Source organism: Stegodyphus dumicola, chromosome 3 (genome assembly GCF_044657685.1).
Source record: "Stegodyphus dumicola isolate Sdum_Otavi_A_Nest chromosome 3, ASM4465768v1".
Lineage (NCBI taxonomy): Eukaryota > Metazoa > Arthropoda > Arachnida > Araneae > Eresidae > Stegodyphus > Stegodyphus dumicola.
This window is the reverse complement of record NC_140770.1, coordinates 32,486,955-32,608,865: the sequence shown is the minus strand read 5'-3', so window position 1 is coordinate 32,608,865 and position 121,911 is coordinate 32,486,955. Positions and strand designations below refer to the sequence as shown.

Sequence of the window (121,911 nt, the reverse complement as noted above, 5' to 3'; positions counted from 1 at the left end):
GGCACAAACACGTCTGTCCTATAATTAAGATAAAATAACATGCCGAACAAATATTAATTTAGAAGTCATCAACAAAAATCAGCGTTATATTTGCAAATTTTCACAGGACTAGTTTCGATCGTTTTACTGAACCATCATCCTCATCTGCCAAAGTGCAAATTAACGAGATAAGATATGACGATTAGATAAGAATAGTTGGACAGAAGTTAAGCTACTGGCACTATCTATTGATGAAATGAGAACTGAAACATAATTTCCTTAAAGGCTGAAGGGAAAGATGGATTGGAATTAGGGTTGTTAACTAGAACAGACAGATTTTTTTTAAATGTGAAATGCTTCCAGAAAATCCAATTCACCAGAGGAAGATGCTTTTTGAATGATTTTGGCTGCAGAAAAACAAAGTGTAATTTTTCGGACCAACAATGTTGTCAACAGACGACTTGTGTGTTTCCTTCTTCCTAACATATGCCTCATGTTCCTTGATGCAAAATTTTAAAGCTCTTTTGGTATGACCAATGTAAATTAAACCCTACTGGCAAGGAATCCTGTAAATACCCCAGGAATTCATATCTGGAATGGGGTCCTTGAGAATGGAACTCTGGATTTTATTGATAGGAGAATAAACGACCTGAAAGTAAAAATTTCTGTAAAAAATGTGCAACTTTTAGCTAATTGATGGAAAGAATGGAATGATAACAGACTTCTTATAATCTCCTAAAACAAGAGTTTGCCTTTTGGTATGTTGAGATGAGAATTTTTTAACTGCTTCGTTAGTCATGTTGAGTGAAAAGCTCTGTCAATAGCTACTGCTTTTATTCTCATCTTATCTAATCTCTGTAGCTTATTTCGTTTATTTGCGCTCTGGCAGCTGAAGATGCTGGTTTGGTAAAACCATCGAAACTAGTCCTATGAAAATTTTGTTGTTTGCTGATTTTTGTTTTTTGACTTCTAAATTAATGTCTGTCCTATTTACTTGAGTCAGTTCACGTGGCATCCAGTGACTGAATTTGTACATCAAGTTTATGTGATGCATAGCATGACTAATGGACATGCACTAATGTCTAACTCTTTAGGAAGCTCTCTAAAGGCTGCATACTGGTCTTCTTCCACAAGTTTTTGCAAGCAGGCCTCATCAAAATCATTAGGTCAGGCAGAGTGCTCTGCTTCTTGAATGCGATTGTTTTAAATAGACCTTGTTTTTGAACTTTTGGTACCAAACCACCACAGTGTAATACAATAAATACAATTTTAGTACCTCAGGCATGAAAGTTTTCTGCGTTTTCGCGGAATTCCGCTTTTTTGAACGTCACCCGGGCTATTTCTGAGATCGATGCAGAACCGTTGAGAAATCGCGACCGGCAAATGTGGTGGTGGGGGTAAACGGAGGACACGCTCTTTCTCTTCCTCTTTTCTTTGTAAAAAAACTTTACATCATGCAAAGGATCGCGAAATACATTGTCTCACATCAAGGCGAAGTAGGTGGGGCTTATGTGGAAAGGTGGAACTAGATGCAAATGAATATCGATTCAAAGAAGAGCAAACAACCGTCAAACGAGAGCTGACTTCAATAATTTCAGCGATCGGTGCTGGTGCCATCTGTCGGACATACGGATAACCACTTGCATTCTCCAGTACACAAAACTCAATGTAAAAATTTAAGGAATGCTCATAAACTGTACAAAGAAGAGCAAGAATCTAAAAAAAAAAGCAATTAAACATTGCAGAAAATAAAAAGGTATCAATGGATTGTATAAAAGCTGCTGAAAAGAAATTGAGACTAGCTTGCAAACGGAAATTAGAAAAGTTGGCTGCAAAAGTAGCAAAAAAGAAAATTTTTAATCAGGATCGAGTGAGACTGAGACAAAATAGTTATTTTTTTATATTCCTCCTTTAATTATATGTTATTTTATAACTATATTATCTCACATGACTACTTTTTCTGGTATTATATAAAGTACTGTTTATTGAACTAAAAGTGAAGATAATTGAAAGCTACAGCAACAGTTATATATATATTTATTTTATCTCTAAAACTTGTCATTGCCTGAAAATGGGCAGTAATATATAACATAAATATGTATATTAGTGTGTTGTAATGTTGTGTACAGTATTCATGTATCAAATGTTAAATTAAGTTACATACAATCTCTTGGTGATTTACTGATTTATTTATTTATTTATTTTTTAAGTGGAAGATAAATAGTAAGTACAAGTATTATTTTAGTTTAATTATACGTATATGTTTAATACTTTTTATATTAAAAGGTTGATATTTTATTAAAATACGTTTTTTTTAGGTCATGCGTGCACATTTAGTTTTTGCGTAATTTTGTGTCCGCATGTTGTTCAGCTTTTTCTGCCAACTTGCACTTTCATGCCTGGTACCTAAAGCTGTAAACATGATTTGGTGACATTCTGCAACAGAACTAATCTGGTATCGTAAATGATAGTTCTAATCTGGTATCGTCATAGTTTTATTTCAGACACCTTGTACTTAATGATAACGATATTTTTTTTTTACAAATTTCACAACACAGTGTTCTACAGCAAGTCTTTTATCTTTCAAATGCAAAAATCTTTTGACAAAATATGATTAGACACGCCAATATATCATCAAAAACACTTGATAATATTTTATGAAAATTATCATACCAAAGAGTGATAGAAAATATATTCCACGATTTCAGCTAAAATACTCAATAATCATGAAATTATTACATGCAGAAATATTTTACATGTTCTGCTTATCTTCTATACAATTTAGATGGGCTAACTGTGGTTAATTTTTTGGAAGAAAGTTTTAAATTGTAAAAGTGTATTAAATACAGCTAAAGAAACCACTTGCTCTACAATTCATGTAAATGCATATGAAAACAATACCTAAATTGCCATGTTCTGTAACAGTTTGGGTTAGTATTCGTATGAGAGATGGATATGCTAACAATTGAATGTGCCATTTGTGACCTAAAGAATAATCATATAGAAATCATCTGAATCTGCAATGAGAAAAAGATTAGTTTTTCTTTTATATTCATCTTACATCTCAAAACTAACAGTCTTCAGTCTTTTCAATCATACACACATATACATATGTGTAAAATCAGACTATAATAATCTACCCCCCTCAGAAAGAAAGAAACTTTTCTAGAACAAGAATTATTTAATTTAAATACAGTTTTATTTAAATGGCTATATGTATATTCTATTTGCAAAATCCAATATCAACAATTAAAATAAGACAGTGAAGAACACATTATTAAAATTTTATACAATTACACTTGAAAAATCCAATTACAAATAACATTTCTAAACAGCTTAAGGCTTTCATAAATAAATAACTCATTCAAATAATTCCTGAATAAATTTCAATAATCTTATTACTACATTTCAAATGAAATTTTTTAACTTAAAATTTAAATTTCATTTCTGATGCTTTGGTTACATAATTACATTCTTAGGCTTATTAATAAAATTTATGACACACAGTCAAATATCTAAAAACAACTGTGCTTCCTCATTGAGCTCTACTCATAAGTGAGCTGGTGTTATATAGCATTTCAACTTTTCTTATTTTTAAAGCCTTAATTTTGCAATAATATTGATTTAACAAAACAAAAAAAAAAAAAAAAAAAAAAAAAAAAAAAAAAAAGTATTATAGAAAAATATAGTCAAATTTCTTTAAAAAAACTGCTTCCATATTGAGTTCTTGCGATACGTAGCACATCCACATTCCTTTTTTTGTTTTCTTTTCATATTATTGCTGTTATATTTAACAGTATTTTATAAACAGATAGATAATTATTTTTAGTATCATTCAATCAATATTTTTCCTGTAATCACAAGCATTACCTTAAATCAGAAGCACCAACAATTAAATATAGATGTAAATAAAATACTTCAGGAGGCATAGAACTGATTAAACACTGCCTTGGTGATTGACATTCAAACTTTAATGGCCAGTACACTTTAAAGCTTTTGAACTTAGAACAGATGTGACAAAAATGTAATTTAACAAATGGAGGCAGGAATGATTTATCAAAACTAGGAAAGGACTACCTATGTTGCCCACTAATTACATAACCCTTCACATGGGCATATTTACATTATTATACATTTTTTTCCCGACAAGCTCAAAGCCTGACATGTAACAAATTATATTATTTGAATCAAACAACTGATTCATTCTCCAGAGAATGTAAGCTTTTTCCTTTTTTTGCGAGAAAATTGATAAGAATCTGTACACACAGTAGATATTTAATTGCAGTTCTTATGCAAGAAGTTCATATTATCCAATATAAATAACAATACTTTCAGAAAATATTTCCATTCTTCAATAAACTAAACATGGCCACAATTTCATAAAAATATACACAACAGTTTCAAATTATTTGACATCAAATCTTCCTAAATATAAATATGGAACTATACTTGATTTGTATATTCAAAAATTTGAAATATAATGCACAATTTTTTTTTAAACTTGAATTTATGTAGAAAAGACTCTAACAATAAAATGATAATTTTATTTCGTTATCAGGTCAAAAGAGCAAATAAAATGTGAAAGATGTGTAAAATGATAGAACATAGCCTGCAGCTGTTCTTTATAAATGATCAGCAATCCAACTACATAATGAAAGTAACACATTTTACATGTAGTAAAATTATGAATAGTTTTCAAACATAATTAAAATAAATAAAAGGCTTCTTCTTAATAAAACAATACTTTCTTTTTACAAATTACTTTATTCTACAGATCAAAAAATTACTTAATTTTTTTAATTTCTGATGCTTTTGAAACAAGTGAATCTTCTTATAAAGAAATTTATTGCTGCAATGTAAAATAGCATTGTTTAATTAGAAACTTTAAAATTTGGTTTGAAAATCTTTAAACACTAAGATGCAATAAACAGTGCTGGTTCCAATCTGAAAATCAGAAATATAGCAGTTATTGCAATTTGTGAATAACTACAATGAGATCTGTCGCTCTAGTCAACTGGCTGAGCAAAAAGGAAACACACAACAGGATTCATTGTTCATCAGTCATATGTAGAAGATCTTGTATTTCCTTCTGGCACAGGATTTTGAAATTGTATCTCAAAAATGAGCACATAAAGACTGAAGAAAGTTGATTCATATGCTGTAAAGTTCTCAATAAGCACATGAAAAAACCTTAAGCGATGAAGTGCATCTCATCACAATAAAAGGTCCATACATCACAAGTAAATCTGTAGATCTACTTCTCATGCCACATAAGTATATATTTTCCTGAAATGATAATTAGTTTTAAATTTAATTGCATCCACACTGGGTTAAATTTTTAAGATAATAATCACAAGAAAGAAAAAAAAAAAAGAAAAATACCTGTCTTCTGCTGTTCTAGCTAAGTATTCTCTTTCTATTAGGCCTTCAATTCTTTTTTTAATGACCACAGGACTGGGATAAAACCTTGATTTTAACTGTTCTGTAACCTAATCAAGAAATCAAATAGTATATGATATTAAAATCTAATTTTTGCAAGAACAGATAAACAAAGACAAATGTCACTGCTTTACTTTCAGTTTTCAAATGCAAATAACTACTTTTAGTTTAAACAAGCATACTTAACTTTATGCTTCATGAACTCTTTGAAGGCATATTCACTTATTTGACTCTTTTGGTTACTAATAAATAATAATTCTCTAAAATTTCATTACTCAATAACGGTTGGCATAGTTGATTTGCATAAAGGCTAGAGCCATCGTAATGCATAGGCTTGCTGGGCACTTGTGCAGGGCCTCCACAAGCATATGGATGCCATGCTAATTCATTAACATTTCATTTCTGAGAGTGGTTGTCATATTAAAAACCCAAGCATACTGGTTTGCCCAGGGACGATAAAGCTGTTAAGACAGCACTGATAAAGGCATACTGAAAAAATTAATTTTTTAAAACCAGTTAACTTAAATTATACTTTTTTGCTCAGATTTAAACTAGTGAATTCCATTATATAATGACTTAAATGTAATTTTAAAGGCAATTAAAAAAAAAACTTTGCCTCCATTTACTTCCAAGTTTTCTTCCTCAAAGTTAGCTAAATATTTAAATAATTTTCTAGGTACAATACAGTAATATCACTTTTCCTAAAAGATATAAACTTCACTTAATACTAGCAATGAAACTTATTTTCTCTTATTTTAAATCCATTACACTTTTCATTTAAAGAATATTCACCTTATTATTAACCTTATTCAATTACAATAAATTTCAAATAAATAGTTTAGAATTCCAAACAAATATTATTTCTATTTTTAAAGTTTTTATTTCTCAGCATTACTCTATAAAACTTCTTTTCATAAACTAATATGATATTCATTAACACATGTAAAGAACTTATCTTATAATTCCTGTTTAGTAACATTTAAGAGACGGCATTTTTATGAGAAAGTGTTCTCAAAATGATAGTCACATATTTTATTGAAGCTCTTAAGTGTTTATCAGCATAAGGAAAAGAATACTTTCATGAAACATTATCTACAGGAAATTTCCTTTGTAAAATTCTTTATATTGCACGCAACAAGGCCATTCACAGCTGCTGTTAACTGTACTATCATTGCTGCTCGTAATTCTGAACATAAAATGGCAAAATATTATTATAAATATTCAGTAAGTTAATTAATTATAACTATGAAAACACTAGTCAAATTAGTAAACCAAACCTTTCTTAAATCTTTAATCTGGATTAAAGAAATAATAAGTTGGATTTGGAATTAATCAATAAGCTCTTAGATCTGGCAATGTGAAAGAGATTGTTTTAACTGGGGTTAAAAAAAAAAAAAAAAAAAAATTGTCACTAGTCAAACTCTTCTTAAGTCCACCAAATAAAAATCCACAGTATTAGCCAAAGTATTCTGTGAGAAGTAATACACTTACTCTCAGTTAACAAAAATATGTAATTTATGTTCAAAACACAAAGTTTTCAATTTGTTTTCAAAAAACTTCACTTAATAATAATCTTAAAAGCTTAGCCTGCTTAGCCCATTTTTAATTAATCATTTTATGAAATGCAGTATTTCTAGAAAATAGGCACAACATTAGCTCATATGCATGAGGTGCCGACGTCGAACGCCAGATAACGGAGTTGCACTTATTGAGATTCACTCTGGTTCCATTTGGAGTTGGGCTACAGAAGTGTTGAATAAACAATAGTAATTGTTTTAAAGATGAAAGAATATTATATTAAAGAAGTGAACTTAGTTTATTGTATTACATAATTATGAAAATATGTATATGTTTTAATGTAATTAAATGTGCCGTCCTAAATAAAGAAACTCTGCAGATGCAATTTCTACCACTGACAAGAGACACTACATGTATAATTCCCTGCTCTTTAAAATGCCCCTCTAAAAATTTACCTATCTCAGTTTCATACAACTTTAATTATAGAAATATATTAAAGTAACTTATCATTTAGCAGCACATTCAAAGAAAAAATATTTATTTATATTGTCATAAAATATGTTATTTAGGTACATAATTATCTATCAAATATAATAGCTTTAATGCACAAAGCTAATATATATGAGTTTATTTTATTTCTCGCAAAACAATTTTAAAATTTCAGTCATTTAATATATGAGATTATGTTACAAGTATGATAAATGATTATTTTTTAAAACTAATTCTGAAAAATACGTGAGAACTTTTAATTTGTCTTAAGAATGTTAAATGTTCAGTTGTAGAGTCTTAAGTTATTTTGAAGCAGGAGACACATGAAAAATGTGTAATGCCCTTGCCAGGACTTGTACCCTGGTCCTCTCGAACATGTGTCAAGCATGCTTCCAATTATACCATAAAGGTGAGCGGAATGGCGAGAGAAAATATTTTATATGCTCCCCCTTTTAAAGGGCAATTGAGGATGAGGAGACCCAAACACCAAATCCTGGTATCACCAACTTTTAGTTTAGGTGCCAGTTGTAGAGTCATCAGGCATTTTTTAAAGCAAGAGATGTCAAAAATGTGCAATGCCATCGCCAGGACATCACGAATACATGTCGAGTATGCTTCCAATTACAATATGAAGGTATGTGGAAAGAAGAGAGAAAATACTTTACACAGTTTGAAAAACTGAGTAGACAGAACATTTTCTGATTTTTCTTGGTTATAAAAAATAAGCAATTTATAATTTACCAATTACTTCAATTAATTTGGAAGCATTTAAAAACTTACCTCTTCCTAGAAAAATAACTATTTATTTTTAAAAATTTTTTGTCAAATAACTGAATAATAACTAAAAGTGTATCAAAACTAGATATAAGATGTAAAGACTAGCAACAGCAATAACAGTTACAACTTCTTTTGAATTTTACGTATAGTTTGCCAATTAGTAGACAAAGTTATACTTACTACATGAAAAAAGATCTCATTTAGAAATGAGAACATATTCAATATTTCATTTAATATATAACACTGAAAGTTTTTAGATCTAGCAACATGAGATGATACTACTCACTCTTAGTACTTCTACGGGAGGAACCTGGCATGTCACAGGCTTATGCAGATGACCTTATTGTGTTATTACACGGTTTCGATATCGGAACCCTACATAATCAAGCTCAGCAGATCTTAAATAAAGTTTCACACTGGGGTGATACAAATGGCCTTTCTTTCTCTGCTGAAAAATCTGAGGTCATAGTTTTCACGTGGAGAAGGAAATGGAAACTGGCAGATTTATATCTGGGTTACCAGATTATTAGCGTACCAGATTATTAGGCGTAAGGAATGCGTTAAATACCTAGGATGTTACCTGGATAGTAAACTTACATGGATCACCCATATAAAAGAAAAGGCACAAATGGCCACAAATGTTCTAGTACTTTGTAGGTGAATCGTTGGTAAACAATGAGGCCTTAACCCAAAATCTACTCTATGGATTTATACTGCCATAGTCCGGCCAATGCTTTCTTACGGATGCATGGTCTGGATTAATGTTATTAACAAAAGCACGTATTTAAACATTTTACAAAAGGTGCAAAGACTTGCTTGCCTAAGCATTAGTGGGGCTTTAAATAGTACCCCTACTGCTGCATTAGAATTTTTACTGCAAATTCCACCCTTGAAATTATTCTTGAGCGGAGAAGCAATTAAAGCCATGTATAGATTGAATAAAAATGGCACATGGTGCCAAAGGACAGGTTTTGGTCATAAAAGCCACCTGAAAAGCCACATTGACATATGTCTGGACTTGGGCAATGAGATCCCTATAATCTATACGCCCAAAGATGCAATTACTAAAACAATAGTTCCAGATAAACTATTCTCAACTCATATACCAAAAAGGAATGAGATAGAATCTCTAATTGACCTAATTCCAACAGGATCAATTGAATGTTACACAGATGGATCAAAATCCAACTTCACTGGAGCTGGAGCTATTATAAGAACCAAGGGATCTGAAGAAGATTTCATTAGATTTCATCTATACCTTGGTAAATTAACAACTGTTTTCCAAGCCGAGGTTCTGGCGATCAATATGGTCGCCAGGGAGCTCTTAGCTAAAAATACAGTTGATAAGTATATATATATTCTCTCTGACAGCCAATCAGCCATCCTTGCCCTGGCTAATTGTGTCAAGTTACAAAACTGTGTTTTGAACTGTACTCAAGATCTCAATTCTCTGGCTCAGGCCCATAATACCATTAGTTTAGTCTGGGTCCCAGGTCATTGTGATTTTGCTGGAAATGAACTAGCTGATAAAGTAGCTAAAGATGCTTCGCAACTACCCATGTCTGGCCCAGAACCATTTTACCCAGTTTCATATCAAACGGTTAAAAAAAGAAGTAAGAAGCTGGATAAAGAACAAACATGATGATATATGGTCTAAACTACCAGACTGTGCTCATTCTAAATTGGTGCTCAATACACTTAACTTTTCAGGTACACTCATACACCTCAGTAGAACTAACTTATGCCAGGTAATTCAAATTGTTACTTGACATGCTTATCTAGCTAAGCATCTCCACAAATGTGGTCTTGTCGAATCTCCTCTCTGCCCAGCTAGTGGAGAAGAAGAGGAAACACCTTTTCACTTTCTGGGACGATGTCCGGTGTTCTCTGTCCCTAGAAACAAATTCCTTGGGTTTCCCTATATTACCTTTGATCAAGCCCTTTTATACAAAGGGCTCTCTGGCATAATAGGGTTTCTGATGTATACTAAACACCTACAGGTAAGGTGAATATGAAACCACAAGAAACAAGCATTGAGACGCCCTATGAGTTCTTTTTTTTTTTTTTTTTTTTTGGAAAAGAAACTATGCAGGGATTTCCCTCTCATAGCTGTGTTTTGGAATATAATTTGAAAACAGATATCAAATCTTTATACACTACCTGGCCATTTGGCTTGAGAATGCACCTCTGCCCTCCTTATTTATTTATTTATTTATTTGACTCTCCATCGCACTCTTGTTTGGTCAAGAATTTGCGTTTGGTGGTTTGGGAGGGATTGAATCGGTTTTCCATCCAATAGGGAAGTTTTCACGATCCAGCCGACACCTTGAACTTAGAGATGGGATCTTTTGCTGATACTATAGATTTTGTGTCAGTTTGAGATCTTATCTATTTATTACTTACCTTTTACAGGAGTTACCATTTAAATCCCTTGATTTAAATGATCAAATGGCGGAAGAGTAATAGGCAATTTTGCCAAAACTCGTTTTCTTCTTTTCATAAGAAGGAAGCGCCCCTATTGTTATGTTATGTTATGTTATGTTATATGAGATGATACTAAAAGATATCACAATGTGCACGAGTCCATGGCACAAGAGCACAGGTGACTATGAGTTTGTGTTGTGTCCAAAGTAAAATGGTTTTGGTTTTTCAAAATAAAAATGGAGTTAATGCCACAACACTTCAGACCACAAGTGACCATGAGTTTGTGTTGTGCTTAAAATAAAATGGTTTTGGTTTTTCAAAATAAAAATGGAGTTAATACCACAACACTTTAGACCAATGACTTTTTGGGTAAGACATATGACATAGCAGGAAAAGTACAAATGACTCTAACTTGCATTTCAAGATGGTTTTACATCATTAGATTATTTTTAATTGGTTTAGTAAATTTCACTGAATTTAAACAAAAGCTGGTTGATGAAAAAAGTGTCAATTATCCTGTAATTGCAACAACACAGGAAAACATGGAAAAATTGCATTATATGACAAGTCAATGATGCACATGGAAATTTATGCACTCATGAATGTTTGAGTTAAATTTGAACACCTATCTCCTAGCTGTTTGGAATTTTTGTCGCAAAAAGATCTCCCCCTCCCAATTAATGACAATATTAAAACTAGTATCATTAAAAAATTGCATGAAAATGCTTTACAAATTTTACCAACAGCAATCCAAAACATCATAACAGATAAAACAAGAAGTTCAGGAATGGTTTAAGCTGATGACAAAATATATTCAAATGCAATCAGACATTCTTTGAAAAAAAAATAAGCATACTTTGAGAATCTAACATGTTTAATTTTTGTTTTTCTAAAAATTTTCAGTTTCACCTCTTGTATATGTATTATGATATGAATATAACAAAGTTGTATGAATTTTTCAGGCACTAAACAATGAAGAAATGAACTTTTAATGGTATTACCTCAGCTACCAAGATGTTATGTGCCATACGCTTTCTGGCTTTCATTATCCTTACAATAGCAGCTTCTATCTTACGAAAAAATTAAGGATTTGCACAAACAAAGCTTCACATATTATTTAAGTCTTGATAATTGAAGTCGAATGACATGTTTGACAGCATTAATTTTCTAAATTATTTTTTTATAAGAATATAATTTAAAGTAAGATCATTCTGCCAACATATACTAGTTGTTAGACAACACACGGAAGATTTACACAGAAAAATCAATTAAAATATAAAACACAAACTGGAAAATATCTAAGTGATTTCACCTTACAGATCAAAACCTGATAATACTACTTATCAGATACATATAAACTCATAATACTATAGCATTTATCACATTACAGTTACATTGCTTACTATTCTAATTTTAACATAGAAATTTTAGAGTTAATAGTTACGTATAACACAACAAAAAGCAGAATATTTATTCAGTAAGTAAAAAGCAAAGTATTTATTTATTAGCAGCTACTGATATGATTCATAATTCTAACCTAATTATATATTTAATTACTGATTCATAATCTACTTAAATATTTATACATTATGAAATATATTTACTTCTAATAAAATAACATATCTTTTAAGGCTTGCTGAAATCCTAATTTACAAGTATTAATACTTTAATTCTTAAAATGGATAATCTTTTCTTTTTTTAATAATTTTCTGTCTATTTACCAAATGATATAACATTAATGAATATTAAAATATATAATAGGAAAGGATATTCATGCTTTCTATCTTCATCAACTTTGCTTCTTGTCTCTTTCCTTTCAGGTTCAGATTCACCTTTAGCCGCAACTGATCAAAATATGAAAAAAGGCATATCACATAATATCTTTTACTAGATTTGCTTACTGTAAAAAAACAGCAGCAATATAAGTAATTTAAAATACATTTCTTATATTTAAAAAAATATTTTTTTGACCAATTTATTCCTTTACTTAAGAAAGAAAGAGAAGGGTATACAGTGGCAATATTACCTGATTGTATTTTAACTCGATGTAATCTGGATGTAAAAGAATCATTAACAATGAACTGGTGAGTTTGTTCTGAAAAAAAAAAAATTTTTTTTTTAAATTACAAACGCAATACAAATGAAAAATTTTAAATACATTAATAAACATTACACTACTTAATGATAAATTAAATTTTAAGTTCTAATAATTTTTATTTGTTCAAATGATTAATGGAATACATACCAATTTCTTTCGTTTTGGGAGTTTTAATTAAGATCCTCTGGTTTGTTTTGCCCAATGCTAAGGGTTGCAGCGCACGAACTAAATCCTTTTCAGGAATATCTGTTTCACTGGAAATTTCCTAAAAGATTAAAATTTTATTATACTTCATTATTGGGTGAAATAAACCTAATAGATAAATCACACAAAACTCAGATCCATTGCAAGAAACGTGGAGCCAGCTAAAATGGTTTATCAAGCTATTTAAATTAAAGTTTAGAGATAAAAATATACGCTAAGCTTAATTTTTATTAATATACTGAACATGCAACAAAAAACACATAATCAGTTAATAAACTATATAGCTAAGGCAAAACATTATGCACCTCTTTAGAGACTTCCTATCCTCTTTCAACAAAAATAAAATCTAATGATATTTATAAAATTTTGTAAAAACATAAGAGGCTATAATGATACAGATTCTCCCCTTTATTACTACTGATTTTTATATCTGAACATATTTAAAATAGGTTAGACAATGTTAAAAAAAATCCATATAGTATTGCTGCAATTAAATTTCACCAAAATTCTAATGCTATATTTTAACATACAGCAGTTATTTTTGCACAAATAAGATACTTTTATCACTAAAAAAAGTTCTTTACGTCAATGAAAGGCAATAATTTTTATTCATATTTTAACTTGATTAATATCTCTAGCATGGTTTAAAAACTGTGGCAGTATGTTAGCATCAATCAGAAATAAAAAATCTCTTTTAAACATTAGAATGGGATTCTCCTTCTGGATTACATTATAAAGTCGAAATTTCAGATGCCCAATATCCAGGCCACCTACCAAAATAATAATAATAATAACCTCTGCTCTTATAAGATCTAGGAATGAAGAATATAATACTCAACAAAAAGAAGCAAGCATGCTCACAGTTCAGGATGTCCCTTTCAAACAACTGCTGGTAAGGAAGTGGTACATGGCCACTGACAATATATTGCTTGATCTTGTGTTGATATTGGCCGGGATCACACTTGCAGCCCTTGAGTAGTTGTGTGTAGAAGGCGAGGTTAGCATTTTCCCATCTGACAATAAGTGAAGTCCCAGTGTTGCTATGTCTATATGTTATCTTACTAGATTTAACATCCGGATGCAAGATCCATCAATAATGCAATTATTGTTTATCCTGAATAATGCTAAGGACACTCTAATCGTGTTGGCAGAAATTGGGATTTGAACTGCAAACAGTTTCACAAGAAGAAAAGGTGTATTCTTTTTTTAATGTTTTCATGAATTTTGTACCCATGGTCAGAGGGTTAAAATTGATGATCTAAAATCTGGTAATTTCCAAAGTCCTGACAATTCCAGATCTTGGACTTGGCATTAGTTTTAGTTTTTAATTACACAATTAGTCTGATATTTACTTGCCAAGTCTGTTCAAGTATTAGTTAGATGAAAGGTTCAAATTTAATATATATAAACTTCATTTTCAGCTTTTCAAATATTTTTATTTCTATTAGTTCTCATAAATTCTAATTTGCTTCTTATTCTCCAGAAAATATGCAAGAGATTTTTTTTTAATTGCAGAATTTCTAAGAATATTCCCCTCAGCAGATATCAAAGCAAACATACCAGGACATACGAGGTATTAAATATACCACCAGGATAAATACATTCAATAGGAGTTTTACTAATTCCTTGGCTACAAAGCAATATTATACACCAATGAGCTAAATATCTAAAATCCTCTTCTAGGTTCATTAAGATATTACACTTTCTCACTACAGAATTAGCCTGACTAAATTGATTAAATGTGACTCCAAGTGGAAAATATTAAAATTTAATTCTAAAATTAAGAAGATTACCTTACCTCCCCTGAAACTTCTAAAGCAGAAACTGTTAAAAAAAGTGTTGCACCATAAATGTAAGTCAAAAATATCAAATGAAATTGGAACAAAAAGGATAATTGTCTATCTATCTGAAAAATTAACACTCCATTTTATCACAGGATAAAGAAAAATTTGTTAAGGTCAAATATATATGAGAACAGATACAAACAAATAGCACACATGGATTTACAACAAGCCTTATTATGCTGCATTGAAGCTGCATCAGCATGAAATTTGTTAATAACTAGATCTATGCTAGCAGCTAAGGCAAAATGAACTTGCTAAACTTACAGAGTTACTTCCTTTTTCAATAAATCTCTTTTATCTCCTATTTTTCATGAAATACTTTCAACCATTCAAACTCTTGATAATTTAAACAGATTTGCTGGTAGCTAAGCTTTTATGTCTGATTCAGAATATTTTAGATTATAGAGGATAAAAAGGCATATATCAAGTTCACAAGAAAGGGGAAATAAATTACTCATTATCTGAATAGCAACAGAAGATAACATTTGAGACAATTTTCAATGCATTTTCTGATTAAAATTTGTACAGCTTGATAGCATTAAAAAAAAGTAACATTTAAAAAATTTTATGCCTACAAAAATTTCCAAAAATCTGTCAAAAGAACATGCTTTTATAAAAAACTACAGTAGCAAGAAGAAACATCTCAGCATGGAAGAATTTTAATGTATATAACTATACACCATACACATGAAAGATTAAAAAAAAAAAAAAAAAAAAAAAAAAAAAAAAAAAAAACTTTATTACTTCTTACCTCATATGTCAAACGATCTCTAGAATTAAAAAGCATCAGAACACACATCTGGTATGTTGATACTTGGATTATATGTTTACGAGGTGAGCTACTACGTTCTGATGATAAGGGAATGGCAGAAGTACCATCTTTAGATTCACCTTCTTCTTTTCGAGGCCCATAGAATACAGCATTTAAATCCACTGAACCAAGCTGAGGCTGTAAAGTTAGCTGGCGTCCGGAATGTTTAGCCAAATAGAACCTTGGAAAGAAAAAAAAAAAAACTTATGAAATATAGCTTAATTGGTTTTAAAAAAATGCTTTCTAGAAGTTGAATAATTTGCATACATAACTGTGTTTTGTAAATAAAAACCCAGAAGAAAAAAACAGGTGCTATATAAACAATACATCCTGCATCTATGATTTCATATGTAAATGTCAATAGCTTTTAAATGTAAAATAAAATAATAAATAATAAACAAAAAACAAAAACAAAAAAACTACTAGGTTTGAATAATTAAAAGATATTAAATTTACTTTTAGCAGTACGTCTAGTTTTTTTCTCAAAAGAGAAGGGAAAGAATCAACTCCAATCAGCCAAGGACATGGTCACAAAACCCCCAAAGTTTCCCCAAAAGGGCAAAAGTGGTATTTTCTTGATTATAATTCCAAACTGATCCTTCTACTTTGACTTTTTTCGAACACATACACTTATTTAACTGTCATGCGGCAAGCTGAATGCCCGTGTACTTAAAGATACTACAACTAACATTTCTCAACGTGTGTGCGTGCATATAAACAGTGTAAAGTCCGAGATCAGGACTCATCGGGACTTCCGTGATTCCAGATTTGGGGTTTTTCTGGATATTAGATCATCAGTTTAAATCTAGTAAGATGGCATGTAGAAATAATAAAATTAAAAATAAGAAATCGTGATTTATGAAATAAAGAAGCATTTATGATCTAAAGGGTATCAAAAAAAGCTTATTCTTTATTTGTTTACTTTATTAAACATTTATTTCAATGTAAGTTGTTTAACTTACTCCCCCCTTTTTTTTTTTTGGCTTTGTTTAATACTTTCCCTTGAATTCTGTAAACAGATATAATTTCTTATTCAGTTACATTGTTGAAGTCCTGTAATTGTTGTGCTGAGAATCCCGACTAACTTGTCAATCAAAATTTTTTTATTTTTAGTAACTTCTCTGTCACTTTCTTTATTATTGGTAGCGGTATTTTCTGGATCTAGAACCATATTACATATTTCACCATTCATTAGTTGACTGATGATTGAGGAGCATTGTCATCACAATGAAAAACTTCTTTTATATCATCTTCATTTATTACCGCTTCTTCACATTTCTTTACAGAATCCGGTAGTTGGAAAATCTCACCTTTGGTTTGCGATATCTGAAAACCTTTAAAATTCGCAGCTATCATCATAAAATTTAGCTCCCGTTCACTATACATATTTGGCTATGCATCATGAAAGTGGCAACTAAAGACAAGATGCTCCACTAAATTTTATCTTGCTTCTATTTTGCACCGAAACAATTAAGCCTGAATTGTATTAGCTTAATTATTTATTATACTTAGGTCTATTTCTTGCACATGCTTATCTGAGTCCTGAATAATAAATGTTTATCAGACTTATCAGAGTCCTGAATAAATAAATTCCCACATATACTTAAGGCTTACTGAGGGCCGGCGCTAGATATCTTACCACCTGATGCAGTCTCTGTGGGTCCTAAATTCTGCTACCAAGTGCCTCCCTTTGTCTTCCCTAAATTCTGCCACCCGGTGTGACCACGTTCCCTAGCACTGGTTCTGAATTTATATGAATAACAAATCCATTATTCTTTAGTCAAATAGCACTGAATTTAATCTTTTGGCCTATGAGTGTGACTAACAAAATCTATTTTTAGCATATGGAAAGATATTTTTGCTAAATTTTTCCTCGTCAACATTTCTTAGTGCATTGAACTTAAATCTGTAATCATCGGCAAGCATAATGCATACTTGCCAACCTATGACACTCAAAAATCAGGAGATTTTTTTAAGAAATCAGGAGATTTTTCACAATGTTAAAAAGACTTTTTAAATGATAAAAATATAGTTTTTAATAATGAATTAACTTTAAATAGTTACTAAGTCTTAAATGCAAGCAAAACAAAAATACCTTAGACATAAAAAACATTTTTATTACTTTCATCGTTTAAAAAAAATAAATAAATAAAATAAAATAAAAAAATAATAATAATAAAAAAAGGCACTTTAATCAGTTTTCATACGAATGTTATGGACAGTGGCAGATTTTGCTCTCGTTAAGAAAGAAACTTCATAATTTTGTTCATAGCAATTGCCATGTAGGCCTGCTTTCGCTAATAAAACTTTTTCTAATGTGTCATCACTAATATTAGATTTAAATTCAGTTCTCGTTTTCACAACAACACTGAAAATCCTCTCACACTCCGCATTACTATGGGGAACTGTCAAGATGGCCAACATAATTCTAGAGAGTTCACTATATTTTAAAATTCCATTAGCACCTTTCAATTTTCCAATTAACCTTCACTGGGTGTCAATCCTAGCTGATTTTATAACTTCATCCAAGTTTTCTAATTGTAAACTGCAAAATTGCGTCTGAAGTATATCAGTATCAACATCAATATCATCATCTTTCATGACTAAACGAAGTAACACAGGAAATCTGTTCAAAAAGTACCTTATATCAGAAAAAGATGCATTTGCTAGAGCAGAAATATCAGCAACTTTAGCATGCAAAATCACTTCATCATTGACTGGAAATTTATGTAGTGTGTAATCACATACTCGACAGAAGTAACTTCTAACATGAAGATAAAACTTACTTTTGTTTTCTTCTGAAAGTTCTTCCACTACTTTTGTAGTTGCAGCTCCTATTACCAAATCTTCATCTTTCGTCTGATTTTCTGTTTCACCATAAATCACATCATATATAGAATTACACGACAAAACACAGACTGGTTTTACAAACTTTGATAAAATGTCTTTAAACAGATCATAAATCATTGATTGCAAAACATGAATTAATGGAATTCTGCTTTGTAGAATTGTGTTCAGAACATCGAATGCTGGCAAAATGAATTGTAAAAAAGAGCAAAAAGCTTTGTTAAGGTCCGAAGAAAAAAACATAAATATTCTTACAGTAATCGGAAAATGTTTCGTGTGTTGAGCAATTTTTTTTTTTATTTTGAGAGAAATTTGTATCAGCTTTACGCTTATATTTTGCAGTATTATTTTGAGAACTGCCAGTTGAATTGCTGAATGATGCAGAAATTACTTTATTTTTCTCAAATTACCCATTTTTAACAATGGAAGTAGTAACTACATCTTAATTTACTTTAGGTACTTTATAACTTTCAATAGAGCCTTTTATCTTAACTCTCGAAGCATTTACTTCTTCTTTAAAAAATGCAAGAAGTGGGTTCCATTGATCGAGGATTTTAGATAAGCATTTCTTTAAAGACAACCAGCGTGTACACACGTTTCAAAATTTTTCTCATTTCAGTATTATGCAGCTGTTGGAACTGTTTCAATTTTTCTTTTCTTTTAGAACTCCTTTCAAGATAATAATAAATATCAACAATGTGTTCATCCACATTTAATGGTAAAGAAGCTGCCCTTTTTTCAGCTGCTAAATTTAAGAGGTGACAGGTGCACCTCATAATCTGCAAATCGGAATTTGCCTTTCTTAAGATGCCTGCAACACCAGTCATCAAGGTGCATTATCGGCACCAAGCGCTAAGGAATTATCCAGAGGGACTGCATTTTATTTTAAAGTTTTAATAATTAGCTGTGCTATATTAAAGCCTGTCGAATATTCTTCTAAAGTGGGGACAGAAAGTAAACTGCACTCAATTTCTGAAGACTCTGGATTAAAAAAAGAAACAACAATTGGATACAGTTTTGAATTGGTATTATTGCTTCCATCCGTAGAGAGGCAGAACGGAGCTGTTTTAATGCAATCAATAGCTGAAGATTTATTTTTCAAACCCATTTCTTTAACAATTGCACCTGTTTTGGTCCTTGCACTTGAGTATTTCTTAGCGATTTCACTATCGGGAAACATTTTTCTAAATAAAGCTGCAGCGTGATCCGATGCATTCAGTGGCAGGTTGTGCTCCAGTAAAAAGGCAGAGAACAGACATTCTGCATTAATGACTTTTTGGTCTTTTGTTTCCGAAGAAAAATTTAATTTTTCGTTTTTTCAAAACAACTCATGTTGTCCTTGTGTTTATGTGTATGCACATGTTTGAGAACATCTGCCCTTCCACCAAGCGAAATCGAAAAATCGCAATGACAGATGGTACACATCGCAAATTTATTACATTTCCTTGAAGAAATAATGGAAGGAAAGTCAACTGTGTACGATTTTTGAAACGTGCACGAGTATTTCACCTTTCTCGCAGACATATCAAAAGACGATAATTTCTAAAACTATTTCCTAAAGGCACGTGTACTCACAACTCAGGACAAGATGAACGAAATAGCGAAAGAACATCTAAAGAACGGCCAACGGCCTTGAGCTTGCTTTATGCTTATTGGCTAATATATGCCAGATGACACACAGTGGAGCTCGATGCCCATTGGAGAACTGGAGAACGACGTTTCTGGATACGTATGCTGTCAATCACAAAGCAGAAATTCTCATCTGATTCGCAAGGTTTCATTTTAGATATAATCTAGAGAAAATTCAGTTGCTTTCAGACGTCCAAAATCACTTTTTTTTGTTTGTTCATATAACGAAGTATTAAGCCAAGTTCCATAAAAATCGTGAGAAATATCAAGAATAAGAAAAAGTCGGGAGAAATATATTGTAAATCGGGTTGGCGGGAGAGCGGTCGAAAATCGGGAGTCTCCCGCCTAAATCGGGAGAGTTGGCAACTCTGATAATGCCAACATAAAAGGTTACCATACTCTTTATTATTCAATTACTAACATAAAAATTTTTTTCAGGCATTGCTACACGAGTCGTTACCCAAGTTGTTGTCATGTGTTGATAAACACATAGTGCTGAAAGCAAAATATAATAAATAATGATTCACCAGGTTTACGTCAGGGATATAAAATATATGAGGTGTAAAATCAACACTGTATCTATGTAGAATGTTTCGATTTGAGTTGTATGCCAAGCAGATATGCATCTCTGAAGCCAAATTATTGATCATACAAATTTATGCTAAAATAACTGTTTCTTCAATATTGAGGTAATGGCGAAGTGAAATTAAGAATTGGACTCTCCAGATGTTCTATTATGCGCTGAGCGTGGGGAGGGAATCAAATGTGCATGCATAAAGCATACCAAAAAAAATTTTTTTTTAAATTTTATTTATTTATTTATTTATTTTTAAAAATATGTTGGTGGCTTTGAGATCCGGATTTCAGATCATTCCGGATCTTGGACTTTGTACTGTATATAGTTCGCAGCAAATTGCAAATTAGTTTGCAGCAATTATTGATCAATGTATTTTGTTTGCAACTGAATTTGCATAATTTAAAATTTTAATTTGCTTTATATAAATGAGATTATAATATTGTATTTATTAAATTTATAAATATATATATGTGTATGCGTAATGAAAAATTAATAATATGATTAAAATTCATCCCATTTTCAATTCGCAAGAAACATATGCAAAAAACCAAAAAAAGAGATAATGGAAAACATCCAGAAACTGAATTTTTGGGTTGCTCCCAAGGCAGAATTTCAAGATACATTACTGACTAGGCCTTTACATTAGACAAGCAGTATTTTTCTATCAATGATCCAGTTCTTTCAAAGAAAGTACGTCAAGAGGCTAACAGCAGACAAAAGCTTGTAACAGGCATCAACCTTACACATCTGGAGATGATGGTCAGATTGAGACATAATACTGAAATACTGATAAAGAGAGAATTGCTTGCACCTTAACTGAAGAGACAGTTCGTAAGTATCAACATATAGGAAGTATTTGGATAGAAGACGTCCGGAAAACTAAAGAGCAAATTTTCAGAACCTGATTATGAACATGGTCAAGTTTCAATAAAACTGAAGACTTAGAATCCGTAAATACTGAGCCAGAGGCTAATCTAGAGTGAGTGAGGATTTTGTGAATATGAAGCAACGAGCAATGCTCTGCAGCCCATTAGGTATTTGGCAGGACTTTTAAAGTATTTAAAGTTTTGAAACAATCCTTCCTCAAAAACTGGACATGCAGAAGGAAGGTCAGCTTTCAGTCGAACATCAATTCTAATGATTCTGTGAATATGAAGCAACGAGCAATGCTCTGCAGCCCATGAGGTATTTGGCAGGACTTTTAAAGTATTTAAAGTTTTGAAACAATCCTTCCTCGAAAACTGGACATGAAGAAGGAAGCTCAGCTTTCAGTCGAACATCACTTCTAATGAAACTGGAATCACTGGATCGTAAAGATGTAGTAAAGGGTTCAGGATGGAGGCCTTGATCTCTGAAAAAATGCATATAAACAGATTTCTGTTGTAAAAACCTAAATCCTTTTTTAACTGAACATTTTTTAATTTCATTACTGGTGATCTGCAACTGTCTCTCCACATATCTCATATCTGCATTATGGCAGTTTATTTGGATACAATCGAGATACAAGGAACTTGAAACAGTTGGAGGAAGTTTCTTTAATACAAAATTTATTTTTACACTGAATAGGTCAAACTTAGCAAACAACCTTGAGGCACGTCCTCTGCTTATTCAAAGTCTCACAAAATAGATGCAATACTTACTTCAAAAGTTCTTACCCTTAAAAAGTTATGAATAAAAACTGATAGGTTGCTGCACAAGACACTAGCAAGAAGAACTTGCATACCATGCCTTATCATAAGTATTTTAACTGTCAAAGAAGATGGTTTCTTTTTACGAAGGCTTTATGAACAGCCATTTCCAAAAGAATCATGTTATCACCTGTGATCCTTCCTTTTCGGAAACCACTCTGATAACGCAAGATCATAATGTTTTCTTCCAAGAAAAAGACTAGCTGGTTACCATTTTTCAAATAGTTTGCAATCTAAGTGCACTAGGCTGATAGTTCGAGCAATTCTTTGGGTCTTCCTTAGCATAGCTATCGGAATAACAACTTTCTTCCATGCACTGGGAAAAATATGCTCCTTCCACACTCAGTTGTAAAGGGTTGTAAGAACAGCAATCAATTAATTAGAGGAAAGATGCTTCAGCATTTCATAGTTCACACTGTCTAAACCGTGACTAGACTCATGGGTCTGCATCTTAGTTCAAGCATGGAAAATTCTCCATTTACATGGCTCAAAGCTATTATAATTGGATGAAATGAGAGCTTTTTCAGAATGTGGTCTGACAGACAGAAATACTTGTGGGTAATTGCTACTGGAAGAAACGGCAGCAAATTTTTCACCTGTTGGCTACTGATGAGCCACATATTTTGATGCCAATACTTAGCTGCAGTGAGCTGGCAAAAGAGTGGTCTTCTTTTTTAAGCTAGTAGCATGTGAAACTGTAACTCATAACAAACCTGTATTTCTATAAATAAATTTATGGTTTTATTATTCTTATGAAAAATAGTTTTTCTTGCCACATAACAAAAACCAGTCGAGTCTGTTTTAACCAAAGTAAAGGATCATAGATTTCCACAAATAGATTTCTAAACGATAGCACATAATTAGTAAAGATGGAAAAGAGAATCAAATAGAGGAAAGTGGCAAGAAGACATCAACAAAGAGGATCCGGATTATGTCATTGAAGTACAATCAAAATTTCAGATTTTACAGGAAAAATTTGAAGAATTGCCAAACTTGAAAAATCAAATAATGGATGGAATGTTAGTTAACAAGACAGAAAGTAAAAACTTAGGAAATTAAAGTCCATTGAATATTATTTAAATAATTATTTTAAGATTATAATAATTTCAGATATGAAAAATAAAGAAAGTGATACTAATAGTGTAGCGAATTCTTCTGATAATGTAAATATTTAAAAAAAATGAAAGTTTAAATTTCTGCAAATTAAGTTAAAGAAATCTGTTGCAAATATTAAAGTGGGTTTGCCATTTTGGGCCTTATTTAAGAAAATACATGAAGATGATAATACAGTTCCTTCGGATAAATTTCGGTATCTTATCCAATCAACTGTGATCAATTCTTGCACTAGAAAATTAATAGATAATTCTGTGTCTCCAAATAATTATCTGAAGGTAAAAGAATCTTACAATAATATGTAAGTTGGTGATGGTCCTGAGATCTGGATATTAGTTTATTCTGAATATTAGGCATTCAAATTTTGGACTTTGTTCTGCATTGGATTTCCTATATATTAGAAAGCAAATGGTTGAGTTGAATTAGGCCATCACCATAACTATGAAAGGATTCCAGACCATAACATTTATTCCAAATTTTAGCTTCTTATCCTAAGTTTTAATTTTTTTTTCCCCACCTGCTTATTTGATTTTTTCTATTTTTTTTAAAAAAATTAAACATAAGTACTTTGTTTCTTTTGGTATCATTTACAATTTTTGTTTGTGCTTATTGTATGCATTTTTGATAACTGGAAAGTTTGGAAATACTTAAAGTATTTTTCTAGAAATGCTTACCTTGTACATATACATTCTGTCACAAAAATTAATATATGCACCCAGAAGAAATCAAGGCATAATAACAAAATTTGACAGAAATGTTGTCTGGTAAGCGATATGCAAATGATTTAAATTTCGATGCCAAAGAGACAATGGTAAGCATGCTATGCACATATCAGATGTGCAGCTGGAACAGTTTAAAAGCATGACTGCTCATGCCAAAAGACTATTTAAATGAATGTGTCAACTTCGATGGATGGTACTGAGACTGGAGATGATTTTAAGGCATAATCGGTGCCAGTACGAACAGTTGTCGGACTTTGAGAAGGGTCGTGCAGCAGGCCTCAGAGAAGCAGGTTGATCAAACAAGCGTATCACCTGCCACCTCGGTTGAAGCACTATGGTAGTTGCTTGGTTTTGGCAACAATGGATCACGAAAGGGATAATTTGCTACTGCAGAGGGTCAGGGTGTCCTAGGAACACAAATGAGCACGAGGATCGCGCAATAAGAACTGTCATTTTTACAACAACATCATCATTAGCATACATTCGACACCATCTACCACCTTCCAAACATCTGGTGGTAGCAAAGCAAACGCACTGGCATATGCTGCCGACATCCATTAAGACACCTACCACTGACCCCCACATCATAAGCAGTGTCAAATGGATTTTTGCCGAACTCAGACAAGCTGGATTGTGACCGATTAGAGGTGTGTGATCTTCAATGATGAATCCCAATTCAGTGCTAGTGCTGGTGACCAGTGCACACGAATGTGAAGGCAGCCAGGCCAGCGGTCCGATCCAGCATTTGTTGTCGATCTGGTATTTGGCAATTACACAAGGCGTGCCAGAGTGGAGAGCGATTTGTTAGGACATACGACTACCTCTAGTCATTCTTCGAGGTACTATGATAGATTGCAGTTACGTGGATGACATTTTAATGCCGGTTGTACAGCTTATGCTATCAAGTCACCCAGGTGCCATTTATCAGCAAAACAACGCTCATCCATACACTGTGCGACTCTCCCAACAATGTGTTCAAAGATATGAAGTACTCCAGTGGCCTTTCAGGCCACCATATCTCTCATCTAATTTTGATTTCATTACAGATAAAATTCAAAAATTCTATTTTCTGAATTAAAAAAACATATTAAAATTACACAAGCAAAGTTTATATTACACTATAATTTCTCAAATGCTGTTTCAATGTTGATAATCATTATTCTCGCAAACATATGATTAAATTTTGAATTAATTAATTTAGGTTAATTCTATCATTAGAAAAGAAGAAATACTGCTTTACTGATTAATTTCGTATTTTTTTAGCATAGACTTTTATTGAAGATGGAAATTACGGTATTTATCTTATTGCTGAAGTAACTTATTAGCTATATAACAAGTAACTTGTTTTCTTAAAAAGATGGCAAAATATCCCCCCCCCCAGTTGTCAAAATTTACTGACATATCAAATCTTATTTCTACATAAATTTACATTCTCTAATTAAAGAATATAATTTTCTAAGCTGATTTGACTCATTAATATTTTCAAAATCTCACCTTCTGAAAGCTTCAAAAGCATTTCTAGGAGCCATAGGAATATTACATTTAGGTGTGGCAGACTGAGTAGGCCAAAATCCTGTGGTCAACACACGGACATATAAATCCACATTATATAGGTTTGTCTGAAACAAATATTTTAGTTAGATGACTCATAATTATGTCATTTTAATATTGTATTTCTCTCAAAAATACTTAAAATACAGTTACACCTTAAGAAGAAACTTTTTTCACTACAGGCATATCCTATGATGAATAACACTAATGAAAAATTTCCCTTCAATTAAATTTAGATAAACTATTAATTTTAAAAAAATCAAAAACAGAAATTAAGGTAGCACAGGAATGTTAACTACACAGTGCTCTTAAAACCCACTGTAACATTACAAAATACATAAAACAGAAAAATTCTTAAATTATATTTGGAAGGTAACATATTAAGACCCTCATTTAAATCCAATAAATGCTTAATCACAACAGCTTTGATTTGAAAAGGCGATTTTTGTAATTGATCACATAAAGATATTTTTAAGACCCATTCTTATTGTTTCTTTTACTAAATTTTCTTTCGTATTTTTCCCCCTTTTAGAAATACTATGTATTTAAAAATAGTACACTTCTATTTCATTGTATACTTACTATTTTGAGCATTATGCTTATACATAAAATGAACAGGACCATAATAGGTTTACTTTTTTTTTTTCAAATTGTTCTAGGCCATTGTTGAAATGCAAAGCCACAAGAAATGAAAAATAAATTTGGATCTGCCAATGTATGGAAGAAGTCCATGATGTCACAAGTATAATTGTCTCTAAGATGTTTAATCTGCCATTAAAGTGCTAAGTTTGAATAAAAATCCCAAAAAGACGAACATGTCTGATTGTTCCACCTGAGAGATTTCTGAAGGATTGAGTTATGCAATTCACGCAAGAAATCGGAAATGATGATGTAATGTGACAACTTAAACATTAATGGTGGTCATGGCCACATATGGAAACATTGTTTTAGAATTGTCATCAATTGCCAGCATATACAGATAATCTAGTGTTTACTGATATCTTTGAGAAGTATAAGCATCAGTTCTGAAGTGAACTATCAGCACCTGAAGATTATCAGGATGGGGCTTTTATTTCATCTGCAACTGGTAACTGATCTAATATAACCTAAAAAGATGTGAAGCAAATTATCACTCTGTCTGAAGTAACTGCAAGTCATGAGAAGGTTTCAAATATCTTTTTATTTAAACAGAATTTAGAACATAAACACACTCTCTTGTAATAGCAATATCAGGTACAGCTCATGGGAATGCAACTAAAGTAACAGTCAAATTGAATTTAAGCATGGAGCAATAGGCAAAGGCAACACAATTTACTGTTACTTGAAGCTGGCTTAGTAATGCTACTGGAGCATCAAAATCAAATCATCAACAACAGTATATCACAAAGCCAACTATCGAGCTAGCAGGAACTAAATGTGAAGTACATGTGCAGCCAGAAACACGCATCGTCTTAAAATTCTAAAAGCCTCAGTGTAAATATTGGCTATCTCATCTGCAATTTAGTGAGGATAACAGAAAGGAGAAGTTAAAGTATAGGCTTAAATTATAAATACTTGCTTAATTTAAATAATATCCTTATATGTATCTTAAGTTTGTTAGACAGTAAAAGCCCATAAACGTCTTAGAATAGTGGAGTTGCAAAGGTTTCATCTATTAAAAAGTGGATCTTCAGTATCTGAACATTAGAACTAAAAATCTAACTACTAAGTGTGTGTGTGTGTGCAGTGCTGAGTTGGGACCATATATGTCTGAAGATCAGTTTTATTACATTGGACCATTCTGCATCTAGAAATTATCTACTTTTTGTGCAGTGTGAATGGTGATCACAGTGCCATACAATGTCTGAGCCAAATACATCCCCAAAATATTTCATGTATGTATGCTTAAGAGTATTTTCATATTCCACATATAACCCATTAGTGTTTAAGTCTTCAAATTCCAGCGAGGTAAGTACTTCAAATTTTTATATTGAAGCAGTGAATTAAATTACTTTAAACCAATCTATAATTTAATTTGGATGAGTTTAACTGCTTTTTGTTAGCATTAATGCCTTTCTCCTAAAGTTAAAAAAAAAAAAAAAAAAAAAAAGAGCTTTATTTTGTTTCAAATAATATAATCCCATATTTTAATTTGAGCTTGTACTAAGAGAAGACCTTTTAATATCTGCAATATTTATGATATTTTTCCCCACAGTTTAAGTTCATATGGATTGAATGTACAAAAGAAAAGTGTTACTACAATTCTGAATATTAACTCTTATTTTAGCATGTCATTACTAAGTTGTCTTTGAATGTATTAAACGGTACTTCTGTTAGAATTTGCTAGAATTTTCTGTTTTACAGTTTAATATTTTGACATGAAGTTATGAGAAGCTGATAATTTCCAATTGAATGTATCTGCATTAACAGAAAGGATTAGAATTTATTAGTATCTTGTTTTAAAACTGTTTTTATGTTGATATTTACATATGATGATTGGGGGGAAAACCTTAGAATGCATGCGCTAATAAAGGTAGAAATTTTTGACAGCTTGAATGTAAAGTATAACTGTATTTCCATAAATTCTTGAATTTAACCAATTATAAAGGGTGTTTATGAATTTTTAGAATGATTTGGCAACCATCTGATTAATGTTTAGAATGTAAAGAGTACTGTTGTAAATGTCCAATCTGACAACCTCTTTCCTGGACTATAAGTTTGTATCGTGATTTTCACGATAGAAGGATTTTTATAAAATTTCCATTCCTCTTCTGCTACTTTCCAGGGTCTATCACTCATGGTAGATTTGTGCTTAGAAAGACTCTTTTCAAGAGAGCAAAAGCACAACAGTCCCTAGGAGAAACGTCACGGAACTTAACAGGAATACGCTGAAAATGCATATATGTAATATCTGTACCAGTCTTAATTTTTTCAAGGAAAACAGTGGTACATTTCGAATTATGACCCGTTGCTTTGTCTTGATGAAGTTTCACTCTTTGAAAGTCATTGGGATAAAGAAATGGAATTTCTTCTGTAAATATCAGGCATAAAACTTTCTTGAGAGGTTGTTCATTTTCCCAACTTTTCTTATTTTTAATTTTCCACTGTAACAAAATCCTGTGAGAATCATAATACACTAAGTCAAACTTTCTCTGTGTTGACAGAATCAGGTTTGTACATTTTTTTTCTCCTTGTTTTCAATAAACGACACCCCCCTTTTTTTGTCATTGTTGTTGGTCATTTAGCTAAAGCAGTTTCTATCAGTTCTCAAACTAAATAGCTTTCATGCAGGGTTGGTTCTACAAACTGTTCTGCGTCAAACTACATACCATGGCAAAAGCTGGTGAACATTATTTTTTTTAGCTTTTTTAAGTTGTAAATCTTGGTTTATTATTTTATTTATTGTTGCTACAGATGTATTTAAAGATTTTGCAATTGATTTCTGCATCACTGGGTTTTTCTCGTTACCAATGATTTAACTTTAGAAACATTAGAAATAGTGCATACCTCTTTCAAGTATTTGTTCAGAGTCTTTTTTCCATGCAGAAGTAATAACTGATGGCTTTTCCTCTGATCAATAATTTTGCACTTAGAAAGAAATTTTATTACCATGCATCTCATACTGTTTTTGAATTGTGAAATAGGAATATTTCTGTTTGAAAAGTGCAAACACATATTCTTCTATCCACAGCTGGTTTACATGTGACATTTTGAAAGGAGAATCAATTTAAAAGGAGCAGATGATATTTCTTATATCAAATATTAAGCTGTTGCCAGCTATTTTATTCCAAAATATTTGCTTTGTGTTTAATTCTTTATTGAAATTGTTTTAAAAATGCATAAACACCCTCAGTATAATTCAATATATAATGTGCATATGATAATGTGACTGCTTGATATTTGGAATCTATAAATAGCATTAACAGATCAAGTATAATCCAATAACATCAACAGAGAAATGCATGAGCATTTCATGGATGGACGGTCAAAGATAACTCTTTCTACTAAGGTAGCAGAGCTCTTAGAAGAAGCTATATATATATAAGAAAAGATACATTATCACCAAAAGAAAGTCACACCTATTCACGGTTTAAGAGTCACGAGGCCAAGTTCCAGATGCCTATAAAAACACACTGGTGGGCAATTGCTAAGGATGGTCACAAAAGGCTATATAGCATGTAAAAATGTAACTGTAGTTGGATGGCGAGTGAAATAAAATAATGCCAGAATACTAGGAAATAACAATAAAGGTAATTTATTGTACTGTGAAATCCAGAAAGCTTTGAAAAGTGTTCAAGGGACAAAATGGTTATTTTGTGCTGAATACATAAAAGTGAAAAAAATGCAATTACTGTCCGCAAGCATTCTGATGCAAGACTACAGGATGTAAGATACAGGCCATATCTCGTATCAATACAGGATATGGCCACCATAGAGTGTGATGAAAGATTCCACACATCATGCCATGCTTTGAACAAGCTTATCCAGCAGCTGTTGGGGTAATTTATCCCATTCCTCTGTCAGAGCTCGAACGAGGGTGACCTTGTTTATTTGAAGGCATTATCGATCACGATGCTCCGGATGCTCTCAAACGATCACTGATATGTGCGGAATGAAGTGCTGCATTCTGACTTCCAAATTCTTCCCTTTGACACCTATTTCTGGCAAAATTCGGCTAAATTCTTTAGGCACTTAACGCAGATAGATATTCCTATCTTGCACAGTATACCTGCTTATCTGGCAGAGCCTAGCTCTGCCAAGCAACCTAGGGTTGCCATGGACAGAACCTTTAACATCTTCCCTAGGAAGCCTAAGCGAGTATGCTTGCTTGACTAGGACTCTATCAAAATTACCAGCACTTCACAGGTTTAAACCAACAACCACCTAAATTCATCTCTTCCCACTAGACCTAATCCAGCCATATTTGTCGCGATCTACTCCTGTGCTTGCACAAATTCATAGCCCTTTACCTCGACTGCTCCTCTGTGCCACACCAGACATCCTTCATCTACCTCCAAATCTATAATGTTGATACCTAACCTTAACTCCTATTTATCTTGAACTTAAGAGAATTAATCTCAGCATATCTTAGTAAAAGTCATAGTTAAAGTTACTAAAATCATCTCTAACCTATTTTATCTATTTTTCAGTTAAACTAAATCATCCGGCCTTTAAATTCTTAACCTACACATTTTTTACAATAGCAAACGGGTTTTATTTTTAACGCAAAATCTGTAGAATGAACTGACTCCGTCTCTCCCCCCCTCTTAACGCTCCGCATTTCTCCATGGAGGTAGGAAGTTAGAGAAGGTTTCTTACCTCCATGCTTTTCTCCTCTTGGTTCTTCGTAGCAAACGCTGTTACGAAAGAACGTGTATCGAACTTTCCAGAAGCAGTCTTTGACACGCTTCAATATCTGGTATCATTTCTCCTGCTTCCTTTCACACTGGCGCGTGGTGGGTTGCTTTCTCCCCTACCTGTTCTTTACCTGTGTTGCCCCGCACAGTGGTTCAATACAGGTGGCGCCCCGCACAGTGGTTCAATACAGGTGGCGCCCCGCACAGTGGTGCCTTTTTGTCCGTAATGGAGGACAATCTTTATCGATCTCTCTTTTAGCCCATTGGCTTTCTTTCGTATCTCTTAGCTTATGCTTCTCTCTCAGTCAATTCATTTGATATCAACGAAGATGTGGAGGTTATTGCATTAATTTGCAAAAGTACTTCCGTAACAAAAATGCCTTAGTTCTTGGTCCAAGATGCCGCTCCAAACATTTTCAACGGGATTCAGATCTAGAGAATGTGCTTGCTATACAAGGCATTGAATATTCTTGCTTTCTAAGCACTCCTGGACAGCAACTGTTCAATGACATTTGCATTGTCACCCATGAAAACAAATTTATCACTGTCAGTGCCACGGAACATGCGGTGAACAGGAGGCAGCAAAACAGCATTAGTGTATCGCTGGTCAGTCATAGTCGCAGCTGAAAGCATATAGAACAACATATGGCCATTGATCGTGATCCCAGCCCATATACACGTAAGGTATGGTATCGGTCCTACATGTGTACGGTATCGGTCCTTTCCCCTGTATGTTGGCTGAACTATATGCAATACCACTACCCCACCACATCAGTTGCTATCCATAATCAGATGAAAGACTGAAACTACTTTCATCTGAGAATAGTATACAACGCCAGGCATCTTCCCTCCAACTACAATGCTTGCAACACCTGGCAAATGGATGGAATGATGACATTTGGACAATCAAATGTACACAGTAGGACGGTGGGTGTATAGTTCTCCTTGATGGGAACAACTGTCTACAGTTTTTCAAGTGCTTCACTTGCCAGTAGCAGCAAGTAACTGATCAGCTACCTCAGTAGCTGTGCTGCACCGGTTCCTTTTTGTCGATAGCACCATGTACCTACTTTCTGCAACTTTTGAATTGCAAACACGACCTCCCCCCTTGACATTTGCTACACATTCCATTTGTTTGAAATCAAAGCCTTGAAACAACACTGTGGGTGATGTCTAACTCCCTAGACACATATGTTATACTTTGCTCTACTTAGGCTTATCAATAATACAGCCGCACAAAAAATCATCTAAGTGATGTTGAGAACATACCAAAAATTTACAAGTTAGTCAATTGATTCTTTCCTGTTAAATTTTACTTTGAAATAACAACAGTCAATATGTATCAAATCCTTTATATCTCTTATCAGCAAACCTGAATAACTTCAGCAATCTAAAATTTGCATACGCACATCTTATTGTATGTTGCACTTATGCTAATTTCCACATTTTCCTGCCTTCCATTTTGCAGTTGCTGCTATTGTCATTCGTTCCTAGCAATTATAAACCAATGTAAAATGATACGGGAGGAAAAATTAAATGTTTTTTGTAAAGGCAAAAGAGTCTCTCCACAATCAGAATAAAAGGCATTTTGAGAAATGTAATCCTTTTAAGTGCGAGTCTTATGGCTTAACAGACAATCCAAGATCCTAAAGCCCAATGTTACAGAAAGATTTAAGATCCACAGCTAGTGGCTACTAGAGTGAAGAAGGAGGATTATTTAGTGCTACACATGATTACAGCTAAAGTGGATGGTTTATGTTTACCATCTGAATTTGTGTTATGTGACTTGGGACCCTCTGTCAACATTATCTGGAAAAAATGCATAACTCCACAGATGCTAATAGAAGAAACTGTTTGGATTAACAACAATATAATGAAGTACCTATTTAGTTACCTTTAGTTCATGCAGAATTGGAAGGTAGCAGTAATTGAAATAATAACCAAATCCTAACAAAAGCAATAGTAATAGAAGATGAAGTAAATCAAGGTTGCTAACAATTATAAGCAAGCATTCCTATGCCCCTTACATGTAAATGTATTGCAGACCTGAGCTCAAGTTCAAAGTGAAACTTTTAGTGTGAAAGATGAAGAAAGTGGGAAATATAACGAACAAAAGAAAAATGACATGTTGATAGTTGCAGAGAAAAAATCTGATCATGCTAAAAAGGGAAGTATGTATTCTCAACAAACAATGCTCCCAGAAAGCAAAGTTACTTTGACAAATTTCAGAAGAGACACTGGGGACTTACAGTTGTCTCAGATGAATACAGTTTTTTATTCCCCCCTGTAACATCTATTACTTCTTTTATATATATATATATATAAAACCTTAAACCATGTGTATATGTTTACATATATATATATGAGGAAGTTGAAGTTGGAGCCTTTAAAATTCCAGAAGTCAGACATTTTCCCTACTGACTCCACAGCCCTGTTTATAACCAGTTATTTTATGTTAATTTTCTATCCTATTGCTCTAATTTCCATTTTCCTGCCAGAATGTAAATTTCTAGTTTGTGGGGTATTCACATAAGGTAGAAAGAAGACACCATTTAAAGTAAGGTTTTAGAGAGTAGAATTAGAGCATGTTTTTCATGCTTGAAGGCTATGCTGCTAATTTTGATTCTCTTGTGAATAATATTCTGCAGTGTTGAGTTATTCTTGCCATTAGGCTTGTGATGCCAACCTTAGGTCAGAGACAGCTTGCGTGCTATTCAAATTGTAAAGCCATTAGGCTACACTTATTTTCATTAGCTTTAGCTAAACAATTATCTTAAATTTAAGCCATAATTGTTGGCTTCTGTAAGCATGATTTGGTCAATTGTTGAACTTTATGACTTAACAAAAAGATCCTTTACACCCTTCCCTGTCTCTGTAGTATTTACAAGACATAGTGATAATTTGCATATTGCCTTTTAGAGTTTTGAATTTAGTTCATGTTACCTAAGATGACCAAACTCTTTAACATAACCAAAATGAATGCATCTTGCAAAACATTAGTGATGAATGAAAATGTATTACTTTGAAAACATATACAGAATCTGCAGAACCATTATTTTATATTACATGTTATTAAATCTTGAAGTGCACGGCAATTTAAACAAGGTTTTGGGAATAATGGCATACATTCTGCACTTTGTGAACAATTATAAATTGGCTTGTGAAAGAAATCTAGAGCATTAACAATGTATGTTACGGAAAAACTTCAGAATTTATCATAAAAAATGCAAAACTGCAAATACATATGTCACTAAGTGTGCAGTCATGAATCGGGTACTTTTAACTACTCGCTGTAGGCATGGCTGGATGGCAGGCAGGAATAAGATGTTGACAAAACTAATTTTGGCGAATCACCATCTTTATTTCTACGCACACATAAAAAATTATTTCTTTGGCAGACAAATTACTTTTCAATCATATTTGAATACAAATATTTTTTTATACACAAATAAAAATCTATGATGTTATTTTAAGCAGGGAAGCATAAGTGGCCTACAGCTGTTTGCATGGAAGAAGTCAGGAAGAAAAGGGGAGCGTAGTGCTCGTGATCCAGCATGTATAATTTGTACATGCAGAGAGTATTCTAAGCTATGATTGGTCAGCATTAGTTTTAGTTACCTTTTTCAAGCAGTGTTCACCAAATCTAGAATGTTAATTTTAAGGTCACCAATTATTTTTTAAAGCAGCTAACATATTTTGTTACATCTACACATACAATGAAAATGAAATTTTAAGATTAGGTAGGTAGGTTAAAAAACACTGAATTCTTCAGAGAAAGCTAATATTCTATTATATTGTCCACAAATAATTCCTTTATGAAACTGATAATACTGCATTATCATGAGAAACATCTATACAAAGGATAACAATTGCTATTATCGTCTATAAGGCACAAATTTGGATACTAAGTGGAAGGAATTAAATTAAAGAATGCATATGAGAATGCATACAATGCTGCAGCAACAATACATAGCATACAGCATACAATGCTGCAGCAAAGTAAGAGCAGCAACATCTAATTAATGAGAGAATTACCAGCTAACAGAGTGATTCCAAGCCGAACCCTTCTAAAGTTTGGCATAGATTATGCTGGTCCATTTGTTGTGAAGATGAAAACGAGAACACTATCTCTTCTTCAAATAGACAAAGTTCACTTTTATCACTCTGTACAGAGAAATGATTTAAAGCTGCTGTTTGACTAACCAAAACTTGTCACAAAGTAATGATTGCTGCTGTTTGTTTGTCCAAGTTTTGGACACTCAAAGTCACCATCCAAAAAGCATTAGAAAAAAAGACTGTTATGCAAATACCAAGAATACCATTTAAGAATGACCAGAAATTATTGGTAATTCCTGAAGCTTGGCAAAAAAGTATTAAGCCTATCACAGGCAGTTGTTTGGACATCAGGATATACCTAAATAAAAAAATAATCTCACAAGCTATATTGTTATGAAATTACAAGCGCGGTAAGATCGCTTCCCTGGAAAACAGATTTAGGGTTGCCATAAAATGCTAAGGGGAGGCAGGGTTGCCACATTTGGCAAGAAATCGTCCAGTTGGCAACATGCCATGGACTGATGGAGAACCTTCTGGAACGAATTCTTACCGGTTTAGCCCAGAATGTTCTCGAACACAAGCCAAAAGTTATGTAAACACTGCTGGTCCGCAGTCAGTTAGTATGGAGCGTGTGCCTCGTCGAGAGGATAAATCAGAGTGCCTCGTCTGAAGTGCGAGATAGTTAGTATCGAGCTGTTGTCTCATCTAGTGAGTCAATCCCTGCGGAGTCGATCGAGTTGATAGCCGGGCAGCGAGTGCCGAGTGGGCCATTAAGTGCACCGAAAGAGTCTCGTAGTGTATCATGGTTAGCGCACCGTCGAGTGCATCGCGAGTTGTAGTGTGGAGTGTCTTAAGAGCAAAAAAAAAAAAAAAAAAAAAAAAAAAAAAAAAAAAAAAAAAAATAAATAAATAAATTCCGAAAAGAGAACACCCAAAGAACCACATTTTATATTACACCCAAAGGCGCATTTTTCTTTCTTTATTTAATGTTTTGTGTGTTACCTTTATTTATTAAATATCATCTTCTTCGTACTTAAACCATAAAATTCAATTTTTTTTTTTTATTACAGTATTGCCATTGCTTGCTTTGAAATCGTTAAGTTTCTTAGTCAAAATCCCATAAATAATTTGCAAAATATGAAGAAGATAATAAAACAAATTCTGGCTTCCAGATGCCCATATTTGGGTAGAGGCATATGTTATTCAAAATTTGATGGCTATAGATACTGCTGTTTTATCACAATGCAAGAAACATACACAAATTTATGCAGATTCTTCGTTATTTGGTATCTTTAAATATAATACAGGGTTATAATATTTGGTGGCAACAATTAAAAAAGTGATTTGCCATTTATAGTGATCAAGGCAAAATGCCAAAATGAAATTAATATCCCTTCTGGGCTAACACCCTTTGGGCTAATTAACATAGAAATAATAAAAAGTCAGAAGATCCAAACTTCAATTCAGAATTCGGGATTTTTTCCAGATATTAGATCATCAGTTTAAATCTCGTAAGATGACACATAGAGATATAAAATTATGAAACAGTGGTTTGTGAAATAATGAAGCATTTATGAACAATGAAAACTGCACAAAAATGTTCAATATTTATTTGTTGCCTTTAATAAACATTTCTTTTAGTGTAAGTTTAAGTTACTCCATTTCTTGCACTAATATTTTATTAAAACTTTTGGGCTAATATTTCATTCATTTTTTGCTTATATTTCATTTAAAGCTATAGATATACGAGGGCCATCCAGGAAGTAGATTACGTTTCCGTCTGTGTCCGCTAGGGGCGGGGCTAGCGCGGCCATCTTGGGGTCAGAGCGCTGCGCAGCTCAGTCTGCATCTAGCCGTGCTAGTGAGAGGTTCGTGCTGTGCTCCGTTCAGATACTGTGACGGTTTGAAATGTCTGCGTTAATTGAAAATCCCGCGAGCTGCGAGGTGCCCTCAGTAATAAGGTTTCTGACTGCAAAAAACTGTAAACCGATAGAAATCTATCGGCAGCTTCGTGAAGTGTATGGGGACAACATTATCACTGAAGGTGGAGTGCGTCAGTGGGTTATAAGATTTCAAAATGGCCGAACCAATGTTCACGACGAAGATCGAAGTGGGAGACCCAGCATAGTGACCGCTGAACTTCTAGAAAAAGTTGATGCTAAAGTCCGTGAAAATCGAAATTTCACAATAACGGAACTTTCTTTGAGTTTTCCACAAATTTCGCGAAGTTTGTTGCACGAAATCATCAGCGAAAAGCTTGGTTACCACAAGTTTTGTGCAAGATGGAAGGCAAGAAGAGGTAACGAAGTGGTTGAAGGCGCAGGCGGCCGAATTTTTCGACGAAGGAATTTCCAAGCTCGTACATCGCTACGATAAATGCCTTAATTTGTATGGTGACTATGTAGAAAAGTAGTATTTGAGTGTGGCTTTCATCTGTATATAATAAAATTTGTTTCCTATACTTTGTTTATTTTTTTATTCCAAAACGTAATCTACTTTCTGGATAGCCCTCGTACATAATTTTTTGTTCAGTTACAAAGTTACATCGTTCAGGTCCTGTAATTTATGTGTCAAGAATTCCCACTGAATTGTCGATCGAAATTTTTTCATTCTCAATAATCTATCTGTCGCTTTCTTCACTGTCAGTAGTAATATTTTTTAGCTTTAAGGGTGCTAGACATTTTGTGGCTTGGTGCATTCTCTGTGAATCTTTTGTTCAAGTTCACGATTCACGTTGTATTTTCTTTGTTATTTCATTTCACGAGATTGTTTAATGCTGCCTTTTTTTTTAAATCCGGATATTTTGTGGATAAATTAAGAATATTTTTAATTTCAGCCCTTTTTAATACAATAACAGATAAGAACCGCATGATTTTACTGTCTGCAACGTTGAAAAACATAAACACGTTGCATTGACGGAAATGCAAAAAGTGCAAATTCTGCAAAAGATGGAGACAGGTGCTGTACAGCTCCCAACTCTGCTTGGTCGTTCTCGGAACTCTACGTACTCTCAAGACTCTCCACGTGATGCACTTGACAATACACAAGAGTATAGCTCTCGATTCAGCACAGTCTAAGACAAAACTCGACGATGCACTAAAAGACTCTCTCGATCCACTCGACGACCAACTCAGCACTTGACTTCGAGACACTCGCTCAATGACTGACTATCAGCTCGGTAGACGAGGCACACACACTGACTGACTGCGGACCAACAGGGTTTATATAACTTTCGGCTTGTGTTCGAGAACATTCTGGGCTAAAACGGTAAGAATTCGTTCCAGAAGGTTCTCCATCCGTCCATGGTATATTGATAATTTTGTCGCTAAATGGGAGATTTCTTGCCAAATGTGGCAACCCTGAAACTGCTGTGTGGGGAAACCATCTTACTGCATTTGTACGTTTCGTAACACTATATATATGTATATATATGAGGGAGTCAGAGTCATTAAAATTCCAGGAGTCAAGGTCAGAGTCGATTATTTTTCCTACTGAATCCACAGCCCTGAATCCTAGTATATGCTATAACCTTGGCACAATTTTGAAAATTGTTGCCAACAACAAAATGACCCATTTACTGTTCCTCATAACGGCACCAGATTCTGTGTACGAGGATTAAACTGATTTTGTTTTATATGAGAATTGGAAGGTATTTTCTTTAGTTCAACATGAACTGCACATGCGTGAAAGCGAGTGTCTCAATTTTCGAGGTTACTGGAACCTCACTTTACAAAAGACAACCTGATTGGAGCTGCGAAAACTGGTTCTAGGCCAACTGCTTGAATGACGTTCTTGCGGAACAACTCGCAAGAAAGTGATTGCTTCCAATGTTGCCATAAAACTTGCTTTTTTACAGATAACCATATGAAATTCCCTAACTTTTCCAGATTTTGATTAAAATATTTAAATTACCTGACTTTTCTGGTCAATTTTGAATCCTCTGAATTTTTCCAGTTTTCTAGGTAGAACCCTTAGAAGGAAATAAGCCTGTTTATTTGAATTCAACATAATAAGAACCACCAATGCAACTGAGTAATGAAATTATTCTCACCATCTAAAGTCCAATATGAAGGAGAAATCTTCCCCTGTCATAAAAACAATACCGCGACTTTTATGTCTGAAGGCCCGTTCTGGTTGAAAGTAAGTGTTACCTTTAGCTCTAATTAATGTGACACACAGGTTTCATACTTACGGAATCAGACCATGGAAAAAATTTCCATATGCCAGAGAAATTGTTATATGAACCATGCAGAGGAGGAATAACCAATAACCGAGTATGTCTTCAGACTTACAAATCTGATTTTGTATTAATTTATGTTACTTTCAAATAAAACTTGAACAAGTCCACTGAACAAGATATGAGAAAACTGAAAGTAAATTCCCATAAGCACATTACATTGCAATTTCCCCAGGACAGAAAGAAAAGCCTAAATTTACCATATTAATATGCCGAAGCCTTATTACAAAAGCTCTAAAGTAATTAGTGATGTATCTTATATTGAAAATCATTCTAACCAGACTAATAATGAAATAAATTTTCCCTACAATGATACTGATCCAAACACTTGCGATTATTCTGAATTACAAACAGATCCACAAAGAGATAAATTACAGAAATTACTAAACAAATATTTTCAATTTTTTTAATGAGCCAGAAATTACAGACTTAACAGAACACTGAATTAATCAATAACAAATTGATAATATCCAAACTGTATTGTAATGTCACATCGACAAAAATATATTTTACACATAGAAATTCAAGGGATTTTCAATTTTAAAATTACTAAAGTGAGGAAGTCTGCTACACTTCCCCAACGATTCTCGCGGAAGCTTCAAATAAAGATCCTTGATCTTATGTGAATTACCACTGTTTAAAAAAATTTTTACGTTCACAATTTTATCCTTCATCCAATATTGAGGAACAGATGAAGGAAAATGCTTCACAAATCATACAGTAATAAGAATTAGAATTAATGGCAGATATTCTGAAGTCGTAATGCTCTTTCGGTTCCAAACTACTCTCTATTTTTCCTAATTGATGCAAGCGATATTAAAGCAATGTGAGGAATTTGAAGTCCTGATCCTGACAATATTAATATTAAAAATTTAAAATTGTAGCATTATCTCAAGCACCTGGATACTGTATACTGCAATGAATAACAGCAAAACTGACCATTAAGCCTTTGAAAATGTTGATTTACTCAAAAGCATTTCTTTACCTGGGTCGCATTGTAGGCCAAGTCTACCAGAAACCATCAGAGATTAAGACTAAAGCTATATTAGACTTTTCTACTGCAAAGATAAAAACTGACATAAGAGCATTTCTGAGATTAACGGGCTGCAACAGTCATTACATTTTTTAATGTAGACGACAATCACCATTCCACTGACTGATCTGTTAATGTGCACAGAAGTACACGGTGATTTTTTCTTAAAGGTTTTAGATGTATCACTACGAATAATAAAGAAAATGACAAAGAGGTTGTTAAGAATATTATGATTTCAAGTGACAGCTTAGTGGAAATTCTCAGTGAAACAATTACAGGATTTAAATAATAGAACTTTGTCACTGCCAATCTATAAAATTAAAGAAGACACAAATACCAAAACAACTTACATGGAAAGAAATGCTTAAATGCTCCATTATTTCATAAACAACTATTTCATATTTTTAATTTTGATTTTTCCATGTCTAGATTTAAAGTGGTAATCTAAAATCTGAAATTGCTAAAAGTTCTGATGATTCTTGATCTCTAACTGCACTCTATTAGTGCATAAAAGAAATTAAAAACATCTTTATTTTTTAATTTGAGGGGATATTCATAATAGGTAAGGATCTATAAAATGATAAAAAAATATTATTATAATGATGATTATGGTAGAATTCTCCAAAATTTCAATGATGACTGAATGAATAACCTTAAATAATCTACTGGAACATTTAAAAGTACCTGCATTCTGAACAGAGCACAAAAGTTTATTTGTGCTTTATCCAGCATGAAGTATTTTCAAGTAGAATTCATCACAAAGTTTCTCATACTGTATATATAAAATACGCAAGTCTTATATGCCTATTGATTTTACAAAATGGTGCTTTATACTTTTATGTTTTTTTACAATAGTTTCTCATTTAATTGTATACTTTTATCTTTGTGGGAAAACCTTACAGTTTCCAGAAATGACTGTATTGTGAACAGTCTGTCAAACACCATTTTTCTGAACTTTCCACTCCTACAGTTTTACATCTGGTACATCCTCTTATGCAAAAATTATGCTGAGAATGTGAATTTTTAAGGAAAATGAATGACCTTTCCATAGCTTACTAGATGGAAATTTGAGGAGACACTCTGAACAACAAGCAGCTACCCAAGTATAACTCCCAAATTAAATTTTCTCATGTCTTGTTATTCTTTTACCTAGGAGAGCACAAAGGTTGCACTCTTAACAGACATTCTCGAGATTCACAATTCATGAGGGAAAAGAAAATTTTCGAAGCTCATATTTATGTTATACATAGTAAAAACAATGAAAATACTAATATTTGAACAGTTAGGACAAATGTAGGTCATGTGCATTCAGCTAATAAGCCAATATTTTTTAAAGGATAGAAGTTTCCAGCTTATAAATGTATTTTAAATGCCTTTCTAGAAGGTTCCAGACATATTAAATCTTGAATTTGACTTCAAAGCAAAACAGTAAAAAATTTTCCAATTTTCTGAAGCAGTGAAATTTGAATATACTCACTCCAGATGTAATAACATGTGCTTTGAATTCCTCCATCATGGTGTTTGAAACAGACATATCTTTAAACATACCTTCTAATTTGGAGGTGAACTGGCAGCCACATTCAGTCTAAATTAAGAAATAATAAAGTAATTATGCACTGAATCTCACATTTAGCCATAAACAGCACAATATTTTTGAAAGAATAAATAAATAATACATACATAATTTTTAAGTTGATCAAAGAGAATAAAAGACCACATAGATTCTTATTTGAGTAGATGCTACACGAGAAGACTACAGTGAAACGTTGGTTCAGGAACTTAATATATTCCTAAAAACAGTTCGTCACTCAAAACATAAATAAAGCAAAACAATTTTCTGCAGAGGAATTAATGTAAAATGAACTAATCTATTCCTGGATCCTAAATGATTGCTTAGAAAATAAAATTTTGAACATACATTTGTAATACAAAACTGATGGAATTCATTAAACCTAACATATATACAATATTAACTTACACAAAATACTTAACATAATACTAAACACGTATTAAAAAAAAAGGAAATCTCAATTAAATTTTACCCTATCTCTATGACTGAAAGTTAACGATGTAAGTAGACAACAGAGAGGAAAATAAAGGTGCCAAATATTACTGTAAAGAGAAATCATGCTCTGTAAAAATATCAAGACAGCTGCTGTTTTTCTGTGCTTCCCCCTCCCTTTTCTTAACACTATTTGGCTCTACTTGAGAATCCCCTTTCCCATTAAAAATTTGATCAATGTGATTTTCTTCTGTCTATGTTTTAAAACATTACTACAGCAAAATGCTGCAAATCTTTATGATACAGTTTACTGAAACATTTCAAACTGATAATATTCTACAAACCTTTGCATCTTACCCTATTTTGGAGAAATTCTGCAGATCAAATAACTCGGATCTTTTACCCCATCTGTTCTCGTTTTTTCAAAATATTCTCTCCATTGCATTAACTGCATTTAGTATCATTTGTTGCCAGCTTACTTATCCATATCTCAAAATATCATTCAACATTCAAGACATTTTTCATTTGGAAAATCTGTTCGTAATCCAAGGTTTCACTGTATTATGATACACAATAAATACTTAATTTCCTCATACATACAAACCAGTAAAAATATTACTAACAGTCCAAAAAAAGAAAATCAGACTGCTTGCTGTCATTTAAAAAATAAATAAAAAGTTTTTTAAAGAGTTCCTCTCGGTGTTGAATATAGAAAACAAAATAAAGTGCAAAGATTTAATCATCTGGACAAGAGTAATGTCAATTTCATAGATTTCGTCAATTTCAATAGCTACATCATTATGGTCAGACAAAATAACATTTTTGAAGTCACATATTTGTAATGATCAGCTGTGATCATAATTTTGAACTGATATCTAATTTTTAGCAAATAAAAACTGATCTAATGACTTCATGAGCCATCCAGATATCACAATCCCCACGGTTAAGAGAAAATGAAAGAAAAGCGAATTTTCAACCATTTAAGTTCTGTATCTAGAAATAATGTAATAAGAATTTTCAAACAAATTAATTAAACAAAATTTTTACTTTCTTTACTGAAACATTTTCTTCCTTATTTTCTTCTGCTGAAATATAAAACACTATAATGTTTGTATAGTTTCATTGTAAGAAAGGTCTACAGGTATTTTTCATAGTAGAATATACAAGGGGTGACCAAACTTCTTATCAGTAAGAGCCATATGTTGGAATTCAGAAAAGTTCGAGAACCTCAATTAGATTGCCCAAAAGCCACAAGTCCATATTTACATCATTTTAAAAGTACTAAAATAGATTTTAAATGGAAATAAAAGTCTGATAACTTTGTAAAAAGAAACGAAATACAGTAATTACTTCTGGACATTGAGTAGTTTACCATACTTCAAACATATATTTTATTTGCATAAGAGTCACAGCACTTGTTTGCAGGAGCTGCACTATGGCCACTCTTGCTACTAATGTTTCAAAGTTCTGTGCAACTATTTTTATATACAATTCTACTTATAAAACTTCATTTTTGTAGCATAGTTTTGATAGAATTTAATTTTAGGGGAAAAAAAAAAAAAAAACACAGTACCTTCAACTTTGATATCATATTTTTTTCAGAATCATCAGATACACTTTTGTTCAGAAGAAGCCGTTTCGCTAAATGCTGCTTATAATAACGTTCAAATACATCTTTTTCTTGGAGATATCTAAAAAGAACCATAGTCTTGTCCAATACCTGTTCAATTTCCTGCTCAGTCATCTAAAACATGAAAGATATTTCATGTAATAATAATCACATTTTATTCAAGGAAATAGTATAATTCAACCTACAGTAGTTGTTTGCATATTGTTTCATTGTAATTACAGAAATATTTTATCCAAAATTTTTATGTTTTGAATGTTCTATTTGATAACTTTATTCTTCACTATTTTTTTAAACTGTAATTTTGCAAGATAATAAAGCTTTATCACATATCAGATGAAGAAATTTATCTCATTCCTCTTGAACAGCTTTCCAAAGTTCAAGAAGAGCTGTAGATTTTTGTCTGAAGAATACGTTTTTTTTTAAAATCTAAAAGTCCAAAAATATATGAGTGATACATCAGGAGATTTAGTAGGGTATGGCTTTGATACTCATTTCTTGTTCCATTTTTTCCAGAAAATTAAGAGTGGATTTTGATGTGTGGCTGCTTGCTTTGTCTTGATACAGTTCTACTGACTAATGGCACTGTGAGTAGAGAAGGTATTTCATTAATTAAGATTTCTAAATTAATATTTGTTGACACGCCAAACAAATATTAATTTAGAAATTTTAAAATATAATGCTGATTTTTGTTGTTTGACTTTTAAATTAATAAGGTATTTCATATTCGGAAAATGGATATACAATATATTCCCAATAATATGTGCAGCTGATCTTAATTTTTTTCCACTCCTTTTATTTTTAATTTGCCATTATATGGAAAACCATCATAAACAATGGATCTATTTTATTGCAGTAATTTAAATACACAAAAGATTCATCTACTGTGAGAACATGTTTCCATTTTTATTCATAAAAATCTCTCTCATAAAGAATTCTGCATTTGGCGACATGTCATGGAGAAAGACAATGCGCATCATGTGTTTTCGCTTTTTTAAAATTCAAATTAGCATTAATCACTTTGTTTATAGCTGAAACTAAGCATTTTAATCATTTTGCAACTGTTATTTTACCTGGCAGATTTTCTTTTAACATTAAATATCTTACCTTCGCAACATTCTGTTTTTTCCTTGGATATGAATTTGGAATAATTTCTCCACTTGAAGCCAAACATTGACTTCCCCCTTCCTTTCTTGTTGAGAATATTATGTAGCATAGCTTTAGATATTGAAAAACGATGGCTTTCACAGCATTTTTTAATAACTAGATTAGAATAATTTTCTTCGGAAAGAGCACAAATTTAGCCTTCCATCCCCTGCTTCTTTAAAAGTGTCATTTTGCAAGAAAACAAAACTGTCCAGCAGGAGACAATAATTTATACATTTAAAATAAAGTTGCAAAAAAAAAAAAAAAAAACCCAGCACAGAATTTTTTTTTTTAAATAGAAAAGGAAAATCATCTAAAAAATGTACAAACAGCCTCTGAACCCTATATGAGACAATAAAACAGCTTTGCTTACAATATCAAGATGTCAAACACATCGATAAAACTTTTAGTATTTTACAAACAATACAATTCACAATCAAATCAAAATTAAAAATCAAAGAAAAACTCAAAGTAAAGATTTTTTAGTGAATATATATGAAAAATATATACAAATATTCAAAAGCATAGGTAATATATGGAAAACGGCAAAATTTGAACAGAAATTAAGTAAATCCTCTCAATGTGTCCTTTTCCCTATGATATTTTAAAATTCACCTATGATATTCACTTATGAACATCACAAATATTTCCAGGAATACAAATTAAAACAGACATTAAACATCAGCTCTCTATGATTACCATCACATAAGGCTAAAATCATACGAAAACAGGGCTGGTATTTCAAAGGGGTTTATACTGCACACAAATTGAAATTAATACTGTTAAAAGTCTTCATTATTTTAACAGTAAAATTAATTTTCTTTTAATCAAACATTAAGCTGATTGAAATAAGCTCTGAAATTATTTAAAAACAACAAATATTTCACATAAAAAAATTGGAAAAATACTTACACCTTTAACACCTTTCTTGAGTTTATCATCAATGAACAGGGATAGATATTCAGGTGATTTATGGTTTAAGTTGAGAAAAAATTCAAAGTCACTTGCTATCATTTGCTTAAAATACCTGTCTCCACCAAAGGAATGGAATAAAAAGTGGTCAAAGCGGTCTTTTAAATCCAAAAGGCTCTACAAAAGGAAAAAAATATATAAATAAAATAAATATATGAAAATATAGTATAAATATTGATAAAGGTATGTTTAAATTCTATATTTTTCATGATATTACTCAACAGTAGATTAATGTTAAAAAAAATATTGGGTTTTAACGAAAGTTTACCATCACCGCAAATATCGTCTGTGCAAACAGTTCACATTGGCATATTTAATCATATTTTGTCAAATGGTCTTTGGCAACTGAAAGAAAGAGACTTTTTTTAGAACACTGTGTTGTGAAATTTGTAAAACAATATCGTTAGTATTACGTACAAGGTGTCTGAAATGGAACAATAACACTACAAGATTAGATCCATCATTTATTTCCAGTTCTGTTGCAAAACGTCAGCTAAAGTATGTCACCAAATCATGTGTACAGCTTTAAGTGCTAATGTTGCATTATAAGATACAGTGAAGGTTTGGTACCGGAAGTTCAAAAACAAGGACTATGACATTCAAGTTGCAGAGTGCTCTGGCTGGCCTACTGATGTTGATGAGGCCTGCCTTCAAAAGCATATGGAAGAAGATCACAATGCAAGTTTTTCAAACAACAAGAATAAAAAGCTGGGAAGTCATGCTAATTTTTTAGTCAGAATAAGTGCTTAGCAGGTTTACTGCTTTGAAGATCCTTAGATTGTCCCTATTTGGAATAGATATTCTTCAGCAATTTTTATAGTATCCAAAAATTATCATAAACTTTGTCAAGGAGTGCTTGGAAAAGACAGGACATCTTAACTTTTTTTATGTCTGCGAAGATTACCAAGTTTTGCTACTGAGTTTTAAATTGCAGTCTAAAAAGGGGCTAGAAAATTTTTCCTCAAACTAACTCCAGAGATCACTAAAGCTTTAACATCCACTTTCTTCTCTCTGAGAAGTATCTGAAGTAAATCTGTAGCTTTTTTACACCAAACACAAATGAAATGACTGGAACGATGCAAAAAACCATAAATACTTAGAGGATTCCACTGGTCTGCCTGTGCCACAGCTTCTTTGACACATTACAAGATTTCCATTACATATAGTAATAATTTAATGCAGAAAAAAAAAAGTACAGATGTTTTAATTGGTGCTTGTTGCAATAGCAAAAATAGCTCTGGAAATATCTCCTTTAATATCTGAATTACCTTAATCAGGTATTCAATGATAGCAAGATTTTTTTTCCATAGCAGCAATTACTTAAGTTTTATCTTTATTTGTAATAAGAAATTTAGTTAGTAACTAATAACATTACTCCTCAACTAACTATATAATATAATCATTCCTACTTATTTTGTTTGTTTTCTTAATAAAAAGAGTTACAGATTTCATAAGTTTAAATATTACTAATTTTCGGGAACTAACTAAAACTAAACTCCTTTCAATGTTTACTACAACTTTCAGTAATATGCTTACAAAATGTATCATAAACTTACCTAGTAATTACATGAATAGATTTGCATCATTTACTAGTAACTTTTAATATCAGTAACTTTTCACATTCATATTCATTCTTGTTATTTATCTTTATTATCTACCTAATATAAGACTAAAACTGAATATAGCAATATCTCATATAGTATGGGTAATCAGTTCTATCAGTGCTCCAGACTGTTTAAAACTGCACTAATGAAGGAAATAATTATGTACAAAAATAACTGATTCAAAATAATTTCCCTGTTTGTTTATATATAAAATACAAATAATAAATTCAAATTTCTTTACCAGAAATAAACTTTAAAAACGAATGTTTTTCTAAATTCACTTTTTATTTTGTAAAAACTGTAATAATGATGATTGCTGTTTTTCTTTTAGCCCTTTTTTCTTCAACACTTCTCTGCAGTAATGAACTGCATGTTTATTATTTGGCAAACTGTAAGTTTAAACTATGTTTAATTTTGGGATCAACATCCACAGTATGCTTTGACAAAATTTAAGCCATTCCAATACCTTTTTGAAATTGTTCAACTGTTAATTCTCATACGAGCACTTCAATACAATTCATCAATGTCTAAGTTGTTCTACTATTTTCGTAAGTGTTAGTAAGAGTTTCACAATCTAATTCATTAGCATTTGATTTGATGCAATCGGTTACAAATTCATTGAAATCAAGTTGCAGTGGAATTTCCTCAATATTATTAATGACGTCAGTAAAATGAGTTTCAAACCCAATGAAAACATTTTCAGAATATGGGATGATACACTGCCATACAACCCTCTGATTGTTTACCAGTAACTTATGGCATGCCTCGCTGATATTTTCAGAAACATTTCTGATGTTTAGTTCTTCCAAAATTCCATTAAAGTAAGCTTATTTTCTAATCTTTTTTGCAAATGATAAAGGCTACATAGTTTTTATGGCTTGCGGAAAAGTATAACGCAAACAAAATGCCTTAAATGTTGCAATAATCCTTTGATCCATTAGATGGATCAAAGACATCATATTTGGCGGAAAAAAGTTAGATGCAAATTTTTATTTAAATGACACAGACACATTGGATAACCTGAAGCATTATTTAAGATCAATTAGTCTTAAGAATCCTATTAATTTTCTCTGTAATAACATTCTGCAAGTGAGAAGAACCATAAAAGATTTTCTGCGTGGCCTAAAGCATGAGTTTTATTCTGAAATAACCTAATGCATTTCTACCTGATTACAGCACATGATAGCTTTTTGAAATTTTGAATGCAGGTTACAAATTTCATTGGCTGATATAGAGATACACAATGGAATGTTTTTTAAAATAAAGTTCTCTCATCAGCCTTGTTCAACTTCATAGACACCATTTTATATTATTTCATTTAATTCCTTCCAACAAACAGCACTTGCAGATCTACCGACAACACAAATTTTGTGAATACCAATTTGCTGGTTAATACAGAGAAAGCGCACATGATTTGCTATAAAGTTTTTACTTCCCAAGTTCCCTCACCTTTGCTTTCAATGTCAACAGTATTTTTAAATTTATTGTACACACTTAATGCTTAAGCTTTAATTTCCAGTTAACTACGTGAAACTCATTTTTGATTTATCGATCCATATAGATAACAGCCACTCCATTTTTATTATGTGAATAGATCTAATTTTAATGACTACTTCTGATAAATAAGAAGCTATAAGAATACCTTGAAATTTAAAACTTTAAAACAAAAATATTTTTTAAAAAAACACCTTAAAATAAATACAGTCAAAAGTCGTTAATCCGGACTCGTCGGGACTTCGGTGATTCCGGATTATAGATCATCAGTTTAAATCTGGTAAGATGGCATGCAAAAATTACAAAATTAAAAATATGAAACCGTAATTTATGAAATAAAGAACAATTATGATCTAAAGGGTATCAAAATTTACAAAAAGAAAAAGCTTAATATTTATTTGTTTACTTTATTAAACATTTCCTTCAATGTAAGTTGCTTCGTTTCATGTGATAATACTTTCTCTTTAATTCTATTAAACAGACATAATTTCTTGTTTAGTTACAAAGTTCCGCTGTTCAAGTCCTATAATTGCTGTGTTGAGGACTAATTTGTCAATCGAAATGTTTTCATTTTCAATAATCTCTGGGTCACTTTCTTCACTATCCGAAGCGAATTATAATGAGGAGGAACTTGATTTAAATCATATCAAAGACTGGAGATGAAATACTAAACTTAGTACCGAATTATAATCCAAATAAAATAAAAACATCTGCTCTGAAGATAAGGATAGTGTTGACAGATCAACTTCCAATCCGCAGTGTGAAATTGATAAACAGATTTCGGATTTCAAAACATACTTTCGCTTTGTAGATACAAATTACATATTAGTAAATATATATTGGAATTTCTATTTGACATAATCTTTCTAATCTATCTCAATCTAATAATGACGTTTCTGCCCCTCCCCCTCTGCCGCAGAGCAGCGTGAAATTGATAAACAGATTTCGGATTTCAAAACATACTTTCACTTTGTAGTAAATATATATCGGAAATTCTATTTGACATAATCGAAAGTTCAAGCTTATTTTTATAAAATTGCTCTAGCAGTCTGCAAAAAATAATAAGCCAGATCCAATTCGAAGATCAAGGAACAACGCAATCTGCAACATTAACTGAATTAGATAACTTTAGCTTAGCGTATAACTCCGTTACACATTAAACGCGCATGCGCACAAACATATTCGCAGCCGTAAGGGTCTTACGCGCTCTCGTAAACTCCTGTGCGCATGCGCAGAAAGTTTGTAGCTTTGAGGTCCGGATTATAGATCATTCCGGATTATGGGTGTCCGAATTAACGACTTTTGACTGTATACATTTATAAAGAAACATAATAGTAGGCTAAAAGTTAAAAACAAAAATTTTTAAACCTGTCCTGCGCTATAGCGGCAGGACTGAAGTAAAATACACTTAAAGCATCTAAAGTAAACATTAAATCAGAATCAAAGCAAGGCAATTCCTCAAAAATATTAATAACCGCGATTGTGTATAAGATGTTTAACACAATATATAAACGAATCAAAATTAAAATAAGAATTTATAGTAGAACAAACTCAAAAAATATAAATGTGAAAAGGAAAATGTACAAAATTACAAAAATATAAAAATTAATCTCCCTTTACCAAAACTCCAATTCAGAATCCATCGGGTGAATATGAATTAAAACTTCAGGAAAGTCGATTAATATGTTTTGAAAACATGTTTCGTTCTCCTGGTTCATTTGAGATAAAAAAAACGAAAAAAGATTCAATTAAATTTTCAATTAAGACATTAACATTCATTTAAAACCAAAAAACCAAATTTTAAATATACCAGATTCTTCCCTACATGATTTTGAAACACCTGGAAAAGAGAAAATATATAGGTGTGTTTTCAAACTGATGATTCATCCATCCCTTACAATGATGCATTTTCTTCAAGAAACTTAATTATACCCAGTTTTCGTTTTAAAATGCACCATTTATGCCTCTGAGTGAAAGAAAAACTTTCACACTTTCTTTTTGCATTAATTACGACTACTATTATTTTTCTATGGGTATTAATATTTAATTAACACAAATGCACTTACCAAAATTATCATTTACTTATCAAAAACTAACAGACATATGTTCTTTCAACATTAAAATCATTACAATTCACAAGCGTCCACTGCTTACTCATGCTATGAAGTTTACACATTAAGGGCAGGTACAGATGCAAGTGAGCAGGACACCATAATTTTACCACTGGTCGCACAGGTATAATCCCACCATATACCTATGCAGCTCTATCCCAATTTTGTTGGAGGACAGTTTGAGGGTCTAAAACCAGTTGTAACTGCACTGAACTACAATCAGACTGGTGTCTTTCATATGCTTCAAGATTAAGACCTTAATCTCTGAAATTGTAGGCACTAATGCTAAACTGAGATAAAAGGTAAACCATACCTCATCAGTGTTCTACCCACCTCCTCCAGCAACAGCTATGACAGCTCAAGCAGAAAAGCTCCAAGCTTAAGTCCCTACGGATATTATACATGGGAATTCCAAAAAGATCTGAAGTTCATCTCATATCACATAATTTTAAAATCCATAAATCACACAAATAAAGACTTGGCTATATAAAGGGGTTAAAAAAATCATTTATGAAATAAAAAATAATCATATGTGCTAATTTTTTAGAATTTATTTTTACTTTGCTTTAGTTTGCTTTGAAATTTTGAAACCTGATTATAGCAAATCCAGATTTATTGAATCAAGAGAGTGCAAGACTTTGCCATATCTTAAAAATAAAGGAATAATTCTGCCTCAAAACTATTCATTTATAATAAATTAATCTTGAAATTGCCAGACTGTTTTTACTGATAAAAACATAAAAAATCAACACAATTAAACACAAAATAATCATTGAAAATACTGTAAAAACTTACTTTGACAAAAGTCAATGCATCACTTTTGCCTCCATCATCTTCTGTAACAAGAGCTTTTCCCTGCTCTCTAAGGTAAGAACTTACACATTCCACCATTGTCTTTAGACCATCATGTACCCGACTGAAAAGTTTGTACATACAGGCTAGATCTAAAAATTATTTAAAAAAAAGGTATTAATACTTTAAAACAAATATGCATTTTTAAAAATTTGGGAAAAAAATCAATTCTTACTGTTTAGCTTATCAATATTAAGATTAAATCCTAACTCCTTTAAATGCTAACATCTAACTATACAAAGAATACAGTGAAAGTTAACATACATTTCACATCTTGTTTCTGTGCATTAACTTAACATTTACTTAATTACACAATTTTAGAAGTTATAGGACTTAATGTGAATGCTGATGCCTTTGAACTGAACTGGATTGTTTGATTATGAGAGAGCATTTTAAGGGAAGGCATCTTTGTGTGGAACACATTTTAAGGGAAAATGGCCATTATTTACCTTATGTGTAAGATTTGGTTTGGTTTATGTGGTTATGGCAAAGCCTCGAGGGCTATCTGCCAAAGGGAAGGGATACCTTCGTGAACGACTTTTCTATGGGGAAACTGGCTTGTATGTAAGTTACACATGGGAAAAACACACATGGAGCCAGCCCATTGGCGGAATACAAATCTTGGACCGAACTACCAGTGTTCAGTGTAGGCCATCCTTACATATAAAGGAAACTCAAGATAACCTCTTGAAACCAAAACACACCCAGGATATGGATATAGAATTTTGCATGTTTTTGTCTATTCAACTACTGATTCGAAAACATTGATACATTTAAATTTTAGAAATGTTTACTTATTTCTATGCACATTGTGGATTTTAAAGTTTTTATATTATAACCAAATAACTAGTTTCGAAATGAAATTAGTGTAAAGCAAAGCAACAGCAGTTTTTAGTTTATTAAGTTACAAATTAATTACTTCAGAATCTTAAATAAAAAAATGCACAATACATTACATGAGGAATATCATTAAATAGGAAAGCATTTATTACTTGAAACTTCTAAAAAAAAAAAACCCTTTTAAAAAGACAAACACTTATGTGAATTAAATAACGAAGACTTGTATGCCACACGTTATACATGGTTAAGTTTTCATGTTTTTAAAAACATTGTTACAGTTACTTTTAAAAATCTTTTCCTGTACTTATTTAACTATACATGAAAAATACATTACTATTTACCATCAGTCTTCTGGTTTTTCAACATATGAACTACACCAGAATTTTCCATCTGTAAAATAACACAAAAAATAAATGTCTGAACAATAATACTAATAAAACAGTAATTAGCATAAATTTGTATGCAAAATGAATCAAACTTCAGAACAGGCTTTCATACTAATCAAATCTCATAACAGAGGTTCAACATTTTTATTATGATCCCCCCCCCAAAGCTAAAAAAAAATCAAACTATGAAAAAAATGAGTCTTGGCCAAACATAAGTTTTTTTTTATGAATGTTAAATTACATACAGAGATTAAAAGGTTTTGTCTTCAAAATTTATGCAGCTTAGAAAGCCTAGCAATAAATGTCTACTTGTGCATATACATATTAAAAAACCAGATGTATATGCATAAGTAAAGTTATACATCAGATACACGTATGTATGTATATGCATAACTTATGCACTGTACTTATGTATGTATATGCACAAGTAAAGTTATACATCAGATACACGACTTCCTCGTACGGAACATTAAATTATATGCACTTTTTCTCGCATTTCATTTAAACTTATTTTTTCGAATTTCATTGGAGACATATTTCTCTTTCAATTAATTCAGTTCTCCCTTTGCAGTAAGTGAAAAGTACATAAAAACTCAAAATATCTTCTTTAAAATTTATATATAGAAAAACATAAAATACAGTTAAAACATTTTTAAAAAAATTGACAATTAAAATAACAGTTTCTATGCCACAAAAAAAAAAAAAAAAAAAAAAAAAAAAGCAATTTAGCCAGCAGGCAAGATTTTCCGGTGGACAAAACTAAAAGTTTCCTTTTTGTCCCACTCAGCTAAAAGACACTTAAAAGGTTCAGAAAGACAGTACTCTGCTATGTTTCAAATGTAAACAAATATAGCTGATATGGTAAAAAAAAAAATTAGCCGCAGTCACACTTAAAAAACTTTTAAATTGTTGATAATTCTACAAACATTGAATAAAGATTAACTAAAGGAAAAAAAAAAACTTAACCGGAAAATAAGAATAACATAATTCAATCATTTTAAAGCAACAAATGCACAATTTACCAATACATCATAATAATAATAATAATAATAATAATAATAATAATAATAATAATAATAATAATAATAATAAAAAAAAAAACTGAGCTCACTGTACCAAGTAACAGAGAGGGTATAATTATATATATGCATGTGTGTACTTTTGGTATGCCTGACTACTACCAAAATAGAAGGTCCACAACTACATGTTATAATAGCAGTCTTATATATACAAAATTTTAACTTTCTGAGACTACTCGTTTTTGAGTTATGCTAGATACATACATATGTATAGACCCCCAAAAAAACTCTTCTGAATTCCTTTTAAATAAGTTTTATAATTCCGTTTGTGGGGGGGAAAAAAAGTCCTGTATTTTGTCCTTACATACAGATGTCATGCAAAAACATCATTAAATTGCAGTCAAAATTGATATTTTTGTTGAAACATGATATTCGGAATTTTTCGTGATTATAACATTTCGTATAAGGAAGTAAAAAGAAGAGAGAGTAAGAAAAAATTGTAAAAACTAATATGCAGTCACTTTTGCGACTAAAAGCTTTTTTATTCATATAACTACAGAGCAAAAGCATACATATAGTTAAAACTATAAAATGCATCTTTCTTTCAGGTTCTTCACAAGTAATGATATAAATAATTATAAGATATGACACATATGAAATACGAAAAGCAATTAAAAAAGATACTGAAATCATACAAAAGAAGAATCATTCTTTGAACTCCAAGTCAAATTTCTTTGGTCCAACAGCTCTCTCTCTCACCAGAGACACTGTTAATAACACTTAGAATTAAAAATCAATTAACACCACAATTAAATATTTTGACTTTACAAACTTTGTAAACTGATCCATCCAGCTTCAGAATATCAAGTAAGAAATGAAGAGATATACTGTTGTCCTTCAACAAGTCAATTAAGAGATTAAAACACTGCTAGTACTAATAATATGCACACATATAAATTTCCATCTATGAATGAAAACCGGGAATTAATAATTAAAAAAAAAAAAAAAAAAAAGCTTGGTAAAGGAATGCTTAAATATCATGAAATGATACTACATATAACAACTACATATGACCCGAATTGACTGAAACTAAGCAAGTCTAAGAATTGCACGTATGTTTAATAGTATGTAAGGTCAATCACTCATGAAATGACTATGTTCTGCAGATTTCCAGATTTAAGAGGTTAAACCTGTAATCAGCATATAAAAACAAGGTTGAAAGGTCTAATTATGGGGAAAAAAACTTCTTGAAATCTAACAGCAGTTAACTGGAAAATGAAAAAGTCTTTTCAAGAATTGAAATTATTTAAAATAAAGACAACAAGCGCACAACTTTAAAACTTTGTGTCATACAACTTTAATATAATTATTTAAAATACAGACAAGCAACATTACAATAGTCTAGCACTTTATAAACAATCTATGCAGATAATCTATTTTCAGAGAATAAGCTCATTTAGATCTTTTAGAACTATCGAATTGCTAACAGTCATGCAACTTACAACAATCTTAGCAGTTCACATGTATTATATGGTATGGATAAAATATTTCAGAAGGAAACTATATTAATTATATACATGCAACAGCTAGCTTTAATAATAAACTATTTATCTTCTCTGCATTAACCAGTCAATTTTCAAGTTTATGCAGATCAAGGTTATTTTTAGAGTTGACAGATAACAGATAAGTGTCACATTAATAAATCACTATACCAGAACAAATTCTGATATTTCCATATTATCCCATGAACTGTTGCAATAAATTCATTAATGGAAATTTCAACAATAGTCACCAATAGTTACTGCGGAGTTCTAAAGCACAAGGTCATCAATAATTGGTTGCTAAATTGCACTATTTTGCCAGTCAACAGGATAATATGCAAGTACCCAAACTTGACATGAAATTTTAAATTGCACTAAACTATATACTGACTTCTACTATTGTTTTCATGTGTTTGCTGATTAGTTCTTCTTCAACAACTTTGACAATAAGTTCTTCAGTTGATTCATCTAGGTAATGTTTGGCACGTTCAGCTTCTTCATTAATTCTTTGCTCCACTTTATTAATGTACACAGAAGCACTATTTTCTTCCAGAAATTTTTGACTTTCCATCTTTAAATAGAAAAATAAATTACTAAATCCTGATAAACAAACAAAAGGGAAATACAATTTTTAAAAAATGGGAATTTTTGAAAAAAATTATCATACTGAAATTCAAACTGTATTAACCAAATACCAAAGATATACAAAGTAGCAAATATGAATATTCTTGTCTTTATATATAAAGATTAAATAAAACCTATGAAAATTCAAGCAACCTGGCAGTAGGTAATTAACACTGTTTTCTTATTTCTAAACAAAAATCTCTGTGCTGATACATCATCGAACTAAAACCTCTGTGTCTGACACACTATTGAACTTTGATAAATCAAAACTGGAGAAACTAAAGGAAAAACTTGATACTTTTCCATTATGCATCTGCCTTGCTTTTTGGCACCAGTGAAAGAGAGGCCAAAACACACACTGAAACTTAGTGCCATCTCGCTAAGCCATGTGCGAGTTTGTGTATCTATTAACTGTTCTTAAGATTAAAAATTATTTATAATAAAAAAATCTGCCAAAATTCAGGCAGGTGCAAAATGGAAAAGTACCAAAAATGTATGTTAATGAGGCAAAATAGCATTATTGTGATTTTTTTTCGTTTGATATTGCTTGATTTACTGAAAATTATCACTGACTTAAAATCTATTTATTTTGGAATGAACAGAAAATAATTCAGTACTTTTCTGTTATGCACCTGCCATGTTTCTTGGCAACTGTGAAACTGAAGCCAAACACCCGGTTTCCTAATTGTAAACAATTTTTAGTTATAAGAATACTTTACAGATGGTTGCTTGACTTCTCTTTCACAAGTGCCGAAAAGCGTGACAGGTGCATAAAAGAAAAGTATCAATAATTCAAAAAACATCAGAAAACAGACCTCATAAAAACTTTTCTCATATGAATAACATGTTTTTTGATGTTGAAAATTATTATCATTGTGACATATTGAAATACCACGGAGAAGCAGATGTCTTGTCTACTTCAGAAGAAGTAAGAGTTAATTTAACCCTTTCCGGCACGCTACCTTTAAAAATCGGAGTTTTGATTTAAAAAAAAAAAGGTAGGCAGTCTAAATTAGGCCTAGAGGAGTACACAAGTAAAATTTTGCGAAGATAGCACTTATCGTTTTAATTCTGTGGGTGTGCCCAAAGTGGCACACTGATTGAATACAGCTTCGGAAAGAGTGCTGAAATGAGCATTATTGTCAATGAACTGACCGATGAGATGCGGAGAAACAAAGAATACAGACTCTCAGTTGTCCTAGATTATCGGTGATCCCGGTCTGAGCACACCTAGGGTTCGCCGTTTGATTTTAGGCAAGATTTCAAGGTAAAAATTTAAAACTAATATAGAATAAGGAGATTAGCATACAGCCAAAAATATAACATAGAAATTTCTTTTCAAACAATTACTTTTATACCCTAAAAAAAATCTGGAATAAGTTTTATAACTACTGGATCAACATTCACGGTAGCCAGATGCCACTCCATTATGTTCTTTAACAGCAAAACCTGCACACAATGCTCTGATGGAAATATTTACAAGAACTGATATTCTGAAAGCTATCCAGAATTTTCAGTTCCAGGATACACTGCTAATAATGGTCTTGTACAGAGATACAAAGAGTTTTGTAAAATTCGTTGCATCATATCATTCACATGGATCCATCTAATTGGAATAAATATCTATCATATTTGCTTTTTGATTACAGAGAGGTTCAAAATTCTATTACACGGGTTTCTCCTTTAGGGTTAATGTATAATCAAGGGATATATGTCTTATTGAGCTTTTTGACATCCAGCTGGAGTGGTGAGATACAAATATCTTTAAATGAAGCAGTAAGTAATTGATTATATACAAAAAAAAATAGAAAATACACTTAGAACAAGCCACTAATCAAGCATCCCTGATAGCATGTAAGAAACATGCAGCTTATTCGAACTACTTTAATCACCAAGCTGTTCCTAAAGGATTTAAAGCTTATTTGCTCATTCCTGACACATCCAACAAACTTTATGCAAGATGGACTGGTCCAGGAGAGATCATAAAAGTACTATCCACCTCATACAGTCAAACTGTCTAACAGTAAAATAAGACCTTCATGTGAATAAAATCAAATAATATATCACTAGAGTACATGCAATAGGAGTTATCTTCAAAAATGATGAAGAATTTATAGATATTCCTTTGACTCAGCAAGCTTTATCTCAAGATATTAAAAGAATATTCTCCAGAAATTGAAATTTGAACATTTAACAAGCGATCAACAGCAACAAATTCGACAACTCGTAAAAAAGCATGAATCATTATTTACAGGTAAAGTGAAAATTGCAAAAGTAGGCTCTCGCAAAATATAATTAAAACCCATTGAAGAAAGGAAAACACATATTTACTGAATTACTGAAGGCCAAAGTTGATGAACAAATTAAAGAGCTGTTAGAACTTGATTTAATAGAAGAGAGTAGTGCTGAAACTTCATATGCTATAGTTTGCACATACATGATTTATGGAGGAATTTGAAATAAGTGGGGATTATTGTACATTAAATGCTGTAAAAATTACTGATGATTAAATTACTGATAACAATTACTGACAGCAAAAACTCTGACATTAATTTGTTATTCAACACCAGAAGCACCTCTTTCTTTAATTTATTGTTCAAAACCAAAAACTCGTTTTGATTTATCTTTCAAGAGCATAAACATTGTCTTTGATTTGTTGATTGTGAGCAGAAACTCTTTCTCCAATTTGTTGTCCGACAACAGAACGAACTCTTTCTTTGATTTCTTCAACTTTGTTTTCGAAGTCTATTCTGACTTCCATAGCCTCAAATTTGTTTTCTATTATGGCAGTAACTTCTCCAATAGATAAATCATGAAATACTTTGATATTTTTTCTTTGTTGGCATTATACATACAATAAAATTTTTATTTGGGATTTATGCATTAAGCAAATAACATTTCAAACAAATATTGTAGTTTCAAAATATTACGAAACATCTGAAAAGTCCTTTCAATTCATTAAAAAAAGTATTTGAATTAAATATAAAATAACCCAAAATGTAATGCAGAAAATATGCTGTTACAAGGTAACCAAAAAGTTTCTTGGCATTTCTGATATGACATTGGAAGAGTGAACCCCAACCTGGCAATGAAGTGGTTAGGATGGGTCGGTAACACTTAGCCAACGGGACATTTATCCGACACCAGTTAGCCGACAGGACATTTAGCCTACACGGACACTTAGCCGACAGGACATTTGGCCAACACAGAGAGTTAGCCATTAGGACATTTAGGTATGGAACACTTACCTGTCAAGACATTTAGTCAACAGGACACAAAGCCAACAGTGACGTTTAGCAGACACGTACCCAATAATTATTTAAACTAGCTATGAATTATGAAATTTCTTGACTTATAAGTTCAATATTTAAATTATTTTTTCACCTATCAGTAAAATTCATTTTTCAATTCTTGTGCTTTTAATATTGGCATATGTATTTTAATATTGCAACATGTACTTTTAATCATTGGGATAATTTAGCATTATTTGAAATGTATCGTGCTGTTTGGTGTATATTGGCCGAATTGAAAAAGCTCTGAAATTTCTCGTCAGGGAATATGAATTAAATTTCGAAAGGAAAAAATAATTTTTTTAGCTAAGTACAGCAGTCACTTAATTACATTTGGAATCTTCAAAAATTATCCATAAAACTTCTTCATTTAATCAACTGGGTTCCTTTGAAACACTTTCACATCATTAATAATTTTTCTTGTTTACTTAATGATATTAATTTTCCAATCTCACTCTTCCAAATGCTTTCAAATTTCTAATACCTTTACGTTTGATTACTCTTTTACTCAATACATCATGTTACATTCTTTCCCTTACAAAATCATTTCACTCCTCCCACTAATAAAATTTCTTTTGCCTGCCATGAAAAATATGAATAATGCAATAAAAATTGCTATTCTTGAATTATATTTTTTATAGAAACATATGGTCGTAAAGGGTTAGTTTCGAAATACATATTATTTTGTTATTAGAAACAATTTTTAAAAAAGTGAATTTTTAAGACAAGCAAAGGTATAAATTATTGACCTCTGTAACGGGCTGTTCATGCCACCATACTTGAGATAAAAATTCTGTTACATTTTATTGACCCCGCCTTTCACTGAAAATACTTACTTAAGTTAATGTTTATAGCACTAAACTGGTGCATTATGTTTAATTTAGAAGTAAAATATTCTGAAGGTTTTATTTCATTCATAACTGAATACATTTCTGCAAAAACTACATTTTTCGTTCTTCACATATCGAAAACCTTGCTGATATGAAATTCCGCACATGGGGAAAATCTCCGAAGAGAAATGGAGGAATCTGCAGAATAAGGGGCACCAAGCAGGGCTGATCAAAGCATGACATCTTGAAAAGTCATCGTAATGTAGTGTCATCTATCGATGCTAGATTTAACTAGATCAGTCATGTAATTAGCTAATATTATGTACTCACTCTGTTTTGAAAGTCATGATGCGTAATTTTCAATATAATATTTTATATTGGTTCATGTTTTTCTTATAAAATGTAACTTTCTCAATATCTGTTAAAAATGTATAAATTTTGATTTCACTTTTCATTAATTAAGATTTTTTTTTTCCTCTTTCATTCCTTTTCTTTGTCGTTTTTGTTTTAGCTACATAGTAATAGGGAAATTTTTGGTGCCCATTTTCCTAGATGCATTTATAAAGTTCTAGCCTAAAAAGGCAATTTTTATTGGAAGAGACTGATTATATATTGAGTAAAACAGTCACTCTATTTCTGTTAGGCCCAGCAGCGGACGAGCGATGTCGCGTTTGCTTACTAGAACTTTACTTCCACGGACGCCCTCTGGCGAAAGAGACTAAAAGTAGTCAGTTGAACGGCTGACGCGTCTAACAGATGTATAAAGATAGACCGTCTCCGTATAAATTATGCTTGTAATCATTATAACTTGTAAATATTTTGTAGATATCTTTCATACGAATTAAAATTTCTTAAAAAGTTTATAGCTGTGTTTCGAAGTGAATCGAAGTTCATCATAGAGACGGATACCTACAAGAAGGAAAAGCAGGCAGTTCAGGGCAGCCCTATTTAGAAGGTAAGTGAACTTTCACTTATCTATTTAATGATCAAAAAATTTTAATAGTACAAAGTTGATAAAATTTTTTAACATGGCGCCCGAACAGGGACTGCCAGTAACTGCTGTTTTCCTAACTATTGAAACTGTCTAAATTGATATCAGTTATATAGATGATACATAAGCATAAATAATTAGTGAATTGCTGATAGTTGTTGAATTGTTGAATATTAAATAATGACGGAATTCATCGATACATTGAAAAGGAAACGCGGCCACATAAGGGCTGCCGTTACAAAATTAATTGGCCAAATCGAAACTGAATTACCAAAAACAGAAGTGAATGCAGAGGAACTAGAAATTTCTTTAGAACTCTTAAATGAAAAATCGAACGAGTTAAAACAAATAGATGCCGATTTAGAAAAATTAATAAACATAAAGGATTTAGACCAGGAATTAAACGGTGTTGACGAATATCGTGAAAGAATAACTACATTTAAATACAAAGCTAACAAAAAATTGAAAGAAATTAATATAGAACAACAAAAATTTAATGTGTTACGAAGCACTGAACAGTTAAGTGAAAGTATTATAGAAAACGTTAAAATTGAAAGTCATAATGTGAAGCTTCCTAAACTTAGGATTCCGAAGTTTTATGGCGAGAGCTGCGAATGGCTGACATTTTGGAACACTTTTTCATCAGCCATACATCAAAATAAAACGCTTGACGCTATAAGCAAATTTAATTATTTGAAATCCTTTTTGGGAGGTACTGCTTATAACACCATTGACGGTTTCGATTTAACCAAAGAAAATTACGAAACTTCAGTTAAACTCCTCACAGAAAGATTTGGAAATAAAGATGTACTGATAAACGCCCATATAGATAAATTACTGAAAATAAGACCTCTAAAGGATTCTAATGACATTCAAAATTTCCGAAGTTATTCAATTATATACAGAAACATATTCGATGTCTTGAATCATTAAATATGACCTCAGAAACATATGGAGCTTTATTAACGCCTATTTTGCTTAAAACATTGCCCGCAGATTTGGTTTTGGAGTATAATAAAACAGTTCGAAAATCAAATTACGATTTGAGTCACCTAGTGGAATTTCTTTCTGAACAGTTAGTTGCGCGGGAATGTACATTCCAGACGGTCCAGCCAAAGGCGGCGCCGCAAAAGCATAACTGAGTGAAACCACACCTATTGCGAAACACACAGCTTCGGAGTTGACGAACGCAAGTTTGCGGGGGGGACAAACACCATGTGTTTTCTGCGACTCTTCTGATCACGAGTCTATAACGTGTAAACAAGCATCTTTATGGTCTACTGAGAAAAAAAGGGAGAAATGCAAAGCGAAATTAATATGTTATCGCTGTTTACACCCACGGCATCTTAGTTTTAATTGCACTTCTAGAATAAGGTGTGAATTATGTAAACAACAACATGCCACTATAATGTGTTTTAAAAACGAAAACGGAGAAATTAAGGAAGAACAAATTGAAAATAAGGCCTTAACGAATAATTCATCCTATGAAAGTGTAATCTTGCAAACTTTAATTGCCAATGTTTACGCAGATGGTGAAAGCAATTTTATACGAATAATTCTGGATACCGGAAGTAGCAGATCATATATCAGCACATTTCTTGCGGAGAAATTAAAACTACAATTTTTAGGTCAGGAAAGTGTGACTCATGGGCTTTTTGGAGGAATAGAAAAAAGGGAAAATCACAACAAGTATCTGATTAAGTTAAATAATCCAGAAACAGGATTCACATGCGAAATGGAGGTTTTGAGCCAAAAAACCATATGCTCACATATTGCAAAATTGGAGGATAGGGAATGCTTAAAGAAACTAAGAGGTTACAAAATTTTTCCCAGTGATGTAATTAATGAGAATTCTTGTTTATTTGAAAAACACCCTAACGAAATATACATGCTTGTAGGAGCAGATTATGCCGGAAAACTCTTTACAGGGAAAATAATACACGTAACGGAGAGTTTAGTAGCAATGAATACACACCTTGGTTGGACAACATTAGGGAGAACAAAGGTAAAGGGAAAGAATTTTAATGAAGTTCTTTTATCACTACACATTAGTGACAGAAAAATCTGTGACTTGTGGTTTCTTGATTCTATCGGAATAACTGAACCAGCTCTTTCGCAAACAAAACAAGAAATAGAAAAGGCTACAGAAAATTATTTTATCCGTACTTTAGAAAGAGATGACGCTGGAAGATATCAGGTATCACTGCCCTGGCTTCAAATTCATCCTGAGTTGCCGGATAATAGAATCCTTGCAGAAAAGCGTCTGAAGTCTTGCGTGAAAACCCTTCAGACAAAGAATTCCTTAGAAGCCTACGAAACTGTTTTAAAGGATTGGGTAGAAGAGGGAATAATTGAACCTGTCAATATTTCGGAGGCAGAAAAGATCAAAGGGCATTATCTGCCACATAGACCCGTGTTTCGGGAAAATTCGACTACCAAAATTCGACCAGTGTTCGACGCATCTGCAAAGGAGAAAAATTCGGTATCTCTGAACGACTGCCTGGAAAAGGGTCCTAATTATCTTGAATTGATCCCCAAAATTTTGACGAAATTTCGAGAGGGGAAGTATGGAGTAATTTCGGATATAAAAAGAGCATTTCTTCAGATAGGTGTGAACCCAGCGGATCGAGATTTTCTCCGGTTCCTATGGTGGGAGAAAGGACAGCCTGAAAAACTGACTATATATCGGCACCGAAGGGTTGTATTCGGCGTAAACGCCAGCCCCTTTTTACTCACTGCCACAATTAACTACCATTTGGAAAATGTACCAAAACATCATCAGGAAATAGCTTCAAAGCTAAAGAAAGCCATGTATGTGGATAACTGCGTAGCGAGCGTGGAATCAATTGAAGAATTAAACTCATTTATCAAAGGATCTAGAGAAATCATGGCTACTGCAAAATTTGACCTAAGAGGTTGGAAACATAATAGACTTAAAAATGAAACTTCAATTCTAAACCTTTCTGATAAAGATTATGAAGATGTTGTGTCAGTATTGGGATTGAAATGGGACTTGTTTGATGATACTTTGTCTTGTCACGTAAAATATGAAGAAAACCCTATATTGAGCAAAAGATCTGTTCTTTCCGAATTGAGTAAAATCTTTGACCCAATTGGGTTTACTAGTCCAGTTACTCTCATGCCTAAATTGATTCTGCAAGAGTGCTGGAAACAGAAAATTAACTGGGATACTAATCTGCCGAATGATCTAGTAAGGAAATTTTTCACATGGTCAGGTCATCTCAGTTAAAATATTTGAAAGACATCAAAATTTCTAGATTGCTTCCAAAAATAGACGAAAGTACCACTCTGCATGTATTTTCGGACGCAAGCAAGGACGCGTACGCGACCTGCATTTTTCCTTATACACAACGGTGAGAGTGGAGTCACTTGTCAATTGATACAATCTAAAGCGAGAGTTGCTTCCCTAAAAGCACTCACCATACCTCGACTAGAGATACTCGCTTGCACTATTGGAGCCAGGCTCTCTCATACAATAAGAGAAGATTTGAAACTAAAAGAGGTTCCAGTTTTTTACTGGACGGATTCCACAAATGCTCTCTTTTGGATAAAACAGAAAGAAAATTGGTCCACTTTTGTAGCCAATCGAGTAAATGAGATTCGAAAATTGAGTAACCCAGATCACTGGCATCACATTCCCGGAAAGTTTAATCCTTCTGATTTGCCATCACGCGGGTGCTCTGCAAAAGAATTGATAAAATCCGAATGGTGGAAAGGACCAGATTGGATTTATCGACCTCCAGAAGAGTGGCCAATTGCAGATAGAGAACATCTTGATTTCGATATAGTAAATGGAGAGAGAAAACGAACTGTGGTTTCAGCCAGCAATAACACGAATACAGATAAATTTAACCTTTTTGACAATATTTCAAAATTCGAAAAGATCATAAAGGTCGTATCTTGGATCTTTAGATTCATTAAAAATGCTACAACACCACCATCTGAAAGAACGCATGGGAGAATTTCAGTCGAAGAACTAAAAGGAGCTGAAACAGTGGTTTTCCGACTCATCCAACGAGAATCTTTCGAAGGATTAAAAGATAAAAGAATACATGCTCTAGAACCTATCATGGACTCCAATGGCCTTATAAAAGTGAAGGCATGTATCTTTCAGAGAGACGATGATGTTGACTTTCGTTACCCAGTTTTACTTCCCTCAGGACATCCATTAGTCTTAAAACTGATCAAATCTGAACATGAAAGGCTAAGTCACGCTGGAGTACAATTCGTTATGTGCGCTTTGCGCGAAAAATATTGGATCGTAAAGAACAGGAAGACAGTAGGCAAGGTTATAAAAAACTGTGTACGATGTCGAAGGTTCCACTCTGATTCATATAAGATTCCTCAAGCGCCTCTACCTGAAGACAGAATAAGAGATGCTTTAATTTTTGAGATTATTGGTGTTGATCTGATGGGTCCCTTAATTTTAAAAGGAGGCCAAAAAACATGGATCGTCATTTTTACTTGCGCAATATATAGAGCAGTTCACTTAGAGCTAGTCTCATCTCTATCAACTGAAAGTTTCCTGCACGCGTTCATGCGATTCATCGCTTGAAGGGGTAAACCTGTCACTGTATACTCTGACAATGGAACCAATTTTGTTGGATCAAATAATTTGTTTAAGACCATAGATTGGAATTCTATCTTAGAAAATGCAACAGTTAAGAAAATTGAATGGAAATTTATTCCCCCTTCCTCGCCATGGTGGGGAGGGTGGTGGGAAAGATTAATTGGAGTACTAAAGAGAATTCTTCGAAAGGTACTAGGAAAATCTTCTCTGAACTACGAAGAATTGTTGACAATCATTTGTGACTGCGAGAGCATTATGAACAACCGTCCTCTCACGTATTTGTCAGAAGACGTAAAGGATTTAAGAGCTCTCACCCCAGCAATGTTTCTAACAGAAATTCCAGAGACTGGAGTTCCTGAATTAGATCTTTTGGATTCTAAATCCATCAATAAAAGATACCTTTACAGAGCCAAATTGAGAAAAGATTTACGAAAAAGATTTTGATCAGAATATTTAGGGCAACTAAAACAAAGCTCAAAATTCATCCGCGAACCATCTTCTGTGAAAGTTGGTGATCTTGTAATTGTGTCCAACAACGAAAAAAGGATAAACTGGCCCTTAGCCAGAATCGTGGAAATTTTTCCATCCCACGACGGACACATTAGATTAGTGAAACTGAAAACTGCACAAGGGGAGATTATAAGACCTACTAAGAACCTCACACCTCTTGAACTCAACTTTACACCTGAGTCGGATATGCTAGTGAGGTACAGAACTCGACGTATGACGAAAACTCAAAAGACTTGAACTACAGGTCAGTTGAGGTCCATCCTCTGTTGATACTGGACCTCAAGGTGGGAGTGTCGCGTTTGCTTACTAGAACTTTACTTCCACGGACGCCCTCTGGCGAAAGAGACTAAAAGTAGTCAGTTGAACGGCTGACGCATCTAACAGATGTATAAAGATAGACCGTCTCCGTATAAATTATGCTTGTAATCATTATAACTTGTAAATATTTTGTAGATATCTTTCATACGAATTAAAATTTCTTAAAAAGTTTATAGCTGTGTTTCGAAGTGAATCGAAGTTCATCATAGAGACAGATACCTACAAGAAGGAAAAGCAGGCAGTTCAGGGCAGCCCTATTTAGAAGGTAAGTGAACTTTCACTTATCTATTTAATGATAAAGAAATTTTAATAGTACAAAGTTGATAAAATTTTTTAACAAGCGATAAAGTCACTGAACACGGGCAGTTCGGTCCAAATTTCGAATCCCGCAGACAGGCTGCATGGGTGTTTTCATGGTTTCCCCTATGTGTGACATGAATACGAGCCAGTTTTCCTTAGAAAGTTCTTTACGAAGGTGTCCCTCCCATTAGGTGGATAGACCTCTAACTTTGCCATAATTACATAAATCAAACCTACTTCTGTTAGGTGGCCGCAGGCAACGAGATACGAATTCCCGTGCTGGAGCCCTATCCCAGATTAATAAATATGCAATGACTAACCTGTAAATATCATTCAGAGGGTGTAAATAGAAGTTCAGCTAAAAAAGTAGTTCCAGCATGGTAAGGAGTAGGGCGAATCACTCTACTTCCTGACAGGGAAAGGAAATTTCATTAGAGGGAAGAGCGAAATGACTTTATACAGGAATGAATGTAGTGTGATGTGTTGAGCAAAGTAGTAATGAAATGTGAAAGTATTAGAAAGCTAAAAGCATTGGGAAGAGCGAGACTCATTATTGGCTTAATATCATGTCGGCTAAGTGTCCGTGTCGGCTAAGTATCCTTGTCAGCTAAGTGTCCGTGTCGGCTAAATGTCCTGTCAACTAACTGTCTTGGTCGGCTAAGTGTCCCTGTTGGCTAAACGTCTTGTCGGCTAACTGGTGTCTGTTAAGTGTCCCGTCGGCTAAGTATCCGCGACCAGATTAGGATGGGAGTTTCGACATTGACCAAGAGTATACAAGCGTGTTGCATTGGTCATCAGTCCTTCGAACATAATTCACACAGCAACATCGAAATGGACACGTCAAAGGCGCTTGTTCGGAGTTGTTGGCTGTATAATTTTAAAGTGGGCTTGTCAGCAGCAGAATCAAGTCATTGAATTTGGCAGGCCTTTGGGGATGATGCCATTAACGAACGAACCGCTAGGCGATGGTTCCAGAAATTCAGGTCAGAGGATGTCTCTTAGTGATGCATCACAGCAGTTGGACACAAGTGCTGGACGATGAGGCCTGAGAGCAGCCATAGAGAGTAACAGTAACCAAACATGTGGTGAGCTTGCTGCACACTTCCAGGTATCTGATAAAACAATCAGCCTCCATCTACACTGCATAGGAAAGGAAGCAAGCCGAGCAAGTGGGTACCCCCTATAACTGTTTGATGCAAACTAGCAACAGCATGGCACCACAATGCAACCATATTTTGATCAAGTACTCACCAGCAATGAAACGTGGGTCCAGTATGACACCTCCAGGCGTTCCAGACATCGGTTGTCAATACGGGACCCTGTGCCTCACACTGTGAGATCTTCTTTCGCTCAACACAAGATCATGCTCTGTATCTGGGACTAGTTGCCAAGTGGTGCACTAAGAGCTCCAGCCATGGGCCAAACCATCATGGGAGGCCTGTACTTGCAGCAAATGGAATGTCCGCATCAGGCACTGATACATAAAGAGCCAGCATTGGTCAATCATAAGGATGTACTCCTCCTCCATGACAATGTGAGGCCACATGCGAATCAGGAGTCCAGGGACACTATCCAATGACTGGGCTGGGGGACACTATCCCATCCACCATACTCCCCAGATCTCGTGCCAACAGACTACCACTTTTTCCAGTTACTGAACAACCATCTTCGTAGGAAATCCTTCAACAACCGGCCAGATCTTGAAAAGGCCTTCATGAACTTCTTTGCGTCCAAGACACCAAAGTTTTACCGCAATGGCATCGCACAGCTAGCCCCACTCGTTGGCAAAAGGCACTGGACACTGACAGTGATTATTTTGAGGATTAGCAGTGATTATTATTTGTTTTATGACTTTTTCTTTCTGACGGTTCAAAATGGCAACATCATTTTTGGTTACCTTGTAACTTAGATGTTATTTTTACTTTATTTTCAAACAAATGTTAATTCAAATCTGATTAAGTTTAATCAGAATATAGCTGAATTTTGCTTGTTAAAATTATAAAACTAAAAAAGCTTAGTATTTACTAACATTCATTGTATGCGAATTTTTCTCTTTCAATTTTGAAGGAGTACATTTTAAAGAAATCCTTGATAATGTGATATGCCTGAACAAAAGAAGATTTGATTTATGAGACTTTCCTTTTATTGTTCTTGCCATTTCCTAAAGGGGGGAATTAATAATTTTTTTATATTTTTTTGCTCAGAATATCTAGAATATAAAGCCTATTTCTAAAATGACTTGATTAGAAATACAGTAGAAGTCCAGAAATTCGCAATGCTTGGAACCAGAGAATGTGCAGATTTAAGGAATTTCAAGACAGAAAAGATAAATCATAATATTCATAATAAATAAGGCATATTAGATACATTTAATTAAATTATTATATACATTATTACATTAATTTATTATATGCATTAAATTATATATATATATATATTATTCATTTATATTAGAGTGATTACGAGGATTTTTAAAAGTATTAAGGACATATACAATAAAGACATATAAAAATAAGGGATAAAGCATAAAATATTTCTTTTTTTTTTTTTTTTTTACATGTTCCATTTACATTTTTCTGGTAGAGGTTTGTTTTAGAACTTAAGGGTGCTCCAAAGTATTTTTTTTGGGGGGGGGGGGGGGTAAGAGTCATAATCTCTTGCTCTGTGACACAGCTCTGTGTTTTAAAATTTTTAGGTATTTTTCAACATGTTCCAAGCTCTCATTAAAAGATACTTTCTCACTTCTTGCTGAGACAAGTTCAAAGCAGAGCCAATGACTTCATCATCCGTCATCCGAACACATCATACATTCAACAACATCTTTTTCTTGCAAAGCCTCCTCGTTTATTCTTTCTTTCGAATATAAAAGAAATTCTCTTGTTTTAACCCTTGCTACACTGACCCTAAAACTAGAAAATTCACTGTCATCACTCTCAGTTTCAATAAACAGAGAAGATGGGCATACATTATGCCAGGCATTTACTAATGTTATTTGGGAAACAGAATTCGATGATTTTGCTAACAAATAAATGCAGTCTTTGATGGTGAATTTTTTTTAAAATCACAAAGTGAAATAGAATGGTCACCTGAAAGAATTTTTTTCAGAAATTCTGACTTATTTTTTTACCTCGATACAGAGATTGGAGGGGGAAAAACTTTTATCATGATGTCAATAATTTGGTAAGTATTTTTTTTCGATATTTTATTTTCCATGTTGCAATTTCCGGAACCTATAAATTGAATGCTTATACTTTGAGAAGTAAAGCAGATTTCAGGTCAGCTGATTTTTGGTATTTGACTGTACTTCAATTAAATTATCGAAAAACATGATATGCTTAAGTTCTCAATATTCCTAAAAGATAAAACTAAAAAAGAGACTAAATTTCATTCTTTTCACTGTTTTTTTAGAAGACTCTGGGGATTTCATAGGATATTATGGGGATAACAGCACAAAGGAAAAGGAATTAAGATTTTACACTGTCTCATATCTTTAGCTGTTAAAATCTGATAAGTGATTAACTTTCAGAAACTGAATGGATTTCCAAAAATGAAAAATAACAATAAAATTTAAACTAAAAATGATGTAGCAAGTTCGGTTCTCTAAGAACATTAACGCAGAAACTGAAATAAGTTTAACGTATTTCGGTGATATAAGGTGATAAGTTTAATGTATTTCATGAGATATTTTGATACTTTATCTAAGTAATGTAATAAATGGAGTAACATGCTATGAAGAGGGCAGTTTACAGAAATTTCACTACATAATTTGTTTGCTGTCATTTTAGCTAAAACCTGTAATATAACAAAACCTAGAAAAACTAAAAAACACCAGTGGTCTGAAATACAAATGTATACTTAAATGATAGGGGGATGAAAAATTAGTTTAGAAACAAAATTTATACGAACTCTGTAAAAATCTGCCGACTGTGACAAAAATGGTTTTTCAAAATCTTCTTCATATACACACCGAGAATCTATTCCTAGTACCATCAACATCTGGCAGGCATTTTTTATAGCTAGCCTGAAAAGCAATTAATTGGCTGTTAGAAGAGTGAATGTTTCAGTACAACTGCAAAAATAAAAGTATTTTTTTTTCCAATGACAATTATTAATAATATAAAGATTTAGATAATACTGTACATGAAAATGGCAAATTATACAAATCATATAACATTTAACAGAATATTTTTATATAACCAGGTTTTAAAGCATGCAAACTTTATATAACTTAATAATTTCTTTTTACATTATATAATAAAAATCATTACCTTCCAAAATATAAACTTTTAAATGATATCAAGATTTTTTATAAAAATAATTACAACATACCTATCAACAACTTCACCTCGTCTTTCTCTCATGACCATATCTAAAAGCGTTTCTCGTAAGTGATCCCTGATACATCCATATCGTACAACTTGATCTCGAAAAATGATTAAACCCAGGTTATATACATTGTCTACATTATTTTGTTGCACATATACACGATCCTGAAATGAGAGAAAATTCCCAGTATCAATAATAGAATTTTTACTCACTTTCAAAATATTTTGCCAGGGCAAAAATAATAAACATGAATTTTTCCTTCCAAACAGTGGGTTGTATACATTATATGCTTTGCCCACTATTAAGGCCGAAAGTGGTGGTCATTTTATAATGCAGGCACCTAATAGGTGAGCACTACTGCCTCTTATGAAGGAGCGGAGAAATTACATTCATACCTTTTATGGGATTTGACGCCGGGCCCTTTGGTACGGCAGTCAGAGTAACTAACCGCTTTCCTGTCCGAGCGACTATAAACAGGAAATTAGTTTTTAACACTTTCAACTTATATCTTTATCACCTGTTTTTAATTCCCATTACAGAATGATTACATTTTTGTTTAATATAGCAAATTTGATTGCAATAAAGATTTTTCATCAGAAATAACATTTTTAAAATGCAAGAAATACTTTAAACATGAATAATACATCAGCTGATTATTTATCTTAAAAGGTTCAATTACTATTTATTATGGGAATTTTACATTTTCAAGATATTTATATTTTTTAAATAATAAATATTCTAAAAAATAAAATTCAAAAAATATTCATAAAATTATCTTTTATATCTAATAGCAGGAGGAAGAGATTGCATGAAATTAATAAGGAGATTACATGAAATTACAGAATGTTTAGTAAGCTCAAATTATTAAAGCAAAAATTTAAGACACACAGAAAAATATTAACTAGCATGATTGTCAAAATCGGTTAATGTTAAAATGGTTACTAGGAAGGCAAAGATATAAACATCTAATAATTTCAAAAAAATGTACAAATACTAACCATATACATAAGAATGTCTCTAATCATAACCATACTTGTTTGATGATCATTCCATGCTTGATTTAAAGTCTGGAGGAAATTATTTCTTAAAGACCCTAATACATCAGCCCGTACCTTTAAAGAAAACACATACAATGGTAGAATGACCCACAATCCTTTTTTCATACTATTGTTTATAGAAATAATATACAATACAAGAGATAAAACTATGTTATAAAATTTTAAACCCAATTACTCTGATAAATTGATATAAAAATCAAGCAACAACAGATTCAAACAATGGAAAATGTATTATTTAATCAAAGCAGTATACATTTACATAAAAATTCACAAAAAAATTCCAAATTAATAAACTGATACCCAGGGATTGAACAGTTTTAAAAAACGAATTCTAAAAAGGAATCAAGCAGTGTATGAATGCCACCAAGAGTTTTACAGATTTATATGGACGGAATACTGAAGGATGAAGTACATTGTTTTCAAGTTTATATTTTGTACAAACTTAATCTTAAAACTTTGTAGACATACTGTGTATTTAAAACACAAAGAGCTTGAAACTGCACACCCCAATAAACAAAGAAATGGAAGTCGCTAGTTATTTTTTTTAATCACGCACAATATTTTTATATTCAGCAATATTAAAAACTGGATTCAATGAATAGCATGGCCTACAGTGATTTTAAGTACTCAAAGTAATAATAATGATAGATAAACAACACCACTCATAACTTACAAAAATCATGAATTATAATAAATCCATCCATTTATGCAAATTATTTTTAAAAAATTACTAATTAAAAAAAAAAAAAAAAAAAAAAGGGAAGTAGTGAAAAAAACTTTTAACTAATGTGGTCTCACTAAATTACACAAAACACACTACCAGGTATGGTTTTATATCTTCAGTGGCAGAACAGCAACTAAATGATAACTTCAGAATTCCCATTAAACAATCTAATTTCATCCCAAGAACACAGCAAACACCACCTAAAATTATTTCAACTACAGACATATACTGGATATCTCTCCATAATCAGATGCATATATTAAGCCATGAAGGAATTAAATCTCTAAATTGGGGGGGAGGTATTAATTTCATAAGAGCAGAATCACAATATACTCTTAAAATTCTTAAGGTGAAAAATAAATAAATAAAAGGAAATAGTATGTGAAATATACCCTCCCCCAAAAGAAACACAAATCCATTTTCCAGGTGTGAACACAGTTAAGCTAAAAACAGTACTTACCATACATTATTATTATTATTATATTTAATTTTCAATCAAAAGGAACATGTTTCTGTGACAGTGAAAATTGTGTGCTCAGCACTCCTTATTCACTGTCCCTGTCGATCACTATAGTAGTTTGCTGCACTACCAGTATCAATTATCACTAGTACTAGTATCCCACAACTGGTCACAATGACCAGCAACCACAACTAGTACAATACTAGGAAACGTTCACCCAACAATGTATTTTATGCTCAATCATTAAATACATTTTACTGTCTTGCCAGCTGTTTGTATACATCTATTTTTAATAATTTGCATGTATAAGCCGCACCTCTGAATTTAATTTCAACATATGCTGTCATTTCTATTTACGACCAAATCTCAAAAGTAATTTCACATCGACAAATTTTAGGTACCCAAGTCTTCAAATACATCAAAATTATAAACATTCATACCTTATCCAGGAATTTCTACCAGAGAAATAGCATGAATTTAATGATCAAAATTCCATTCAAATGATAGTAATAAAGAGTGGATAATAATAACAAATACTATTCATTAAATTATAGTCCATGTTATGAATTACGTGTGCTATTTAGTTTCATTAAAAGTAAATTCCTTTCATGGAGAATGTAATTAAAAAACAGAACAGAACTTCAACAGGAGACAAAACTTTCTAGACCAGGGATGTCAAACTCATAGGTACACTTGGGCCAAACAAACAAGGTTTAACTTTAGGCGGGCCGAAAAAAAAAATCAATATTCATAGAAACGTAGATTTATTTCGAATAATACAATAATAAACATATATATATATTTATATAGAAAAGAACAAGAAAAATTTAATGTTTACGTCCTGATACTTGACATCTCTTCTCTGCTATTATCTTTCCTATATCGGGAGAAATTTTGTTTGCAGTGATAACTTTCAACGCTGACCCAAGGTGAGCATCATTAATACGGTTTCTAATAGGAGACTTATTACCTTTCATGACTGAAAATAACTGCTCGCACCGATAAGTGCTACCAAACGTGGAAATAATTTCATATGCGAATTTTCCAAGTATTTTCAAACCTGGCTGGTAAATATTTGTAAAATTCAGGCACGCCCACTTCAATGAATTTTGCTTTCAAATTTGAGTTGCATTGAATCTCGATCACCTCCATTTGCATATGGCTGGGTACCGAGTCAATACTTATTGAGAAAATCGAAGAAAACAAACAAACAAAAAAATTGTTTTCAAGGGAACTAAAATCATTAAACCTCGTTTCAAATTCAGTTGTTAAATTTGCAATTTTTTCTGCGTATTTTTGATACGAACAAGTATCATCTAAACTTGATTTATTCATGCTGCACATCGGGAAGTGCGTCAAATGTTCATTTTTAAGTTGGTTTTCCCAAAGACTAGTTGACATTTGAATGCTTTAATTATGTCAAACATGTTCGTAATGATATGATCTTTTCCTTGTAACGATAAATTTAAATCGGTTAAGTGTTTGGTTACATCAACCAAGAAAGATAAATCTTGTATCCATATTGGATCGTAAAACAAACTTACGTCATGATTTTTCGTTTTTAAAAACTGACATATTTCTTCTTTCAAATCCCAGAATTGTTTGAGAATCTTGGAGCAAGATAACCAACGTACCGTGGTATAGTAGGACAAACCAGAATATTCACTATCTAACTCACTTAAGAAAGCAGTGAATTGACGCTGATTTAAACCTCGAGATCTTATAAAATTTATAACTTTTTTTATATATGACAAAACATTCTCCATATTTATTACTTTCGTGCATAGAGCTTCTTGATGTATAATACAATGCATATGATGAATGTTTGAACCATGAATTTCACTAAGTTTTTTTGTGTTGTTCGTAATGATGTTTAATATTATATAACTTTGGTACATTAATAGTATTATTACTTTGGTACATTAATAGTACATTAATAGTATTACATATCAAGCAGATTATTTTATCTTTTATTTCACAGCAAAAATATTCTAATTCCCATTTTACTTGGAATATTCTATGTTCCTCAGCGATTTTTCGTTTAATTTTACTACCACTTGGTTTTGATATAGACATACTGAATACAAAGGGCTGGAATAAACACGGTTAACGTTAAAAAGTTAACAAAAATTTATTCTTTCCACAAGAGATAAATCAAAATGCTGAAATATTTCTTCAAAAATATTCTAACAATATCACAAAATGTCAAACGTTTAGCAAAATTCAATTCAAAACAGAAAAACTAATTCTATCTCACAGCGAAATCGCTACAAATCAATCACAGCATTAAGTAAACAAACAGTTCGCTAGAACTACAGCTACTACTGAGATGAGTTGTTTGTTCTCGGCTTTTATAAGCTTTATAATTAATTTCTCGAATATACTAGAAACATCTATAAATATCTGGATTTTTGTGGATGGCAACAGCAATTACGAGATATTTATTTATTAGGTAGTAAATGCACGTGCTGTTCTATTTTTAACCTTCCAAAGCAGCTGTCTTTTCAAAAATCGTCTGCGTTGCTAAGGCAACATGAAGCAAATCTAATTACAATTCTAAATAAATAAATAACTATGAAATCCGTAACAATATGAATTAAGTAATAATTAATAATAAAGCAAAGTGCATGCACATGCATGCACCAATATATTGTACAAAACTATGATTGGAAAACTGAGACCATGAGCTTGGCCACATTCGGCTATCGGGGGATGCGTACAAGTTCTGAGTGCACGTGTCCCCCAAAAGCCGAAGGTAGCTGAACGCAAGCTACTCACACGCATTTGTAATTTAAGTAATGTGTGTGTCAGCTCGCTGTGAGTAATCTAACAACACTGAATAAATTATCGTTAATTACTTAGCAGTAAACATTTATTTTCTTCGTCGATATGTTATTTTATTATTATATATTATTATTTGCCGATATATTGGCCGGGCCGCAAAAATATTTGTTGCGGGCCGCGAGTTTGACATCCTTGGTATACACAAACAATTGGTATACACGTACAATTAAATGGTTTTTGCATCATTATTAAAGCACAAGTTCAATAAAAGATAACAAATACAGACTGAATTTGGAGATTACATTTACAAGCAAATGCACTTCCCATACTGAGACTAGAAACATAAAAACCAATATCGTAATACATAGATTAATGCATCAGACGCCAGCAACAGCTTCTGCAGTTTACAGCTGATTGCATTCTGCAAGGTAGGCAACAAAAAAAGCTGTAAGCTGACACAGATTTTGAATAAAAATATAAGTTTTACAGGCAATCTGCTTAGGGCAGATATAGACACAGGGTCCTTTTTTATCAGAAGCCAAAACAAAATTAACACAAGAAAGCAAACTTTAAAGCAGCAAAAAAAATTTCAAAATACTGGCAAATCTGCAAAAAAACTGTTCTGCCTCTGAAAATGAAGGACCTACATCTGATTGCTCTAAAAAGTGAGAGAGCTTTAATTAAAATCTAGGTCAAATTAATTCCTTTTTGCCCAAGTTTTAAATTTACACAGGTGTGTTTCACGTCAGTGCAGACAACTCATTGATGAAAGTCAAAGCATATTTTACAAAGTAAAACCACAAACACTGAATCACCATCAAAATCATCTGGTCTAAGCAGCAGTTTTCAAAGTGTGGGTCATAAACCAATTTTTTTTACAAGTTGCAAAAACTGAGTTTTTATTTATTACATAATTATTGATATTAATTTATAATTAAGAATTTATAAATATTGACTTAATGATATATATGTAACAATGTAGATATGTCAATAGCTTAGATGAAGGATGTTAAGCCATAATGAAGAGCAAGTTTGGCAGCTGAACCAGATTTGACATTCATTTTTATTTCAATTGACATTTGAGCCACAATTCATTTTGTACACTTATTGTGCCTACATCAAAACACTAACATTTCTGATAGCTTTGCAGTAAGATCAGCAGTAAGTAACAGTGTACCTAGGCCAAGGTGCAGAAAGCGAGTCCATAGTTATCCGATATGGAAGCTTATTAAGAGAAAGGTTTCAGTTTAAGTTCTGAAATAAGCTAAGTCATCATCGCTATGTAAAAGTCATATGATATGGATTATTCTAGTGATGCTGTCCAGAAAAAATTATAACTATTTTTATAGCAGGGTGGGAAAAATAACTGAATTAAAGTGAGGAATTAAAGGGCTATATAATTGTAAGTTATAATTTTGATTTACATACTTTTTCTCTCACATTCCACCCCCTTCAAATAAAAAGGCTTAGCAACATTAAAGAAAAGGCATTAATGCAGTAACAAATAAAGAGAAATATAATTTCGGGAAATACAAATCCAAAAATTTTAACCAACATGATTATTTAAATAACTGCAAAATATAAACATTGATAATATTTTAGAGACCTATTAAATTTTCAGTCCAAAAGTCTCCGCATTTTAGAATCCGCATAATCATATTTGTTCAGGGTAAGCATTTAAAAACATTTCGTACAATATCACAAATATAAAAAATTTATACACCAATTACTTATTCTGAATAATCCTAGCAAATTTCAAAATTTTACAACACACTAATTTCTATAAAAAAATACTTTTTAACATCATAAATATAATAGTAATATTCCTGAAATTATGGTTTCACTGTTAATTATCACATTTCTAATTTCCTTATTTTACACAAACTGGAAGACTGCACAACATTCTCCAAACACAAACATATCAAACATTGAGCAAACTCATGTATTAATTTTCATCAGTGATTAAAGGATACTCTGCAGCTACTTGTAAAGGCCTATATTCCTGGCATTAAGGTAACTGGCATTTGTGAGCTGCACTAAAACGTTCCATTATTCATATAAAAAATTTACAACCACATTCCATTATACGAAAAACAAAAACAATTCTATGTTAAAAAAATGCATTTTTCCATAAGGCGTGAGCCTTCAAAATTTATACTGTATGAGAATAATAAAATAAAGTTGAAAGAATAATAAAATATAAAATAATAAAGAATAATAAAATATAAAATAAAGTTGTATCAATAGTTTAACCGCAACTGCTGGCACTAAAATATTGAAGGTAAATGGACCAACTGCACAGAGGTGAAAACTAGCCTCTGCTTTTGAACCAGTACTCCCTCAACATACTCTATGCACAATTATACTTTATACAATTACTAATTAATTATAGCATCCATTCAACATAACCTGAAATTAATTTTATTTTTTAATTACATTACTCAAATGAATTTTATTAGTTTTTGAACTTAAATTTTTAGTAATTCTACATTCATTATGAAAATACTCAATGCTTTAAACATTATATATTTTCTATATTATAACTCAAAACACAATTTTTATATCATTTCCTTATGCACAAAGTAATTTGATTCATTTTTTATATTTTACCTCATCTTCGAAATAATTCAAAACATTCTTAATATTACGTCAAAATGTTTAACATGAATTCAAAAATATAATAAGTTATCATATTAAAGCTTAATAACCATAAAAAAATTTTAAAATAATCTTGCAATTTGTTGTTTAATTTTATTAAATATAATTATAAAAAATTAAATCTTTTGATACCATAAAATTAAATCAATTTTCATATAATAGAGCTAAATTTTTAAAATCCAACATAAGAAGAAAACAGCATTATATATTTATTATATCAAAATAATAATAATGATCAGCTGTATATTGCTAGCTGCATTAATATTAGCCTTACATTATTCATGAAACACTCGATGAAAAATTTTAAAATCTGTAGCACTATTTCATTGCAAAACAAACCTGAATCTAAGATAATAATTTTGAGTTTTTGTTTGATAAACTTAACATTAAAAACGAAGTAAATGAAAATAAATTTTTTGAAATGAAAATACATTTTTTGTGCACAAATTTGAACCACACTGTTTAAACAGAGATTAATGACCTTCATAAGCATTGAGACTGTGTAGTTGAAATGATTTGGAATGTTCATGCACTGTATCTGAAAATACTCATCAAATAATTTTAATACATATTATGCTGGATTATTTATCAAAGCACTGACTTTGTTCCCTTTTGGATCTTGCACAGATCAAGAGCGATGTTTCACATGGATACAGAATAAAATAAAATTGTCATAGCAAAGCTTCAATCTTTTGACGTTCACACGCTTTGTAATTCTACAGATAAATTTCTATTGGCATTTGACACGGCAGGTAGCCATCCTTGTAAATTAGATGTAATACTGTAGAAAAGTTGATGATGTAAATGCTGATCCATAATGAAGAGGCACTTGGCAGCCACGCCAGATTAAATATTCCTTTTTATTTCAATGAATATTCACAGCCATAATGCACTGGTACACTAATCGAGCGTACTTAAAAATAGTTACATTTTTGATAGCTTTTTGGTAAGAAGAAAAGTAGCAAGCAGCAGTCTATCTATATCTAGGCCATGATGCAGAAAGCAAGTGTGTAGTTATCCAATAAGGAAGCTTATTAAGAGAAAGGTTTCGGTTTAAGTTCAAATCAGCATCGTCATCATCATTACATAAAAATGATGTGCTATGGATTATTCTAGAAATGACATAGTTTAGAAAAAGTTATTACTATTTTATTTTCACATTACAGAAAGAAAATACTCAACTTAAAATGAGGAATTACTGGGCTATTGTTAATTTACACTATAATTTATGTTTTTATTTATGTATTTTTCTTACACATATTTATTTATTATTATTTTACTGTTTTCTCACAAGACTTTTTCTCTTCCCTCCTTCATTTCTTTATTTTGCAGGTAGATGACAAAACTAAAAATCTGACTAATACCGTTTTACAGTACTTAGGGAGAAAATTCTAAAGTATTATTGATTGAATGATACACCTTGTTAATGTCTATATCACTCAAAATTATGATACTCTCTTTTATTGTTCATCTTACAGATTCAATCATTCAGCATAAGTAACAACAGGAAATAATATGTCTGAAAATACTTCTACACCTATAAGCAAGTTTTATCGTATCTGAAGTAGTTTTTCAAGATATTGCATTTTCTCTAAGAAGCAATATATTAAATACAATCATGGATTAGCAATTTCAGTAATTAATTCAAAGTAAATAACAACATTACAAGTTGCATAAGTAAGTATTTTTTTAAACACAAACCTTCATTACAAGATGATCTGTAACAACTTCTCTTAGGCCAGTATATAATCTTTCACCATGTTTGTGTAAAACCATTGTATAAGCATTTCTATATAATTCCTCAAAACTAAGACCACTATTATTTTTCTTCTGGATTTCTTGAATGGCATTTTTTAGAAGTGACCAGATAGTTTGTACATACTTTTCATCCATTGTCATCTTTAAAGGACAGAAAAAAGCATTAATATTTAACAACACAGTAAACAAATTTTCAATTTAAAATTGTTAAAACTACAGTAATGAACAAAAAAGCATTTTTGTTGCATAAAGCTTTAAAAAGTCACAAACCAGAGCTAGAATAAATGAACGATTTAATAAATTTGGCATAAATTTTAATAATAAAAAATTTATTACTAATATATGTTACTAAAAATATTATAAAAAAAATTGATGTGTATCTTAAAATGAAATTTAAATACAATCAAATCCAGACAGGATAATACTCAATATATCCTAACTGCATAAATTAAAATTTGAAGAAAAAACAAAAAGACTATATAACTAATTTACATATAACGCCATTTACATTAACGCACTCCACCTTCAGTGATAATGTTGTCCCCATACACTTCACGAAGCTGCCGATAGATTTCTATCGGTTTACAGTTTTTTGCAGTCAGAAACCTTATTACTGAGCGCACCTCGCGGGATTTTCAATTAACGCAGACATTTCAAACCGTCACAGTATCTGAACGGAGCACAGCACGAACCTCTCAATAGCACGGCTAGATGCAGACTGAGCTGCGCAACGCTCTGACCCCAAGATGGCCGCGCTAGCCCCGCCCCTAGCGGACACAGACGCAAACGTAATCTACTTCCTGGATGGCCCTCGTATATGGCATTAGAAAAATTTTTACTTATTTTAAAGAAACCACTGACATGATATTTCATCAATAAAATATATTTAAAAATTACTTTCAAAGGAAATACCATTTTCCCTTGGACTTTAAAAATAAAGAACTGCCTTTTGCTGCTGAGCAAATAACCCTGTTCAGAATTAACGATGAAGGAAAATCCATGCACCATATCATAGTTCAATGCTTTAATATCAAGACAATATCATAGCATAAGCAGAATTTTTACTTTACAGACCCATACCTAAAAATAGAAATTTTCAGATAATTAAAATATCCAAACAACTAAAAACAAGCCAAAAGGAGTATTAGTAGCCTCGGCACTTGCCAACATATCAAGGACCATCATCCAAGTGAGAGTTGCCAACATAAACGATAAGGCAAATATTATTAGGAAAGACAAAGTGGTTTCAGCATGTACTCCAGTGACCTGCATTAAATGAACCAGTAGTCCTCCAGAGTGTGTGTCTTCGGAGCATTGGTGTTATTGCAGAATGCACAACTACGCAATGAAGAGAGGAATGCTGCTGAACATATCATTCAAGAATTTCAATATGTTTCCTTCAGCACATCTTCTGACATTGGTTGAACTAGTTTGGCTCAGCACAGAATTCATATGGGCGCATACCAATTAAACAAAATCCAAGACATCTACTGATTGCTATACATGAAGAAGTAGGAAAACTTCTAAAAGATATGCAAGGAAGCGATGCTATCAAACCTTCAGCAAGTGCATAGGACTCTCCCATCATCCTGGTCAAAAGAAAGGTCGTTCAACTAGACTTTATTGTTGACTATTGGCCATTGAATGGGGTCATAAAGAAAGCTGGTCATGAGGAATTTACTTGAGAACAACTGGCTGCAATTAGAGACAGGTGAGGAAAAAAAAGAAGAGAATGTAAAAGAGGAGAAAGAGAGTGTGAAAGAGAAGAGAGAGAAGAGAATGCGAAAAAGAAGAGTGAGAAAAGGGAACATGAAAAAGAAGAGTGAGAAGAAAGAGCGAATTAGAGCCTTTAAGCTTCAGAAACTTGAATTGGAAGCAATGACTGCAAGAGCACAGTCGGTACAAACTATGCAGTTACCTCAGCAGACTTTGAAAATCAGAATTTACGATGTCATGCCACATTTTAACCCTACAGAAGATGAAATAAGTTTATTTCTGGCATTATTTGAATGTCAAGCTAAAATTATGAATATACCTACTGAAAACTAAGTGACTCAAATTATTTCATTGTTGCCTCCTGATATTGTTCAGCTTATTGCTAGAGAACCGGAAGAGGATGTGAAAAAGTATGAATATATAAAAATGTTACTGTTACAACAATTTAAATTGAGTGCGGAAAAACTTTGACAACTATTTAATAAACACCAAAAATCTTCTGAAAGTATTTTATCATTTTTACTATGAATTAAAGAATTATTTAGAAGGATGGCTTAATGGATTAAACATTAAAACTTTTCAACAGCTAAACGGTCTTATGCTGGCTGATCAAATTAAAAAGTATACTTCTCTTGATTTCAAAGAGCAGTTTATGGATGAATGGACTACCATGATTACACCTACTGAGACGGTTAAGAAAATTGAAGATTTTGAATATGCGAGAAAAACAATAAAACTGAAATTTTTCTGCCAATCAAACTGAGAGTACTAACAAAGGATCACTTAAAGCTTGTTATGAAAATTTTGTGAAAAAAAGTGCATCTGCCTCATTTTAAACATTCTGATATATAGGATGATTCGAAATACCAAAAAAGCAAAACAGCAAATTTCTGAAACTGAAAAAAGTACTCTATCACAGAAAAGGAATGTACCACCATAATAACTGCTGTAAAGAAATTGCAACAGAATTGTTGGAAGCAGTTATGGCAGCTAGACTTGAAAAATATTCAACTAAATCATTTAATCATATTTGTCAATAGATATATTTATGGACAGATTCACAAATTGTATTACACTGGATCAAAGGCTCTTCTAGCAACTGGAAATCTTTTGTCTCTAATAGGGTTGCAGAAATTCAAGCTTTGATAAATTCCAGTAACTAGAAATACTGTACCAGTAAGGAAAATCCCGCAAATTTATTAACCAGAGCTAGAATTGTTGGGAGCAGTTATGGCAGCTAGAATGAAAAATATTCAACTAAATCATTTAGTCATTTTTGTCAATAGATATATTTATGGACAGATTCACAAATTGTATTACACATGATCAAAGGCTCTTCTAGCAACTGGAAACCTTTGGTCTCTAATACGGTTGCAGAAATTCAAGCTTTGATAAATTCCAGTAACTGGAAATACTGTACCAGTAAGGAAACTCCCGCAGATTTATTAACCAGAGGTGAAAACATAAATTATCTGAAGACTTGCTCACTTTGGTGGTTTGGACCAGGATGGTTACAAAAACAATACATAAACTGGTCAGTTCAACTGAATTTTGACATGGGAAACAATGAATAACTAGAAAGCCATAATAAGATATCTGTTTAGGACATTGTTGTGAAAAGAGATGACCAACTATTAGATGTAACAAAATTCAGTAATGTGCTGAAATTTCTCAGAATTGCGGGATGGATTAAACATTTCATTGCTAGGGCAAGAAAACTGCCTGCTAATAGTGACACATTAAGTGCTTCTGAAGATGCTGAAATATTTTGTGTTCGTAAAACTCAGATGGATTTCTTCACACCTGAAATTAAGGTTCTTTAACATAACAAGTCAATTTCTCCAAGCTCTAATAAATTCAGCTTGGCTCCATTTCTTGATGAAAATAAAATTCTTTGAATTCAGGGAAGACTGGAAGAAATTGAATATACAGTTGACGAAAAACATCCAGTTCTTTTTTCTAAAGATTCCAAATTTACTGAATTAATTGTAAAAAGAGAACATAATTAATGTTCTACATGCAAGAGTTGCAGTAACTTTAGCCAAACCACGACAGAAATTTTGGATTCCTAAAAGCCGCTAATTGGTGAAGAAAGTCTTAGGCAACTGTTTAATATGCCGAAAATATGCAGTAAAACCACTGAAACAATATCTAAAGACCAAACTGCAGAACTACCACCTTCTTATGTTACCAGTGTGGACTACACAGGTCCTGTTTACATCAAGTTTAGAAACGGCATTCAGAAATCGCACATCGCATTGTTTATGTACGCTGTTACATGAGCATTAGATCTCGAACTCATTTCCAATACGTCTGTAAATTAATTCATTTTGGCTCTCAGATGTTTCATCTTGAGAAGAGGAAACTGTCATGCCTTTTATTCAGACAATGTGTAGACTTTCAAATATGCTACCAAAGATTTACAGTACTTTTACAGCATAATTAAAGGAGCAGACTTTCTTACTGTGGAGATTGCAACATGCATGCCTTATGAAAAGCATGAAGGAACATCTAAAAAAGATATTGGGCAGAGCTTAACTGAATTCTGAAGAATTCATAATTGCACTGACGGAAGTTGAAAATATTGTGAACAGAAATCTTACGTTAACAATGATTTACATGAACCTGAACCCCCACAACGGCTGATTTTCTAGTAATTGGATATCAAGTTCAATATCAATACAACTTTGCTGAAATCCTGAATAATTCTCCAACAAGAGAAAATCCAAGAATAAAAGAACAAAAAAGAAAGGGATATCAGACAACACTTATAAAACTGTTTTGGAAAAAATGGGAAACTCGGTATCTTCTTGATTTAAGAAATGTTCATTTCTTCAATACACCCAAAACTAAGAAAAATCTTAAAATTGGCGATATAGTTTTACTTGAAGGAACACCTAAATCTACGTTCCTCTGGAATTTAGGTCAAATAATTCAAGTTTTTAAAGGATATGGTAGTCCTGCATAATCATGTGTGGTAAAAACTAAAAAGGGGAACTTTAACAGACTTGTGCAATTGATACACACCCTTGAACTATCAGACTAAAAATGAACTAATTTCATAACTTTTACTTTTATTCTTCTATTTCATGTTCACTAACATTATTTTTAGTTTAGTTATTACTAATAATTTACTGTTTGTAATTCAAGTTGATATTTACTTATTGAATAACATTTTAACTGTTATGCTGTTAATTACACTGCTAGCCACCCAAATTGCAACAACAAGAAAGATAAGAGATATCACAACAAAATTTATTTAGTAGAAAACATGTTGACCAAGTATCAAATGATTAATTTTATAGACTTCTGTGAAATGTGGTTCCTTCCAGAATCAGTAGCCAGAATAGCTGCCATTGTTGGAGATCACCACTGCTACACGCCTTGGCATTCATTCAAAGAGACTTTGGATGTGTTTTGGGGGTACAGCAGACGAAGCAGCTTCCCCACATTGCCAAAGTTGATCTGGTGTGGCAGCTTGGGATGTAATCTGGGTCAATCGTTCAGCAACCATGAACCACATGTTTTCTATTGGTGAAAGATCCGAAGAGAGAGCTGGCCAGGAAAGCAATTCAATCTCAAGATTGACGAAGAACCCTTGAACAATGCGTGCCACATGTGGTCGCGCATTATCCTGTTGAAATATGGCTGTGGGCAAGCCATGAAGGTAAAGAAGGACAACTGGCTCCAACACCTTGGAGATGTAGTGCTGGCTGTTTAAAGCACCGGCAATGCGTATTAGAGGAGTGCGAGTGATATCCAATACTGCCTCATACCATAATACACAGTGCAGGACCAGTGTGGCGGTGCATAACGCAGCTTTCAGCATCCTCTCTCCACAGTGTCTCCAGACTCGAATCCGACCATTGTAGTGTTGCAGACAGAAGCGTGACTCATCAGTACAGACAATTTCATTCCATTCTCCCGTCCACATCCTTCTTTCATCGCACCATTGGCAGCGGAGACGTCTGTGATTCTGCGTCAAGGGTAGACGAAGCAATGGATGTCTTGCAGACAGACCACTCTGTTGTAAACGGCATTGAATGCTATGCGCAGACACTGGATGATGAGTTAGAGACTGAATGTGCTGTGCTATGGTTCGTGATGTGACTGAGCGATCCGTTACTGCCATGCGTGCAATGTTCCTGTCATCACATGAAGTAGTGCACTGAGGTGGATGCGATCGAACACGTCGGTCCGTCGTACCCTCCTGCATCCAACGGTCACATATCCCTATTGCAGTTGTTTGGTTTCATCCAACACGACTACCGATTTCCCTGAAAGATAATCCACACTCTCGGTAAGCCACTATCCTTCCTCTGTCAAACTCGGCTACTTGATCAAACGATGATCGATGTTTACTATGAGGCATAATTGATCATTTTCTTGAAAAAAACCACAAGAAAAACAAGAAATTGCCGAACTTAAAATCGTCGAAAACTCCAAGCCTTAAATAGCACTTTGAAGTGGCGCCACAGGTGCGCATGATGTGCGTCTGTGCTGAAATTCTAATCATTTGCATATCTCATCTCTGCTACTGCATGTTGTAAATTTCATGTTATTTGCATGCTTCCTTCAGGATGTTGCATTTACAGTGACCAGCAGTGTATGTCTGTTAATTTTATAGTTTCACTTCTGTTGTTTATATTTACATTAGGTAAATGTACTTGATATTGATATGTAAGTAGCATTCTTACATTTAAAATCTTTTGTCTGCTGAAACAGTGATAATTTTTGCAATATTATCAAGTGGGGAGTGTTGAAAAATCCCGCAAGCAAATTTTCGTATTGATATGAGAGGGCATTTCTCTTTTTAAGAAAGAATGTTAGCTTAGTTTACAATGTAGAAAAAAAAGGAACCACCCATGAATTCCAGGTTTGTTTTGTAAATAAAATTATTATTTTTGTAAAATGTTGAAGTATTGGCTTCTATTACAGGGTTCGTACACATTTCTGCACACAGAAATTAAGTACTTTTAAGAACCATTAATGAAAAAAATTAAGGACCTATGAGCAAATGGGAACTGAATAAATTCAATTTACTCATCCGACAGGACTCTCCGCAGCAAATGCCGTCGAACTGCGGAAGGGCCATCAACGGCGGAGGAAAAGTTACAAGGAAAATTTGAACGGCCAGCAACGAGGTCCAAGCAGGAACACGAAAGAAGGTTCCCGGTTCCGCCAAGACCAGCTGCCATCAAACGGCCAAGACCACAAGCAGAAGAGAAAAAGAAGGTATTCAAGGGTGACCGAACTAGTGAAAAAAGGAAGCTTCCAGAGGAAGGCACTGAAGGGCGAGCCCGTACAAGAAGGAGGATAAATCAAACTACTATCTGCAATACCTTTAAAGACTGGGCCCAGAAAAGGATGTCTGAATATCACAAAGATAAGTAAAATTTTATGTTACTTTGCAAACTTAAGTTAATCTTTCATTCTTACTGCAAGTGGCAGATTTCAAGAAGTTTTACCTCATGCGAGGTCTACCTTTATCGCCAAAAGGGCGAGAAATGAGTTGTTACCGATTTTGGGTATTATGTTTTTCAATTACTCGCGTGTAAAACTAAAGTTGATGTATAATAGCGTTGTGTAAAGACTTAAATATTGTAAAAAGTTATTGTATAAATTTTATTTAAATCATTCTAGCAAGAAAGAAGTTTTAGTCTGAAAGACTTTTTGAAATGTAGTATTTCAATGTAGAAAGAATTGGCACTTGCTTTGAAAAGAATAGAAGTTAAGAATATACTACTAATGTATGTTTTCAAATGTGTAAAATTAACGGCATGTTGATATGTTCTTATATACATGTGAACTGTTATTTTAAATGTTAAGAAATACCGTGATGTGGTAAAAGTGAATGTTAAAATTTCTTTATTCGTGTGACTGTAAAGATTAAATCATGGTGAATATGTGTTAAAGGTTGAATGATGTAGTTAGGCTCTCTGACGCTACACTTTAGAGTTAGCCACTTTTAGAATAGTACCTCAGGGTTTAGAGTTGAAATTAGGGTGTGTTAAGAGGTCTTGTTATGTTGAATTTTAACACGTTAGTGTTTTGATTGTAGGCGGAAGTGTGGAACACGTAGACAGAAACACATTCGTGTTTGGTGTTCGTTTACAACACATGTCAGAGAGCACGGGGAGAGATAATTAAAATAGTCATGAATGAAATAAGAATGTTAAGTGAAATATAATTATACATGTTACTTGCCATTTCATTGTGTAACATTTCATTAAACTAGTTTTCCTTCCAGATCTCTGGAAGGAACCAGAATTGAATAAAAGCTCCTGTTTAGATGCAGTACAGATGAAAAAAAAGTGTGTATCCTGGGAGCTGCTATTGTAAAAACAAATTTCTTTCTTTTAAATTTCTAGTTTCTAGCGAAAAATATTTGTAAAAGATTGGCCTCGCGTTAGATTCTAGAGCTAAAAGTTTTCAACAAGGTCGTTTTAGACCTCAGTTTCAAACTAATTAACTCTGGCGGGAAGTATGTAAGGATCTTAAGTTTTACTAACGTTTATTTTATTTTAAATCTTTACTATCACTTGTTATTTTCTACTTCCGGCCAGAATTATAAGCGTTAAGGTTTTTATGCAAAGTTTGTCTGGCGAACGTCAAGTATTTAAGTTGTGGCTTTTTGCCAAGCGAGAGAGAGGAAGCAGTGAGTCGAAGCAGGCCGCTTACGTTAGAAGTTACGCAGTTGCTGTTTGCCTTCCAGGCCAGAGGTTTTAATCTTCTTGATAAATTTAAACGTATTGTAGTGTTCACAGTTCTCTGTACTACATACGCTTCCTGTTAATATAAGGCCAATCTTCCACGTTTATTATTCTAAAGTTAAATTAGAGTTTAGTTTTATTTTTATACTTTTACGTTTTGACCCCAAGTAGCGGGTCGGTGTATGCCGAAGTACGGAAGTTATTGTAAATAGAGAAAAATAAAGGGTTTTGTATACCCTTTTTGTGTATCCTGTTCACTTCCCACAGTTTTGAACATAGCTTTAGTAAGCTCTCTGTTCCGAGTCAGGTCCTTGCATGTTCCCGAAGAAGGTTAGAAGGAACATTGACCCTGATATACCTATGAGGGTTTAATTGATCTGGTAAAAGTTAAATAGTTCAAAATCCCCGACAGACGTGAAGCATATTATCGCTATGTCTGAAATTAACTACAATATCAGACAAAGGTTAAATAAGCCTCTTATTTAAAAAGAACTTAGAACATAAAGGCATGTTCTGATGCTAACAAAATCAATTACAACTCACGGTGACGTAATTAAACAAGAACAGTCAAATTCAAACTAATAATGTGGATTAGTGGTCAAAGATTATACAATTTAATTGTAATTTAATCTGGCTCAATAACTCTATCATATGAGGAAATAAAAATGGGAAATTATAGTAAAAGTCGAAATCAAACAATTGGGTAATTTACATAATAATAACTGCATATATCTTTGAAGAATAATTTCCTTTATGTACTCAGTTTCTTTCTTCAACACGTTTCCTTTTCATTTTAGAATTTTTGGATTTAATTAAGGATTTCCGTTATTCTAAAAACACTAAATGCATTTAGAAAGTGCAGAAAAAGCGGTTAATTTTATTTCTTTAGTAATATGAACATTCAGAAGCAATATGAAATATATATAGTAAATGACGGTTACAGAGCTGATGTGGCAGAATTTCTAGAATTCAGTGACACACTGAACAACAAAATCTAGAAATTGCAAAACTTTTAGAATTTAAAGCAAGCATTGGAAGCAGAATTTAGAAAGGCAGTAGGCAGCAGAATTTAGGATCCACAGACATTGCATCAGGTGGGAAAATGCCTATTGCCAGCTATGTGTATGATGCATTAAGAAATATTAGATGAATCTTTTAAACTGTAAGTTTTCAATTTCTTTATTAATAAAAAAATTCCTTTCTATAACGCCTGCCCATGTGATAAGATTAGAAGTATTTTTGATATTTTCCATGCTTCTGTCTAGTGAAAAGTAGAGAAAATAAAGAGAAGGTAAACATGTTAAGATTCTAGTATCAGAAGTAACACATTCAAATATTATGTTTTCATTGTTCTTTCCATGGAGGTAGGAAGTAAGATGGAGTTGCCCTAAACAAGTTTCTCCCGTACCCTGCTCTTGAAGCACCGGGGATTCCTACGTGGTGACCAAAACATTGGCTCATTTACCATTGAGTTCAATGGGATTTGACGTGTTCGGGTGTAAATATTTTGTAATTACGTCATAAATATACATATAAATGTATATATTTTCTGTTTCTTCAACACTTCAGAGTCCTAAGTATATGAAAACAACATATTTTTAACTAACATTTCATTCTGAACAGAATTAAATGCTATACTTTCCACAGGACAGTTTTCTCAGAATGGTTTAATTTGAATGAATTATTTTCACAAGTTTTCGTTAATTACATTAGAAAAAAAATTAAGGTAATTCGATTTTATTCGGTTAAGGTACAAAAATTAAGATCAAAGTTTATTGTATTATTAATATTAAAATTATGCATTATTTCTTTTCTATTTATAGAGCTTCTTCCTAAAATACTTTCTTAAATATGACATGATTTTTTGGCTTCTAAGGCATCTTTTAAATCGAAAAATATAAGTCAATTTATAATTAATGCTCTATTCAGTTCATTTTAAATTAGATAATTATTAGGAATTAGAGAAATACTTTGTCTGACATTTCTGAAAGGGAACAAAATAAGTTTTTTTTTTTTTTTTTTTTTTTTTAAGTATTATTTAAAACTTTTAACTGAGTTATTATAAAATGTAAGGGGAATAATTCTTTTAATTATACTTATGAGATTTTTTTTACCCTTCATTTCAACAGTACATATTCCAAAACTCTTTATTACTTTCTTAAGTGCGCATCTCATAGCAATACCTTTTAACAGATTGCTTTCCAATACGAACAATTCTTGCTTAAATAGTTTTATAACGTATTTGTCAACAGGATTTCAATTTATGTTTACAATTCAATATTAAGGTTATTATATATTTAGATAACATTTATAATCATTATAAATTAGATACATTTAATAATTAGATTTCTTCACAGTACTTTCACAGTTTTTATAAGTGAATAAATTCTTCATTTCAAATGCATTTATAAATAATTTAATGAATATTTATGTATTTTGTCAAAGGCAGATACATGCTTTTTGCAATAATATGCAACAATAATATATGGATGTGAAAAAAATTTGTTTTATTTAAAACATTTTGGCGTTTGGAAAATAAAATAAAAGTAGCGAATACTCTATCAAGGGTATCGAAAGACGTATACAATTTTAAATGTACCGTAAGGTATTTTTCATTCTTTAAGCATTTTTCTTAAAATCTATATTTTTGTAGTTCAACAGCTTAGAATTTTATAAAACAAATTCATAATCAAAATCGCGCTGTTGTTAGTTATTGAAAAATAACCAAGATGTGATTTTTGTGTAAATGTCACTAAACTATACAAATTGCTATTATCCATCACACTATGAATGTTTCTTTCATGCGAAAGTGTCCCTTTTTCGATTTGTATGGAACTATCGTGTGTTGAAACACTATCAGAACCATGTCAAGCGAGCTTCTGAATGTAAACAAAGAACACCCCATCTGGTGACCCAAGCTTCAAAGTAGTGCTTCACTTCTAGTGCCGACTGGCCCCTCCTTCCTTTCCTACCTCCATGGTTCTTCCAGATGTCCTCCCAAAATTAAGAAATTCATTTCAAACTTTCTGTTTCTACGTGTTGATACCATGGAGACATTTTTCATTTTGTCACATATTTCTCGAATCTTCTAGAATCGTGGGTCTATAAATCTTGCCTTCAAATCCTTCTAAACTTTCCAAGCTGCAGTGTCTAAAATCCTAAAGAAAAATTATCCCTACCATTTCTGTAACAGAAAAAAAGCCAGAAATATTTTGGGAAAAAATAGGAGGGAAAAAGTTTAAAATTAATTTTATAGAGAAAACTGATGCACATTCTGAGAATTTTGAATATTCTTAGACAATTACATGAGAAAAACTCTTACTATGAAAAAATTAAAAACAAGACATTTTTAATTAATTACATAGCTAATTTTGCTTTTGCTAAGAGCTGTTTCGTAAATTGTGCTTTATAGCATTATATCTTGTTTATTTTTCAGATTTAAAATATTGTATAAGTTGCCAAAATGAAACTTTATAATATGACAGCGAAAAATAAAAATGTTTTGTTTTAATGTTATTTTTTAAATATAATTTCAATATACTATCATTATTTTAATAAAATTTATCAATGTTATGATGTTTTAAAAAAAATTCTCAGATTTTGGAATTAAAAAGTTTCTATAGAAACTAATCTTAAAACCGACAAAATGTTGAAAAGTCGCCAAATTTAGAACTGTTTAATAAAAGAATTCACATCCCCAAAAGCAAAAAGTTGTTTAAGAGCTCTTTACTAGAAAAAATGAATTTCGAAATGCTTATGTTTCACTTCTTGCTTAGAAACTTGAGTATCCCATCATTTATATTAGAAATAGAAACAAATTATAACTCATGAACCCATTCAAAAGATTACCATATATACGGCAGTGAATCGCCAAAAATATTCTTCAAAATGCTAATTCAGATGACAGAAATTTCAGATGATTAAGGACCTTCTGTTGATTTTGACCAAAATTAAGGAATTTTAAGAACCAAAAATCCAATTCCAAAAAATCTAAGGACTTTTAAGGACTCTTAAGGACTGTACGAACCCTGTATTAATACTAAGTATGACCAGCTCTCTCTCTCTATGGAAATTAAATATATTATCTAATAGTGGTGCCATTTGCATTATGTGATGTGCCACCAACACTCGAATGTCTTATGGAGACTGTGTTGATAGATCTTTCCCGTGAAGCCTGTCTGATATACCTGGATTACTCAGCACTGGGAAAATATTTCAAGAGCATTTAGAAAATCTTAGATGAAGTACTTCAGAAATTGAAGGAAGGCAATTTAAAGAAAGAAAAAAAGAAAGAAAAAGAAAATCTAAAAGGTTTCATATTTTAAATTACGTCCAAAGAAGCGTATTTTTAACATTTTGTGCGTTACCTTTATTTATTAAATATGTTCTTTGCACTTAAACCATAAAATTCAGTTCAAGAGCAATACTGCAAAACAAGTTTAAATTGAGCATATCTTTAGAATTCCCGACACAATCTTGCACGCTTGAGATAAAATTGTTTTTTCTGTACAATGCTCGCTTTGAAAGCTTGAGTTTGTCAACCAAACATTCATTGAAGTTTTATAAAATATGAAATCCTTTGACCTTTGACACACAGGAAGTACATGAATATGACCTTTGACATGTCATCTCTCACAAAGGTTTATGTACTGATCCAGAAAAAGTGTCAGCAGTTAAAGATCGGAGACACCCCAAACATGTCCATCAGCAAGAAGTTTCCTCGGACTTTGTTCCAAACTATAGGAGATTTTTCTTTCATCACAAGAGGACTACACAAACGATAGAGAGCGAGCAAAAGTTTTTGTGGACAAAAGAATGTACAGATGCATTTAACAAACAATCCTAATATATCCTCAGCTCAATATACCATTTATTCTTGACAAGAAATCCCAAGATCAATGATTTTATCCCAAGAAATAAATGGTCAAGTATACATCTTGGCAAACTGGGTTAAGTGTGTGTAAAGATCAGAGAGGAATAAGTGTGTTAGCAGAAAAGAGTTGCTCTTCATAGTTAAAGCCATAGAACATTTCTACCATAATTTCTATGGCTGAAAATTCCTGCTCTGCACAGATCATGCATTGTTGGCCTGGCTCTTAAATTATAAAAAATCTTGAAGGTAAAACAGCCAGGTGGATACTGAGACTCCAGGAATAAGACATTACTATCCGTCATCAGAAAGTATCATCACATGGAAACGCTAAGACCCTATCTAAAACATCCAGCCCAAAAATCAACCAATATTGTTCAATAATATTGTTCCAGGGTCAAAGAAAAATATGAGTTGCTTTATCCAGTCATACGCCAAATTACAAATTTAATATCATATGATTGAGACCCATGGAGCAAAGAAGTCAAGAAAGACCACTTGGAAGATGATGACATTAAACCCATCATTACCTTAATGGAGTCTTCAAATAGGAAACCTACCGGCTATTTTGATCTATAGTCCTTGGACAAAATATCAGACTCTCTAGAACTCACTTCATACTTGAAACAGCATCTTGTACCGGAAGTTGTATCGAGACGGTTTGAAGTGATGTGCAATTTTGCATGAGTCAACTTGGCAACACAGAAGATGGAGACCCAATATGACACGAATGCTATAGGACATTGATTCAATAAAGCTGATGACATGTGGAATACACTATAGTATGCATAATGTAAACAGTATACCAAGACCATGATCATATGTGTACATAAATTTATATATTTATGCATTTATTTACTGATTTAGTATTTGATTTGTTGGATGTTATTTATTGAAATTTATTATTTTAGTATTGAAGTGATTTTCTTGTTTTAAGTATGGCTTCCTGTTCAGGGATTGCATACTCCTTGGGATGGTGACAATGAATTTTGTATAACGTAGCATGAAAAGCCTGAAGACGACGAAACTTTGCTGGAAAAATGTGATTACAGGGAAAATCTTGTTGCAGGCTTGGCTGAATCCTGAATACATAAATTCACACATACAGTCAAAAGTCTTTAATCCGGACTCGTCAGGACTTCGGCAATTCCGGATTTCCGGTTTTTACGGATTATAGATCGTCAGTTTAAATCTGGTAAGACGGCATGCAGAAATTATAAAATTAAAAATATGAAACCGTAATTTATGAAATAAAGAGCAATTATGATCTAAAGGGTATCAAATTTTACAAAAAAAAAAAAAAAAAAAAAGCTTAATATTTATTTTTTTACTTTATTAAACATTTCTTTCAACGCGTGCATGCGTAAAGCAGACATTACATATTGTCGAAATTAGAAAATTGCAACCAGAAAACTATTTGATATGTATTCGTGATATTTATAATGACGAGGAATTTGATTTAAATCATATCAAAGATGGAGTACAACGAGACAAAATACTACATTTAGTAAGGAATTATAAGCCGAATAAAATAAAAACATCTGCCCTGAAGATAAGGATAGTGCTGACAGATCAACTTCCAGTTCATTGCGCGCCGCGACGTCCCCCCCCGGCAGAGCAGTGTGCAATTGATAAACAGATTTCGGAATGGTTAGAGAAACAAATCATCTCTTTGTCACTTTCTTCATGCCTTTATCCATTTTTTGCAGCAATTCCACTTTTTGTTTGATGGACATCGAAATATGCTTTCGCTTTGTAGATCCTTCGGCAACTCCAGAATCGGAAATTCTTTTTGACATAATCGAAAGTTCAAGCTTTCTTTTATAAAATTGCTCTAACAGTCTGCAAAAAATAATAAGCTGCATCTAATTAGAAGATTAAGGAACAATGCATTCTGCAACATTAACTGAAATAGATAATTTTAGCTTACCTTATACCGTCCATTATACATCAAACGTGCATGCGTAAAGGTATTATGTATTTACGCATGCACAGAAAGTTTGTAGCTTTGAGGTCTGGATTATATATCATTCCGGATTATGGACGTTCGGATTAAAGACTTTTGACTGTATACACTTCTGGCCATTAGAATTACAACACAATGAAGGAAAGCAAATACAAAAAAAAAAAAAAAAAAAAAAAAAAAAAAAAAAGAGAGAGAGATATTTACTGTGCATATATAGTATGGCATGAAGATAAAATGATCGAATTTGTAAGCAGTCTGGGCCGTTACATGGGTGCGAAATTAGTACATACTTGCCAACCTATGACACTCAAAAATCAGGAGATTTTTTTAAGAAATCAGGAGATTTTTCACAATGTTAAAAAGACTTTTTAAATGATAAAAATATAGTTTTTAATAATGAATGAACTTTAAGTAGTAACTAATTCTTAAATGCAAGCAACACAAAAATACCTTACACATAAAAAAATTTTTACTACACGCATCGTTTAAGAAAAGAAGAAAAAAAAAAAAAAAAAGACACTTTAATCAGTTTTCGTACAAATGTTATAAACAGTGGCAGATTTTGCTTTCTTTAAGAGAGAAACTTCATCATTGTGTTCACAGCAATTGCCACGTAGGCCTGCTTTCGCTAATAAAAGTTTTTCTAATGTGCCATCTCTAATATTAGATCTAAATTTAGTCCTCGTTTTCGCAACAACACTGAGGATCCTCTCACACTCTGCATTACTATAGGGAACTGTCAAGATGGCCAACACAATTCTAGACAGTTCACTATATTTTAAAATTCCATCAGCACCTTTCAGTTTTGCAATTAAACTCCACTGGGTGTCAATCGTAGCTGATTTTATAACTTCATCCAAGTTTTCTAATTGTAAACTGCTGTTATGCAGATGTTGGAACTGTTTCAATTTTTCCTTCCTTTTAGAACTCCTTTCAAGATAATAATAAATATCAACAATGTGTTCATCCACATTTATTGGTAAAGAAGTTGCCCCTTTTTCAGCTGCTAAATTTAAGAGGTGACAGGTGCATCTCATAATCTGAATTTTCCTTTCTTAAGATGCCTGCAACACCAGCCTTCTAAGCCTACCAATACTGGTGCATTATCGGCACCAAGTGCTAAGCAATTATCCAAAGTGCCTGCAGTTTTCTTTTAAAGTTTTAATAATTAACTGTGCTATATTAAAGCCTGTCAAATGTCCTTCTAAAGTGGGAACATAAAGTAAACTGCACTCAATTTCTGAAGACTCTGGATCAAAAAAAGAAACAACAATTGGATACAGTTTTGAATCGGTATTACTGCTTCCATCAGTAGAGAGGCAGACCGGAGCTGTTTTAATGCAATCAATAACTGAAGATTTATTTTTCAAACCCATTTCTTTAACAATTGCACCTGTTTTGATTCTTGCACCTTGAGAATTTTTTAGTGATTTCACTATCGGGAAACATTTTTCTAAATAAAGCTGCAGCGTGATCCGATGCATTCAGTGGCAGGTTGTGCTCCAGTAAAAAGGCAGAGAACAGACATTCTGCATTAATAACTTTTTGGTCCTTTGTTTCCGAAGAAAAATTTAATTTTTCGTTTTTTTCAAAACAACTCATGTTATCCTTGTGTTTTTGTGTACGCACATGTTTGAGAACATCCGCCCTTCCAACATACGAAATCGAAAAATCGCAACGACAGGCGGTACACATCGCAAATTTATTACATTTCCTTGAGGAAATAATGGAAGGAAAGTCAACTGTGAACGATTTTTGAAACGTACACGAGTATTTCACCTTTCTCGCAGACGTAACAAAAGATGATAATTTCTAAAACTATTTCCCTAAGGCACGTGTACTCACACAACTCAGGACAAAATGAACGAAATAACTAAAAAGAACGTCCAAATAACAACTTGCTTTGTCCTCATTGGCTAATATATGCCAGCTGACACGCAGTGGAGCTCGAAGCCCATTGGAGAACTGGAGAATGACGTTTCTGGATACGTATAATGCTCTCACTCACAAAGCAGAAGCTATCTGATTTGCAAGGTTTTGTTTTAGATATAATGTAGAGAAAATTCAATTGCTTTCAGACGTCCAAAAGCACTTTTTTTATACATATAACAAAGTATTAAGCCAAGTTGCATAAAAATCGTGAGAAATTTTAAGAATAAGAAAAAGTCGGGAGAAATATATTGTAAATCGGGTTGGCGGGAGAGCGGTCGAAAATCGGGAGTCTCCCGCCTAAATTGGGAGAGTTGGCCACTCTGTTAGTAGAAACATATCCCAACCCTGGCAGCTAAAACGGCCCTTGCCTAGGCTTGGATGATGAAAATGGGCAACTCATTCCATGCTGCTTCAAGTTTATATGACACTTGATTGACCGTATTAACTAGAGATGGGTGGCGGGCCAGTCTCTGAGGAACCCATCACCAGATGTTTTCAAAGGGTGACAGATCTGGAGACCATGCAGGCCAGGGCAGCAATCGAACACCCTGTGTATCGAAGAAGGTCAAAACACGATGTGCAACATGTAGTATTGCATTATCTTGTTGAAAAATGGCATCTGGGAGGCCTCAAAGATAGGGCACAACCACTGGACGTAAGATGTCAGAAATGTACCAATCCACATTCGAATTACCATCAATCCAAACTAGAGATGTGTGTATCGTGTACCAAATGATTGCCCAAACCATCACACCAGATGCAAAGTCTCTATGCCAATACTGACCACAAGCAGGCAAAGTGAGGTCTCCTTGGAGCTTCCAGACATGTACACAGCCATCAGAAGTCTGCACACAGAACCGGGATTTGTTTGAAAAGACAACATTTTGCCACTCTTGTATCCAGCTTTGCTGTTCACCGTCTCAGAGTCACAGTCTCTTCTCTATGCTACATTGTCAAGGAAAGCTGAAGTAATGGTCACTGTACTGATAGTTTACATTGCTACAAGTGTCAACGCACTGTACAAGGGAATACTGGGCGAGCTGCAAACATGCTCATTTCCTGCTAATGGTCCGTGATGTGGTTGTCTGGTTTTACAGGCCTGACCTCACAATATGTCTCTTCTCCCAGGTGCTAGTCATGGGAGGCAGCTGTTGCTGTTCAGTATGACCCTCAACAACCCATTGATTCCATATTTGCATGACAGTCGTTGCATGTCAACCAGTGAGATAGGCGATATCATGGAATGATAACTCACACTCTTGATGGGCAACGATCCTGCTTCTATCGAATTCCGAAACTTGCTCGTAAGTATTTCTTCTTATTATTGGAGGCATAACACGATATTCTGAGCAAACTCCAACCTTACAAATCGCTTTCCGAATGAGAAATACACTACAGAACTTTCTTTTGTGCAGTGCTTCAGACATCATTTGTCCCTCTTGCATTGTCTAAATGCACTAAAATACTAATCATTTGCATATCCCAGCCTCTTCTTCCTTTCATGCGATTTTGACATTTGGCAGAGAATTCCTTTCTGGTGTTGTAATTTTAGTGGTCAGCAGTATAATTTTAAAGGCTAATCCAGGTTTGACATTATGCATTTTGATGCCCAGTGCAGTCTCTGTCGGTCCAAAATTCCGCTGTTAAGACTCTTGTCTTAATTCTAAAAATTTTGCATCCCATTCTCTTTCCTAAATTATAAAAACTTTGCGTCTCCTAGACTCTGCATCCTAGTATGACCGCACCAGTCCTGCATTTATCTGAATAACAAATCAATTGTTCTCATTTCAGATAGCACTAAATGTAATCTTTTACCCTGTAGTATCATTTAACAAAATATATTTTTTGAATACGGGAAGAAATTTCTGTTAAATTTCTCCTCATCAAAACATTAAACATTTCACAGCACAGTCAGGCGAAGTCTGTAATTGTTGCCAAGCGTAATGTCAGTATAAAAGGTTCCCATGTTACTCGGTATTCTTTTACTAACATTTATAAAAAAAATTGTTTAACCATTGCTGCACGAGACGTTTATTAAGATACCATGTGTTGATTGATATTCATGAGGTGATGAAAGCAAAAAATAGTAAATAATGATTTCGCCAGGTTGCCATTAGAGATATAAATTACTCTGTAGGTTTAAAATCAGCCATGTTTAAATGTAATATGTTTAAGTTTCAGATATATACCAAGCAAAATGCGACTACTCAGCCAAATTATTGATCATACAGATAAATAACAAATGACAGTTTCTTCAATACGGAGGCATTAACTTAGTGCATTTAACTTAGTGTCGAAGTGAAATTGAGAATCGGGATTCTCCATGTTTTATGATGAAAAATTATGATCTGCCAAGTTGCCATCAGTACCAAAATTAAATTAAAAATCAGGACCCTATATGTTTTATTATGAAAAATGTATCAAATGCACAGGCATGAAGCATAAAAAAAAAAAAAAGAAAGAAAAAGAAAAAGACTGCTAGTGATCCAGAAGTTTGAATTTCGGATATATTACATCTGGATTCTAGACTATATTGTATGTATACCAAAAAAAAAAAAAAAAAAAAAAAAATTGTTTTCAGATAAAATTTTTTTATGTTTTATTAATAACAAATTCACCATTTTGAATTCATATTCTTAATTTACATAGCTCTTTACTCACAAGGTGCCATTCCCTACTTATCATCACTGATTTCGAATTTATAGGACATACAGGGCTTTGCTACAAATGAAAGTACTCGAAGTGAGAACTGCAGATGGCCAAGCTGCAAACTTTCCTGACATGTTCACATAGGAATTCTTCTCCTTTCTCCTTTAATGTCTATTTCCCCCTCCTTGGGAAATGCGCCATAAACATGAGTAGTCGTTTCACAATAAGATTCGTTTTCACCTGAAGGTCGCTCTTGATGGGTGTTACTAGAAACGAAAGTACTCGAAGTGAGAACTGCAGATGGCCAAGCTGCAAACTTTCCTGACATGTTCACACACGAATTCTTCTTCTTTCTCCTTTATTGTCTATTTCCCCCTCCTTGGGGAATGCACCATAAACATGAGTAGTCGTTTCACAATAAGATTCATTTTCACCTGAAGGTCGCTCTTGATGACTGTACACGAACAATAAATTCTTGGTGTAGGTAGAAAAAAGATGTGCCTGATCATTAGGGATGACACTAGCTAGGGAGTTCATTTGTTTGCTAGCTTTTGACTAAATAACTTGAATTGTGTGAGAATATTGTGAGAATATTCTGGAAGATATCGAAATTTTTGTGAAACATAATTGTGAGGAAAATATTGTGGATATGTCGAAAAAGTCAGACAAAAGTAATACTACTGATAGGCCTGGAATATCGACGGAAAAAGAACAGGAGCCAGACGATAGCAACCACAGCAAAGCGTTGAAGAAACAATTGAAGACGGCGATGGATTATAGTTTACATCTTTTGGCCGAAGAAAATCTAATCTCATCAGAAAGTTCTGAAGTGATAACCGAAGAACCATTCAAATGGGAAATTAAATACACAAGAAAGTAGTGGAAGTTTCATCGCAGTTTATATGCGATGAAGAGTTGATCTTGCGCAAAGAAATCGACTAAGATTTAAAATGATGGAGGGTGCCAGATCGTCGTCAAGTGATGAATATGAACCCCATGAAAAAAATAAAAGAGGATCCAAATTGCGTTTCATTCAACTACAAAATAACGGTGGTTAATCTCTCCAAAGTGCATCCGATGTGGAGTTTGCAAACGAAAGGAGCATCTCGCTTGAAGCATATAAGACATTTGAAAATTTGGGAACATACTAAAAATGGTGGAACTCGAAAAGATAAATACAATATAATTGATTCGTGGATATATGATCGCTTCGTAGAAGTGCAATTTTGTAACAAGCAAATCACAACAAGAAACTTGCAACAATAGGCACTTGCTGCTGCCAGTCAATTTCCAGAGTTGAAATTCAAAGCCTTCAAATAATGGGTCATGGACTTTAAAAAGGTAAAAGATTCGTCAGAGGAAAATTACAAGATTTGTGACGGGAAAAAGAGACAGCTACACAAGAGGGAATCCTTGCTGCGGCAGATAAGTTCCAACTCCAAACTCAAGCTCTCATTCCTCAATACGACAAGGATTTTGTTACTAACACTGATCAAACAGGGAAGTCAAGAATTCTTATTTGTCTACCTCAAATGAAATACTCTGTTTGCATATAATAAATTTACATAGATATATTCTCCTTCCAGGTTGCCAGTACCAGTCGATGTATAAACGAACCATGGAACATTTAGGGTACGGTAAAAATGTTTTTCATAAAAAAAAAGGATATGAACAAAGTAACCCCTCATATACAGTGCAATATGCTATGACCCTTTCTGGAAAGCTAATGCCCAAAGTTTATGTATGCTTATAAGAGAATACAGGCTCTTTTGGACCGAGGATTCAAAAAAAAAAAAAAAACAGTGGATGAATACGCAGCAAAATACAAGAATGTTGACATCCCTTCTTCAAAATCTGGAAAACTTACAACAGCATTGTACACAAAATTTTTAACAGATGTGATGAAGCGGTACATACAAGAGAACAAATTTCTTCTGCTGATTGACTTGTGGGGAGGACAAATCCACAATTATATGACAAACTCTTCCAAGATGAAGAAGGATTGCCAACGTGTACTATCAAAGTAATCCCCCGCTAAATGTACTCCACTAGTGCAACTCTGTGATGTATATTTTTATCGTTAGGTTAAAAACTTTATTAAAAAATTCAAAACTGATTTTACCTCGTCGAGGAAGAAAAAGAAATAACTTTCCAAAGAATACTGCAAAAAAATATATTCGATTGTTCATCATCAATTACCAGCACCAATATTCGGTAACATGTTATGTTACGCATGGTTCGCTTTTAAACTTAGCGATGAGAGAGAATGCTTTATGAATGTCAATCAAGTATGTTTTTCTATGGAGACGTTGAAACAATGATGCAGTTGTAAAAATGTAGCATTTATAACATGTGCTAGATGCAGAAATAATTATTGTTTCCCCTGTTTCTACGATAAATATCATCCCGACACATGTAAATCATTGTATGTCAATGAATAAAGTTTTGAATTTTCATGTACACAAGTCTTTTTGTATGTGCTGTAATTACAATCCCTTGTTGAAAATCCGAAATCCCAATTTTTTACCTTGTCTATGCCTTTTGAGTATAAATAAATAAAATCAATTGTTCACCTCTTTGCTTAGTTGGAAAAAAAATAGTATAAATATTGAGAGAAAGAAAAGGAAAATAAAAAGTCTCCACACGGGAAGTTGAACCCACGATCATCGAATTACTTTAAGGCTACACCAACTGTGCAAACATGCTAACGTAAATGGCTTATACAGTGCACGCCCGTCAACATTTGTATTTTCTAAACGCTTGGCCATCTGGAGTTTCCACTTTGGGTACTTTCATTTCCAGCCCAGCCCTGCATGTCCTATAAATAAAGTCCAAAGTCGAAGCTTTAATCGAGGTTCTGACTTGGTGGGTGAAGGTGCAGTTGCCCCTCGCTCCCTATTTTTGGACTTCACAATTTTTTTTTTTTTTTTTTTTTTTTTTTACGTTTTAGTCTATGTGTTATATGTTTGATCAGATAGCCTGGCTCAGTAAAAGTAGGCAGCTAACGTAACTCTGATACAAAATTCAGTTACGACCATGTGCAGAATTGACAACGACCACGTGTTTCTGAGACTCCTTTGCCAATGCTTTATTTTTCTCTTTTTTCCCCCCTTTCTAGTAATTTCGTTCTTCTGATGAGGAGGAACCTTTAGCTGCCCTCGAAATCAATTGAGTATTTTAATATATGTACATTAAATACAAGATTGTTATTGCGATTTTGTTTGTCACATTGACATATTTCTCTTCTATTCAAGGAAAAATTAATCACTGCTTCTAAACAAAAGCCGAAATTTCAAGAAAAGATTTGGAAAGATTCATGTTTCAACTGTCTCCCTCTTCTTCTTTAATCATGAAATTTTTTTAACGTTATCAAAAGTAGGAATTTTATATTAATTTCAAACTAGGAAGATATTAAGAAAGAATTTCAAGCGAATATTAAAAAGGAATTTCAAACTATGAATTTTGCAAAAACGGAAAAATAATGTAAAAAAAAAAAAAAAAAAAAAAAAAAAAAAGATTCTGCCTTTTTTGGTAAATATTCAGTTTAAGAGATTGCTTCATAGGATTTCAATTTCACCTTTGATTGATCCAGCCTTTTAACACTGTGCATGAAGATCTTCTCAGATCCACACAACAAATTTATATCCATCTAATCTTCGGGCTTATGAATATTGACTGTGTCCTTCTTCGGGACAATACAGGATGATGACATAAATGAGGGTATCAATCCAGATATCTTTATGCTTTCGGCAGCCAAGAATGTATTACATCTTGATGATCTCAAAGAGTCAACTCCAGTTCTTAAAAGAGAAAGAAAACCAAACAAGATGGAAAACCAGAGATACCTCAACTATTTCAGATGTAAGAAATCAATAAAAATGTTGATGAGCATGTATTAAAAAAATTTATGCATCAACTACATAAAAAGCAACTATGTAAAATCAACTTAGAAGCTAATCAAATACTAACGAAGCTCCTGAAAAATCCATCTATGGCGAAACAGAACAAGAAATTCTAAACGGATGAGAAGATAATTTCTGAAAAAGAAGGGCTTATTCTGAAACCATCCGATATCCTGCAGAATAACTGATTCAGAAAACTTTCCAATTAAGTTAGAGTCAACAATGTTAACTGAGATTTACCAGAATCTGAAATGGCAGAAACCCAAACAACTAAAGAAAAAATTCCTCAATAATCATCACAAATCATAAAGCGATTGGATCAAACTTAACAATATCCTAAAAGTTTCATGGAATGATAAATATGAAGTTACTATGAAGATGGGCAATATTGTCATAAATGGCAAAGTAGTGATGACTATCAGTACATCATCAAGTACCTTGAACACATAAACGTCCCATTTCATACCTATCAATTTGGCACCAGTAAGACAATAAAGGTTATCATCAAGGGACTTCCCCAATCTATACTTAAAGATGCAATTAAAACTGATCTCTTCAAACAGAACTTTCCCATCTTGCACGTGAAACGATTTACCCTCACAAGAAATAGAGCCAAGGAAACATTACCAATCTACTTCATAGAACGAAGAATATCGAAGAAGCAGCAATCTACCAAGCAAATAACATTCATAATATTAATGTTGGACTCGTCAATTCCTCACCCAGAAAACTCCTGGTTTAATGGTAAAAATGCCAGAGTTTGGGCACATGTTGGGTGTGCTTCAACAAGGAAAGGTAATGAAGTGCAATCTTCCATACATAAGTTCTCTCTGTGAGAAGAAGGAATCTGAGAAGAGCAGCTGCATTTTCTATCAAGGCTAGCATTTTAGCTCCTACCGTGAATATCTGAATTATAAGAAAACCTTCCAGAATAAGAAGAAAACTGCCAGCAAACCCTTTAACCCCTCAAAGGAAGACTTCCTCACAGTCATCAAAAAGACCTCAGAAGTAAAGACAGAAAAATCAAAGAGATCTCCCTAAAGTTGAAAAATCATCATCACTTAAAGTATCAGTTCTCATCATTCCAGTTCATGGTAGCCTTATCTATTCTTGTGTGTTCAATCTTAGGAAATCCGGTTTTCTTTTTGGCTCCCATTCACTTTCGTTCCTTTGATGTACCTCTTGGGAATTGTAGTAGAGACTCATTCATGTGATATGACCTTGGGGCTTTTTAAGATAAATGAGTTGTCCGGCTCAGTTACCACCAGATATCGGCTCATCTTCCAGTTGAATGTTCTGATAAGAGTTAAAAGAAGCAACAAGCTAGATTAATGGTAGTAACACCAGAAAGCTGTTCGTGAAATCCTTACAGTTATGATTGCCATTAAAAATGCCAAGTCACCACCTGAAAAATCTCGCAGCAAGTTTTGAAGCTATTAAAATCCTCATTCACAGAGAAAGAAGAGTAATACAGTCAAAAGTCGTTAATCCGGACTCGTTGGGCTTCGGCGATTCCGGATTATCGGTTTTTCCGGATTATAGATCATCAGTTTAAATCTCATAAGATGGCATGCAGAAATTCTAAAATTAAAAACATGAAACTGTAATTTATGAAATAAAGAACAATTATGATCTAAAGGGTATCAAAATTTACAAAAAAAAAAAAAAAAAAAAAAAAAAAAACTTAATATTTATTTGTTTACTTTATTAAACATTTCTTTCAATGTAGGTTGTTTAAGTTGCTTTGTTTTATGTGATAATACTTTCTCTTTAATTCTATAAACAGACATAATTTCTTGTTCAGTTACAAAGTTTCGCTGTTCAAGTCCCATAATTGCTGTGCCGAGAATACCGACTAACTTGTCAAACGAAATTTTTTCGTTTTCACTAACCTCTCTATCACCTTCTTCATGTCTTTATCCAATTTTTGCAGCAATTTCACTTTTTGTTTGATGGGCATCGAAACATACTTTCGTTTTGTAGATCCTTTGGGAGCTCCAGCATCGGCAATTCTATTTGGCATAATCAAAAGTTCAAGTTTACTTTTATAAAATTGCTCTTACAGTCTGCAAAAAATAATAAGCCGGATCCAATTCGAAGATTAAGGAACAACGCAATCATCAGCATTAACTGAAATAGATAATTTTAGCTTATACCGTCCGTTATACGTAAAAAGCGCATGCGAAAACGTATTCTGTGCTTGAGCACATGCATATGCGCAGTCGTAAAGGTCTTACGCGCACGTGTAAATGCCTATGCACATGTGTCAACGCGGCTCATGCGCAGAAAGTTTTTAGCTTTAATATCCAGATTATAGATCATTCCGGATTATGAGTGTCCGAATTAACGACTTTTGACTGTAATCTATTTGACCAATAGATGAAGCCAACCTAGCTTCACGACAAAAGAAAATTCTCCTAATACTTTTCTCTCGGCAGCCCTCACTTAACATCACTTTCTAAGTTAGGAAAGCATCTTTACTACACTGCGAATTTTATAATTCGCTTGCTACATTATTACTCATGCTAGCCATAAATGCAATAGCTCCGATTGTTTCAATACACACAGAATCAGATATACTTCCTGGTACCTGTATCATGCAACCTGATCAACTAATGATCAATTTCAACTGTAATTACATTGTTAAGTTTTTGTCCTATACATAATCTCAGAATAAAAAATTAAATATAAGGGTTAATTATTTGATACTCTTGAAAGATCTTGATAAAATTAAAATGCAAAATAAATCAGATTTTTGCTATTCAAACTATTTCAATAAACATAAATACTCAATCATTTGAATCCAATATTCTAATACTGTAAAAATGTCAGGATCAATGTTAAATTTATAACATCCATTAACCACTATGCTTTAGGCGAATAAGACATACCATAAATATTAACAGAAAAGAATGAAAAGAATTCACTCATGTTTCATGAATATGTTCATCAAATTTTTTTGATACAATTAATGCTTTCTGCACATTAGCGATCGTCTAAATAGCTACTTTGGTAGCAGTTTCACATTATTATTTCTATTTCACATAACCAAATCAAACAATTTTTTACGCATATTAATGTTCACACACTCTACTACTTTAATAACATCTTGCAAATTTATTATTACAATTCTTCTTTGTTATATAAAAGGGAGAAAGTGCAGAATCACAGACTGCTTGGCACGTTTTTAAGAATTGCACATACTCAGTATCGATGTACACATTGACATATTTTCACTTAAAAAAACATACCAGAATTGCACAAAAATGGCATTGTGCACTCCCTTTATCCATATACACATCGACCTATATTCACTTAGTAAGTCAAAGAAAATTGACAAAAATCCCAATCTTCTTACTCCTGTAAAAAGTGCCAAACAAATAAGTGGGTGATTCTGCCCTTTACCCTATAAAAGTTAAACCTAACTGTATGTTATGTCAGTTGTATAACTCGCAGTAAAAAAAAAGTAAAATGTTTACAATATCATTTCTTATGCATGAAACAATTATAAAAGATTATTTCATTTATTTTAGTCTTATAACTAGCTTTTATGAACTTTAAAAATAATTATAATATCAGAGCAAAATTCGTAAACTGACTACTAGGAATAAACAGATCCATATTTTTCATCAATTCCTTTGGATGAAAAATAACTTAAAAAAATAGCTTTGTTCGTAATAATTCAGTCTCACTGGAGCTGAAAATCAAGGATCAATATGAAGATTCCAAATTCTATCAAGAATTGTTTGTCTATGGGAAATAGTAATAAAGTTGCAATTAAAAAAATGCGATGCTGAAATATTAGACCTATACTTTATAGATATTGACGATGAAGGTAGCATAATCCATAATTTTTATTTAGAAGGGAAAGGGGCATAAACTCATTTCCGTAAGTTAGATACTAATATTGACATCAATATAAACAACTGCTATACACAGCTGAAGAAAACGGTAAATAAAAGTTCATAATAACGAATTTCCTATGATCTTCAACTTACACAGAAATGAGAATAATAACAGCTTGGAAGTGACAGGAATCAAGCAGTGCTCGGGGATATTTTATGATTAATATCTCATAATGGATTTCGCTCTATTTTTGTTCCAGATTCGAACACCATCAATTTATTAAACATTATTACTAAACCGCCCTTGAACAGGGGTATATAAGATTTGCCGTACAGATATAAATCATAGCTAAACAAGTCAACCAATACATTTAAAATACAGTAAACGAAATATGACAAAGGTTTATAAAGTTACCTAAATTTGTTGATTTTAGATTACATTTTTTATTACAAAATACCTACAGGAAATGCTCGAATTCGCATCTTCGTATCTTTTTTCCCTTGCTTTAAACTCATTCTGATTTCGACAATATCTTACTTATAGTAACTGGTCATACAGAAATTTTTCAGAAAAATGAAACTGCAATTAATACAAACTCTTGTCAGCCAACCATAATGCTTTGCACCTTCGTCGAACTGTAGAAAATCATTTCTGGGGCGCCACAATGCTTTTAATAAATGTATCATCATTCTCTCTAAAAATCCTGGCACGAGCGAACTTTAAAAAGAGATCCATTAAATATCTTAAAAATTAACGAAAATAAATATATTCAAATTATATAAATATTTTTATGAATTTGCTAACGTATTACTAAGGCTTTTCTTTTTCTCACGTTGTTACTTAAAAGTAATTTAAAAGGAATGGTAAAGGCTGATGACAGTACAGCAGTAAACTTGTAAAATTAAGCGTGTTTAAGTTATGTATGTAACCAGCTCTAATATTCCAAAAAAAAATAGAATATCTGTGTCGCAGGAACCTTTCGAACAGGATAAAGTTTTAAAATGAAGTTGGAATAATGTCAAAGAACAATTTAAATGTACATTTTGATGCATTTCACATTCACTTTAATATTTCATATGAATAGTATAAATGTTGAATTCTTGATAATGATTCTAACTTCCAAAAAATAAACGTTTCTAAATGAAAAAAAAAAAAAAAAAATGATTGTCTTCTGCTATTAGATCGATGTTGAGTCTCCTCCTTAATCCATGTTAACATTTCATTCATTGGAGGAGTACAAACTTGCTCCAAGATGCGTTAAATATTCATTTCCGCATAAAACTGCGGACTGTGAAGAAATTTTCATTAAAAAATACGACTTGTTGTAACTGTGGTGATGACCACGCAGCCAACTTCGTTTCTGCCCCCAAAACCCAAGTAATTCCGGCGTGTAGCCAGGGAGGGCCTCCACTTCTGCACTACCTACGCTTAAAAAAAGTGCTGATTAATTTTCAATAAATAAACCTTAAGTTTTTAAATTATTGCTTTCCATCTTCCCCAAAAATATCACGTGATTAATAAAGATTGAAAGGAAAGTCTACAATTTTCCATTTGGATCAGGAAAGTCATCCTTCTCCAGAAAACAAGTGGAAGAGGGATATTTGAAGGTTATGTGACACTTTCAAGCTTTTGTTCTTTTACAGCGTTGAATAGTCCTCTGTATCCGGTCCCACTTTTCCTCTAGCTATCAAGCTTAATGTCACTAAAGAAGGAAAAGACTTTTCATTTCGGACCAAGCATCTAAAAGCATGATGTTAAAAGAAAATAATTATTAAAAAAAAAAAAAAAAAAAAAGATAAGAAAGAAAGAAAAGAAAAAAATTAAGTTGGAGTATTTTATTTTAAGATTTGCTAGTTATTATCTAAATATTGAACAAAAGAGGAAAGGAAACACAATAAAATAATTACGAGTGTTTGTTTTTTACATTAATTTCGAATTTCAGTTAAGTCAATAAATGCAGGAAAAAATATATTTTTTGGAATAATATAAAGAGCATGTCAATTTCGAGACTTTCAATGCAATGAATTTTATTTTCTTAGTCATCTAGCAATTTAAATTCTTGTTATTTAAAATGATTTAATAGGGCAGTTGTTAAACAGGCAGATAGTTCATTCACTGAGAAGCATTTTATTTTATTATTTTTATTTTATTTAATTTATTTTGTGTTTGTCTGTGTTTAAGACAAATTATCAGATAATTACACAGATTAAAAGGAGGTATAAAACAAGATAATTTATCGGAATGAAAAAAGTACATAGCCCATTAGTTGGCAAAATGAATATGATTTCCGAGACGTAGGTTAGAATATCAGCGAACGCACTGAACGAGCTTTTATGACTTCCTTATGTATAACGTAAATATAAACCAGAGTCCCTTAGAAAGTCCTTCACAAATGAGATGGTATCCCTTCGAAAGGCATGCCAAGGCTGCCTTCCAATAGACAGATAACTTTTGTATGCTTTTCCGTACTTAATTAAACAAACAGTAGCAAGTATATATGAAATACTAATTATAATAATAAAAATTTAATTTAATTGTAAAATCTTATACATCGTCGACATCAAGCCAAAACCACGAATCAACAACATCTCTTTCCGAGGGAAATAATTTTATTGACAGAAACTTTATTTTGTAAAAATCGATGCTATACACTATATTTCTAATATGCTTACCAAAAACTTCAATCAGTTTTACTTTTTGATCAGAATGCAAAACAGAAAAATAATTTAATATTAAGGGGATTCAATAATTCAATATTGTATAATTAAAAGTTATCACCGTTGTTCTCGGACGGGAATGCGAAAATATTGTTCGATTGCATCATATAATAGTTTAGATTCATGGCTTAAAATTTTAAAATGATAGCTATTCATTTTAAAAGTCTATAGTGTAGAGCATCGATTTTTGAGAAATTATTAAAACTCCCTTTTCTATTTCCCCCCCTTTTTTTTCCAGTTTTAAAGCTTCTTTTCTTTTATAAACCAAAAAGTATACATCTAAAAATAACACAAAAGGTAGACGCGGTCTTCTGTTTAAGAACAAAAGCGTGCCGTGCGAATAGAAGCCAGACATTTTACTAAATCATGGGAATCACTATAGGAGATTCAATCAGCCGGATAAAGTATGAGGGGTACGGCCAGCATATTTCACAAGTGCACATCTGTGTAACCACCCAGGGAGTGGCTTCTAGGATGGACCAATGGGTATCCAGGAATATTTCTGTCATGTCACATGACCTTTCGCGCACTTTAAAGATTTAAGCGAGACGATTGAATATATTTTACCACTCAATTTTCTGTACAAAATATTAGAGCATCGTCGATTTCTTCTAAAAATTTTCGAAGTTAGATCAAATATAAGCAATTGTGAAGATTTCATTATCTGGTTGAAAGAATTTGAAGTAAATACACATACATGTTGGATACTCCGCAAAATGATTCATGTGAAATATTACTTAATAAGATGAAAAAAGGAATATGTGATAAACATCTGAGCCAAAATGATAAAACTATGCATATGAGAAAATATTTACACCAATTACATATGTAAATATAAGTCAGCACTTTTTATTGCAGTCTATATGAAAAAGATGTTCTATAATAATAGCCAATGCAGGATATTATTCAAAGTGAACTTTATTAATTTGCATTCGTATACATTTAGTGTGTTAAATTTCACATTTACCAACCGCTCACTCTTAAATGTACTGTCTACACAAGAAATACTCATCAAACAGAATGAATGTATCTTATTTATAACAAATATATTCAGTTTATTCAGATATAACTTTTAATGTTAACAATAGATATAATCAGATCATACATGATATGAGTTCTGAATATTACACTTTCAAAATTAAAAGAATGCAAACACTGAAAGAAGGAAACACTAGATTCATTGTAGCGCATCCAGTCCCTTTCAGCTCAATAAAAATAAAACTATACACTTGAATTTTCTTAATCCACAGGTGTTATTAAATGCATAATATTCGAGGCTAATTGTAGCTTGAGTCATTTCCTCGATGTAAAGAACGATAATATGCCGTGAACATCAATCCAAATATCAATGTATGATAAAAATCGCGAAAGGGAAATGCCGGCGATCAATTAAACAAAAGTACTATGAGATTTCTGCTATTACGCTATACATTTATAACTGCGAAACAAATGCAAATTAAAACGTAAACAGCATACGCTCACATGCACAAAGATTTAGCATCATAAGAGCAATAGGAGCTCATTGGTACATTTTCGAAACCCCTCCCTCAGTGGCTACGCTGATGTGCACTTTTGAAATATGCGTCCGGCCAATGGCCAATTTGATCATGAGAAAATGAAAAGTAACCGATTATATCTAACATCTTCGAAAGTTACTTATGTTTCCCTACAAAGTTTGCTGTGTGTGTGTGTAACTAGAAATAATGCTTTAATTTGTGATGCTTAATATGGGACGCCCTGAAAAAAAAAAGAAAAGAAAAGAAAGCATGATTTGGGAAAAAAATGCAGAAAAGTGTAAAAAAATGTAGTTTCTTTTCTCGAAAAACTTCTAGATTTGCTAGTGAAGTGAACTCTAACGGAAGCATTTCTGTAATGGAAAAAGATAAGCAATTCTTCCCCCCCCCCTCATCTGAAAATTCTGTCTATCATATAGCTATTTTAATAATAGATGTAATTATAATAAATAAAATAACTTTTTATGCCATTCAAAATTCATGCAGTATATGTAATTGTGTATTTAAACTTATCTAAATTGAAAATTTTTGAAGTGGTAAATTTGTTTAATTATTAATTATCTGTGGTTATGACTTGTATACTCGAAACATTAGCTTCATTTGCAGTAATCATAATTTTATTTAACTATACTTCTCAGAGATATTATCATACAGATAGTTAATGCTTCTATGTTGCGCAGTTAGAAGAAATAATTTCCTTAACAAAATTATTTCTTCAATGTACGATATTAATAAGGGGATAGTTATTTTAACTCTGATTTGAAGTTTTTCTTCGAAGAGCAACACTATTCACAAAGGAATGACTAAATTAAAATTTGCTAATAACGTCTCAACTTCACGGAGTATTAATTCATTACAGCGCTTAACATTGCACAAGTGAAAGACTATCACTGAATGTATATCCTTTCTGCTTTGAAAAAAGCCTGTAGACCCCCTATGAAGTCTTTTTCCATTCTAAAGTATTCCAGATGGTGTTCTTAGTTACTTTGATACTTTGATACAGAAGTATTTATACAGGGGGTCTACTGCATTTGCAGTACTTCCCTGTAAACCTGATGTAAATCCACGATGGGCATGGTGATGAGAAACCTGAATAAATCCCATGGAGGGAGCTGTGAATGAGAGGAAAAGAAAAAGTAATATCAGTCAAGTGTGTCGCCCTCTGGTGGCGGTGATGGTGGTTAAAAGAAATTCGCAGTCTGTGGGCGGAGAGCCGGGATCATGGGCTGGCGAATCAGAAGACAGCTCTGGTTGTTTGAAGCGAGACTCTTTGCAGTGGTCAGGTCGATCACGTGAGGTGGTCACCCTCTCAGAAACTGACCCTAGTGAATGCTGCTTAATTTGTGTGGAAATTTAACATGTTAATAGTATGGGCGGTGAAGGGTCTATTGTAGTAATCGTCCTCTATGATTTCGTAATTTAAAATGTTGGAGAAGTCTGCTGTACTATTATGGTTTGCTTTTTTGTAGAAGTTTTCGTTAAGCTTATTGATGTAGGTTGTCGCATATTCAATTTTTAAGTCTCGGTGCAGGTTTTTATTTCTGATGTAATATGGGGCTCCTGTGATGATTCTGAGAAACTTGCTCTGGATAATCTGCAGCTTTTTGAGATCGTTTTGTTTGGCATTTGCCCAGACTGGGGATGCATATGTTATGATGGGTCGTATGATTGCTGTGTATATTCGTCTCTTCCTATTGAGGCTCAGACCTGAAGACTCAGCCAGGAGGTGAAACAGTTTGCACATGATGCCGAAGATTTTCCCCCTGGTGATGTTGATGTGCGTAGACCAGGTGAAAGTTCTATTGAAAGTAATTCCGAGATATTTGGCCCGAGTTACAATCGGGATTAGTGTGCCAAATAGGGTAACTGTAGTGGAAATGTTATCCAGGTGCTTGTAGCGCCGGAAAAGCAGAATTTGGGATTTGTCAGCATTAATGTTGACTCTCCACTTCGTGCACCATTCTTCTACCTGGGTCATTTTCGTTTGGAGTTGGACGAGAGCGTTGTTAGGTTTCCTGGATTTTTGTATAAGTGCGGTGTCATCCGCGTAACAGGCAAGTTGAAAGTTGCAGTCTTCTGAGAAGGTAGGAAAGTCGTAGACGTAAATGATATAGATAATGGGTCCTAGGATACTACCCTGGGCGACCCCTCCTAGGATAAGATAAGGATTAGTAAGATGATCACCCTGTCTAACTGAGAAAGTTCGATTTTCGAGGAACGACTTCAGGATGAGGACGAGTTCTCTCGAGATATGCAGTTGTATAAGCTTATAGATGAGGCTTTCATACCAGACGCGGTCAAAAGCTTTGGCCACGTCTAGCATGAGGAAAGCAATACTTTGTTTATTTCTGAGCGCCGATCCTATGAATTCAGAAATACGAACCAGCTGATGGGTGGTCGAGAGTCCTTTCCTGAATCCATGCTGTTCTTTTGGGATGAAGTCAAGGTGGTTTTGCAGTCTATTGTAAATAATTCGCTCGAAAATCTTTCCCAGCGTAGACAGGAGACTAATAGGTCGGTAGCTGGTAAGTTTGTCAGGTGGCTTCTTGGGTTTTGGAATTAGAAAGATCGAGGCGTGTTTCCATACATTTGGAAAGTAAGAGTTCGTGAGACAGGCGTTGTAGATAGATGTTAGTTTGCAGATGACACCGTGCGGGAGCTGTTTAAGTAGTTTATTTGAGATTTGGTCAGGTCCAGGAGCTTTTCTATTATTTGAGTTTCTGATTATATTTTTCACTTCACTTGGGGTAGTGAGTTTGATCCCAGTTTGTTCACATTGTGCGCTGAGCCAGTTTTTGACGTGGTCAGTAATGGCGTTAATGCTAGTTTGGTCTGCAGGGAAGTCGTTGGGCGTGAATTGCTGGGTCAGGTGATCAGCAAAAGCTGCTGCTTTTTCCTCATTGGTGTACGCTATGTTGGATTGCGTTCTGATTGGAGGGGTGCTAATTGTAGGGTTTTTCCGTTTGCGAATGTACTTCCAGAAGGAACCATCTTCAAGATTTAAGTTTTCAATTTTTAAATTCCAGGATTCGTTTCGATGCTGCTGGATACTAGATTTAATTTTTCTGGTGAGTCTATTGATAATTGGTTTTAAGGTAGGATCCCAGGTATGATTGTATAGTTTTCGGGTTCTGTTCCGTTGCTTGATTAATTCTCTGATGTGCATGAGTAGGGCGCCGTAATGAGAGGAATGCATCTTTTCTGTAGTTGCTAGTGCAAGGAAATCCTGAAGAGAGTTCGTAAAAAGTTTTGCAGCATTCTCGATATCAGTTGTGGTTTTTAGAGGACCCAGGTTTATGGGGGATGTAATTGCAAGGTTGTGAAGTAATTTCCAGTCAACAATTTTCTCTTTCTTTGCATCTTTCGGCTTGTTGTAACCCAGACTTGCCATTACAGGGACATGGTCTGAGGTCAGCTCATGAGTAACTTCCATTGCAAGGGGTATGTTAAAATTAGTGAGGAAAAAATCAAGAATGTCAGGTCTTTTGCGTGGAGTGTTTGGGCGATATGTAGTTTCTTCGGGTGTGTATAGGAAGATGGGATAATTTTCTACATAGTCTCTGATGGTGTGACCGTTTGCGTTGCTATGATTGCAGTCCCAGTCCACATGTTTTGAATTGAAGTCTCCTCCAATGATTGTGGGAGCTGAGTCTTGCAGGTAATAGTGTAAATCACTCGCTGATATTTTGTTGTCAGGTGGGTTGTAGAGTGCACAAAATTTTGTATGTCCGATTTTGGGTAAAACCACATTAACACTGACAGTTTCGAATGCTTTTGTATTATCCGCAGATAATAAGCCAGGGCAAAGAGTCCTTTTCACATAGATGGCGACACCTCCGCCACGGTGTCTGATTCTATCGCATCGATAGGTGTTATAATTTGCGATGTTGATATTGTGCTTTGAGTTTGCGTGCGTTTCAGTGACCAGGCAGATGTCCACTTCATGTCTAATTAAAAAGTCCTGAAATTCTGGTATTTTTTGTGTAATGTTCTGTGCATTCCACAGAGTAATCTTAATCGGAGCAAAACTTTGATGGGGATTAGTCATGATTTTTCTGGGGAGGCATGACTGATTTTTGCACTGCAGCAGCATTGAGCTGTGTAGTAGTGTCCTTTAAGATAGAGATAGCGGCCGTGAGGGTTGCTATCAATGATTTGGCCTCTTCTAGTTTTGCTGAGAGCTCGGCAATTTCAGGTGCTTGCCAGTTTTGAGGTGGCTGAGCACTATTCATGACAACTCTGTCCGAATACAACATTTTTCCTTGTGAATATTGCCGGGGTTTGGGGAAATAACTACATCCACGAAAGGACGCAGTGTGATTTAAACCACAATTTGCGCAGGTGGCTGGTTCATCTGATGGTTTGGTGCACGTTTTAGATTCGTGCCCCTGTCCGCACTTTACACACCGCGGAGGGAGGTGACACTGTGCTTGGGCATGGTGAAAATTTTGGCAGCGGTAACATTGAGTGGGGCCTCGTCTGCCTCTGTAAGTCTCGACTGAGACACGAAGTCTCATCAAGTATTCAAGTTCATGAATCGTTCTGGCTTTGTCACTTTTAGGCAGGATGACGAGGTATAGGGGCATCTTTTGGATTTCCGTGCCGCGCTTTCTCGTAAGCTGAACCACCTTATTTATTGTGAACCCTAGGTTCACAAGGGCTTCTCTGACATCTGTTGGAGGAGTATATGAGGGAATGCTACAGATAACTACCATTAGCATTTTTTCGTCCGGCAGCATATGCGTGTAGTACTTGATTTCGTTTTTATCCAGTAAGGCAGTGATCTGCCTATGCATATCGCTACTGAATACTTTGATTTCGAAATCATAGTCGCTTTTCATTTTCGCTTTAAAGTCCAACTTTTCCTTTTCAAGGAGATCATTCAGCTTTTTCCATGTGATGTTTGTATCCTGGACCATAATCGGAGGAATATTTGTATTTCTCCTGGGGTATTGGAAACCTTCCGTGTCTGCAGAACCACTTAGCACTTCTTCCCGTGTTTCCTCATTGGTCGGAAGTAAGCTATTGGTTGGAGTAGCAGTTTCATTGGCTGCTGCCTGGGGGTTTGGTGTGCGGATGGTTTCCTGCGGTTTAGGCGTTCCAGAGATGGGTTCCTGCAATTTGGGTGATTTCATGGCTCCGATGGATAAAACCTTAGAAGCACTTTCTGGTAATTTTGGTGCTTTAGGTTTTGCCTTATTGCTTTTCTTCTTACCCTGCTTAGCAGAGATGTCGGTTGTCGTGGGGCAGTGGGGATCTTCCACATCATCCTCTAATGCGAAGAATTTGTTGTGATGCAGATTTTCCGTAGCTTCCAGGTTTTCATTATTGGGACTGCGTGGTCTCTTAGATCTTGTTTGGATGAAATCCGTGGAATCCATTGCCTCAGTTTTTGATGCTTCCTCCGTAAGTGGAGGAAAATCCTTTGGGTTCAGAGCGGATGCCTCCGTCGAGATGAAATTCTAGGTATCACAGAGATATTTATCCAAGAAAATAAATGCACAAAATTAATTCAGTGAAAGCTCAGACGGCCTACTTTAATTGCGTCTGAAAAATAATTGTGCGCTTTGTATCCCACACAAGGCCGTTTTACAGTTCTCAGAACACGAGGTTCAACGAGAATCTAACTTTTTCAGAGCGAGATACAAGGAAAGCTAAAATAGTAGGTAGATCAGTAGGGCTACGAGCCGGAACTCGAGGTGAAATCCACTGGTGTTCTTAGCTTAAAGGGTTGTATTATTTAAATCCTAATGCTGTGTTGCTATGGTTACCCGGGTCATTAGCGTCAACTCTCTTTGGCAAAAAATTTCCTTTTCACCTCGGCGAGAACCCTGCCAAAGGTAGCAACCCGTTATTCTGACGTCAGAAAACAGGTGCAACGGTCAACGCCATCTATTGCCAAAAGGCTACATCCTTGCTCCTCAAAATTCACTCTTAAAAGGAAAATGTCTTATATGATCCATACGCTGTGAGATATTCATAGCTCCTATATCCAAGAATTGAATATCCAAGAATTGAATTTTTTATGCTCTATTAAAAATTCTAAGAGATGTGAGAATCATTGAGCTAGTGACGGGAGAAAAAGTAAAAATACCTCTAACTATTTTACATTTAAGTTGTAGTGTTTTTCTTAATTTGCATAACAAATTTATTTTAAGTTTTCCTGTTCTCAACTTCTCAAACTTCCCCTCACATTCCCTCGCCAGGATATAAATTTAAAGTTAAGTGAAGTGCTATTTAAACGTGTGATTATCTCAGTTTATTAAGAGCGTGTTTCGCTAGCCTAGCGCACGTTTCGTTGTTATTTCGCGAGTAAGCCTTGTCAGTTTAGTATCACGCCGGTTAGATTTCTGTGAGCGGTCGCGGACACTTAGCCGACAACCATTTAGCCCACGGGACACTTAACCGACACCAGTTAGCCGACAAGACATTTAGCCGACAAGGACACTTAGCCGACAAGGACACTTAGCCGATATGGACACTTAGCCGACAGGACATTTAACCGACACGGACACTTAACCGACAGGACATTTAGCCGACAAGGACGCTTAGCCGACAGGATATTTAGCCGACACGGACAGCTAGCCTACAGGACATTTAGCCGAATGGACAGTTAGCCGACAGGACATTTAGCCGACACACAGAATTCGCTGTCAGGGCATTTAGCTACGGGATATTAACTGTCAAGGAGCTTAACTGTCAATATATTCGGTCAACTGGACACTAAGCCGACAGTGACGTTTAGCTGACGCGTACCCAATAATCATTTAAATTTACAATCAATTACAAAATTTCTCGACTTCTCCATAAGTTCAATATTTAAGTTATTTTTTCCACTTATCAGTAAAATTCAATTTTCGATTCTTGAAGATCTCATACGTGATTTTAATTATTGTGTTAATTTAGCATTGTTTGATATGTATCGTGCTGTTTGGTGTATATTGGCCAAATTGAAAAAGGGCTGAAATTTCTCGTCAGGGAATGTGAATTAAATTTCGAAAGGGAAAAAGAATGTTTTTAGCAAACTACGACGGTCACTTAATTACATATTAATATGTGATCTTCAAAAATTAAACGTAATGCTTCTTCAAATCTAACTGCGAGAGAAAGAGCTACAATGCGCGAAATTCATTCTAACCCGGATATTATCATTTCAAAGGCTGACAAAGGTGGCCAGATAGTCGTCATGGATAAGAACACTTACATCGATGGTGTCACTAAACTCTTAAACGAAGGACCGTATAATCCGATCCCTAAAGATCCTTCACCTTCGGACTTGTCAAAAATAAAAACTGCGATCAAATCTTCGCAAATCATTTAAAGCAACTTAAAACATTCGCTTATCCCATCTGTTGCGAATTGTGCCAGATTATATGCTCTTCCCAAAATTCATAAAAGTGGTATTCCTTTCCGCCCTATTGTATCAAATTTAGGTACTGCCTCGTATCCATTAGCTAAATATTTAGTTTCTAGATTTTCAACTCTATTAGACAATAACATTTACACCATAAAAAATTCAATAGAGTTTGTAAAAAAGGTTAAAAACATTTCTCCTAGTAATTTACTCATGGTTTCTTTTGGTGTAAAATCATTATTCACCAATGTCCCAGTGGAGGGTGCATTAAGATGTCTAGAAACCAGACTTCGCGAATTTCATTTCTCTTGCATCGAAATTGATGAGCTAATTTCTCTCACTCTGTTTGAAACAAACCCATTTTGTTTTCCAAAATAAATATTACAAGCAAACTGAGGGATTAGCATGGGAAGCCCCCTCAGTCCTATCCTGGCTGATATCTACATGCATTATTATGAATCAAAATTGTTTGAAACTTTAAACTTCCCGGCATGGTTCCGCTACGTAGACGATACTTTTACCCTGTTTGTAAATAATAAAGGTAATAAAGATGATTTAAATAAAGTTCTTTCAACAATGAATTCTATTGATCCTGCTATTCAGTTCACTTTTGAACTTGAGACTTGCAATTCTCTTCCGTTTCTCGACATTATGGTCGCACGTAATACATCCAACTTCAGTACTACGGTTTACCGTAAACCTTCATCGGTTTGCCTTTCACCACACTTTAAATCATGTCATCCGACTAAACAAAAGTTAGCTTCATTTTATTCCTATGTTTTCCGTGCTCTTCAAGTTTGCTCCTCCAAACTAGCCCTTGATGAAGAACTAAATTATTTAAAAGCAATAGCTATTGACAGGGGCTTTTCACCCAACATTATTAATCAAGCAGTTAAAAAATTATCTCAACACACTAAAAGGCACACTCTTGTTTTAGAAGATTATAAAAATTCTGTTGTCATTCCCTTCTTTCCACCAATTAGCTATAAAGTTGCACATATTTTGCAGAAATTTAACTTTCGAGTTGTTTATTCTCCCATCAATAAAATTCCGAGTTCCATACTCAAGGACCCCATTCCGGATATGAATTCCTGGGGTATTTATAGGATTCCTTGCCAGTGTGGTTTAATTTACATTGGACAAACTAAGAGAGCCTTAAAATTTGGCGTCAAGGAACATGAGGCATATGTTAGAAAAAAGGAAACACAGAAGTCTTCTGTTGCTCACCATTGTTGGTCCGAAAATCACACTTTCAATTTTTCTGCTGCCAAAATTATTCAAAAAACATTTTCCATTCGAGAACTGGATTTTCTAGAGGCATTTCACATTCATAAAAGTCTTTCTGTTCTAGTTAACGATCCTAATTTCAATCCAACTTTGCCTTCAGCATTTAAAGAAATTATGTTTTAGATCTGGTTCACCAACAGATGGCGCCACTTGCTTATTCTTGTCCAGGCTTTCTTATCTTATCTAATCATTATTTCTTATCTTGTTCATTTGCGGTTTAGCAGCTGAGGATGGTGGTTCGGTAAAACCATCGAAAC

At 33.1% G+C, this 121,911-nt stretch overlaps 1 protein-coding gene across 4 annotated transcripts; it reads right to left on the bottom strand.

The window, feature by feature from the left end:
• Positions 1-3,247: 3,247 nt before the first annotated feature.
• Positions 3,248-109,539, bottom strand: Cul3 (cullin 3). 4 transcript variants are annotated; one of them, XM_085812717.1, is made up of 19 exons: positions 109,379-109,539; positions 81,132-81,329; positions 72,745-72,858; positions 71,750-71,910; positions 71,327-71,441; positions 56,358-56,537; positions 53,362-53,410; positions 52,124-52,272; positions 46,060-46,236; positions 43,948-44,118; positions 41,850-41,957; positions 25,654-25,778; positions 15,524-15,764; positions 12,872-12,989; positions 12,653-12,721; positions 12,399-12,470; positions 11,628-11,698; positions 5,362-5,468; positions 3,248-5,265 (listed from the first exon to the last, which is right to left on the bottom strand). In XM_085812717.1, the coding sequence occupies exons 1-19, from the start codon at positions 109,469-109,471 to the stop codon at positions 5,241-5,243; spliced, it is 2,343 nt and encodes a 780-aa protein (XP_085668843.1). In that variant the 5' UTR covers positions 109,472-109,539; the 3' UTR covers positions 3,248-5,240. The 4 variants fall into 4 exon arrangements, with proteins under 4 accessions (XP_085668843.1, XP_085668844.1, XP_085668846.1 ...); XM_085812718.1 differs by having other exon boundaries at positions 109,244-109,445; XM_085812720.1 differs by lacking the exon at positions 109,379-109,539 and adding an exon at positions 109,197-109,347.
• Positions 109,540-121,911: the final 12,372 nt, after the last annotated feature.

What these genes read in the sequence shown, in the direction of transcription:
- Cul3 (XM_085812717.1), bottom strand. Translation starts at nt 109,471, where the DNA reads ATGATGATACATTTATTAAAAGCATTGTGGCGCCCCAGAAATGATTTT. An exon ending in CAGATCATCTTGTAATGAAG is followed by an intron (nt 72,859 to 81,131) that starts GTTTGTGTTTAA and finishes TTTTCTTTAAAG; the next exon opens with GTACGGGCTGATGTATTAGG. An exon ending in ACATGAAAACAATAGTAGAA is followed by an intron (nt 53,411 to 56,357) that starts GTCAGTATATAG and finishes GTTATTTTACAG; the next exon opens with ATGGAAAATTCTGGTGTAGT.